General features: G+C 42.0%; 1 protein-coding gene and 1 long non-coding RNA gene across 5 annotated transcripts; one reads left to right on the forward strand and one right to left on the reverse strand.

The window, feature by feature from the left end:
• Positions 1-10,100: 10,100 nt before the first annotated feature.
• Positions 10,101-16,561, reverse strand: LOC149748359 (uncharacterized). Its single transcript, XR_016394285.1, has 4 exons — positions 15,942-16,561; positions 15,056-15,193; positions 14,910-14,944; positions 10,101-14,110 (listed from the first exon to the last, which is right to left on the reverse strand). It is a non-coding gene; the product is annotated as an uncharacterized LOC149748359 (long non-coding RNA).
• Positions 16,562-16,623: 62 nt separating this feature from the next.
• On the forward strand, positions 16,624-118,011 carry UBE2H (ubiquitin conjugating enzyme E2 H). 4 transcript variants are annotated; one of them, XM_089917400.1, is made up of 7 exons: positions 16,624-16,852; positions 72,691-72,767; positions 73,353-73,427; positions 90,411-90,450; positions 91,761-91,813; positions 106,439-106,567; positions 116,551-117,988. In XM_089917400.1, exons 1-7 carry the CDS (start codon positions 16,800-16,802, stop codon positions 116,763-116,765), a joined length of 642 nt encoding a protein of 213 aa, XP_089773526.1. In that variant the 5' UTR covers positions 16,624-16,799; the 3' UTR covers positions 116,766-117,988. The 4 variants fall into 4 exon arrangements, with proteins under 4 accessions (XP_089773526.1, XP_022436915.1, XP_089773527.1 ...); XM_022581207.3 differs by lacking the exon at positions 116,551-117,988 and adding an exon at positions 111,463-115,764; XM_089917401.1 differs by lacking the exons at positions 90,411-90,450; positions 91,761-91,813 and having other exon boundaries at positions 116,551-118,011.
• Positions 118,012-144,179: the final 26,168 nt, after the last annotated feature.

A 144,179-nucleotide genomic window follows, 5' to 3' on the forward strand; every position in this document is an offset into this window, starting at 1 on the left:
CAATATCACTGATGAACATACATGCAAAAATCCTCCACAAAATACTAGCAAACAGAATCCAACAGCACATTAAAAGGATCATACACCATGATCAAGTGGGGTTTATCCCAGGAATGCAAGGATTCTTCAATATATGCAAATCAATCAATGTGATACACCATATTAACAAATTGAAGGAGAAAAACCATATGATCATCTCAATAGATGCAGAGAAAGCTTTTGACAAAATTCAACACACATTTATGATAAGAACCCTCCAGAAAGTAGGCATAGAGGAAACTTTCCTCAACATAATAAAGGCCACGTATGACAAACCCACAGCCAACATCGTCCTCAATGGTGAAAAACTGAAACCATTTCCACAAAGATCAGGAACAAGACAAGGTTGCCCACTCTCACCACTATTATTCAACATAGTTTTGGAAGTTTTAGCCACAGCAATCAAAGAGGAAAAAGAAATAAAAGGAATCCAAATCAGAAAAGAAGAAGTAAAGCTGTCACTGTTTGCAGATGACATGATACTATACATAGAAAATCCTAAAGATACTACCAGGAAACTACTAGAGCTAATCAATGAATTTGGTAAAGTAGCAGGATACAAAATTAATGCACAGAAATCTCTAGCATTCCTATACACTAATGATGAAAAATCTGAAAGTGAAATTAAGAAACACTCCCATTTATCACTGCAACAAAAAGAATAAAATATCTAGGAATAAACCTACCTAAGGAGACAAAAGACCTGTATGCAGAAAATTATAAGACACTGATGAAAGAAATTAAAGATGATACAAATAGATGGAGAGATATACCATGTTCTTGGATTGGAAGAATCAACATTGTGAAAATGACTCTACTACCCAAAGCAATCTACAGATTCAATGCAATCCCTATCAAACTACCAATGGCATTTTTCACAGAACTAGAACAAAAAATTTCACAATTTGTATGGAAACACAAAAGACCCCGAATAGCCAAAGCAAACTTGAGAACGAAAAACGGAGCTGGAGGAATCAGGCTTCCTGACTTCAGACTGTACTACAAAGCTACAGTAATCAAGACAGTATGGTACTGGCACAAAAACAGAAATATAGATCAATGGAACAGAAGAGAAAGCCCAGAGATAAACCCACGCACATATGGTCACCTTATCGACAGCCTCTTCAATAAGTGGTGCTGGGAAAACTGGACAGCTACATGTAAAAGAATGAAATGAGAACACTCCCTAACACCATACACAAAAATAAACTCAAAATGATTAAAGACCTAAATGTAAGGCCAGACACTATCAAACTCTTAGAGGAAAACACAGGCAGAACACTCTATGACATAAATCACAGCAAGATCCTTTCTGACCCACCTCCTAGAGAAATGAAAAGAAAAACAAAAATAAACAAATGGGACCTAATAAAACTTAAAAGCTTTTTTACGGCAAAGGAAACCATAAACAAGACAAAAAGACAACCCTCAGAATGGGAGAAAGTATTTGCCAATGAAGCAACTGACAAAGGCTTAATCTCCAAAGCATACAAGCAACACATGCAGCTCAATATCAAAAAAACAAAAAACCCAATCCAAAAATGGGCCGAAGACCTAAATAGACATTTCTCCAAAGAAGATATACAGATTGCCAACAAACACATGAAAGAATGCTCAACATCATAATCATTAGAGAAATGCACATCAAAACTACAATGAGATATCATCTCACGCCGGTCAGAATGGCCATCATCAAAAAATCTACAAACAATAAATGCTGGAGAGGGTGTGGAGAAAAGGGAACCCTCCTGCACTGTTGGTGGGAATGTAAATTGATACTGCCACTATGGGGAACAGTATGGAGGTTCCTTAAAAAACTAAATATAGAACTACCATACGACCCAGCAATCCCACTACTGGGCATATACCCTGAGAAAACCATAATTCAAAAAGAGTCATGTACCAAAATGTTCATTGCAGCTTTATTTACAATAGCCAGGACATGGAAGCAACCTAAATGTCCATCAACAGATGAGTGGATAAAGAAGATGTGGCACATATATACAATGGAATATTACTCAGCCATAAAAAGGAATGAAACAGAGTTATTTGTAGTGAGGTGGATGGACCTAGAGTCTGTCATACAGGGTGAAGTAAGTCAGAAAGAGAAAAACAAATACTGTATGCTAACACATATATATGGAATCTAAAAAAATAAAAAAGGTCTTGAAGTACCTAGGGGCAAGATGGGAATAAAGACAGACCTACTAGAGAATGGACTTGAGGACATGGGGAGGGAAAAGGGTAAGCTGTGACAAAGTGAGAGAGTGGCATGGACATATATACACTACCAAACGTAAAATAGATAGCTAGTGGGAAGCAGCTGCATAGCACAGGGAGATCAGCTCCGTGCTTTGTGACCACCTAGAGGGGTGGGATAGGGAGGGTGGGAGGGAGGGAGACACAAGAGGGAAGAGATATGGGAACATATGTATATGTATAACTGATTCACTTTGTTATAAAGCAGAAACTAACACACCATTGTAAGCAATTATACTCCAATAAAGATGTTTAAAAAATAAATAAATACAAATAGAAAAAAATAAAATAAAAGATATTTTTAAAAAACCAAATCATTACTGAGCACCTGATTATATATGCCAGTGACTCTGCTGGGCGCCAGGAATGTATTGTAAGAGAGATCTGGTTTTCACCCTCATGGAGCTTCTAGTACTGTGAGAGAGATGGACATCAGTCAATTAATTCCACGACGACAATCATGAACTTTGGCATTCCACAAATATTCTAGTCTCCTGGTACTGACCAGGGCCTTGCCTTTGTCACACCAGCTGTATTCTCCAGCTACGGCCAAAGACATATTCAGCTCGAACACAACATCCTGTAGATCTCAGAGGATATCTTTCTTACCTCAACGTCCTACAGAGGCAAACTGTTAATGAACAAAATTAAGTTCATTTGGGATGGAAGGGGGTGTCATTATTTATTTAAATATTCTGGCAGTTGGCTGTCCAACCTTTCTGAAAATCAAGAATCTTACAGAGTTTTTCCCAGGAGTTCCACTTTATTTGGAATATAACCTAAGAAATTCTTAAAAATTAGTTGCACAAGCATGCAGTGTTAATTATAACAACGACAAGAAAAAGGGATATGAGTATCCATGAACCTATCAACAGTTAAACACATCCTTATGATGGAAAAGTTTGCAACAGCTAAAAACAATAGGAGCAGGTACTCATGATGTAGTAAGTGAAAAAAAGTTGATACAAACTCATATATACAAGATACTTCAACTGTGTAAAAATATGTGAACATAAAAACAAAAATATGCCAAATATTAAGGCAGCTTGCTCCGGGAAATCAGACTGGGATGACTGTTACTTTTTTTCACACATTCTAAGCTTTTCCCACTGGGAAGAAATCACTTTTAAAATCAGAAAAGGGTTATTACAAATGAAAAACAATAATTTCAGGCCTATAAGCAGCTGAGGCTGAGTTTTGAATTCTAAGTTTTTCTTCCATTTTCCTGCTTCCTCCCTCTTCCCTTTGTTTCCATTTAAGGAACTAAGGGCTGGCAAGGTGCGGGTGAGCATTTGGTTCAGTAAGTTTTGAGGGGCCTCCTGGCACTCCTTGAAAATAGCAATCCCCAGGTCTTGGCTGCCCTCCCAGGGAGGAGAGCAGGTGACTCCATACACCACAGGGGCGGGGCAAATAGTTCTGTGACTAGCAGGGGAAGGGGGAGAGGGAAGGGGAGGGGGAGAGGAAAGGGGAAGAGGGAGAGGGAAGGGGAGGGGGAGAGGGAAGGGGAGGGGGAGAAGGAAGGGGATGGGGAGAGGGAAGGGGAGGGGGAGAGGAAAGGGGAGGGGGAGAAGGAAGGGGAAGGGGGAGAGGGAAGGGGAAGAGGGAGAGGGAAGGGGAGGGGGAGAGGAAAGGGGAGGGGGAGAGGGAAGGGGAAGAGGGAGAGGGAAGGGGAGGGGGAGAGGGAGGTTAGCTGAGGCAGGGCAATGAAGTCTCTGGGGTGGGAGAAGCAGAGGTGGCTCTGGGGACTTTGCCTGGCACCTTCCCTGTGCTAAAGACAGGCATTCCCACCAGCTACTGACTGTGCTCCTTTTCCTCCCTTTCAAGGTAGGGAAGGAGTATTTGCTAATTTGGGGTAACCTAGAAATCAGGAATGGAACAAGGGAAATATCAAGGATGATAGATAAACCCTGGCTGAGTCTGGGCTGGGTGAAGTGTTGTACCCAACTGGTAATCATTGGTAACTGGTAACCAGCCTCATTGTTAGGAAGAGGCCAGGCCTGTGGTTCTGAGACCTTTAGTGTGTTTCAGAAGCTCCTGGGTAAGGGATGTAGGAGGTTTAACCCCTGTTTTAGTACTGGTCAAAAATCCTGGGCCAGGAGACAGTTTAGACAATATAGCACATACTAGGATCCTTCCACAGTACAAGAATGTTTCCTGTCTTTAATCAGTGCCAGTGAATATCAGAAAGTTTCCTTTTCAGGAGTTCAAAATTCAAGTAGCCCAAGGATGAACAGGGCTGCAAACAAAGGCACAGACAACAACTGAGGGCAGGAGGAGGAAGGTGAGGACTGGGGCCTCCTGGGGAAACTGGGATATTCTATTTAGAGGTGGGAGGAAAAGGAAACTGGCCTCAGGGGACCAGAAAGTCTACCACTAACTTCACGGGAGACAGAGTTACTTATACGTCAAGGAGATGCAAATAATGAAGGGAAGGAGAACGATCTCTTAGGGGCTGGAGTGGAAAGGCCTGAGGGGGAAACTCTGGACACCCTGCTGTCCTTCCTCTAGCATGTGCTCTCATTCTCCCTTGTTGCCCTTTGCCAAATGATCTCCCCGTGCAGGTAAATTGGGTTTATTTCCCCAGAAGGGACCACGAGAAGACACAAGTTGTCTTCATGTTGTGTCACTGACTCTCAGATTCATTCAACACGTATTTCTCTGACCTGCTTCTTCCATCAATAATTCCCAAACATTTCCAATTAGCAGCCACTTCAGGAAAGGCAAAACAGCCCTTATTAAAGCGTGATGTTTCTCAGTGCTTGCCAGACTTTTTCACATCATGGCACACATCACTGTAAACTGTAATATTTATGTGACATGAAGGATAAACTGTGTGAGGCTGGACGCTGTCACCAGGCGCCAGCTGCTCCAGGGCTGTGAGGGTTCATCTCCTCCACACACCTGTAACCCACATGTTGCCACACTATTGGGAACCCCCAATCTGACACTTGGAGCCCAGCCACTAAAAAACAAAAATGCTTAGAATTAATAAATGGAAGTCATGTCTGTCAGCGACACAGCAAAGACCTAAACTACATGTCTTAAGTATTGTGAGCACATTTTAAATTTATGCCCAAAGCAAAACAAGGACATTTTATTTAAAAAATATTTATTTATGTATTTATTTTGGCTACGCTGGGTCTTCATTGCAGCGTACGGGATCTTCATTGCAGCGTGTTTAGCCACGGCATGGGGACTCTTAGCTGTGGCATGCGTGTGGGATCTAGTTCCCAGACCAGGGATCAAACCCGTGCCCCCTGCATTGGAAACGCAGGGTCTTACCCACTGGACTACCAGGGAAGTCCCAAGGACATTGTAATATGATGTTGAAGTCCCTGGAGAGAGCTGGAAAGAGCCCGGGTGGTCTCTAGATGTCTACTCTAACATGGGGGGAAGTATGAGGGCTCATTATCATTACTGTAATATTCATAGGAATATCCTTTCCAACCACGACAGGTTCTGAACCAAATGAGAACAAGGCTGAGGAATGAGAAAAATTGAGATGAAAACATAGCTTTATTTCTGATAAAGCTGGATTGGAAAATGTGGCTGGTACCTACATCCAAACGGGCTTCCTATTTTTTCTACCCAGATTTAAACTTACCCACACAGTCTTCAGCAAAGCAGCTGGATTACTGCAGGGCAAACACCCCCATCCTTCCTGCCAAGACTGGCTGCTTACCCCATGGAGTGCGGGAGGTCTCGAGAATTCAAGTTATTTTTCCAGTACCATTCCCTCCCAGAGAAGCCAGCAGAAGTTTCTATTTAATGGGGCAAGGTAGGAATGCAGGCTGATGAAAACAGCCCAAAGAGCCTTTGAGGGTTTATAAACACTTTACCCTCAAGTAAATGCAGAGTTTGACTAGGCTTCCTGGAAAACAGAGCTTGGGACAAAGCCTAAGGGTTAATGTTTCTGTGGAGAGGTTGCAAGCCCAGAGCAGCAAGAGTGAGGAAAAGAGGTGAGGCCGGGAAGGAGGGGAAGCAAACACAAGGTTGTGCATTATCAAACTGGCTACGGGCCCACAAGAAAATACACAAAGTTGCTCACTCACTCACTTGGGATGTCTCCAGGGACTGGAAGAGTCAGTTGGAGAGAAAGAAGCAGAGTGAGCAACTGTCAGCCCCTCCCAGCCTCATCTCCCTTTTTGGTCAAAGTTTACCCCCTGGGGGTTAACTCCCCATGTCTGGGCCGTGTGAGCCCCTCTAAGCGGCTGCTGGGAAGCCAGAGGTTCCTGCAGGCCAGCTGGGCTGGACTTGGATGCTGTGCCCTGGCTCCCTTGGGGCAGTTGAGGTCACACCTGACAGGACAGCACAAGGACAGCAGCTGTGACTGCAGGGCCGCAGAAAGAAGCCAGCACCTCTCTAGGTGGGAGGCAGGGCAAGACGAGGCAAGATGAGACTGAAGAAAAGGCGGGACTTAGCCAATCTAGGAAGGTATATAAACTGGGTCCAGACAGTAACTTAGGAAAAAACTGTCTTTGATTCTGAAATTGCTCAGGCCCTTGATGCTCTGGGCAGTCAGATGTCTTTTGACTGCAACTTTGGTAAGCGCGGGTTGAAAAAAAGGATGTGCTCTCTCCTCATGATGAAATGATGCAACTGTCTGCAAGGGCCCAGAGGCCTTGCAAATTTGAGCTGGGCCTGCAACCCCAGAGAAGCCTGGACCATTGTTCTAATCGCTGACCCGACAGCCAAAAACATGGCATTGGAACAGTTTTATTTTTTTATGTGTGTTGTGTCTTCGTTGCTGCGCGTGGGCTTTCTCTAGCTGCGGCAAGCGGGGCTACTCTTCGCTGCGGTGCACAGGCTTCTCACTGCGGTGGCTTCTCTTGCTGCAGAGCACGGGCTCTAGGCACACGGGCTTCAGTAGTTGTGTGGTGCACAGGCTCAGTTGCTCCGCGGCATGTGGGATGGAGCAGCATCAATTTTAACTTACTTATCTCAAGCTATATATGGTTTTATTATATTTTTAGATATAATTCATGTACTTTAAAATTAATTCTTTTTTTTAATGATGTTGGGAGACTTTTTGTTTGTTTGTTTATTTGTTTATTTTTTCGCTGCGTTGGTTCTTTGCTGCTGCACGCGGGTTTTCTCTAGTTGCAGCGAGCAGGGGCTACTCTTGGTTGCAGTGCGCAGGCTTCTCATTGCAGTGGCTTCTCTTGTTGCAGAGCACGGGCTCTAGATGTGTGGGCTTCAGTAGTTGTGGCACACGGGCTCAGTAGTTGTGGCACACGGGCTCAGTAGTTGTGGCGCATAGGCTGAGTTGCTCCACAGCATGTGGGATCTTCCCGGACCAGGGCTCAAACCCATGTCCCCTGCATTGGCAGACGGATTCTTAACCACTGCGCCACCAGGGAAGCCCCTAAAATTAATTCTTTTAAAATATACAGTTCAGTGGTTTTAGATCATTCACAAGATTTTGCAACCAGCAGCACGATTAATTTTAGAACATTACCATTAACCCCAAAAGAAATCCCATACCCATTAGCAGTTACTTTCTATTTCCCATTTCCCGCAGGAAATCACTAACTGACTTTCTTTCTCTGTGAATTTGCCTATTCTGTATGTTTCATATGAGTGGAGTCATACAATATGTGGCCTGTTGTGACTGGCCTCTTTTGTTCAGCCTGTCTTCAAGGCTCATCCATGTGTGGCATGTATCAGAACTTCAGTCCTTTTTGATGGCTGATTAATAGCCCACTGTATGGATATGTCACATTTATTTTTCCGCTCATCAATTAATGGACCTTTAGGTTGTTTACACTTTTTGGCTCTTATGAGTAATGCTGCTATGAACATGCATATACAAGCTTTTTGTGTTTTAATTTCTCATGGTACATACCTAAAAATGGAATTGCTGGGTCATACATTAACTACATGTTGAACTTTTTGAGGAACTGCCAGACTGTTTTCCAAGTGGTTGTACCATTTTACTTTCCAACCGGCAATCTCTGAGGCTTCTAATTTCTACATATCCTCACCAATACTTATTGGTTGTTTTTTTTTTTTTTTTTTTGCAGTACGCGGGCCTCTCACTATTGTGGCCTCTCCCGTTGCGGAGCACAGGCTCCAGATGCGCAGGCTCAGCGGCCATGACTCACTGGCCTAGCTGCTCCGCGGCATGTGGGATCTTCCCGGACCGGGGCACGAGCCCATGTCCCCTGCATCGGCAGGCAGACTCTCAACCACTGTGCCACCAGGGAAGCCCTTGCCTGTCTTTTTGATGATAGCCACCCAAGTGTGTGAGAAGTGATACCGCACTGTGGTTTTGATTTGCATTTTCCTAATGACAAATAATGTCGAACATCTCTTCACGTGCTTAGTGGCCATGGAGAAATTTCTGTTCAAATCATTTTCCCATTTTTTGCTGTACACCTGAAACTAACACAACATTGTTAATCAACTATACTCCAGTATAAAACAAAAAGTTAAAAAAAATCATTTTCCCATTCTTAAATTGGGTTATTTGTCCATGTATTGTTGAATTGTAAGAATTCTTTATATATTCTGGATAGTGTTTATGTCAGATATGTTTGCAAATACTTTCTCCACTCTCTGGGTTGTCCTTTTGCTTTCTTGATATGTCCTTTGAAGTACAAAACTTTTAAATCAAAAAACATATGTTGATGCATATCTTTTTATTACTTTATGTATGTATATATCAATGTGTACTGTTTAAAACTGAGTTATAATTGACATAGCATTATATTCACTTCAGATGTACAACATAGTGATTTGATATATGTATATATTTTGAAATGTTCATTTTAACCAAGAAGAATGTGATTGAATCAAAGCTATCATGGTAGAGTTTGGTAACATCCCTCCCCACCTTCTGCCATTGCGGGCCAGTCAGCTGAGGGCACATTTCCTGGACCCTTTGCCATTTGACCACTGGAGTAAGGCCAAGGCAGCCAGAGCGCCCTAGGGAAAACCAAACTGCTTCCTGAGACATTGGGAGAAAGTCAGAGGAGGGATATTTAGAAAGGAAAAGGGAACAGGAGTCCCATTTGCTCACTTTTTTCTTTTTCTTTGCTCAACTAAGCAAATTCATACACCTCACTTTCCTCTAATGCAACTTCTTCATTTCTCCCCCTGCATAGCAAAAGAGACCTGGCAGGCATTGAGAGGAATAAGAAAAAAATGGCTGTCTTTTCAGACTTAACCAAAAATTCTTTAAGGTCCTGACTCAATGTAAGGTATCCCATGTGTAACCTTCCTGGTATTAGGCAGTTTTCCCCACAGTCTATTGGGGGCGAGCTGATGAGTTCCCCAGGTGCCCCATGAGAGCTGGGATTGGAATTAAGAACCCCAGATTTTGAGGCCATCTGCCTTAGGGCCAGAGCCTCTCCCTCCCTTCCCAGAGAGCCAGATCGGGGCGCTTAGTGTGGAAGCCTTGACTCCACACATTCTGCCTTTTTTAAGAGCAAATGTCTGTTTTAGGCACAGAAAATACAAAGAGGAATAAGACAGCTCCTACCCACACAGGGCAGTAGGGAATCTGCACCAGAAACAAGTAGCCACTCCAACCACGTGACACACATGAAATAGAAGTGCTGGGTACACATGGGCCCTGGCAAGCCTGCCTGTGACTCCAGCAGGTGGCCTCAGATGGGCAGCTGCGTCTGCCCTTGAAGGGGACCTGGACGTGCTGCAGCCCCACAAGCTGGAGGAAAGGGCTAGCCCCACATTTGTTGGGGCAAAATGGGGTGTCTGCCCCAGAGAGGGTAAAGTAAGACATTTAGTGAAAAGAAAAGTTGTGGCTCTTCAAGGAGAGGAGAGAACAGAGGGTGCGAAAAGATGGGAGAGGAGGGAAGAGGATGTTTGGTCAACAGTTGTTCCTGCCGTGACTCGGAGCAACAAGGAAGAGTAGGACTTTTTTTTTAATAATACCTTTATTGAGCTATAATTCATATACGATACAATCCACTCTAAGTGCACAATTCAATGTTTTTTAGTATATCCACAGAGTTGTGCAACCATCACCACAATTTTAGAACATTTTCATCACCTTGAAAAGACACCTGTGCCCCTTAGTGGTAACCCCGCCCCCCACTCTGCCTATTCCCCCAGCCCTAGACAACTACCGATTTACTTTCTGTCTCTATACATAGTTCTATTCTGCACATTTGACATAAAAGAAATCATACAATGTGGTCTTTTGTGACTGGCTTATTTCTCTTTGCATAATATTTTCAAGGTTCATCCAGGGTGAATCAATATTTCATTTCTCTTCACTGCTAAATAATATCTCACTGTACGGTTACACCACATTTTATGTATCCATTCATCAGTTGATGGACATTTGGGTTGTTTCCACTTGGCATCATGAATAATGGTGCTTATAAACGTTCGTGTACAAGTTTTTATATGGAGGAGTAGGACTTTCCAGTTAGTCCTTATCAATTATTTATTAACTGCCTCTTGTGTATATAGCACAGTGATAGGTGTAGGGGTGAGGGAAAGGATGTAGGAGGGCCGAGACCCAAAGAACTATAAATATAATTCCCCAACTGTCCTCTGACTAAAGAGATATAAAATCAAAATACATTAGGTGAATCTTCAGTGGATTCTGGCTCAAAAAAAAAAGCCGTAGAGGGGACAGTTAAAAACATCTGATTGTGGACTGGAAATTAGATGACATTAGGGAATCATTGCTCATTTTCATATGTGTGCTAATGATATGGTTATAAAGGAAAATGTCCCGATTTGCAGGGTATGCATGCTGAAGAAGTATGTAGGGTTGAAGTGTCATGGTGTCTGAAGGTTATTCTCAAAAATTTAGCAAAAAAAAAAAAAAGGTACACACTTGACTACATGCGAGTAAAACAAATATGGCAAAATGTTAACAGTTGTTAAATCTGGATGGTGGGTATTTGGGTGGTCATTGTACTATTTTCTCAAATTTTCAGCATATTTGAACATTTCCAAAATAAAAATCTAAAAAAATTACAAAGCAAGGTAAGGACATAAAAGTAAGTGGTGTATCTTTTAAAACAAGGTAGTCGGGGAAGGCCTCTGAAGGCAGGACATTTGAATAAATGCAGGAAGGAGGGAGTTGGCCATGAGGACCCAGGGGAAGGGCATTCCAGGAAGAGGGAACAGCCATCTCAGGGGCCCTGAAGTGGAAACGGGCTTGGTGTATCCCTGGACACAAGCACTGAGAGAGGCTGAGGGGATGTGAGGGAGGCAGGAGATGAGGTTGAAAAGGTAGCCTAAATCCAGATAACACAGCATCATAGAACTAAGATTTTAGTTTAAGGATGACCTACTAAAGGACCATGAGTGGAGAGTTACTTGGGTCAAATTATATTTTAAAACATCTCTCTGGTTCCTGGGTGGAGAATAGGCTGTGAGGTGAGGGTGGGGGTCATAGTGGACAAGAGTGGAAACAGAGAGGCTGATAAATAGGATTTATTGCAGAGAGTGTGGCGTCACAGATTAGGTGATGGCACAGGGAGAAGGGCTTAGTTTTGGCAAATATGTCCCAGAAGGGGAGTTCTCATGGAGTTTGTTGATGGACTGGGTGTCGGAATGAGGGGAAAAAACAGTCAAAAGAGACTCCAAGGACAGTCTGAGCATCTGGCCAAATGGTGGCGCCATTTGCTGAGACAGGGAACTCTGGAGGGGAGGCACAGGCTTTTCCTTTCCAGAGGAACATTAGTTTGGTTTAGAATAGCCTGGAAGTCTTTGTGGTCATGGAGGAGCTGGAATTGGGGTTGGGCCTTCAAAATAAGTTCATCAGTGTCAACAAATTAAGGTTTTCATGTGGGTTAACTTTCTGAGCATCCAAAGTACTGCTTTAAGCTGTTTATCTTTTGTTGCCTTTTCAGCTAGAGTCGTCCTTTCTTCCTTTTAGTTGTATGGTATTTGAGCATTTACTGTGTACCACGTGCAGTTCTAGGCATTGGATGTATTGCAGTGAATGAAACAGACAAAACCTCTGCCTTCATAGTGTTTACATTCTGGTGAAGGGAGAAGACAAACATAGCTAAGTAATATACAGCATGTAATATATGAGATTGTGATAAGTCTTAGGGAGAAAAGCAAAACAGGGGAGGGGAAGAGGAGGCACTGCAGTGGAGCCGGGACTGCAATTTTTAAAAAATATTTATTTATTTATTATTTATTTTATTTATTTTGGCTGCGCTGGGTCTTCGTTACGGCATGCGGGATCTTTTAGTCGCGGCATGCGGACTCTTAGTTGTGGCATGCGTGTGGGATCTAGCTCCCCGACCAGGGATCGAACCCAGTCCCCGTGCATTGGGAGTGCGGAGTCTTACCCATTAGACCACCAGGGAAGTCCCTGGGATTTCAATTTTAAATCGGGTGCCCAGAGAAGGCTCTACAGAGAAGGTGACATCTCTGCAAAGACCTAAAAGAGAGAAGGGAGGAAGCCATGTTTTTAATCTAAGTGAAGAATGTTTCAGACTGAGTGGCAAGTACAAAGGCCCTGGGGCAGGAGCATACTTGGTATATCTGAGGAACAGCTAGAAGGCCAGTGTGGCTAGAAAGCTGTGAGTCAGGGAAGAGGGTAGGGGCAGCTCCTATAGGGCCTGGGAAGCCCGCAATGACTTTGGCTTTAACATAGAGTGAAATGGGAAGTCCTTAGAGAGTTTTGAATAGTGGGGATCTGATTTATGGTTTAAAAGGATCACCGGTTTCTATCTGAGTGAATTCAGGGATTAAAGAGAGGAGGCCTGTTGGAAAGTGATTGTATATAGTAACGATAATGGCTTAGTAGAGGTGGTGCGGAAAAGATTGTGGATATATTTGATAGTAGAGCCAACAGGATTTCCTGATAGATTCAAGGTACAGAATTAGAAAGACGGGTCAAGGATTGTAAAGTCTAAGGCCTTTGGCCTGAGCAGCTGGAAGGATGTATTTGGTTGAACCAAATGATGTTGCTGATACTTGACTGTTCTTGACCTTAAAAAAAAAAAAAAAAGGTTATTTCATATATTCTAACTTAATAGTGGCCATTTACTGAGAAGGGGAAAACTATGTGAGGAAGAGGTGGGGAGATTATCAGAAGTTTATTTTTGGTCACGAGAAGATGTTGAATAGTCAGCTGTATATACGTGTCTGGAGTTCAGGAGCAAGGCCCCAGTCAGCAATGTATATTAGGGAGTCAGAGCATAGAGGGCAGTTAAAGCTCTGAGACTGGATGAGATCACTTAGGAATTAAATGTAGATAAAGAAGAACAGAGGCCTGGAGACTGAGCCTGGAGCCTCTAGCATTTCCAGATCACGGAAATGAGGAAGCAGGAAGCCACGACTGGCAAAACAAGGGTTCCAAACAGGGGTGCTGGCCCCGACGAATAATGTAGGTGTGAAAAATTTCCCCAGCCTTGCTCTCTCCTTGAGCCTTGGCATTAGGGTATGTGTGTGTGTGTGCGTGCACGTGTGTAAGGGGGACATGATAATATCTTATCCATGACTAGATCTTTAGAAATTGCAACATCTCTTCTCCTATTTGATCTAAGCAAGGGTAATGTAGGTGCTATCATCCCATTTTACAGATGAGTAAACTGGGACACAAAGGTTAGGTTACTTGCCCAAGTTACAACAATAACAGGTAGCAGATCTGGGACTATGAGGGGGCATCTGTCTCCAAGTTCCACACTCTCATTGAATCACACTTGTTTGGGGGAGGTTGGTGCTTCCCCAGGGGGCCAGCTGCCAGAGGGAGCAAGCAAAGAATCCCATGGGAATGATAGCAGTGAAGGAGATACAATCTTTCCATCCTTTCTGTACAATCTTTCCATCCTTTCTGCTGCTGGCTGTTCTTGCGCCCCACTGACTGCTTCTATGGGGAAAAATTATAACAGGGTTACATGGAGATGACTTGAAATGAGTTTTAAGCTTTTATTTCTTGGCAGCAAGGAAACTGCTGATATTATTGCCTTCTTGAGGGGTCTGGACCTGTGATCTCAGATACCAAGAGCTCCGGATTTAAAATGAACCTATTTCTCAACAGAAATGGTCAAATGGAATCAGGAAGCCTTATTTGGGGGACTTTCACATTTGGCGGGGTTACTGATAAATTCACTTTAGTTTTAGAGCCATTGGGTTAATAGGGACCTTTCAGAGATAGAGCAGCTTCTGGGCTGGGCTCTTCGACTCACTCCACCGAATGATGGGTTTCGTCTTACTCCCTCTTAGTGCCTTGCTCAAAGCAATATATTCTCTGCAAACTTGTTTTCTTGCCTTTGAGAAGCTGCTCCTGAGATCAGAGGCTCCATTGGTCAAGCTTGGCCCTGCCCTGGGGAGAGATAAACAGGCCCGAATACATTTCCCAGATTGCAACACTGACGTGTCAGGCAAGGCTGGACAGCTGTTCCCTCACAGCGCCCCTGGTTGTCCCCGATAAGGAAGAACATGGCTCATTCCAGGGTACTGCCTTGTGTGCACACATATAAACAGACACTCCCAGGTCCCGGTGTTGTTTTAGAGCAAATTATTGACATACTGAGTGGCTGAGACACTGGGGGGAAAGGTGAGCACAAACTGACTCCGCTCAAGGGAAGCTCCAGGTCCATAAGCAAAAAATAAGTCAAACCAAGACTGTCATTTGGCGCCACTTTGGAGCCACTTTTTGAACCTACCTGGTCAAGGGCAGGTTCAGGAGTCCTCTGAAGCTCTGGAAAGAGGAGGAAAGGGGGAGGAAGTCAGAATAAGGGAGGTGGATTTATGAAGGAGCAGACGTCGAAATGCCCAGAGGGAAAAGTGTCTGGTAAAAATGTGAACATACCTTCACCACAAAGATCGACACTGTGATGTCTTTAAAAAAATACCAAAAATGGGAATTCCCTGGTGGTCCAGTGGTTAGGACTCTGCGCTTCCACTGCAGGGGGCACAGGTTCGATAACTGGTTGGGGGAACTGAGATCCTGCATGTCGTGTGGCGCAGCCAAAAAAAAAAAAAAAATTAAATTACAAATACCCTCCCCCAAAAAAGTGAATGCTCTTCTTAAATGACATACAGTGTATAAGGGGTGGGGCAAATGGGGGATTAATATTAATAATACCATCAGTAATATCATCACACCTTGTAATCAACACTTCACGTTGTCTTCATAAAAAGCAATTTATAGTTTACAAGGGGCTTTCACATTCATCTTTTCCATTTATTCCATCAACCCACTCGAGTGGGTAGGGCATTATAAGCCACATTTTACAGATGAGAAAACTGAGGCTTGGGAGGATATAAGCAATTAACTGAGGCATAATTAAGAGCTGGGGAGGGGCAGGTTTGTCCTAAGTAACCCAGGGCTAAGATACTTACTAGGAAGGGTGATTCCTTTTCAATGACTGCTCAGAGGCTAAATCACCATGGCATTCTTAAATAGAGCAGCCTCACCTTCCCCAGTGTGGTCCAGAACAAGTCTCTCTAAACACTCCTCTGATGATTTTTGCTTAGTACTTAGACCACAGCATCATAACATCTGTGAAGATTAAAGCATCACGGGAAAATCTCTATATCCACCCTATGCCCTTCTTTCTCAAGTGTCCCATCCTTGACCAGCTCTTTCTGTTCTGGAAAAAATAGCTTCAGATCCTTTAAGTTTGCTACCTTGGTCTCAGGTGGGGAGGAAACGTCCTTATTTTCATAGGACATTATGGAAGCACAGGACCCACCTGGAGCGGTCAGGCAGGTGTTTTGAAAGTGCTGATGCCTACTGGAATCTTCCAGCAGTTGTTCTCAAACTTTGGCCTGCATCAGAATCATCTGGGGAGCTTGTTAAAGACTTGGATGTCCAAGGCCCACCCCAGACCTTCTGAATCAGAATCTCCTACCCTAAAACACATGAATATAATAATACTTCCATTCTTTAACCATTATCGTTTATGATGATGATAACAACACTGGCAGTTGAGCTATTAAATGAGTGGGGGAGTTGGGGGCGGGGGCAGAGAGCTGGGAGGGCAGGAGAAAGAGGAACTACAACTCCCAGAATCCCTCGAGAAAGCCCACGCTACGGCCGCGGCGGCCCACCCCTTTCGACAGCTGGGTCCGCCCCCTCCGATGACGTCACAGAGGTGACGTCAAGGCGCCCAGAGCGAGGCTGGGGTAGAGAGGCCGACTGAGCTGGAGTCGTCCGCTTGTCGTGGGGGCTGCTAGGGAGCCGGCGAGAGGGTGAGCGGGCGAGCAGGCGAGTGAGCTAGCGCAGGCAGGAGGGAGAGTCGCGCGGCGCAGAGGAGCGCCGGGGCCGGGAAGCGGAGACTCACAGCCAAAGAGGGGCAGCCCGAGCCGGGCGCCGCGGGGTCCCCACCCCCACTCGGCCGGACGGTGCCCGGTGTTCCCCCGTGCGGGGGGCGGCGGCGGCGGCGGCGGCTGACGGGACCGGACAGGACCGCGGGGGTGTTGCCACCTCCACCGAGGAGCCGGCGCGGCCGCGGGCTCCTCAGAGCCGGGGCCCGGGGCCCGTGACAGACGGGCCGAGGAAGGGAGAGAGGCGGCGGCGGCGCAGGCGACGGGGAGGCAGCGGCGAAACCATGTCATCCCCTAGTCCGGGAAAGAGGCGGATGGACACGGACGTGGTCAAGCTGTATCCTTCGTGGACTGGGAATTCGGGCTGTATGTGGGGGGCGGTTTGGGGATGCCCAGGGCACCCCCTGAAACCTAAGCAGGGGCCCAGGGGCACTCCAGGCCACTGTCCGAGGCTCCCTCCCCCATCTCCCTCCCCCTAGTGCCTACGGAGGCTCCTTGGCACCTCCCAGGAGCCGAGAGCCTTCTCAGCTCCCCCTTTATCTGCAGCACCCCGAAATGTGCGTTGTTCCACGCTCTTTCCTCACCCCCAGTGCCCGTGACTTTTCTTCACGACGTTTGGACTCCCAAGTAGGCCTTTCCCCCCCCCAACCCCCCAGGACCAGCCGCCTCTCTTCACCACCGAGCCCACCTTCTTTTTCCTGTTTGCTTGCTCTGGATTTAGGGACTCGAGGTAGAAATTCCCGAGAGCGAAGAATTCCCTTTCTCCTTTTCTTGAGATGCCTCCACTGCCTCCACTCACAATGCTTCTTGAACTGGGGTAACTCAAGTGACCTCCTTTATCCCTAATTCCTTTCTATATTAGGAAGAGAGTAGTCTGCTCAGTGCCCCCTCTTGTAATAAAGAGCTCTGAATGTTTTAAACCAGAGACCCCTATTAAGCTTTCTGGTCCTTAGAAGAACCCCACTGTTTTTCTTCCTACCGACAAAGCCTATCCCACCCATAGTTGTATATGGTGAGGACCCCCAGTCCCTCCAGCAAGCCACCCTCCATATTGTGGCTATGACAGCTGAGGGGGAAGGAGAGAAAGAGGATCTCCTTGACCAAATAGCCCCTGTACTAGCCACTTAAGCAAACTCTTCATATGAGAATAAGGTTCTTGGGGAATAATTGCCCTGATCTTGCCAAGTGACACCCTCTATTTTTCTACTCCTCCCCCGCCCCCCCTCCCCAACTTTATGTACTTTGAAGGTAGCAGTGGGAAAGCTATAACTGATAAGAGTCCTTCAGGCAGTGGTTTTGGTTGGAGTCCAGGCTGATTATTTCATGACCAGCTTGAGAAATTCGCGAAGGTTCCTGTGACAAATCGAGACATTTTTGGAGGGGTAATTTAGAGAGTGGGGGGAGAGAGGAAATGAGCCCAGTGTTCTGAACAACTAATCCCCGGGGAGAGGGGGACCCGGGGGTGGGGAGTGGTAGTGTGTGAAACGCAGTTAAAAAGTCCTGTCTCCTGCTTCTGTCTCTCCCTCACCCCCATCCCCCCACCATTTCCCCCTGTTGCAGGGTTTTGTTTATATAACTCAAGTTGTTTGGCTAGATTCTTCAGGTGAATTCCTTCGTTATTCCTTTTATTGTTGCTGTTTTTGATTGGATGTTTTACCTGTTTGTAGAGATCAGTGATTATTGTTAGATACTCAGTTATGGAATTTGCTGAAGTTTTTAAAAAGTAGATTTTGCATTTGGTTTGGAAGTGGGGGATGGGAGGGAAGTTGCCTGGGCAAGTGATTTTTTTTTTTTTCCCCCACCATAATCTTTTCAGGAATAAGGTGTTTTTCTCCTCACTCAGCAAAACTTGATTAGAAATTAGGAACAGTAGATGAACTTCTAAGTTTTAGGGTTTGAAGTTGAGAATTTTGGGGAGGTGGGAGTGGGGATTAGAGAGAGGAGCAAGTAATAAAGTATATATTATGTACCAAATATATGTCTAGGCACAAGTGAAATTGACTCTTTATGAGCTGTTCGTGGCTGTGATTGAGTTTTGTCAATGTGTGAATGATACCAGTAACGTTGGCTTTTCATAAGGTGGCAGGATAACTTGTAACTATGGCTGTGTGTATAGTTTACACAAAGCAATATCGGGTTTTATTTTTGTTTAGAAACTAGGAAATGACATGGTGGCAGAATCTGAGTTATTTTTATCTTGAATTGAGACTTGCTGTCACACCTAATGCAAATTTCTATCTAATGTTTAATTGGGATGGGGCTGGGAGAGAGAATTCCAGCTGTCTTTGATCAATGTCAGGTTCTCAAATTGTAGACCTATATATTTTTTAGAAGACTGAGGATAAAGGGTGAGGCCTAACTTGACCTGATGCCTTTTCCATACAGTGCCTTTTGTTCATTTTGTAGTTGAGGCATCTAGAATGATTACCGTATTTAGGAGTCGGGGTGGGGGGGGTGGAGAGGGAGAGGAAAACAGACAAAGAACAGCAGGGTGTCTCTCTTTTTTTTCTTTCCCTAAGTGGCTTATTTCATAGCTTATTTTTAGTAGAAGATGAAGAAAGGCATAGATGCATTGGCCTTCTGTGCTTTCCCCACCTTCCTCCTTTCTGACAAAAGAAAGCAGAGGCGCTTTAAAATCATAGATGTCTGAGGTAGGAGGGCAGCAGTCTCGGGATTTAAAAGCCAGGGGTTATCTTTGTTTCGTGTTTGTTATTTTCTTGTCTAAGTTCAATTTTTTGTATTTCCTTTTGTGTGTGCATGTGTTCGTGGGCGTGAGAGATTTTCTGGCCTCCTTTCTCTGTTGAATTCACATTAGTAGGCCCAAATGGAGACAACAATTTTTGAGCAAGGTACACTTACCACAGAATTTAAGCAACACACTACTAAAATGAATACAATGGTGTGAAAGGGCTGAGGGTTGAAAATGAAGGAAGGTGTAGAGGAAGTAGGAAAGGTCTGAAGGAATGTACTTGCTTTTTGCCCCTCAGTGCCCCTTGATTTCTTTGGTGTGGAGGCTGATAGCAGGTTTCCTTGCAGTCTCCTGTTTCAGCCCATTTTTGGATGTCTCCTGAGTGTAATTATGCCACCACGATTTACAGCCTGGCAGGGAACCTGTATAGTAGGAAAGTAGTGGTGTGGGGGGTAGGGAGAAAAGAGGATGTGTAACTAATTGGCCACCGCCTTCCACCACCTCGTTAGGTTCTTTTGGTCTCTGGTTGTTGTTTGGAGTCGGTGATATTTCTTTTGTGACGGGTTGGTAGGAGGAGAGCTGACTTCCAAGTTATGGAGGGAGGGAGTGTTTTGCACCGATGCACTTAATAATCTGCTGGGCGAATATGTTCTGAAACTCTGACTCATTCATTGTTTCTCTTCTGATCCTTTGCTGAGGGTTGTGCAAACCTCAAACTGATGTACATGACTTGGGCCCTGCAGGAATGTGTCCCAATCAAGAAACTTGCAGTGAGCCCAAATCCTGTGGAATGGTGGTTGAATAGTGTTGCCATTTGTTTGCAGAGTGAGGTAGATTGGTGATAACTGTGCTGTTCCCACCCTGGCAAGCTTTGGGGTTTCCATCTAGAACCCGGCTGATTATTTAGATTGTCTGAGAACTGGGACTCTGGTGACCTTAAAGCGTGATTTGCCCTAAAGGAATATCGGTTTAAGTTCTCCGGGGTGGAGGAACAAACAGCTCAGATTACACGGGTTTCCTTGTTGGTGGGGGTTACTCGTCTCACCCTGTTGCACAGCCTGGTGATCCTTTTATCTGTGAACCAGTGGCCCCTGCTGAAGGCTGGAGCTGCTTGTTTTGGAAAAGCGTATGCAGGCAAAAGGCCGCAGGCACAGCTCCTCACAGCTCATTGGCTGCTCTGTTACTACCCGGAAAAGGAGGAGGGGCGGAGCTACCAAACAGCTGATGGAGTGTGTGACCAGAGTGTGTTTATATACAAAAGAAGCAGGGGCTGGGGAGGCCTTGTGAGTGGTGTTACAGGATCAAGTGTGTTTTCAAGGGGTAAAAAGAGGAGAGGAAAACCTGACCTGTTAGAGTACAAGAAATGTTCAAGGTTAAATCAGAAAAGTGGATCTGATAGTAGTGGGGACTTGGCATACACTGTATTTGTTATTGGTGTGAGATATTGGAACTTATTTTTATAATACCAAGAGTTTTCAAAGAGTCCCTTTTTCAGAGGGAGTGTGGTAACTTAAACCTGGATGGCTACCAATTTAAATTTATTTAACTGACTCCTGGAGGGATTCAAAAGTATGGTAGAAATGTAAGCTTCCCCTACAAAAGCTTTAAGAGTAATGGTCAGGAAAGGGCAGTGTCTTATACTAAATTCATTAACAGCGTTAGTGAATCTTACAGAATGCTGGTTGTCTGCCTTAGGGTTTCAGAAGCTTTCAGTAGTAAGTTCATCCCCTCAGACGTTTCCGTGCCCTCTTTGTGCCAGGCTTGGGGCTAGATGCTGGGGGTTTAGTAGTGAAAAATTTGGTGTGTGTTTATGTAACTAGTTAAACAATTTTTGAAGAAATCAGAGTACAGACTGTGTTTATAGCAGGTGAGCACTGTATGTATCACCTTGCCTTTTGAATAACTTGTATTTACTTTCAGAATTGACTTCAAGAAATAGAAAGTTTAAAGTGACTTTTATGTTGATGGGATGTATGGGGATCTATATTTCTGTTATTTAAAAGATTGATGTTAAAAACTGAAACAAAAACAAACATTAAAAAGTGTAGCCATTTGTCTTTTGACTTCAGCTTTGGTATTTTGCTGTTAATCAGTAGATTAGTAACTATCCCTAAATTAGTAGTCTTTGTTGCTCTTTAATTTGTGCTCAAAGTGTAGACTGTTCTGTTATCTTTTAACTAGCTCCAGTGTCAATTGGGAACCTGTGGTTTGCCTTTTATTTCCTGTGGTCTCTGTTTTACTGAGATGATGAGATGGAAGGTAGAACAGTTTTATGGTCTTCAAGCTAAAAGTTAAAGCTTTGGCAACTCCCAGTGTTCTGAATTTGTCTTCTCTGCCTAGATTTTGGTGACAAATATAACATACTGGTACTTATTTTGGTTAAGCAGGAACCTACATGAGTAAGCGTTCACAGGTTCAGAACATCTGATTCCTGCAGTACAGTTCTAGTAAATTACACACAAGCCTAAAAATTCAGCTTTTAGGGGAAAACAATCTTTGCAGATGTGACCCATAAAAATCCCTTACCCTGTTTGTGTGTGTGTGTTTTAGAAGAACCTGGATTTGTTGGTTTTCTAGTATTGTGCAGTTTCCCCAGCACCTTGACCTGCATGTTATATCTATATATTAAATGTATATATAATTATATATATAATTTGGTATCTTAACTCAGTCTTACCGGATTTGATGGTTCCAAGAATCATTGGAGTTTTAGGCATGCAATTCAGACCTGCAAAAGTGCTTACAGTGTAATAGCTTTTTAACTGTAGACCTACAGTGTACATTTTAGTAAAGTACTTTAATGAAAAACTTAATTGGATTATACAAGTAGTAAGATAATTGAGGAAAATATAAGTTACAAATATAGGTTCCCCCCAGGATGTATTATTGTCAACCTGTTAATCATACTGTATGTGCCCTGTTTTTGCTTAATATTTTTGCAACTATTTTTCCCATTTAAAAATATCAGATTTAATAAATAGCTCATGTAATATGCCATTCCATGCCTGTGCCATTGATTTAATTCTTTGCCATTTTTCTGTGATAAATAAGATTGAAATTAACATCTTGTGCATAAGGCTTTTCTTGCCTTTTTGGATTATTTCTATTTCCCAGAAATGGGATTCTAGATCAAAGAAGGTAAGCCTTTGAATTAAAATATTTAATTAAAAATCTTGGGGCCCCACACTCAGTGGGCTCTCACTTTGTTCTGTTGTGTTTTAGTTGGTCATTTCAACACTGAAGCAGTCAGCCTGGCATGGTGATGAAAGATGAGTTCTGATCTCTATTTAAATTTTCATGTTTTTTTGTGATAATAGTGATTTTTGAATTAGGGATACTTTTGTACTTCTCAGAGTGCCTACTGTGAGTTGGTAGGTTAGACATAATACATTCATAAGCAGATAGATCTGACTGGCAAGAGCTGCAGAATTAGTTTTGGTGACTTGATTTTTTTTTTTTTTTTTTTTTGCTTTTGTCTTTTATTGAAGTATAATTTGGTAAGTTTTGACATAAGTAGCACCCATGAAGCCTATCACCACAATCAAGATAGTGAACATATTCATTTTCCCGAAGTTTCTCTTGCCCCTAGGTAGTCTTTCCCTACACCCGCCCCCATCAGATCAGTGATCTGATTTTTGTCACTGTAGATTATTTTGCATTTTCTAGAATTTTATATAAATGGAATCATACAGTATATACTCTTTGTGTGTGAATTCTTTCCTTTGTGTGAATTTTTTAGATCCACCCATGTTGTTACCATGTAGTTCTTTCCTTTTTTACTGCTAAGTAGTATTTCATTGTATGGCTGTACCACGATTTGTTTATACATTCACTTCTGTGGACATTTGGGTTATTTTCTGTTTGGGGCTATTACAAATAAAGCGGCTGTGGATATATGCTTTCTTTTCTTTTGGGTAAATATATAGGAGTGGAATAGCTGGATCATGTGATAGGTATAGGTTTAACTTTTTAACAGGTAGCTTGAATTTAACTTTTACTGATGATGGCCTCTATTTCAAGCACAATTATGTTGTGACATTGAATTCCTGTTTCAATTGTGTGTTTTAAAGGAATCCCATTAAATAGTATGATCCTAAGCACTGATTTCTAACCTAACTGTCAAAGCTAGTTTTGTGGATGCTCTTCCATTTCCCCCATTCAAAATTACTGAATTAAATTTTCATTGTGAAATATTTTTGTTTTGTGGCCCTTTGAAGTGGTACTTCAAGAATTATGGTCACAAATAACTTTTATTTTTGCATTTGCTAGTAAGACTATACTTTCGTGGAAAGGTAAGCACACTTTTTGTTGATGGTACCCTTTTCTTGCTTTTTGTAGAGTATTGATAAGAATTTTTTAACATTAGTTTTACTTAGCACCTCCAGTTACATTTACAGCAGTTTACAAATATTTACATAGGACTCTGTTAAGGTCTGAATAGTATCTTCAATTTTCATATGGACTAAACTCAGGTAAAAGGAACCCACAGCAACTCAGTGGCAGAACTGGAAACAGATTCTAAGAGGGCATCCCTTAATATGTTTTCCTGGAATCTTTTTTAAAGTTAATATTTAACAAAATGGTGGGGCTTTTTGTTTTGCTTTTTTACTTTTTGGCATCCTATGTAAATTATTTTATAAGTTAATTATTAGACATTGCCATAATGAAAAATTAGACATTGCTTTGTAAAACTTGTTACTGTCACATTCTTATAAATTACAAACATTGGAATTTAGATATAGGAGTTTACATGCATGTTGCTTAAAAAGTTAGGAGTTTACATGCATGTTGCTTAAAAAGTTAACATCTTATTACTGACAACTGGAATTTTTAGCTTGGCTAACAAGAAGAAAGACAACCTGTTTAATGTTGGAGTCAGTGACAGTTTATTCGGTGGGTAGACTTTGGTTCAGTCCTCAAACACGAGGATGGTGCTCTGAGCATATATATATTAGAGTGTATTATTTCCAGATTGCCGAAGTGTAATTCAAGTGCAATGTAGAAGTCTTTGAAAACACAGAGAAGTCACTGTGTACTTTTGAGAGGCTGTTGTTACTTTAGTGATTCTCAGGTGGGGTATGAGAAGAATTGTTATACTTTTATGGGGGTGCTAAGGTTATTAAAGTTTCTTCTTGTACCTCATCAGATGCTTGGGAAAGGTGGCTGGTTGTTTGCAGACGGGTGCTTGTGGGGGCACCTGCCCAAGCCTGGCAGAACCCAAATCCTCAAGAGCCTGTGGAAAGCCCCACAGGGCAGTTCTGTGCACATGAGGGGTGAAGGATCCTTTCCGCCTTCCGGTGCATTTTAGGTGTCTAGGGCATTGGGTAGGTGGTTTGAATAGGTGCTACTGATCTTTTGACCTGGCCCTGCAGTGAAGTCAGGGAGGAGTAGGAAACCCATGTGAAGTGGAGAGGCTTGACTGGATTTTGTCATCATCAGGACAGGCATGGCTGGTGGGTCTGTCTTTGGGTTCACAAAAGGTACCTGGGCTGTAGCACTTGGAGGGACCATATTTAGGGATCAGGGAATGGAATCTTTATGTCTTTTGTTCAGATTCATGGAGACATTATGTATCAAAGTAAGAGATATTCCCTACATGTGAAATTGTTATTAATGTTGTAAATTATGCATTTTCTTTTTAGTCTTAGGCAAAGTATTTTTTTCATGTATTATGTTTTTATCATGCACACTTTTCAAGGTTTCTTGGATTATGAAATCTTAGTTGATGTAATATAAATAGAAAATTAGATACAGTGTGTGCCTGGTTCTTGTTACTTCATAAGCAATTGGGTTACTACTCAGCTTAGTGAATATAGATTTAGTTGTTTTGTTCAAATGGTCCAGTATAACTTTGGTTATTTGAATATTGCTTTTAATCAGTTGACTTTCTACTGTGTAGACAGTTTTGAAAGGTTGATTAATTCAAGAATTCGGGTAAACATTTCCATTGTAGTGTCTATCTGTAGAACGTTGAGTAGGTTAGAATTGTGTTCATAAGAGATCACCAGGCGTAATATAGTTAGATATATTGTTTTATGGTCTTATAGACTACTGAATGTTTAGTACCCTTTTGCTAATCTATTTATCTAAATCTGTAAATAAATTAGTAAGTCTCCTTGGCAACAAAGCTTGAAACTAGATCACACTTTTTGTTTCACTCCAAAGGAAAGAAACTGGATTGGCTTTTTTTCATTAACAAATGGTCACCTTAAGAGTCTCACAGCTGGGAATTGGTACTTGGTCAATTCACTAATCCAAACTAAGGCTCCTACAATGAAATCATCCCATGATGATTTCTTGGACATTTTGGATCTTTATTACAAATTATATTTACATTGAAATGGATGAACACAGGAGGGAAATGCATTTTAAATGCTTGTGGCATTTTCTGACAAGAGGAGTTTTAACTGTTTATCTTAATTTGGTCGCTGATCTCAATGTTGCTTTAGAGTATATTTAAGTAAGTATATTAAAATATAGAACATAATGTATATTTGATCACAGAATTACTGATCTTGGCAACACAATTTTGACATTATTAGCATCTGTTGATTTTGCCAACTAATTCATTCAATTCACCAGAGCTGCCATCTTGATGATAATAAGAAAAAACAAAAACAAAAAACCCTGCATTTTGCCTTTCTATTCATTCGTATCCTTAGAGACTAAGAAAAAACAAAAACAAAGTACTTTTAAATCAGGTTTGTTTTATGAGTGGAAGAAGGAGAGGAAGTACACCTTTGAGTGTGTTCTTTTTTTTTTTTTAACAACTTTATTGGAGTATAATTGCTTTACAGTGCTGTATAACAAAGTGAATCAGCTATACGTATACATATATCCCCATATCCCCTCCCCCTTGTGCCTTCCTCCCACCCTCCCTATCCCACCCCTCCAGGTGGTCACAAAGCACAGACTGATCTCCCTGTGCTATGCAGCTGCTTCCCACTAGCTATCTGTTTTACATTTGGTAGTGTGTGTGTTCTTTAGTCTCATTATCTGGATTGCTGCTCTTGAATGCTGTCTTTGATTATCAAATGACATATATTTGAGTATACCTATATTGAGTCATTCACCTTTTTGTGAATACTTAACTTGCTTTTCTCTTTCTGCAGGCTCTTGGGTTAGAATAGTTATTAGGTACCAGATTCTATCTGTCTTTGAGTAATTAATGTGGCTTTTCCTTTGAGACTTAGCTAAGAGTTTTGTAACATGTTAACAGTTATGTATCAGGAAGACTATATTGGTGGCTCATAAAGACTAATTTCTTTTCATATATTTCAGTCTGTATGTCTTTTTTCTATTAGTGTGCCTAGCTTATACTTTGACTAATTTCTAGAAATCAAACAAGAGAGTTAAAATTACTGGCAGGAAAGTACACAAATAAACCGTTGGAGAGAAAGTGTTTCCTTAATTAAAAGTAGTAGTGAGGTCCGGTTCTTTTTCCTAGAAGTTTGAAAATCAGACTATACTTGGCCTATTTCACTTTGTGCAATTTGGCAATTATATATCAAACTTGAACTTACTTATGCTAAAAATGTATAGTAGCTTACAACTTTGGTATCCATTCTCTGAATGTAAGAATAGGCTATGTCTTAGATTTGTCTTAACTCTCTGTTCAGTGAAGTGAGACATGATGGAACTTGGCACCTGAATCTTGCATTCTTACACTTTAAAGGCCCTTGTCTCTCATTGCCTCCGAAGAATTATGTTTTTCTAAGCTGAATTTATACAGTCTAGCCAGTGTTTCTGAGATTCAGGAGCTGCTAACTGACTGTATTTAAGTCTTCAAGGTAGGAAATCTAGAGGTCTCTCTCAGCATTCTCCTGTGCTCTTCAGGCAAGGTAGATAGGAGCAGTCCCCTGCCCCATGGGAGCTTATTCCTGGGATTAAGTTGTAGCCCCTTTGCCTCCTTTTCTTTTGGCCGCACTGCATGGCATGCAGGACCTTATTTGCCCAAACAGGGATCAAGCCCGTGCCCTCTGCAGTGGAAGCGTGGAGTCCCAACCACTGGACGGCCAGGGAGTCCCCCCCTTTGCATCTTGTAATTCAAAGAATGACTAACGAAATACCACATCTACTTGTGCTTACTCTCCATTTTGCGGGGTGATCTGGTATATATGCTCAAGCCTTTGAACTAGATTATCTTAATTGACAGAGATACATGTCTTATCTTTCTATTTGCTTAGTGAAAAATAGAGTTAGAAATCCTATTTTTTATAGAATCCAAAGTTAGTGTATGATTTATGCTTTTAAATCAGGGCTTCTTACTCATTTGAAAGAATTGGGTAAAGCGTAATGGCTTTAGTCTGTCAGTTCTGGCTGGTTTATTTCTTAAATGTCATTCCTATAGTGTTTTGTCAGCTCTGTTGAAGTTCTGATGACAATTTATTATTTGAAGTTAAATTTTAGTAGGTATTACACTTTCATAGATTTTTAGCATGTTTTTCTACTTGGAGAAAACCTGGAATGCAGATAATAGTATTATAAAGCAATGGTTGCTTTCTGAATATAAGGGCTCCTTGAGTTGAAATTAATAATTGTATTCTTTTTAGGCAATATCGTTTGTGGCCTTAAGTAACAGTTTGAGAAATACTAATGCTTGGCTGTACTGCTTCAGATTAGGAGAGTAAACTCTGGTAACTTTGTTTTCATTATTGATAGAAAAAATAGAAGCCAAAGTTGAAATAAGGAGTCTGCTTTTCATCTGTGACTTATAAAATCAGTTTTACTTCTTAGTAATCACATTTGTTATGTGAAAAATAGAACAAAAGCAGTATATAGCCTAATGCCTTAGTTAATTCTATTTATGAATGTGTCATAAAGAAAAAATAAAAATGACTTTAATAGGTTTTAATATAAATGTTACGTTATCTCTTTACAACAGTAGATTAGATGGCATTGCATTTGGTATTCTTGAGATGTCTGAATTATATATGCCCTGTCAATAATTTTTAAATAAAGTAAGCCTTGTAAAAGTGCCTGATTTATGAAAGCTTTTATCAGGATAGAATGGCAGCATGCTGTTCTTTCAAAATTTTATGTATTTAATTACCTAAATTATATTTTGGTTTTTAAAAGGTAAAGTTAGGGAATGTGAGTATAATTGAGTAAAAGAATATGCCCAGAACCAGGGAAGGATCCCATCAGAGTTTGAAACAGTTTGGTACTTAAGCATCTAAATATTTTTTACCTTTGTCCTTTTTTTCCCCCTAGATCATATTTTAAATTTTGACATAGAGATATTTCTGTTATAATGCCACAAATGCATTATTAAAATATCTTGCATTCTGCAAAGTCATGAAGTGGAAATAATAGTGCTTATAGATACCTTATATCTTTTAATACTCTCCAGATATTTAAAATATATCTTTTGAAGAAAATTTAGTTGCCTACATTTTTATTGATATTTAAACTGAGTGTCTCTAGTGGATCAGTTTTGCTTTGTGTTATGGTAATTTTAATTATTAGTCTCAAGACAGCCAAACATGTACTTTAGATGCTTAGTTTCTTAAAAGTTGGGATGATTTTTATAACAGAAGGCTTGGGATATAAGCTGCCCTGCCTTTTTTCTACTGTTTTTGCCTTAATATTTTGATAGCTTTTTACTTTTTTTAGGTAAACTTTTAATTTTAGATTTACAGAGACGTGGCAAAGACGATAGAGTTCTTGTACCCCACCCAGTTCTGGTCACCCCTCTTATTTTTATTACTGAGACGTGTTTCAAAACTAAGAAACCAACATTGGTATGTTACTATAAACTAAACTCCAGGCTTTGTTCAGGTTTCACCAGTTTTTCCATGAATGTGTTTTTTTTCTGTTCCAGGCTTGCATGTAGGATAACACATTAGTTAGTGGTCATGTCTCCTTAGCTTTCTCTAGTCTGTGTCAGTGTCTCACTCTTTCCTTGTTTTGCATGACATTGACAGTTTTGGAGTACTGGTCGGGTATTTTTTGGAGTGTTCAGTTTCAGTTTATCTGATTTTTTTTCCCCTCATGATTAGACCTCATAATAGTGAGGTATTAAAATTTAGCCAAGAGACTTCCCTGGTAGTGCAGTGGTTACAAATCTGCCTGCAGGAGACACAGGTTCGAGCCCTGGTCCGGGAAGATCCCACATGCCACGGAGCAACTAAGCCCGTGGGCCACAACTACTGAGCCTGTGCTCTAGAGCCTGTGAGCCACAACTACTGAGCCTGCGTGCCACAGCTGCTGAAGCCTGTGCACCTAGAGCCTGTGCTTCTCAACAAGAGAAGCCACCGCAGTGAGAAGCCCGCGCACCGCAACGAACAGTAGCCCCTGCTCGCTGCAACTAGAGAAAAGCCTGCGCGCAGCAACGAAGACCCAACGCAGCCAAAAAAAAATTTAGCCAAACTCATTGTGGGTTTTGGAAAGAGTACTGCAGAGGTGAAGCACTCTTCTTATCACAAGTCGGGTGTGTGTGTGGGGGGGTACCTGTGTCCTCATGACGTTACTGGTGATGTTAACTTAGATCCACTTGGTTTAGGTGGCACTTGCCAAGTTTCTCCACTGTAAAGTTACTATTTTTCCCTTCTGTATTCTATTCTTTGGAAGCTAGTCACTAAGTGTACCTGACACTCAAGGGGGCCAGAGCAGTTAAGCTCCACCTCCTGGAGGGAGTAATTGTTTTTGACTTTTGATCATAACGTAATAGTGCATTAATCTTAGTTATTAATGGATTTTGTACAGAACTTACACTTGATTTTGAATGAAGTGTAAATTGGTACTGCCTTTTTTGAAATAAAATGGGATGTAAAAATATGAGGATGTGGTCTAGGAGCACACAGATTTGATGGGTTTGTTTATTTAGCAGTTTGCATGCAAATTTAACTTTCAGCATTTGGCTGTTTTTAGATCTATAATAACATGTGAAAATGAAGATAAACTTAGGATGAGTTGCAAAAATATTAGTTAAAAGCCTTATAACTCAAGGAATTCTATCATCTTGAAGAGTTTTAGATCAGAAAGAATTTGGGAATGGGGTAGTGATAAAATGCCATTACATTCTGTATACCTTCTTAACTAGTTATATAGTTGACTTAGAAGAATATGTTATTAGCTGTGAAGTTTAGCAAAGGGTCATTATTTTGGCCCATAGAAACGTTTTATTCTATCTTAAAGGAGCATATTTTTCACCATTTTGATATCTGGTTGTTTTTTGTTTGTTTTTTGCAGTTCTATTTGTATTTTCAGTGAAAACCTTGACATAATTGTAGTTGGCGATATTAACCAGAAATTCAATTATTATGGGAAGATTAACTGTGTAGAACTTCACTTTTTCTTCAGAATTTTCTAAGCAATTGAAGCTTACTCCTTTAAATGAGAAAACTTGTTTACTTTGACAGTTTTTGGTGTGTTTTTATTTTGGCTGATTTTTTTCTCCTTTCTCCCTGGGATAACACTAACTGATTTTCATATGATGAAAGTCTTAAAGTATATATAAAACATTGTTTTCTTGAGCAGAGTATATTTATAGTTGAGGTTATTGGGTAAGTGACCTCTGAAAAAGTATTAGTGAGAGATTAAAATTTGGCCAAACCCATTTGGTTTCTAGGCTAAAAACTTAAGCCAAAGTATTTATGTCTCGGGGAGTCCTTGAAAATAGTGAGGAAATTGTGGTAGCAAGGTAGCAAGAATTACTATCTTGCTAGTAGTAATATATTCTTTAAGACTGTTGAGAATAGTTCAGAATTTATGAATAGTTCAGTATTTATCAACTCATGGGGACACCTGGGTTTTTGTGTGGTATGTGAGTCAAGTGTTTGTAACCAGCTGTTTACTGGTTTAGTGACCCTGGTGGTGCATTTTTAGACCTTTGACCTTAAATAATGCCAGCACCTGGATGTCATGTCAGTGCTAAGAGTCAATAGTGTGGCACTTAGTGCCGTCTTACTGGCGTTATGACTCTGGGCAGATGTTCAGCTGGTTCTTTTGTACCCCTGTTTCCTTTGCTCACTTTCTTAAGTTTGAGTGCCCTGGATGGCTTTTTTAAAATTAAGACTGTTTTTTTAGAGCAGTTTTAGGTTCACAGCAAAATTGAAGGAAAGGTACAAAGATTTCCACATAGTATCAGGTCTACAGTCCGCCGCTCTACCAGCTGAGCTATCGAAGGGTCCACTACAAAGATTTCCTATATCCCCTAGCCGCACTCATGAATAGCCTCCCCCGTTATCGGTATCCCCCACCAGAGTTGGGTGTCTGTTACAGTTGATGAACCTGCACTGACACATCATTATCACCCAGAGTCCACAGTTCACATTAGGGTGCACTCTTAGTGTTGTACATCTGTGGGTTTGGACATATGTGTAATGACATGTATCCATCATTATGGTATCATACAGAGTATTTTCACTGCCCTAAAAATTCTCTGTGCTCTACCTATTCATTCCTCCTCACCCCACCCCCTGGCAAGTACTGATCTTTTTACTGTCTCCATAGTTTTACCTTTTCAGAATCATACAGTTTGTGACCTTTTCAGATTGGCTTCTTTCACTTAGTAATTTGCATTTAAATTTCCTTCCTGTCTTTTTTTTTGGCTCATTTCTTTTTAGAGGTGAATAATACTCCATTGTCTGGATGTACCACAGTTTGTTTATCCATTCACCTTGGTGAGCCATTTTTTTGTGAACAGAGCTAATAACTCTTTTAATGGTTTCTCATTTTTCCAGATTAGCCTTTGTACTTAAAAAAAAAAAAAAACTCTTAGTAGCAAGTAGCTGAATTTTATACTGCTGCCCCATTCTGTCGTCAATTCTACCTTTCTTACCCCATTATACTTGTTCTGTAATGTGCTACTTCTCATTCTAATATATTTCACATTTATTCTGGTACAATCCTTGCTTTGAGATATTACGACTCACTTTATGTAAATAAGAAACCTGAGTTACAGAGATTGGTTGAAAGTGCTGAGATCACAGAGTTAAGTCCTCCTTGTGATGGGTCTGGAGCCTATGAGAGTTTCTCATGCTTTTGTCCCTTCTAGCACGTATTTATCTTTGCATATGAAGTAGGTGTTCAGGAAACACCTGTTAAATGAATTTTGGTAAATAATATACCACAGGTTTCCACCAAGTCCTTGGATCAGTTTTAGACTGAACTTTGTTTCTGTATAGAAACAATATGGAAACCTCACAGGAGAGAGGCAGATCTTCCTTATATGATAAGAACTTCAGTTCTTTTATGTGCAAATGCCATTTGCCATTTCATATACCCTGTTCATTTTTCCACATGTGACGTGTATTTGTGTTCTGAACTTGTCCTAAATGCTAATACTTTAGTTTATCAAATGCCATTTTCAGAGGAGTTCTTTTTAAAGATTCCTTGATTGCTGGTTTTATTTAAGATCAAAGGAAATTATTAAGATTGGGGATTGGGGAAAGAAACAGCTGAAACTTTTGTTACTTCACTTGTAAAATAGAATACCTTAAACTCATCAAATCATTTAGCTTACTAGTACTCTATTTTGTACTTTGTAAAGTGTCTCAAGTTCCCCCTTACAAATTAGTGGTTCTAAAGGTGACTTTTACTAGCTTAATATTTGATACTATGAACTTCTTGGTTTGTATAGGATTTTATTGAGGACCTTACTTTATTTTGTGTTTATTTTTACCTTTTACCCATACTCTGTGAGGAAAGGAGATTTAAGAAATGCTTTAACAGTTCACACCTGCTATAAAAATTATATGCGGTCTATTTTTAGTTACTCAGAATAATGGGGGAAATGTAATAGCCAGATATTTAAAAATAATTTTTTTAATCGAAGTATAGTTGATTTACAATGTTGTGTTAGTTTCTGGTATACAGCAAAGTGATTCAGTTACATATATATACACACACACACATATATGTGTGTGTGTGTGTATATATGTATATTCTTTTTCAGATTCTTTTCCATTATGGTTTGTTACAGGATATTGAATACAGTTCCCTGTGCTATACAGTTGCTATACAGGACCTTGTTGTTTATCCATTCTATATATAATAGCTAATCCCTAACTCCTAATTTATCCCTCCCCCACCCCCTTTCCCCTTTGGTAACCTTGTTTTCTATGTCTGTGAGTCTGTTTCTGTTTTGTAGATAAATTCATTTGTGTCACATTTTAGATCCCACATATAAGTGATATCGTGTATTTGTCTTTCTGACTTACTTCACTTAGTATAATCTCTAGGTCCATCCATGTTGTTGCAGATGGCATTATTTCATTCTTTTTAATGGCTGAGTAGTATTCTATTGTATATATGTACCACATCCTCTTTATCCATTCATCTGTCATTGGACATTTAGGTTGCTTCCATGTCTTTGTAACAGTGAGATATTTAAAATCTCATTTTACAGATGCAAAACTTGAGGTTTAGTGATATATTTAAACTGTATAGACACATGAGTATACTTTTTTTCTTTCTGTGTGCATGCACAGGCTCTTAGGGAAGAACAAATTTTTGCTCCGTAGGTTTTTGGTAAGTTCTTCAGTCATTTGAACCCTCTAACACAGAGGTTCCAAAGTTGCCTGCAGACCACTGGGGATCCCCAGGATACTTTTGGGGAGACGGTAAGGTCAAAACTTGTTTCATAGTTACATTAATTAATTTTTTTGCCTTTTTTGTTTATTCTGTAGTGACATTTGTACTGATGGTGCAAAGGCCAAAACCAACAATGGATAAAACTATCAAAGCTTTGGGAGTTCTCTGGCGGTCCAGTGGTTAAGACTCCACACTTCCACTGCAGGGGGCAAGGAACTAAGATCCTGCATGCCTCGTGACCAGAAAAAAAAAAAACCACACACACACAAAACTCTCAAAGCCTTAGCACACCAAAACCTTATTAATAGTCATTCTTCATCACAACACATGTAGAGTTTTTTAAAAAGGCAGTTTCACTTGAACATGCTCTTGACAAGGAGTAATGACAATTAATAACTTTTGACCCTCAAGTACGTCTCTTTACTCTTCTGTGTGTTGAAATGGGGAGCACCTTTCCTGCATACTGAAAGTATGGTGGTGGTTTCCAGAAAAGCACTTAGGGCGACCAGCTGTTTGTTTGTTTTTAATTGAACGCCATTTGAACTTGAAAGTATGACTGACTGACAAACTATGGTTATTCAGACTTGGATGTTTGTCAGACATTTTCTCAGAATGGAACAAAGTGAGCCCATCACTTTAAGGAAAACTGGTAGTGTGTGTTGCTGATGATAATATACAAACTTTAAAGTGAAAGTCAGAATTTGGGAAAACTTGTATCTGCCGCCACATGCTTGACAGTTGTCTAATACTTAGACATTTCTGATGAGATCAGTGGTGATATTAACATAACTTTTTGATATTGTGTGATGAAATGTGCCAATGTTTGGAAGATCTGTATAAGTCAGTGAACCAGTATTTTCTGAACAGCTAATGCATGATAGAAAAATCATGCTTGGATAAAAGATCTGTTTAAAATACAAGGTGGACTAGTGGATTTTAATGTAACAATATGAAAATTTCATTGGTACTATTTCAGATGCCACACTGCAGTTAGCTTTTAGGAATCTACCACTTGTCAAGTTTTGGTGTAATATCAGTGAAGAACATCCAGAATTTTCTGAAAAGTCTGTTGAAGTACTCTTCTCTTTCCTAACTACATTCAAAACATATTGTACCAGATTGAATGCAGAAGCAAATTTGAGAATCCAGCTCACTTCTATTAAGCCAGACATCAAAGAGATTTGTGAAACTGTTTTTTCTTTGGGAAATTAGTTATTTTTTCATAAAGATGATATGTTAACATGTGTAAGATTTATTAGTACTTTGTAAAAATATTTATTTCTTTACTTATTTGGCTCCGCCGATTCGTAGTTGTGGCAGGAAGGATCTTCGTTGCGGCGCACAGGATCTTTTTTTTTTTTTTTTTTTTAGCGGTACGTGGGCCTCTCACTGTTGTGGCCTCTCCCGTTGCGGAGCGCAGGCTCCGGACGCACAGGCTCAGCGGCCATGGCTCACGGGCCCAGCCGCTCCGCAGCATGTGGGATCTTCCCGGACTGGGGCACGAACCCGTGTCCCCTGCATCGGTAGGCGGACTCTCAACCACTGCACCACCAGGGAAGCCCGCACAGGATCTTTTAGTCACGGCATGCGGGATCTAGTTCCCTGACCAGGGGTCAAACCTGGGCCCCCTGCATTGGGAGCGCAGATTCTTAACCGCTGGACCACCAGGAAAGTCCCTTATTAGTACTTTTAAGTGAATTAATGTTTTAAATTTTTTAAGTGGTAAATATCAATAGATATTTCCACATAAAGAAGCTCTTTGGGGTCATCAATTTTATAAGTGAAAAGGGTGCTAAGACCAAAAAGTTCGAGAACTGCTACTCTAACAAATGTGTGTCAGTTGAGAGGTTGTCATGTTGTTATGAAGTCTAGGATGCGCTTTATTTGTATATAGCATAGTGTTGGCAAAATAGTAGGTTCTCTAATAACATATTTGAATCAGATTGAATTGTACAGTAAACCATGTAAATACGTATTTAGCCAAGAAGGAAAATTGATGTGTGAAGATGGCAAGTGATTTTATGTTAGTAAAGAATGTCAGGTTTACGTTGTATTTCACAGATTCTAAGACATTTTTTCCCGTAACGTCTTCGAAACTGAGAAGTCTTAGAATTGGTCGTGAGTCGGTTTGAATATCAGCTGTTTTCTTTCTTGGTGTGTCGTAGATGTGATGAAATAAGGTAGTGCTTCTTGTGTGGAGATGAGGAGGAAACACATTGGATAGCAGTTTACTTCTTGGGCTACAGTATATGCTGCATTAAATGTTTTTGTCAGGCACTGAGTTGACTATGGGCAGTTGACAGTGGGCCCATTGTCAGAATATTCCATTCATAAAGCAGTTATCTTTATTCCAAGCTGGAAGACTAGACTCTAATGCTGGAATTCAGGCTTTTAAGATAAAACGTAGAACATGATATAAATTTTGGGGTTTTTTATATGTAAAGTTTTTTGTTTTTCTATTTAATCATATTGTTGATGGACCATAATGGTGAGTATTGAGTTATTCCCATTTCTGTTGTAAAGCAGGCTTTGGAAGGTTTTACTGTGTAGCTCTTAGAAAATGAATGAAGAAGAGTAGCAGAATCAAATTTTTTAAAATTCTTTTGATTAAAAGAATTTTTAATCTATTAATACTTTACTGAAGCTTGAGGAATTCACAAGTTCACTTTTGGCGTCTGTTATTCTGAATCTGAACGCTGTTAATATTTATTCTGCATGGTTTTATCAGGACCTGGGAGGTACAGATGCTCATTTCTTCATCTTTAGAGCTTTTTCTGTTCTCTTGAATAGGTCTAGTAAATGATAAGTTACTGGGTTCTATTATTAACCTTGTGCCTCTGTTTAATTCTATAAAAAAAAGAATAGGACCATAATACGAAGATTAAAAGATACCGTACAAATAAATAACAAAGCCATCCTTAAAAATAAGTTTAAGGCTTCCCTGGTGGTGCAGTGGTTAAGAATCCGCCTGCCAGTGCAGGGGACACGGGTTCGAGCCCTGGTCCGGGAAGATCCCACGTGCCACGGAGCAACTAAGCCCATGCACCACAACTACTGAGCCTGCGCTCTAGAGCCCGCAAGCCACAACTACTGAGCCCGCGTGCCACAGCTACTGAAACCTACGTGCCTAGAGCCCATGCTCCTCAACAAGAGAAGCCACCACAATGAGAAGCCCACGCACCACAACGAAGAGCAGCCCTCACTCACTGCAACTAGAGAAGGCCTGCACGTAGCAACGAAGACCCAATGCAGCCAAAAATAAATTAATTTAAAAAAAAAAGCTTAAAAAGAGGGTAGGAGCTTGGAAAAGTAAGGAGTTGAGTCTATTCAAGAAGGCTTCTGGAGGAAGCTGAATTTCATAGAGACAGGAGGTAAGTAAGCAAAAAGGTACCTGTGGGGATGGCAGGTGGTTGGTGGCTTAGACTGATGAAAGGATTAGAGGTTGTAAATTATTTGTCACTGTAAGTATGTATGTACTAGAGTGCAGTGTGTGTGACCATGATTATGTGGGTTGCTGTAAGGTGAACAGGCTGAGTCTTGTTGCTTTTTATCATCTAATGGACACTCTGGAACCAGTAGGGCCACACCTGTTATTTGCTGGAGGTATGATCTCTCATCTTTAGTCAACCAAAGAAGGACTCTTGGTAAAGAATTTACTCACATAGGTTGTTGAAATCTGGTTGTGGATTGGCAGGATTTTAATGGTGTTAGTAGAAGGGAATACATGGATTTTATGGCAAGTTATATAAGAATGATTAAGATAGTATTTTGAAATGCATATACTTTTTTTTTTTTTTTCTTTTCGTGGTACGCAGGCCTCTCACTGTTGTGGCCTCTCCCGTTGTGGAGCACAGGCTCCGGACGCGCAGGCTCAGCGGCCATGGCTCACGGGCCTAGCCGCTCCGCGGCATGTGGGATCTTCCCAGATCGAGGCACGAACTCGTGTCCCCTGCATCGGCAGGCGGACTCTCAACCACTGCGCCACCAGGGAAGCCCCTAAGCTCAGCTTTTAAATTAGAGTTTAAATTAGCTGTTACAGCTGCACATCTTTTAAAAATTTAGCACTTAGGGCTTCCCTGGTGGCGCAGTGGTTAAGAATCCATCTGCCAATGCAGGGGATGCGAGTTCGAGCCCTGGTCCGGGAAGATCCCACATGCCGCAGAGCAGCTAAGCCCATGCGCCACAACTACTGAGCCTGTGCTCTAGAGCCCACGAGCCATAACTACTGAAGCCTACATGCCTAGAGTCCAGGCTCTGCAACAAGAGAAGCCACTGCAATGAGAAGCCCGTGCACCTCAGCAAAGAGTAGCCCCCGCTCGCCGCAACTAGAGAAAGCCCGCATGCAGCAATGAAGACCCAACACAGCCAAAAGTAAAATAAATGAAATAAATAAATTTTTTAAAAAATTTAGCAGTTTACATAGAATTAACTTGAAGTGTACCCCCATATTCATTGAATTAATTTTTTAAAGCAAGGTGACCAAATGGAGCCTAGATTAGCATTCATTGTATATGTATTTATTTTTTACACAAACTGCAAAGGTAGGATACATTTTAGTAAAATTTCAGCTGGATGTGATTTTGGAATAGATTCTTTGGATTAACTGAAAATTGAGCAGAAGAAACCCTTTTGATTTGAATCTATATTAAAATCTTTTAAAAAGAGATTAATCCATTTTTCTGCCCTCAGAAAATGTGGAATGGTAAATACAATTGGACCCTCAAGATTAAAGACCAGAGGCAGTGATATAGTCATCCTAATAGAAAAATAATAGTGGCTGCCACAGAGGCTGTTGAATCAATTAAGTGAGACTGTGTGCCTAGAGCTTAACACAGTGTCTGATATGTAAGCATTTCAAATGTTAGCTTTAAAGAAAAATGTGTACGTATTGATTTGGAGCTATAGGCACCAGGACATTTGCAAGATTACTTTGTTTTTCTTTTGATTTATTCTAGTTATTTGCTCATTTAGACTGTTTTTAAAATGACGAATTATTTTGAGCACCACAACAAATATGAGGAATAAGATAATGATAGTAAAAGAGGTTTTGTCAGGTCTTAACATTTTGCCTTATTTGCTTCAGAGAATTCATTTTTAAAAAGAAGACCTGAAGTTACATTGAATTCCCCTGTGAAATACTCCCAGATTCTACTTCCCTCCCTGTCTTATGAAATAGAGGTAGCTACTATGTTGAGTTATCTTTCCAATCATTTTAAAAGACTTTCTTATATATGTACATATACATAAATATGTAGCATTGTTTTGCATGTTTAAATAAATGATAGCATACATTTTAGTTCAGTATTACTTTTGAGATTTGATGTTGATAGAAGTAGATCTACTTCATTTGTAGCTCATTTTTTTTTCCATTATACCATTTATTACTAATCATCATTCTCGTTGGTACTCTTATTGCTGTCGTGATGGTCCGGCGGAGCCATGCATCTCTGGTGGTCTCCATTTGTAACTCATTTTTAATTCGTTTGTAAAAGTTACATGCATATACCATATTTTACTTATCCATTTTGTTAATTTTCATTTAGGTTATTTCCTGATTTTCACCATTATATATAGTGCTGTAAAGAACATTTATGAATGTCTTTTTGAGCGCATATGTGTTTCTCTACGACAGTGTTTTTAGGCTTTTTTGTTCATTGGACACAATAAGAAATATACTTTACAGTGAGACACAGCATATATATATATATATATATATATATATATACACACACACCATATATATATATATATACACACACACACAGAAATTTTACTTTTATAATAATATTTACTCTGAAAAAATGTTTAGGCATACACCCTTGAGATATCTCTCTGAAAAAATGCTAATCATGCTCTACTTTTGACAAATAATGGCCCAGTGTATTTAACCTGAAGTAGAATTGCTGGTCTTAATGGTGCACATCTTCAGCTTTGCTAGAGATGAAAAATTTACTCTTCGAAGTGGTCATACCAGGCTTTACGTTTCAGCAGCATGTGAGACTTTCTGTTTACTCATATCCACACCAGCACTTGTCTAGCTTTCTAATGTTTGCCAGTCTAATGAATGTGATATGGTATCCTAATGTTTTCTCAGCCTGTTTCTAATCAAATATTTTGAGTGCCTTTTCTCTGTCAGACCTTCTGCAAAGCAGGAAAGATGCTACCAAGACAAGTGAGACATGGCTTCTCTGTTCTAGGACAGAGAGGTGAACTTTGTCAATCTATGAGTAGCAGAGGGACACAGAGGAAGGGGCAATTTGCAGCCCACTTGGGTATTTTTGTTGCGAGAGATGAAGCTTGACCTTGGTCTTGAAAGGTGAGTAGGCATTTTCAGACAGCACATAACAGTTGAAGGACATTACACGTGGAGAGGAGGGAACTAGGCAAAGGCATAGAGCTGTAAAACCACATCATTCAAAGAACTCAGTGTTAATGACTGTGCGTAGAGTCCCAGCATTGGGAGGCCAAGGGAGAGGCAGAGGAGAATCTGCAGACGTATGGGCAGGCTGAAGGAGTTGAGTACTGCAGGCATCCACAGTCACTGGTGAAAGTTTTAAGCGCAGGGTATTAGCAGGAGATTTTTTTAAGTCTAGAAATGAAGTGTATTTTAAAAGTTAATCTAGTTTTTGTTTTAATTTCAGTTTCAAACTCATTAGCTTGTCTCTTTTTTTTTTTAAGATCTTTATTGGAGTATAATTGCTTTACAATGTTGTGTTAGTTTCTGCTGTATAACAAAGTGAATCAGCTATATGTATACATATATCCCCATAACCCCTCCCTCTTGCATCTCCCTCCCACTCTCCTTATCCTACCCCTCTAGGTGGTCACAAAGCACGGAGCTGATCTCCCTGTGCTATGTGGCTGCTTCCCACTAGCTATCTATTTTACATTTGGTGGTGTATATATGTCTATGCCACTCTCTCACTTCTTCCCAGCTTACCCTTCCCCCTCCCCGTGTCCTCAAGTCCATTCTCTACGTCTGCGCCTTTATTCCTGTCCTGCCCTTTGGGTTCTCCTGTCCTGCCCTTAGGTTCTCCAGAACCACATTTTTTTTTTTTTTTTTTTTTTTAGATTCCATATATATGTGTTAGCATACGGTATTTGTTTTTCTCTTTCTGACTTACTTCATTCTGTATGACAGACTCTAGGTCCATCCATCTCACTACAGATAACTCAATTTCATTTCTTTTTATGGCTGAGTAAAGTTCCATTGTATATATTTGTGCCCCACCTTCTTTATCCATTCATGTGTCGATGGACACTTAGGTTGCTTCCATGTCCTGGCTATTGTAAATAGTGCTGCAATGAACATTGTGGTACATGACTCCTTTTGAATTATGGTTTTCTCAGGGTATATGCCCAGTAGTGGGATTGCTGGGTCATATGGTAGTTCTATTTTTAGTTTTTTAAGGAACCTGCATGCTGTTCTCCATAGTGGCTGTATCAATTTACATTCCCACCCACAGTGCAAGAGGGTTCCCTTTTCTCCACACCCTCTCCAGCATTTATTGTTTGTAGATTTTTTTGATGATGGCCATTCTGACCTGTGTGAGGTGATAACCTCATTGTAGTTTTGGTTTGCATTTCTCTAATGATGAGTGATGTTGAGCATCCTTTCATGTGTTTGTTGGCAATCTGTATGTCTTCTTTGGAGAAATGTCTGTTTAGGTCTTCTACCTGTTTTTGGATTGGGTTTTTTTTTTTTTTTTTGGATACTGAGCTGCATGAGCTGCTTGTATGTTTTGGAGATTAATCCTTTGTCCGTTGCTTCGTTTGCAAATATTTTCTCCCATTCTGAGGGTTGTCTTTTTGTCTTATTTATGGTTTCCTTTGCTGTGCAAAAGCTTTTAGTTTCATTAGGTCCCATTTGTTTGATTTTGTTTTTATTTCCATTTCTCTAGGAGGTGGATCAGAAAGGATCTTGCTGTGATTTATGTCATGGGGTGTTCTGCCTATGTTTTCCTCTAAGAGTTTGAAAGTGGCCTTACATTTAGGTCTTTAATCCATTTTGAGTTTATTTTTGTGTATGGTGTTGGGGAGTGTTCTAATTTCATTTCTTTTACATGTAGCTCTCCAGTTTTCGCAGCACCACTTACTGAAGAGGCTATCTTTTCTTCATTGTATATTCTTGCCTCCTTTCTCAAAGATAAGGTGACCATATGTGTGTGGGTTTATCTCTGGGCTTTCTCTCCTGTTCCATTGATCTATATTTCTGTTTTTGTGCCAGTACCATACTGTCTTGATTACTGTAGCTTTGTAGTATAGTCTGAAGTCAGGGAGCCTGATTCCTCCAGCTCCGTTTTTCTTTCTCAGGATTGCTTTGGCTATTTGGGGTCTTTGCGTTTCCATACAAATTGTGAACTTTTTTGCTCTAGTTCTGTGAAAAATGCCATTGGTAGTTTGATAGGGATTGCATTGAATCTGTAGATTGCTTTGGGTAGTAGAGTCATTTTCACAGTGTTGATTCTTCCAATCCAAGAGCATGGTATATCTCTCCATCTGTTTGTATCATCTTTGATTTCTTTCATCAGTGTCTTATAGTTTTCTGCATACAGGTCTTTTGTCTCCTTAGGTAGGTTTATTCCTAGGTATTTTATTCTTTTTGTTGCAGTGGTAAATGGGAGTGTTTCCTTAGTTTCTCTTTGAGATTTTTCATCCTTAGTGTATAGAATGCAAGAGATTTCTGTGCATTAATTTTGTATCCTGCTACTTTACCAAATTCATTGATTAGCTCTAGTAGTTTTCTGGTAGCATCTTTAAGATTCTCTATGTATAGTATTATGTCATCTGCAAACAGTGACAGTTTTACTTTTTTCTGATTTGGATTCCTTTTATTTTTCTTCTTTGATTGCTGTGGCTAAAACTTCTAAAACTATGTTGAATAAGAGTGGTGAGAGTGGGCAACCTTGTCTTGTTCCTGATCTTAGCAGAAATGGTTTCAGTTTTTCACCATTGAGAACGATGTTAGCTGTGGGTTTGTCATACGTGGCCTTTATTATGTTGAGGAAAGTTCCCTCTATGCCTACTTTCTGGAGGGTTTTTTATCATAAATGGGTGTTGAATTTTGTCAAAAGATTTTTCTGCATCTGTTGAGATGATCATATGGTTTTTCTCCTTCAGTTTGTTAATGTGGTGTATCACGTTGATTGATTTGCGTATATTGAAGAATCCTTGCATTCCTGGGATAAACCACACTTTATCACAGTGTATGATCCTTTTAATGTACTGTTGGATTCTGTTTGCTAGTATTTTGTGGAGGATTTTTGCATCTGTGTTCATCAGTGATATTGGCCTGTAGTTTTCTTTTTTTGTGGCATCTTGGTCTGGTTTTGATATCAGGGTGATGGTCGCCTCATAGAATGAGTTTGGGAGTGTTCCTCCCTCTGCTGTATTTTGGAAGAGTTTGAGAAGGATAGGTGTTAACTCTTCTCTAAATGTTTGATAGAGTTCACCTGTGAAGCCATCTGGTCTGAGGCTTTTGTTTGTTGGAAGATTTTTAATCACAGTTTCAATTTCAGTGCTTGTGATTGGTCTGTTTATATTTTCTATTTCTTCCTGGTTCAGTCTTGGAAGGTTGTGCTTTTCTAAGAATTTGTCCATTTCTTCCAGGTTGTCCATTTTATTGGCATATAGTTGCTTGTAGTAATGTCATGATCCTTTGTATTTCTGCAGTGTCATTTGTTACTTCTCCTTTTTCATTTCTAATTCTGTCGATTTGAGTCTTCTCCCTTTTTTTCTTGGTGAGTCTGGCTAATGGTTTATCAATTTTGTTTATCTTCTCAAAGAACCAGCTTTTAGTTTTATTGATCTTTGCTATCGTTTCCTTCATTTCTTTTTCATTTATTTCTGATCTGATCCTTATGATTTCTTTCCTTCTGCTAACTTTGGGGGTTTTTTCTCTAATTGCTTTAGGTGCAAGGTTAGGTTGTTTATTCAAGATGTTTCCTGTTTCTTAAGGTAGGATTGTTTTGCTATAAACTTCCCTCTTAGAACTGCTTTTGCTCCATCCCATAGATTTTGAGTCGTCGTGTCTCCATTGTCATTTGTTTCTAGGTATTTTTTGATTTCCTCTTTGATTTCTTCAGTGATCACTTCGGTATTAAGTAGTGTATTGTTTAGCCTCCATGTGTTTGTATTTTTTACAGATCTTTTCCTGTAATTGATTTCTAGTCTCATAGTGTTGTGGTTGGAAAAGATGCTTGATATGATTTCAGTTTTCTTAAATTTACCAAGGCTTGATTTGTGACCCAAGATATGATCTGTCCTGGGGAATGTTCCCATGAGCACTTGAGAAGAAAGTGTATTCTGTTGTTTTTGGATGGAATGTCCTATAAATATCAGTCAAGTCCATGTTGTTTAATGTGTCATTTAAAGCTTGTGTTTCCTTATTTATTTTCATTTTGGATAATCTGTCCATTGGTGAAAGTGGGGTGTTAAAGTCCCCTACTATTGTGTTACTGTTGATTTCCCCTTTTATGGTTGTTAGCATTTGCCTTATGTATTGAGGTGCTCCTATGTTGGTGCATAAATATTTCCAATTGTTATATCTTCTTCTTGGATTGATCATTATGTAGTGTTCTTCTTTGTCTCTTGTAATAGTCTTTATTTTAAAGTCTATTGTGTTTGATATGAGAATTGCTACTCCAGCTTTCTTTTGATTTCCATTTGCAAATCAAAGTGGGTCTCTTGTAGACAGCATATACACAGGTTTTGTTTTTGTATCCATTCAGCCAGCCTGTGTCTTTTGGTTGGAGCATTTAATCCATTTACATTTAAGGTAATTATCGATATGTATGTTCCTGTTACCATTTTCTTAATTGTTTTGGGTTTGTTATTGTAGGTCTTTTCCTTCTCTTGTGTTTCCTGCCTAGAGAAGTTGCTTTAGCATTTGTTGTAAAGCTGGTTTGGTGGTGCTGGATTCTCTTAGCTTTTGCTTGTCTCTAAAGGTTTTAATTTCTCCATCGAATCTGAATGAGATCCTTGCTGGGTAGAGTAATCTTAGATGTAGGTTTTTCCCTTTCATCACTTTAAATATGTCCTGCCACTCCCTTCTGGCTTGCAGAGTTTCTGCTGAAAGATCAGCTGTTAACCTTATGGGGATTCCCTTGTATGTTATTTGTTGCTTTTCCCTTGCTGCTTTTAATATTTTTTCTTTGTATTTAATTTTTGATAGTTTGATTAATATGTGTCTTGGCGTGTTTCTCCTTGGATTTATCCTGTGTGGGGCTCTCTGTGCTTCCTGGACTTGACTATTTCCTTTCCTGTATTAGGGAAGTTTTCAAGTATAATCTCTTCAAATATTTTCTCAGTCCCTTTCTTTTTCTCTTCTTCTTCTGGGACCCCTATAATTGGAATGTTGGTGTGTTTAATGTTGTCCCAGAGGTCTCTGGGACTGTCCTCATTTCTTCATTCTTTTTTCTTTATTCTGCTCTGTGGTAGTTATTTCCATATTTTATCTTCCAGGTCATTTATTCATTCTTCTGCCTTTGTTATTCTGCTGTTGACTACTTCTAGAGAATTTTTAATTTCATTTATTGTGTTGTTCATCATTGTTTGTTTGCTCCTGAGTTCTTCTAGGTCCTTGTTAAACGTTTCTTGTATTTTCTCCATTCTATTTCCAAGATTTTGGATCATCTTTACTATCATTACTCTGAATTCTTTTTCAGGTAGACTGCCTATTTCCTCTTCATTTGTTTGGTCTGGTGGGTTTTTACCTTGCTCCTTCATCTGCTGTGTATTTCTCTGTCTTCTCATTTTGCTTAACTTACTGTGTTTGGGGTCTCCTTTTTGCAGGCTGCAGGTTCGTAGTTCTGTTGTTTTTGGTGTCCGCCCCCAGTGGGTAAGGTTGCTTCACCGGGTTGTGTAGGCTTCCTGGTGGAGGGGACTGGTGCCTGTGTTCTGGTGGATGAGCCTGGATCTTTCTGGTGGGCGGGACTGCATCTGGTGGTGTGTTTTGGGGTGTCTGTGAACTTATTATGATTTTAGGCAGCCTCTCTGCTAATGGGTGCGGTTGTGTTCCTGTCTTGCTAGTTGTTTGTCATGAGGTGTCCAGCAGTGGACTTGCTGGTCAGTGAGTGGCACTGGGTCTTAGCATTGAGACAGAGATCTCTGGGAGAGTTCCCATCGATTGATATTACATGGGGCCAGGAGGTCTCTGGTGGTCCAGTGTCCTGAACTTGGCTCTCCCACCTCAGAGGCTCAGGCCTCATACCTGGCTGGAGCACCAAGACCCTGTCAGCCACACGGCTTACGTGTAAATGGGTTAAATTCTCCAATCCAACGACACAGGGTGGCCAGCCTTCTGCACTCCGCTCGGTCTTCCAGCCAGGTGTTGTCCTCCAGCCCTAGTCGATATGGAGAGCCTGCTTTGGATCCAGGTCCATCTGCATTCCCTAGTGTCTAGAAGAAGCAGCCGACGCCCCCATCCTCCCCTGTCCCTGCTGCAACTCGTCATGATCCTGGAGTGCCTGAGGCTCCACCCCCTCATGCTCTAGCTTGTCTCTTATTTATTATTGCCCATTTGAAACAGAAAGATGATAGAAATTGATATTTTTTCCTTCGAACTGGAGTTGGTCACTTGCTTTCCAAAATAGAAATAATTATAGCGTAGCGCATGATGCATTTGCTCTCATCCATGCTCCTTGGTTTTAAGTGGGACAGCAGATGGTCTTCACAGTATTTTATTTCTGTTATCAAATAGGTATAGGTTTGCACAGAGGTGGTAATTTTAAGAATTTGTGGTTTTGGACAATGCCTTTTGTAAGGAATTTTCAGTCTTCATTTCTCTCGCTACATCATAGCAAATATTGTATAGTTGAAAGAACTTCTTTAGGAAGCTTGAATGCTTTTTGTCAGCCAGCTCTGTGTGTGTGTGTGTATAGGTGATCTGAGAGGTCTTTTGGGGGTCCTTGCCGCTTTTGGCATTCCTTGGCTGCCAGTTCTTTTTCATGGGAGTATTTGTCTTGCTTTAACGCATGGAAGTTGAGGCCTCCCAGCACCTAATTTAAATGGAAGCGATTTTAGAGACCAGGTTGGAGAGAGTTACGGTATTTTGAAAAACTCCCTGCCTTAAAAGAATAAATGTTAAACATCTAGCACAGAACAGTCAGCACTTGTAACAGATCTCACACTTGTGTTAGTTTTAAGGAGAGTGTTCAGAGGTATGTTCATTGAGTTGCTGGGGCAACACTGAGTACTGCATAGATATTATTTTTAATTTAGGAAAATCATTTGCAAGTAGATTCTTAAATGAACTTTTCTAAACCTTACAGTTCAAAGTCTTAGTTGTCTTTCCTAGCTGCTTGATACCCTAAAAATACCCGGTTCCCTCCATGAGATCTCTAAACGGGCTTTTTATTAGTATAGGACTTAATCCAGGGAGAGCTCTAATGGAGAGGACCATGCCTGGGATTAAAAGAACTAGAAGTTTGTGTTGCCCAGTCATCCTGCCTGTGTCCTTTCCTCTCAGAACCTCTCACAGTGTTGATTCTCTCAGCCTCATCATCTCTTAATCACCCACCCAGCCTCCAACACACATACACACACAGTTACAGGTGGGGAAGGAGTAGGGATATGAGGGTCTGTCCTCGAGGTAGGAGCTAGGTCTGTTGTATTTACTTACCGCCTTTAGCAAATGTAATACATGTTAACATCTTGGCAGCAGAAGTAGGCTGGGTCATTTGGATACAAGGTGACTGTTCTAAAATAAACAAAATGAAACAGCATAATCTTGAATTCGTGGGCAACATGTGAGACTGAGCAAATGAGACTTTTGCAGGTGGTTTGGCCATTATCTGTGAGCATGCTAGGAGTATGTTAGGCAAGTGGATAGGATGTTCTCTGTGTGTACTGTATAACCTTGAAGACTTGCATCTATTTCCATTTCCCCAGGAATGAAATCTAAACCAGAAAAGCTACTTCTCCTTAGCTTTCAAAACAAAAGTGGAGTTTATAATCTGAACTAGACTTTTGCATAGTGCTGGAGAAGATGGCTGTGTTCCTGGGTTTGATTTTTTGTGAGGATTTCCCTTTTTAAAAAATTCTGTTAGAAGTTGAACATAGATAAATGGTTTTGAAAAAATGAGAGGAAAGCCCAGGACATTGATCACTGTGCATATTCTATAGCAAATGGCTGAGAAATTTAAACCAAATCTGTTGAGGTCTGTATAAGCTGAGCATTTTCTTTTTTTAATAAATTTGTTTATTTATTTATTTATGGCTGCATTTGGTCTTCATTGCTGCACGCAGGCTTTCTCTAGTTGCGGTGAGCGGGGGCTACTCTTCGTTGTGGTGCGCGGGCTTCTCGTTGCAGTGGCTTCTCTTGTTGTGGTGTGCAGGCTCTAGGCACGCGGGCTTCAGTAGTTGTGGCATGCAGGCTCAGTAGTTGTGGCATGCAGGCTCAGTAGTTGTGGCTTGCGAGCTCTAGAGCAGAGGCTCAGTAGTTGTGGCGCGTGGGTTTAGTTGCTCTGCGGCATATGGGATCTTCCCGGACCAGGGCTCGAACCCGTGTCCCCTGCATTGGCAGGTGGATTCTCAACCACTGCGCCACCAGGGAAGCCCAAGCTGAGCATGTTGATTTCTGTAGTAGATAAAGCCAGTGTCATATCTGAAGACTGTTTTCCTATTTTTTTTTAGATCCCTTTGGAACTGGATATATTTAATGGCAGAGGATTTCTATGTTAAGCCAGTTATAGTGCCCATCGAAACTTTGTGTTTGAGAGTTCTGGACTAAATAAATGTGATTATCTGCCTATAAAAGAATTGCTAAAGTCATTTGAAGAAAAATGAACAGGTGCAGGAATATAAGCCATTTGAAAATGTAAAGTGCATTTGAGAAAGCTTTCTGAGAGTCAGTGTTTTATGGATTTCTTGTCATTAATAATTGAACTTGGTGTGAAAGACACATTTTAGTTGGATGGCCTTACAAGGCTTGTAAAGGACAAGGAATTTTTTTTATTATAGAATGTCTTTGCATTGCCTGTGATCTATTTCTGTATCTTGAGCTAATGATTGAAAGAAAAATCTGTGGAACTCAGTACTATTATGGCTTTTGAGTTGGGGGTGGGACTTAAAGGTGACTGCGTGTTGGGGGCAGGGGGAGTTCTTTTGAAAGACAGGCAGACTTGGGTCGTGGGCCACTTAGCCTGTTTGCTTCTGCTTTGGCCACAGGTGCAGGCAGGCTGTTTTACAAAGAGTTAAAGTTCTGCATCTAAACAGATGCCTTTCCAGTGTTTCTTCCTGGCTTTCTGAAAACCATATGTGGGGGGAAAGAGTCTTGTTCTGTTTAAAGGTTAAGGGCGTTGCCTGCCTGAAAGCACCAATAGTATTATTTAATATTTATTTTAAGGTTTGAGGCAAGAGATGAAGAAAACTTCCCGACATTTAACAAAATGGAGCCAAGCCACCATTTTTTTTTTTTTTTGGGTGGAGGGAATGTTTTTCTACTACTACTCCTATAAAGCTGTAAAAGTTAATTTCATATCCTCAGGGAAAGATGTTGCTTCCCTTAAAGATCTGTTCTAGGAGGGTTGGAAGTTGACTTGTCATTTGGTCTGTAACTTAAACTGATAAAAAGGTTTTTTGAGTGTTTACTGTGTGCCAGGCCTTGTGCTTTTGGCACTTTGGATATCTTGCTTAATCCTCAAAAAACCCCAATAAGTAGATCCTATTGTCATTTTTCCTGTTTCACAGATGAGAAACCTGAGGTTTAGGCTCCAGTCTCATGCCAACTAAGTTGCAGAGCTGGGTGATAAACTCAGGCTCTCTGACTCTGAGCCACTAAGCTCACACTGTAGTACTGGTATTTCCCCAGACCACGTGGCAAGGAGGGGGTGGTCTTATTTCCCGGAGGGAGTGGACTCAGAGAAGATACGCAATTTACTGTCATAAGGCTGGTGTTGAAACCAGAATTCAAACCTGGGTCGGTTTGAAGTGAACACCCGTGTTCTTTCCACTAAGTGTATTGTATTACCTCTTAGAGTACATTACTGTAATATCTGATTTACTAAGATCTTTTTATTTCTTGTGTTGGCTGCCCTCAGTTTAGAGAGGGAGTTGTTTAAAAAGTTCATTTGTGAGGTGGTGGTTTGGAACTCAGAATACATTGTCTGCTGGCAACAAGTGTTGTACCTGGTTATGGTTCCAAGGCCAGAGCCCCTTGGGACAATCGATATGCTTCACCTTCTTTACGCTGTGATACCAACCTGGGTTCTAAGACCTGCTTTGAGTTCCAAGGGAGTAAGAGAAGCAGATATGTGTTCCTAGTTGTTTCCAGGTTCCGTTTGTCCCTTTACAGATGTTATCTCCCTTGGTGTAGGTAACAAACTATAAAGTATGGGGTTGAGGATAAATGTGGAGCCTCTGAGGTCAGACCTGGTTCTGATTGTGACTGCACTAGTTACTGGTTCTCCCACCCACTCTCTACTAGGTGACCTGAGATAAGCCTTAACCTTTCTAAGGCTGAGTTTCCTCATCTGTAAAATGGATGGGTACTGTAATTGTAGGGCTAGAATGAGACAAAGCATTAGGTGCTCAGCATAGTATCTGGACATGGAAGGTGTTCGGGAAATGATGGCAGTGGTGACGGAGATGGTGATGATTTATTCTCCTTCATGGGCCATCTCTTCTGTTACCAAAGGTTTTTGTAGTGGTGAATACTTTCTGGAGTAGACTGTGGTGTAACATTCTGAATTGGGTATAAGGTAAAGTTTGGGATTCCCTTTATTTTGTAGTCATGTAAATCAGTAAATTGCCTTGTAATTTAAATACTACAGTATTCTCAAATTATATGTTGTAAGTTTTTGTATACTTTAAAACCTTGATTTTCATTGGAAATACATTGGTTGATGAAAGGCTTTGATACTAACAACTTTCATGAGCCTTTTAAGTTTTTGTTGCATTTAAATATAAATATAATGGACTTTTTGTTTTTCAAGTGGAGAAACTGAGGTAGGAAGTAGGGATGGACTTTTGTCCAAGGGCCAAAAAGTAAATATTTTAGGCTTTGTGGGCCACACAGTCTTTTTTGCAGCTCTGCTCAACTCTGCTATTGCAGCACAGAAGCCACCATCAACAATTCACAAATGGATGGGCTTGGCATGGTACAATAAAATTGTATTTATAATAACAGACGATGGGCCATAGTTTGTGCACCCCTGGACTAAAGAAACATATTCAGTTCTATATCATTGTAAAGCCCTACCTTGGTCCTACATCTCTCTGTAGGCTAATGTAGATTTATTAAAGGTTGGTTTTCCCATGGGCTTTATCCTCATTCTTCTTTTCACATAACACTTCCTTTATCATAAAATGATTCATATATACATATCTTCAGTTGAATTGTTTCCCAATCTCTAAATTAGTATAGCTGCCTGCCTTCCAACTTCTCTCCAAGAATATCCCAACAAGCCCCTTAACATGTCTGATACTGATTTTAGTACTGTAGCCTTCAAAATCAGACTGTAGTCTTTTTATGTGTTCACTCATCTGTTACCCAAGTGGGAAACATAGATATTCCCTTAACTCCTCCCTCATCCTCTTTATTCTGCCCCCCTTGAAATCTCTACTCTCTCCCCTTCTCTCCATCCCTACCACCACTTCTTTATTCAGGCACTCATCATATACGTGGACTGTTGCAAATCATCTCACAACTTCAGAGCTCCCTATGTCTAGCCTCTGTCTCCTTCCAGTCTGCCTCTCGTTTTGCTGCTAGAGTGATCCTGTTTTTAGTACATTTGATCATGCCACTTCCTGCTTAAAACCCCTCAGTTGTTCTTTAGTCTCTGTGGTTTAAAGCCTAACCTTAGTATATAAAAGTCAATTCAATAGAGAGGTATTGCTTCCTTACTTGACAGTCTGAGATGTGGTGCTGCACCCACCCTGCAGTACGCCAGCCTTCTCAGAGGACAGTTCCTAACTGTTCTACATAGTTCCTTTCTCTTCTTCTGGCTAACTTTGGTTTATTCTTTAGTTTTCACCTTAGGCTTTGCATCTTTCTCAAACACCCCATCTCCATATTTGCCTTAGATGCTTTTCCTGCCTTCTACCTATTTTAATAGCACCCTTTATTTTCCCCTCAGATGAGCCGTTACCACTTTATTATCAGCTGTGCTTGTGGCTCCAATGCCCACCTCTTTCAAGCTGCCCCTTGGAGGATAGATCCTGAATCTTTTATACCTTTGCCCCTAGCTTCTTGTACATCTGGGTTTGGACATTTTGAAGAGTAGTAAATATTCATTAATAAAGAGGTGGGGACACGTACATTTTTCTTTCCTTTTGGGGGGGGTTCTTATTTCTGCTCTTCCAGGGGAATTAAGAAGCCTAAGGAAAGTGGCAAAAGGAAAAGATCCTTGGGCTAGGGTCTGTGGTACAAAGAATGCACAGTGGACAGGCCTGGAGCTTAGAACTGTCCCCTTACATGTTCTTCATGGCCTGCCAGCTCACTCCCTAGAGCAGTGGTGCTTCAAAGAATGTATGCATGTCTGATGAATACCTACTGCCCACTATCCCCACCCAGTTAGCAGTAGGGGCAGCGGATGTTCATGTCCTGTTGATTCTTCTACATGTATATTTCTTCTTTGCATTTCCAGTCATTTCTCCCACTGACATTTTCTCCCTGCTCCTTCCATTTCAGAGTTCTTCATGATGATTCTTCTAATGTCTTATTTCCCTTCTTCGGAGAGAGGGGCTCTAGATGCAGCGAAGTTCAAATGATGATGATGTTAGCATCTCAGTGTACAACTCTGGATGCATTGGTACTTTCTAATAGAAATATTGATATAGATGAGGATTAACAATCCAAATAAAATAGTGTACTTCAGATATGAGTTAAATTGGCTTTTATTTGTGAGAAATTACATTCTGAGTTTTAAGAAATTTTGGAACAAAACTTAAGTCTGTTAGCTGAGGGCTTACCTGCTGTGGTGAAGTTAACATCGTCCTGTACCCTTTGCTGTACCCCCCCCTTTAGTACCCCGATTTCTTAGCTTCGCAGATAGTGACCTAGAAGTTCTATAAAGGCAGCATTTCTTGGGAGGAACTCCAAGTTGGCCCCTCTGGAAGGTGGGTTGGAAAATGGGGAGGAGGTGCACATTTGTATTTCTCTGCAGTCCGATCAGAAAGGTTCAATTATTTGCTGTCATATTTAGAGTACACTTTACTGGCTTTGAGATTGAGTTTACGCAGGTAGTTAGCTGGAGCCTCTAAAGAAGAAAAGCTCTTTATTCTTAAGTGACTGCTTAGTAATCTGCATAACAAATGAGCCATTTTGCTTCAGAGATGTGAAATAGGCATCTATAAGTGAATAGTTTTTGAAACTAAAGTTGTTAAGACAAAGTTCATCTTTTCACAGTAGGGTTTCTCCAGAAAACCCTCTTTACCCTATTGAAATGCAGCTAGTTTGAACCAGGAAAGCATATTCCGATAATAGGCCCGTGCAATTAGCCCTTACTATAATGGAGTGGATGCTGGAATTTTTTTGTGTATTATTATCATCAATTGATGTTAGTCCCAGGGGAACCGCATAATAGCGAGAAAACCTTGATTGAGAGATGCAGACAAAGGTTTCTTATTCATAGGCGTGCTTTAGTTCTTGAAACGAAATAAATGTTAGGCTCTTAAATCTTATACTTTTTTAGTAACCATCTGTCGATGGTTAAGATTAAGAATTGGTGCTTCAGAACTATGTCATTATTTTGAATTAGAAGAAAATGTTGTCACTTCATTTAGTGCCATATTCATACGAGACCTTGTGTAGAAATGACACAGTGGTGTGCTGGTGAATGCTGAACAACCACCTATGGGGGGATAAAGCCCTGATTTGTAGCATTTACTGATTTTTGAGGTATAAATACTCCACTATGCCTGATTTCAGACTACAGATGGTGAGGTCACTGAACTTGAAGTTGGGAAGAGATGCATGTAATCAGTTGGCTTCAGCGCACTGCTGAATTCACCTCAGCCACTAAATGTTTAAAATCTTACAGCCCGTACTTTTAATACTTGTCTCATTCCTGACTGTACTTTTGTCCTTTATTTTCTAAAAACTAGCCTTATGGATGTATAACTTACGCACAACAAAATGTAGCAGTTTCAGATGTACAGCTTGATGAGTTTTGATGAATGTGTGCCCTGCCACAGTCTTGACACCTATTGCCTCTTCTGCATGCAGTCGCCAGATGGATTTCCCCAGATCTTGCTTTGCATCCACCGCTCACCTGTGCCATATACTGTTCATACGATAAAGTGCAGAATTCCGTAGCCTGGCGCTCAACCGTCTTGCCTCTTGTTGGCTTCTCTGGCCTTGTTTACTACGGCTTGGCTATGTGAATCTCTTATTAAAAAACAAAACAAAACAAAAACTGTTCAGCTGGTTTCTGACACAGTTCCTGTATCTGTCCCTCTGCTCGTATCTGTACCCTGCTTGCAACACTACTGTAACCTCACATTGCTTCTTCTCTTGACTGTCTTGCCTTTCCGCAAATCTGGCTCACATCCCATTTTCTTCTTATACAATCAAGTCTTTAGTGATTACTCCCTCATCTGACCTATTGTACCACTGTTCGGCACTTAACTTTGCAACTTATATTGAAGTTCCAGGTTTTTTATGGAGTAATTTGGTCTTCCCTAGCAAAGTTGTAAACTATGATAGGGTAGAAAATGTCGTATAGCTCAATTTTTAGCACGTGGCTTTGTTTAAAAAAAAAAGACTTAATAAGCGGTTCTTTTTTTAATTTATTTATTTTTGGCTGTGTTGGGTCTTCATTACTGCACGCAGGCTTTCTCTAGTTGTGGCTGTGTTGTGGTGTGCAGGCTTCTCATTGTGGTGGCTTCTCTTTGTTGCAGAGCATGGGCTCTAGGCGCGCCGGCTTCAATTGTTGTGGCACGCGGGCTCTAGAGCACAGGCCCAGTAGTTGTGGTGCACGGGCTTAGTTGCTCCGCGGCATGTGGGATCTTCCCGGACCAGGGCTCGAACCTGCGTTCCCTGCTTTGGCAGGGTGGATTCTTAACCACTGTGCAACCAGGGAAGCCCAATAAATGGTTCTTGATGACAGTAACCTTTTCAATGGCTCTTCCAAATCAGCTACCAACTCAGTGACACTGTTGGGGAGAATAGTACTGTGCTATATATCATAGATCTCTTAGGGGATGAAAGTTTGGTTTGTCACAGAGGATAAATTTATAAATGGCCAGTAAAGTCTCTCAAAACCAGTGTTAGTCATTAAAATGCACAGTGGAGCTTTTATATCTGCCTTGAACATTCATCCAAAGGTGGTTAGCATCATGGACTTTGAACTTTTGGCAAGATTTAAACATTTAAAGTAGATCCCAAAAGAAAATTCTTTGTTCCTTTCAACCAGCTTTATTTCACTTTTTGGAGTCCTAGTAAGAAGTCAGTAGGGTGTATCTTATTGATTTCCTTCCTGTTCCAGGAAGCCATATTATGGTATTCTGAAAGAACTTTTGTGTCTTTTTCAGTAACTTTACTATAAGATTGTTTTTCTTTTTCTTTTACTTTCTCTCCGCAGATGTGCTTTGTAGAAATCTGACATTGAAAGATAACCTAACAAATATTTAGGACAATTATAGGTGCCTTTCTCTATTTCACAGCCTACCTTGCCCGTTTCTTTTCTTCCATCCTTTAAATAATGGATTTACTCAGGTTCCTCATCTTTTGGTAGCTGCCATGCCTTTCTTGGGTGATTTCATCTATTAGTGCCCAAATACAAGTGTCTCCAAATTTTTAAAATTCCATATCTCTTGAGTTCCAGTCTTGGATAGGCAGATGCCTACTGGATATCTCCAATTACCTGGCCTTCAGAGACCACAGATTCAACATGTCCTAAATGGGACATCTTCTACAAGTCTAATGCCCTCTCTTACTGCTGATGCTCTCTTGCTGAATGGTATCACCATCCCCAAATAACTGAAGCCTAAAACCTTGGAACCATCCTTGGCATGTCCCTGTTCCCTCACCTTCCGTATCAGTCAGATTCACCTCAAACACTTCCCTTAAATCCTTTTCCTTAACTCTGTTTGAAGTCAGGCTAACCTCATACTTTGTTGGGAGGGTGACTTCCCCACCCCCCAAGTCTTTAATTGGTGAACTAAGAGCAGATCCACTTCCCTGGCTTCAGATTAACCAAGCTCATGAGTCTGAAATTGGAAAGCTAGTATATAATTTTCAATGTGTTCTCTCCTAGACATAGCCAGGAGCCCATACCATAATTAGAGAAGGTTATCTGAGAAGGAATCAGAACAAAAGCTAAATCAAATGTTTAATGGCTTGTCACGATCAGATGATACCACCGTCTCATAACAGGGAGATCCCTTGTGACCAAAAAACTCATCTATGAGCAAAGGCTCCTCTCCTGCCTAGTTGCTTCACTGGCCCCTGCCAGCCTTTCTCTTTTTCAATTCTTCTTCAGTGCTTGCAGGGGAGACCATTGCTGTTGAATACCTTGTTTCTTTACATGTATGAATACATTCTTTCTGGCTCTGCTTGAATCTTGTTTTGTGGCAAACCAGGCTTTCTCTTTTAGATGGCTTGCACCCCTCTCTTACTAGTCATTATGTGTTGATCTTCAGTTGAAGTTTGAGGGCCTTCTTATTTCTTGTGTTTGGAGAAAACTTCATTGTAGCTGCTGAGAGCAAAAGGCTAATCTCCCCTTGGGTTCAGCTGGCAACGTTACCTCCTGAAAACACCCTCTCCCTTCCCCACCCTCCTGGGTTTGGAGCATCCTCTGTATACCTCCTTAGCACCTCTGGGTAGCCCTTATCATAACACTCATTTATTTCACCGTTTGGTAGTTGGTTGCCTGTCTGTTTCCCCATAAGAACTTGAGCTGTCTGAGGGCCGATCCCACTGTCTAGCGTGGTGCCTGGCACCCATTTACATAACTCACTTTAACCAGTGTTTGTTGAGCACCGACCATAAGCCAGACAAAGAATAAGTCAGATAAGGTTCCCTGCCATCTTGGAACTTAGATTTTCTGGAGGTGAGGGAGGATGTAAACAGACAAAATAGTACTGTGGTAAGACATACAAGGAAACAGACAGTGGGCTGAAGTAGAGACTAGTTGGGGGTCTGTTGGGGTATGTACTTCAGGTGATAAGAAAGATTGCTGAGGAAGTGGCATTTAAGACACACCATAAAGGATAAGAAGAAGCAAGCTATTTGTAGAAGTAGAGAAGTCAGGGCTAGCCAGAAGTAGCCATTGCAAAGGCCCTGAGGAGGGCAAGAGCTTGTGTTTCAGGAAACGAAAGACCAGTGTAGCTAGAAACAGAGGAAGAATGGGCCATGAATGTACTGTGTCGGTCATATTATGGGCTCGGATGAGTGAAATAAGACAACTGTTGATACAGTGATTCACATAGGTTAAGATTTGTTTGGAACTAGAACTTGGTTATTTGTTAGAACTTGTGATTCTAAGTATTCTTTTTGCATATTCCTTTCTGGAAAGTGAATTTTCACAAATAATGATTGAAAGAGAACTAAGAATTTCAGTCTTCTGTGAAACATAGCCTACAATTGGCCAAACACTCATAGGAAGTTCCTTTTAATGCCTAAGTTTCTATCCCTAGGGAACCTATAGTACAGCCAGATAAGCCTTCTATATCATACTAGGAAGTTCCTTTTAATGCCTAAGTTTCTATCCCTAGGGAACCTATAGTACAGCCAGATAAGCCTTCTATATCATACTGAGCATTATCACTTAGTCTTACTGACTACCATTATTTTCTGCTGGTTGATCTACTATTTCAGCACAACTCTTGAGATAAATATTATTAATTTAATATGATATCCTCATCTGAAAACCAATTCAGGATAAGCATAGCTGATTTAAACTTGTATGAGTACATTTTGTTTTGTACTCATGAATTTTGAATTATAATGATTGAGGTAACTTTAAAATACTATTTAAAAAACTATATTTTGGGGCTTCCCTGGTGGCGCAGTGGTTAAGAATCTGCCTGCCAATGCAGGGGATGTGGGTTTGAGCCCTGGTCCGGGAAGATCCCACATGCCACGGAAGAACTAAGCCCGTGCATCACAACTGCTGAGCCTGCGCTCTTGAGCCCACGTGCCACAACTACTGAGCTCACGTGCCACAACTACTGAAGCCCGCATGTCTAGAGCCCATGCTCTGCAACAAGAGAAGCCACCACAATGAGAAGCCCGCGCACCATGACGAAGAGTAGCCCCGGCTCGCCGCAGCTAGAGAAAGCCCACACACAGCAACAAAGACCCAGTGCAGCCATAAACAAATAAATCTATATTTTTAAAAACTATTGTTTGGATTTTTGGTAGGTGCAAGACTACTTTCCTTCCCTTCTCATCCATTTTGTGCCTTTCTCTGCCCAGATTGCTTAAGCATTATTGGGCTTAATGGGGAGCAGAATCCTGAGTAGATAGACAATGAGTAGCAGCTCTACCACTCACCAACAATCTTACGTTGGAAGGCATCACAGACTGGACATACCTTCATCTTTATAGTGGAAGAAGTACCTGCATGATAGGCATTGAGAGGATTAAATGAAGTAATATATGTATGACACTAACATCTCTTGGTAGAGGCTTGGTAAGTATTTGGCACCTATTAATCTTCAACTACCCTGTGCATAAATATGATTATCTCCACTTTTGCACAGGCGGGAAAAGCAAGCCTTAGAGAACATTCACTTGCTCTAGGCTGGTGCTTCTCAAACTTTTATGTGCACACAAATTAATGGCAAATATTTTTAAAGTGCAGATACCGGTTCAGTTAGTCTGGAATGGGACCCAGTTTCTGCATTTCTAACAAGTTTGCCACCTTGAGTAGTTAGACCCTAGGCTACTTACCTGGAAAGTGGTGGAGCTGGGCCTGAAACCCAGGTTTGCTCTATTCCAAAGCCTTCCACCATCCAGAGAACTTCCCTAACTCTCACCAGTGGAACAAGAGTTTTATTGAGGGACCTGTAAGTTGGTTATTTAATAATTTCTTAGACTAGTGAGAATCTGAAGTTGTATTTTATTCATTAGTTCAGCATTTACTTAGAATGTTTAATGTGCTGTATCCCCTTTTTAAAGAAGTGTAGGGCTAGATTAAAAATGGGGAAATATTACTTCATATTGTCTATTGGACAATTATTTGGTGTCTCATCACCTTACACTTAAATGTCCCATATTGCTCTTACCCCACCCCCAATCTGCTCCTCTTCCTGCCTTCCCTTTTATTTTTGTTAGAACAGTGTCATCTACCTCAACAGATACTCTTGAGTCCTCTCTCCCCTCACGTATAATTAGTCATGAAGTTCTTTCAGTTCTCAGAATCTTGTTGAAATGTGGCTTCCTCTCCAGCCCCCTGCTCCCTGTCAGCTCTTACCTGTTCTTGCTCATCAGGTCCCAGCTGGCCTTCCTCCCATCATGGTCTCCCAGACTGCTCTGCAGTCTCTCTGGAGTTAGTCTTCCTAAATCAAGACAAGTCTGAGCATGCTACACCCCTCTCCAAAAGCTCTGGTCTCTGTAGACAGTGCTGGATGGCTAAGAGCACAGACTTGAACTAGCCTGCCTGGGTTTCATCCCTAGCTCTACAACTTACTGGCTGTGTGAGCCTGAGCAGGTTACTTAGCCTGTCTTTGTAATAATAACTTGTCTCCCTGGGCTGTTGTAAGGGTTATAAGTTAGTACAGAAGGCTTAGAATGGTGTTCAGTGCATTGTAACTGCTGAAAGGGTAGCTGTTGTTAATATTGGTGACTAAAGGGGAAGTAGCAATTTTTAAAATTCGGAAGGGGCTGCACCAGCATAGAAGTTGGGCTGAATGCTATCTTTGGAACAAATTATAGGTTAATAATCCCCTCATTGGCAATTGCTAACGTCAATATATTAAGGACCTAGACATATTAAAGGTAAAAAGTCATTGTGTACTTAACTCTTCTCAAAATTGAAGAGCTGTAATTTCAGCTTTGTAGGTTAGTAACTAAGGTAGATTAGACTAATAGATGTACCTTGTTAAATCTGAGGTTATTGTTTTGGAAGTATTAATGATAATAGCAAATACTGAGCCTTTCCTTAATCTATGATATATTTACTATTACTCCCTTTATACATTGAGGAAAACCAAGGCACAGAGAGGTTAAATGGCCTGCCCAAGACCCATATGGCATCTTGAGATTCAACCTAATGAGCCCACTCTCTAACCACTAGAATTCCAGACTCACTGTGAAATCTCTGTTCCTGGGAAAGAGCCGTCTTCCTTTGGGGAAGTGGTACTCTGCAACTGGGTGATCTGGTAAAACTGAGTGGCAGAGGTAGGTAGGACTTCTTTGCCGTCCTCTCAGTCTCCAGCATGTGCCCCTGTAGTCCTGGATTTTACTCTGTAAATAATGCTGATGTTGGATATTCTGTTTCTTTTAAAGTGATGTTAGTGGTTTTAGCAGAAAAATTCTTACTCTTGGGCAGAGTGCGGTCAGGTATTGATCCCTGTCTGGCTTCCTTCTGTCAGCTGGGATGTTCATGAGTCACCTTCCTTGGCTGTCCAGCCAGTGTCAGCTTGGGGAATGCATGGTACCTGATCAAGCCAAAGAGTGAGGCAGGTAAATTTACGAGGGGAAACATTCAAATACAGATATTCATCTTGATGGGTTTAAACATCAAGAGACAGTTCTGTCAGAGTTGAGGGACAAATAATGATAGATACATTGGTTTCTTGTTTGCTTAGTCATTTAAGGCAGTGATTATTTCCTTGAGAAAAAATACTGAAGAGAAAAAATCTTATAGTACTGTATGGCTCGGCAGTGAATAACATTTACATGGTCATTACTACAAGATCTCTCATTTGTTTTAAATAGTCAGGGGTAAACTGTGTGGCTTTTAGTAAGTTGGAGACTAACGTATTTCTTTAAATGTTAAATATCTGTTGTTGAAGTATTCAAATCTGATTCTTTTGTGAGAATTCATTATTTTGTATGCTGTAACAGCAAAAGTAGTTTGGTCTAAAGAGAACTATTTAAAATATCAGATTCACCCAAGAAATAAGAAATTAACTTCACATCCTAGTTGGGGCATAAGTTTAGACGTATAAAAGATTTAAGCATTTAGAGAAGTAGGTCAGATACTACTCCTGTCATTTAATTGAGTGATGCCATGTCAGACTAAACTTTCCTTGTTTTCAGCTTTTTCTGTCCAGGTTCTGGAGTTAAGCTATTCGATGAGTTAAGTGAGATTTAATTGGCTAGCTTTGTCTTTGAGATAGTTAGTGAAAGGTGCTTCATATCTTAGTGCGTTTTTGTTCATGAATCTTGGAGGGCCACCTTCACAATCAGGTGTTGTGTTGGAGAGGCAAGAAGGAAGGTTAGCAGAGTGGAAAAGCTTTAATGCCAATATTGTTGAGAGTATGAGGAAAACAGGTTGGCTCATATGACAGTGGTTAGAAAGTGACTGTATGCACCCTTTTTGAAAGACATTTAGGCACTATCAAAAGTACAGCAAGGGGCTTCCCTGGTGGCGCAGTGGTAGAGAGTCTGCCTGCCAATGCAGGGGACATGGGTTCGTGCCCCGGTCCGGGAGGATCCCACATGCCGCGGAGTGGCTGGGCCCGTAAGCCATGGCCGCTGAGCCTGCGCGTCCGGAGCCTGTGCTCCGCAACGGGAGAGGCCACAACAGTGAGAGGCCCGCGTACCGCGCAAAAAAAAAAAAAAAAAAAAGTACAGCAAGATACGCATACTGAGATGTTCGTTGTAACCATGTAATAGCAAAACACTAACAGCAACCTACCTGCTCACTAATGGATGCTTAGTTATTTAACTTATGGTACATGGATATTGCACAGGCATTTTTTTTACGGGAGCTTAGATCTATGTGTACTAATAAAGAGGTCCTCCATATATAACCTGAAGAAAGGTGTTTACAGAAGAGTTTACACCTGTGTGTCTGGGTGTACATGATGATGTTAATGTGTGTATATATAAACATTAATATAGACAATAGTAATATCTGGGCAGTGGGATTAGAGCGTTAAGGGAATGGGGAGGCTGCTTTATGCCCCACACACATTTTAAAAGACAATTTTTTAAAAACCTAGAACTCAGTGCTTCACCAGATGAGGTTATTTAGCTGTACTGTAAGGCATTCTCCGAACTGCACTCTTGCCCTGTGACTGTGCCGCCAGCAAACTGTTTGTCTCACTTAGTGGCACCTGAGCCTATCAATCCTACTTCTCCCCGTGGTACAGACATGGGAGAGGGAAACCTAATAGTTTTGTCACCTTTTCAATGCCAAATTTTCTTACTATATATATACCCACTGTTGTGTATGTCTAGGTTTATATTCTCTTGTTTTGCTAAATAACCAATTTTTTTCCCCTCATTGTTTAATTATTCAGGAAACACTCCTAGTGAGAACCTTGATTTTTTAACTTCTTAACCATAACTTATAACAATACAGCCTTTATTCACTTTATTGTGTGTGTATATTTAAACCTCAAACTTCTGTTTACTTTAAATTATTAGGCTAGCTTATCACATATTTATCACTCCCATGTCTCTTAATTGTACCTGACAACCCACTTCTTAGTATGTATTAATCATTTCTGTTGGTCTTGAGCTAGCAAGTTTACTAACATAGGAAGAAAGCTTCCCTTCTCAGCTCTGTCACCTGTTAACTTGTATGATGCTTAAAATAGCTGCAACCTCCCTTGTTGTATCACATTGCACACCTAGTTTACAGTCCACTTTCACCCCACATCTCTTGACTTTCCAGGGTTTTCTACTTAACTCAGTCACATTGGGGTTCTTTTTCTTAGGGTAGGATGTTTCTTTAAAAGAAACTTTTTTTTTTCTATTTTAAAATTTTATTTCTTTCGCTTATTTTCCTTATGGACTTTTTTTTTAAAGCAACATTTAAAGTTTCTGGTAATTTTTTATCCCATTTTTTTATCCTAATTATTTATAAAGGTAATAAATGAAGGCAGCTTATAATGGCTACTTGAACATATCAGATAGAGTATTTGCCTACCAACTACCCTTGGATATAGTTTTTAAGCAGAATTTCAATCAAGAAGACACTGCTATTTTCTGTATCACTTTAGATTACTTTTTAATCCTTTTTTTATACTGTTTAGCCAAGCCTTTATTAAATTTCCAACAGATACTTGCTATGTTACCTCTCGTAAGTCTTCCAAATGGGTAATAGAAACTGGGCCCAATTGAATAAAAGCATATTCGTTTGTTGTGGAATGCAGAGTTCTCTACATGGTGGATTGTGCTTTAATTTAGCATCCTATCCAGTGTATTCATCTGTAGTTGTGCTTTTTTCAGTATAAAATCTTGACAGTGATCTTGAACCTGCCACTTATTCCTTTGTACATGTATTGCTTTAAAAAAGCCTGAGTCTGTGCTGCTCACTTCCCCCTTATACTTTTTATGAAATCAGGGTTGTTATTAACATTTGACATCTACTCTGCCTAATGAACATGGAGTAGTAAAGGGAACGGCAGGCATTGGTCATTCATGTTCTGGGAAAGAACTAGGGAGTGAGGAGGCACTGAGACCAGGGCTTATAGAGCGGTGATTTATAAGGGCAAGCCAATTGTTATCTTTCCCCCTTTGTTCTGGGTTTACAGGCATTTATATTTGAATTTTAAAGAGCTTGCTTTAAGAAATTTTCCTTGAGATTATTGAAGTCATAAAATTACGATGAGGAATCATTGGTCTCTAGAGACACAAACTCGTAATTAGCCAGTGCAGAGAAGGAAAGGAAGAAGAGCCATGGCCTGGGTTGCGGACCTGGGTCTTTGCATCAGTAGTTCCATGACTTCAAGGTGTGTTGATTGTTCTTTTTTTTTTTTTTAAGAGTATGACCATATATCTAAGATCTCCTTCTCATTTCTGTGATCCACTGTTTTTCACTCTTCCATAATCTTCATCTACTAAATGGGTGCCACTGCTTGGTATTTGTTAATTTTCATGGTATTTATTAATTTTCATACATCACCTTGCATTTGTAATGTACTATATTTCACTTGGAGACTGCCAAAGAAAATATTTCCTTTAAAATGTCACTGCTTACTATGAAAGACTCACATATGCCTTGATTAGAATATCTGTGGATAGGGATTATCAAACACTTAGCTTAATTCTATTTTCATTGAGTGGCATTGTAGTCTGCATGTCAGGTGTTAGGGTAAAAACTGGTCTGCTATATTTAAAATGAATAAAAGAAGTAAAGTTCTCAAGGATTTTCTGAGAAGAGAAGAACACTGGAAACATGATTACAAATACACTGCATAGATATTCCATAAAGCAGCATTAGCTTCTTACTGAGAAGCTGCTTCATGATGCACTTTGCACTGCACTGTGGATGGCTTGGTGAAGTAGCCCAGAAGGGGAGGTAGAATGTGTTTTAAATAGACGTTTCCATTAGGATTTTGCAGATGGCCACCTGACCGTGGGGAATTCATCTCTGGGGAAATTATACGTTGCCTGGGACTTCGAAGTTTTCAGGTGCTGTTGTCATCTATAAGGTTGTGATTCATGTGTTTTTCTTCTCCAGCCTTCTGTGATTAGGTAGTCTACCTTTGGAATGACAGCGTTCTTTCTTTTAATATGTCCTATCTTCTAAAAAAATTTTTAACAGATTTTCTAGATCATTGGTTTGGATTTTCATTGTCAACTTGATGTCTCTGGGGTATCCTGCATCTTGAGAATTTTGCAACTCTTTATTTTTTCTCTGCAGTTCAAAGTTGTATTCCAAGTTTACAGATTTAAACTGGGTGTTTGACCAGCTGATAGTTCTTTAGCAGTGAGTGTCCCCTATCCACATAAGTAGAGTGTAGTTAAATATATACAGTCTTCTGATTTTAAAAAAAAGAAATGGTAAGTATTGGAAATTAAATAAAAAGAAATAATGTCATTAAAATTTTCAAGTGTACACAAGATTAAAGATTACTTTAGGGCTTCCCTGGTGGCGCAGTGGTTGAGAGTCCACCTGCCAATGCAGGGGACACGGGTTCGTGCCCCGGTCCGGGAAGATCCCACATCCCGCGGAGCAGCTAGGCCCGTGAGCCATGGCCGTTGAGCCTGCGTGTCCAGAGCCTGTGCTCCGCAACGGGAGAGGACACAACAGTGAGAGGCCCATGTACTGCAAAAAAAAAAAAAAAAAAATTAATGAATCCCCATTATCCAAATTAAAATTTTACAGTTATCAGTATTTTCTCTCACATCTGTTTCTCTTCTTTATGAAATATTTTAGGGCAAATCCCAGACATTTTTGTCATTTAACACCTACATATATCAGTAGGCCCCTCTTAAAAATGTGAACGTTTTCTTAAATAAACATAATGACATTATCACACTTAAGAAAATAAGCAGTTTTGGGGGAAGGTGATTTATTTTTAACGTACTGTGAATCAAGCTGTAACAAACCGAATTCTGAAAAATAAGCTTTTCATTAACCTTTTATGAGTTATTTAAGAGTAATAATACTATTTAAGTAATACACTGTTAATTTATGTACATGGATTTATACATTTTTAGTTAAAAATAAGCAATGCTTTGTTGCCATAAAATAGCAAAGCATCAAAGTATATTAGGGACATTCCTGGTGGCGCAGTGGTTAGGAATCGCCTGCCGATGCAGGGGACACGGGTTCGAGCCCTGGTCCGGGAAGATCCCACATGCTGCGGAGCAACTAAGCCCGTGCACCACAGCTACTGAGCCTGTGCCCTAGAGCCCGTGAGCCACAACTACTGAAGCCCGCGCGTCTAGAGCCCGTGCTCCGCAACAAGAGAAGCCACTGCAGTAAGAAGCCCGCGCACCGCAACAAAGAGTAGCCTCCTCTTGCCGCAACTAGAGAAAGCCCACATGCAGCAAAAAAGACCCAATGCAGCCAAAAATAAATAACTAAAATGAAAAAAGAAAGTCCTGGGCTGCAGTTGTCCAACTTGAAATAAAGATCAAAAAAAAAGAAAAGTTTGTATGTTAAAGAGCTGTATCTATTTTATCAATAGCCTTCTAAATATTTTGAGGTGTTTAATAGGAATTTGAACTTTTTAGAAAATGTAAATCTTATTTCTGTTTTGACTATTTTCTTGGTCTCAAGATGGCCTCATTGTTTTTCCATATTTCCCTTTGCTTTTCTCTCTCTCTCTCACTTCTTCTGCAACTGGGTCATTTCTGACTATCTGACTTTGTAAATCTGCTGTATAAAACATTTTGTTGGGGTCGAATGGGGCTTAGATTTCTTATGTATCTCTCTGATACACTTCTTTTTTCTAAAACCTATTTGAAAAAATTATTTTCCATAACTTATGACTCTTAATTTTTCTTTTGAGTTTTTTACTTTATTATTTGGGAATCTGGTAGCAGAATAATGCATCTAGGGAAGAGCTAAGTTATAATGATTTTCCCATTTAACATTTACTTAGATCTTGCCAGTGTTTACTTTGGTTTCTGACATGGAAGCTTTAAATGAAAGCATAGACTTGAGAAGAGAAAAAAAAAAAAGCCCCCAAACTCCAAAGGCTAGTATGATTTACAGTCTGCTGGGTGGTAATGAACATGCTTGCTGTTTAACTTAATTCTTGCACTATCTTTGTAAAATTTAAGAAATACGTGCATGCTACTTTTTACCCCTTAGTGAGTCTTAAGTGTTCAGTATATCATAGTAAGTTGTCAAATTGTTTGCTTTACTTACTTCTGGACAATACATATTTATTTTGAAGAGGCTATTTTTAAATAAGTGATAACTTCCTCACTCTGAAGTTGTTTAGTTTAGTTGTAAACCTGAAAACATACAGCTAAAAATTATGTATTTTATTTACTGGAGAATGTCTTGCTTAGAATTATTTACCCTTTTAAAAAAAAAAAAATTCCATGAACTTTGGTTATCTGATTTTTGCATCCTACCATAGATACATTTGAAGGAATGGTAGCCCAGTGACGGCTCTCAAACGCAGCTAAAGAAGGAAGAGAAACTAGGAAAAGAACCTGCCAATCCCTTCAGCCTAACAGTATGGGAAATTTCTACTTCAGGAAATAAGTATATCCCTTACGGTTCCTAAGGGCATCATTGTATTTTGTAGTACTGTATAGCAACTATTATTCATAATGATGACTTAACATCAAGAAAGGCTTAAGGGGCTTCCCTGGTGGCGCAGCGGTTGAGAGTCCGCCTGCCGATGCAGGGGACGTGGGTTCGTGCCCCGGTCCAGGAAGATCCCACATGCCGCGGAGTGGCTGGGCCCGTGAGCCATGGCCGCTGAGCCTGCGCTTCCGGAGCCTGTGCTCCGCAACGGGAGAGGCCACAGCAGTGAGAGGCCCGTGTACCACAAAAAAAAAAAAATTAGAAAAGAAAGGCTTAAGGATATAGAAGGAAACTTAATTTTTTTAGATATTGTAAAAAAAAAAGTGTTGCTTAAGTAAATTTTAGTCACGTGGAAATTAGTCAGTTTTTATATTTATTTTATGTTAAAAAAATTGAACTCCTGGTTCTGTCTGATGCTGAGCCAGGTAGATACCTTTGTAGATAGTGCATTTCATCTTCAACAATTCTGTTTGTGAGGTAGTAACCCCTCCCCAAAGTAAAGCCCCCCCTTTTTTTTTAGAGATTAAGAAACAAACTCTGAGTTAAGCAGTTTACAAGGTGACTCCTTTTAAATCGCAAGTTTCCCAAGCTGCTTACAGTATATTGCCTCTTGGTTCGTCCATTTATACTTCAGATTTAGCATGTTCAGAACTGAACTTAGCATCTTTGTTCCACTTTGCCCTTAATAGTATCACCTCATCTCTCTGACAAGCCTAAATCTATCCTTAGATCTCAGACTGGCAGCCTCAGTCTATGCCTGCCTTACAGCTTCATTCATGTGTTCATTTTATACATATTGATTGGGTGCCTACTGTGTGCCAGGTACTCTTCTAGGCACTAGGAAATGGCAGTGAACAAAATAGACAATCCTATTGGCGCGCAGGCTTCAGTAGTTGTGGCTCGCCGGCTCTAGAGCACAGGCTCGGTAGTTGTGGTGCATGGGCTTAGTTGCATGCCGCATGTGGGATCTTCCCGGACCAGGGCTGAAACCTGCGTGCCCTACATTGGCAGGTGGATTCTTAACCACTGTGCCACCAGAGAAGGTCCCTCATAAGCTCTTAAGAGAGCTGCAGTAGCTAAGTTCTTCTAAATTGTCATGCTTGTTAAATGCTAAAGTTCTGATAACTGACTACATTAATTTTTCAGAACTTTTATTGCGAAAAAATTCAAACTAGAGAGAAAAATATAATGAAAACCCCATGTACCCATCACTCAGATTCAGTAATTGTTGACTCAGGGCCACTGTCCTATCTTCTGTACCTCTCTCTCCTAACTCTTCCCACACTGGATTATTTTGAAGTAAATCCTGGACATACATTTTAATGAGTAAATGTTTCAATTTATATCTCTAAAGGAGAAGGATTCTTTATAAACATAACCCTCAGTATTATTTTTGTGATATTTTGTTCATTAGTGGATTAGTAGACATACCATATTTTTATCAAGAAAACTAGGTAGTGAAGGTTGCCCAGTTTCTTCAACTTTCGTGATGTGATTAATCTCAAGGAGAGTTTAAGCGGACTGGTCTGAACACGTGGATAGAAAGCCCACGCAAATTGCTTTTACCTTCTGCACAGAAGCAACCCGTTCTTTATCCTGGTCCCTTACTGCCATGGGCACAGCTCAGGGAGGCCACCTTCCTTTATCTTACAAACTCACTATCAGCAAATTTAGGAAACAATGCTGTCTGAATCCTTGACCTGTTAACAGGCTTAGCCCTTGGCTCCCTTTCTGGAAAATCCCAGAAGTATATAAAAATCATTTCTAAAATCCCGACAGACACGTTTTGCCAAGAATGTCAGTTATCTCTTGACGGCTTGGCATTAACCTTTAAATATTACGTTGTGTAATCATAATGCCATTCAGGGAAAATAAGTTGGTGGGTGGCTGGCATTTTAAAAGTGAAATGAACTTGGGTTCCTGGGAATGTTAATCATTATTCTACTGAAAATGCTGACATTCCTTAATAGTGAAATGCTAAGTAAGTAAAAAGCAGTATTTTACAAATAACTTAGAGGTGAGTAAAATGTGATTTTTATGGGTTTATTTAACATATTTTTACCAGAACGGTATCTGAAGGATATTTTATATTTTCAAGCTTTGAAAGTGAGAAAGTAATGAAGGAACCTTCTAGTGAGTTCCCACCAGGCTACTAGCCTGACCAGCACATCTCAGAAATAGATCATTGTAACCTGTCATTGTAACCTGCCTTCTCATTTGCCTTCCTTGCCCTTGACTTTGCAGCAGGGAGCAGAAAGAAACTCATGGCCTCTACCATAAATATACATGGTAACAGTAGTCAAGTAATTTTATATTTTTTGTGGGTAAGTCATTCATTCATGATGATGGAATGGCTTATTTTTAATGCAGTGTTTTTCTTTCAACTAAACTTAAATTCTTTTTTTCCATCTGATTTAGTGTCTGTACCACTCCAAGGCAGCATAAATTTAGTACAGCTTCTTCATTTTACCAACTTGGTAGAAGTTTTTAAAGGTTTCATTCAGTTTACTTTTAGCTTTTCATGTGAAATGGACTATAATAACACTTTAATTTACAGTATAATGTGTAATTTAAGACAGACACAGTGTATCTGGAATGTGGGTTATACCAGGGATCATGGGAAAGAGGAGGTTTGGAGCATTAATTTCTAATCTCATTTTCACATGACCTTTTCGAAAGGAGAATCTTCTTTGAAAAGTACGTAACAGCATGGACTAAATCCCAAACAGATCACAGAATGGAAGAAACCCAGACTTAACTGCATCTACATAAAAGATAGAAAAGATATCTTCAGTTTTCTAGAGGGGACATTCATGTGGATAACTTATAATTTTAAATGATTAATTAAGAGTAATTGCTGTAGATTAGTGTCATTCATAGCAAGTTAGGTCTGATTGATAGGGAATGCTGCTTTTACAGATTCTTATATTGTAAAATTAGTTTGACTTCTTTTGTTAAACTCATTTAATCCTCTACCTTCATTATTATCCTTGCAAATTTATTTAGTTTAATGTCTGAGATATCTTTATATGTGGTACTACAGTGTATTCATTTTGACTACTTCTGGATACCCCAAGTTAAGCAGAAACATACATTAGAGGAGCTCTGGGTGGGGAGAAGACACTAGTAAACAATAATAGACACTAGTAGCAGCCTGTTGCATAAATGGCTTATAATTCTTTTTCCTATTGATAAATACTTAAATTATTTTCATTTTAAAAATTTAAATAAAAATCTGTACATGTATCAGATAGTCTTATATTTAGTAAACTTCTTTGATTAAATAGTAACATATGTACAAAAAGTGCACAAATCATTTTTGTAGCTCATTGATAAATGGAACTGTAAATAAAAGTGTAATTGGCACTCTAGAAGTCCCTCTCAAACCCCTTTCCAATGACCAGGCCCCACTAGAGGGTGACCACTATCCTGATTTCTAACACCTTGATTCATTTAGCCTGTTTGAAATGTGTGTAGATGGAATCATATTGTATGTGCTCTTTGGTATCTGCTTTCTTTCACTTACTGTAATATCTCTGAGACTCATCCATTTACATGTACAGTTAATTTTTTATTGCTGTGTAATATTCTGTTGGGTGACTGTACCATAATTTATCCTTTTTACTGTTGATGAACTTTTGGGCTGTAACCTAATTTTTGGATATTACAAGTAGTGCTATACGAACATTCTTAAACGTGTTTTGGTGAACATAGCTGTTCCTGTCTACTGGGGATAGTGCTGATGAGTGTGGGACATGCATGTGTGCAGCTTTACCATGCCAGCAGTTTTCCAAAGTGGTTGAAACCGTATCACACTCCCACCAGCAGTGTCTGTTTTTTGTTTTTTTAAAAATAACTTGAAAGAAGTGAAATTTGAGTAAAAGAGTAAATTCATTTTAAGTAGTAGAGTATAGTGCTAAATTTGTCCTCAGGAATACCAATTTATACTCCACGGAACACTGGGTTTTATCTAGCTCTTTCATCTTTATCAATTAATAGTGGGAAATATCTCATTTTTAAACTAATGAGTTGGACTTTTTATGGCTTAATTTCAGTTTTCTCAACTTGGCTCTCCTGGTCTTTTCTTTTTAGTTTGTCCTTTGTCCTAACTTTATTTTTTATAATATAGAAGTTTTAAATATGTGTGTGTGCTTGCATCTGCTGATTTTTCCCTCTGTGGTTTCTGGCTTTGGTGTCATTCTTAAGAAAGCCTTTTATCCCCAAGGTTTTTTTTGTTTGTTTTTTTGAGAACTTAGTTATTTGTAATTAACTTTGTTTATTGTAACTAGATTTGACTTTTACTAACATAAGGGAGCTTTTTTGGTTGTTTTTGTTTTAAAACAATTTAAACATGTACTTTAATTTATTACATTAGCATTAGCTTTGGAATATTTTGTAAGGAGGTGCCAGGAAGAATTTAGTACACCAAAGCATGCATGCATGTTTCATTTGACCATGAGAAATGAAGCCAATTTTCCAATGTGGATACTATTTGAATCCTTTCAGTGTGCATGTTATTAAGATAGTTTTCAAAAAGAATGAGATCAAATAGACTGAATTATCTTATTATTTAATATCTCTAGTGGATACTGTTCATTGCTCTTGAGCAAGGACTTTGCCAAAAATACACCTGGCCTCTGTTCTGTGGCCTACAGGACAAAGGATTGGAGAGCCAAATGCCAAATACTTAATTTCAAGCCTTTAAAACTAACATTTTTCTCTATTTAAGAGATCACTTAAAATTTCTTTGGCTTTTTTTCTTTTGTATAATAGTACACATAATTAAAATGTAATTTGCACTGGTGGTTGAGAAAGATGAGACCAGTCTGTCATATCTGGTTGTTGGTGGTGGTTTTTTTTAAGGTTACAGTGGGATTTGAGAGCTCCCGAAAGCCCCCACCATCTAAAATTTTTCTCAGTAGAGTCATTATTGGGTTAGACCACAAAGCAGAGACAAAACAGATATTAAGCCAGTAGCCCTCTCTTCTGCTGATGTGGGTTGGTTTGGTTTCTATAATCGAATCTTAGTACCTTAAAGGGGTGGGTCTCGGGACAAGTAAATTTTTGAGGAAGGGAACACAGAAGTGTTAGCGCTCTGTGATTCCAACCCCGAGCACATAAGAACCTAGAGGCCAGTCTCAAGGGGATGGAAAAGAGGGAGGAAAAGAGTAGGTGAAAATAAATACTACAGATAAGATTTTAAAAAAAAAGTTTTTTTTTTTTGCTTGTCTTTTGCATTTGGCAATGCTACTTATAGCAAGGTTATATCAGTAGTTATTTTGATTATTCTCTAAGCCAGGGAGAAAATTATGGGGACTTCCTTAGTAAATGTGTAATTTTAGGAGCACAGCATTTCCAGTTCAGGAGAATCGGTGTTTTGCTGAGTGCTTGAATTTGACTAAAGGGAATGCTGGATTTATGTTAAAGGGTCATTGGGGATAGGATGGGGTGGGGACAGTACAGAGGGGAGAAAAACTAAAATTAAGTGCCTATTTTTCATTTACTTATATATACAATGTGGTCTTACACATTTTACATACTTAACCCATTTAATCTTCACAGAGGTCTGTAAAGTGGTGTTTTCCTGATTTGCAAAGGAGAACAAAACTCAGGGAGTGAGTTTACATTATTTTGTCTAGGCTCAAATTCAGTATATGGCAGTTCTAGGATTTGAACCCCAGCTTCTCTGAATCTAAAGCTCATTCATATTCTTTTCACAAGAGCGTATATTGCCTTTTAAATTACAAGAATTATTATTCATGTTTTATATTTTATTGCTTTCATTATAAAATGTTGGTAACACTTTAAATGGCGTATCTTGAGGAAGCCATCTTTAGTTCTTCTGGGTAATATAAAAGCCTGTGTAATTTCCTTTACCTTCCACCTTAGCATCGAGAGTAAGCATGAGGTTACGATCCTAGGAGGACTTAATGAATTTGTAGTGAAGTTTTATGGACCACAAGGAAGTAAGTATATGTGTTGGTATGTGTTTTTTATTACAATCTTTTACTCTATTCCTTAATAGACAGTGAGAATATCAAGGGGGATGGTGATATGTGTAGTTTTTGAAAAGTAAATTTAATTTAATTCTAGAAGCAGTGAGGAAATCTTGCTCTTATCATAATTACTTTATATGCTTTTCTCTTTTACCTCTGTGTGACAGTATTAAACATGAATTGTGAATTCTGGGTTTTGTGGAAATGTTTTTTGTTGTTTTTTGGGGGTGGGGTGAGCATGGTATAGATTGAGACAGTAGGCTATTACTTACCAAATAACTGAACAGTGTTTGATACTTTAAAGAATCAAGTGAATTTGGGGGAGAAAATGAACCTTTGCTAACTCTAGATTTTTTAAAGAAAAGTATTATAATTGAACATAGAGTACCTACTAGTTATAGTAGTTAGTTAGTTATAAGAGTTCCCTGACTCTTGAAGGAATTAATTTGCAAGGTTCTCAAAACAGGTTAGGATTTAATGTTTAACTTACATTCAGATTTATCTTCTGATTTGGAGGCACAATCCTAATGTTTAACTTTTTTGCTTTTATTTCAGCACCATATGAAGGTGGAGTATGGAAAGTTAGAGTGGATCTTCCTGATAAATACCCTTTCAAATCTCCATCTATAGGTATGTAACTACCCAGTTTCTCTCCTTAGAGAGTTTTGAAATGGAAAAAAAAAAATCCTACGTTTTATGGGAGATCATTAATTCCAGAAATATTAACTTAACTGAATTTTTTCCTTTTTTGGCTTAGGTAATTTGGGGGGGGGGTACTTCCATAGTGTGATAGAAGATGTTTAAATATACCCTTTGCATGCTTGTAATGACTATAACTCTAGATTTTTCTGTCTGTTAGGGTCAGATTAAACAATTTTAAGACCCACTGTCCATTCAGGCTATTAGCAGTAAAATAATAAACATCTTAAATCTCATTTTAAATGCCAGATTGTTGGAATTAATATTTTACAGTGCCTATTCTAATTCTGCCATTTAAAAATCCTGTGTATATCCTACTTTACTTTTGTTCACTCCAACTCTGGGTACCCTTTTCCATTCTCTACATTCCTAATCTTTTTAGCCCTCTAAACAGCTAAAGAAAGTAGAGAAGAAACCTCAGTGGGGTTGTATAAAGGGTATTTTTTTCCTCACCTTCATCTTCTGCCCTAATTGTTGATATTAACCTATTACCCCTATTAAGGCATTTAGTGACAATTTAGGTATTTTAGCATCAGATGCTATAGAGGTATATTTGATTGAAGATTGATAACCTTTACATATTTTGAGACTGTAGAATGGTAGTAACTTAGCTAACTTAAGCCCACTTTTAAAAATTTCATTCTGTAGATGATTTTTAAATGTTATAAAATATTGACCAATTTTAAGAAGGAAGAAGAAAATAAAATTGGAATAGATTAGAGCATTCCCTGTCACACTGAACTGCATGTTCAGAATTGTTAGTTTCAGATATCTTGCTACTGCTGTGGGCTTGTCTTCAGAGCTAATGCCAGAACTCTTGGAATTTTAGACTGCCCCACCACCCCAAAAGGGTTTTTTTAAAGAGGTGGACCAAAGACATTCTGAGCTATATGTTTTGATTCTAGGCCCCCACATTTCTGTCTCAGATAAATAATGCAGGAACATTAGAATAGTCACAGGCTAATTCCCAGTCAGAAGCAATGGCCTAGCCCCCTGACATCTAGCTACTTTATATGTTTTAGAATTTCATGCTATAAAAATACTACAGAGCATCTATAATCCCTTCTTAGGCTGGGATTCTTAGTGCTCATTTTAAGAATAAACTGGTGATTTCCTCTTAAGGGCCCTAAAGTTGAGTTTTTAAACTCAGTAATTGAGAAGATACTTTATGGATGATTGAATTACTATAAGGGCCTCCAAGTTTTAGAGTTATCAGCTGGTGATATAGGAAGAGTGCTGTGAGGTGCTGAATCTTTGAGACAATCCCTGAATGTATCTGACTTAATACCTTAGCATACTTGGGACACCAGCCCTTTCTCAGTTCCATTCCAGTGTGGTGGAATGTAGGTTTCACTCAGTTCGGGAGGGCTTTTGTGTCACATTGGTTCCCTATCCCCCATTTGTCTTTTAACTTTAGGGTGTTTCTTTCTATATAGGCATTTAAAACTTTTATGTAGTTGAGTGGTATGATCTTTAAACCTTTACAAACAGAATGTCCAAACCATGTAAATTCATTCAAATATATTTCATACATACCTATTTACTTAAAGACTAAAAATTGGCTTGGTAAATCTAGTTTTGTTACCCTAGATTCCTAGTCAGAAAGGAAACAGTATAGCTTGTTGAAACTAACAATGAACCTATAGAAATGCAATTACGTATCCTGTAGAAATGTAGTTTTTTTCTCAAGTCTTGTCTTAACATATATTTCCAGGTAATATAATTATTTCATCATAACTTTCAAAGTGTAAATATCTAAACTTCAGACATTGTTTATTAACTAATGACACAACAGAAACCTCTGTACTTTCTTAAATTAATGATGTAACATGAAATTGGTTAGGACAAATGACTAGGCAAATTTAACTTCTTTATAATTTTTCCTTTGCCTTTCTGTGTGCTTTTAGAACTTGGTAATACCTACAAATGTGTACCATATTCTCTTAGGGAAGTAGACCTGGTTGAAATATTTGTACAAGCTGTCCTTGTTTCCTCCAAAGGAAGATTGCATAAGAGAGTTTTAATCAGTTGTGTGGGGTGACCCATTTTCAGGTCGTCAACAATGTAATTACTGTTAGAATGTGCGTTAAACATTTTGAGAGGTAGTGGCTCATGTAGAATAGGCAAAGATTCCTTTTTGAATTGTATAGATAGTTGCAGAATTATACAGAAGGGCAAGGAGATAAGATAAATCCAACTTCACTGCTCTTTTTAAACCCTGCCTCTATAGTATCTAGGCAGGCATACCCTTCTTTCTGAGCCAAATTTTGAGATGTGCAAATTTAGATTAAGTATTTTAATGTTTAGCTCTTGGAATTTTAAAATGTATATGTATATACTTTTTTGTTTAATATTACTATGTATTTTTTAAATTGTATAAATGCTCCATATCCATAGTAGGAATGTAAGAAGGTCCAGGTGAGCAAAAGTAAAGAAAAATTAAAATGTCTTATAATCCTATCCCTCAATAGATATCATTATTTGCATAAAGTGCATAAAAATGTACTTTTAAAACATTTTTCTATGCATATATAAGTGTATATGCAATGTAATTTGACAGGCTCATCTTTGGTATATACTCCAAATACAGTTTTAGAGAGTTTTCAGTAGTTACATGATTGCATGAGGTATAACTACAAAAGTCCTTTCAGAAACAGTTTACGTCTTTAAGTAAGTTTTTACCCCCAAATAGCAATAAACTCCCTCAACTCCTCTGTGGAAAGAGAAGGAATGTAAACAGACTCCTGGGGAAGTTATGAGCTTACTCTTACAATGCCATCATTGTTCCAAACATCTTAAGCTCATCTTTTGGAATTTTACATTCTCTTTGAATATCATGAGTGATGGCAAATCTTGATGCTTTGAAGCTGGATATAAATTTTTGAAATGGCTAAAGGTCATTTAATTCTAGAGAATAAGATGAATTGAAAAACAAAGTAACATCAGTTGAAATCTAAAATGATATATGGTTGTGAAAGTGACTTAAGTTTAAGGATTATGATTTTCTTTTAAACTGGCCCTATGGGCTCTTTCAAAAGGAAATTGTAAAACTCCTTTAATCAATTGTAATGTCATTGAAATATTTGCATCGTTTTCCAGAGAGACTGCTTTGATGTAAATTATATTTGAATCTTTAAGTTCTGATTTATTTGAAAGTACAGACTTTTACCTTTTTCATTCAGAAACATTCCTAGAATGCTAGCAGTGCTGCTGGGTGTGTCACTGTGTAGTTAGGCGAATGTGATTGGTCAGTGGATTGGTTCAGGAAAGAGTGGGAAAGAATGGTTCTGGCCCTGATTCTCCTTGACTGTGAGAATGATACTTATCAGAACTGTTGTTTCCTCTTCTAGAAAATGAGATAATGGAATTAAATGAACTCTGCATGTTTGATATTGGCCAATGTATTAAATACTCAGAATACATGATATATGGCATTCTACCCAATAGTTAGGAAGGCTGTGTAAGGCTTTCACTAGTTGGGAGGAAAAAGTCAACACATATAAAATACTGCATTTGCTTTAGTGACAGCATTTCCTTGCTTTTTAGGAGAAGTGTGAATTAGCAGCTCACTTGAGGAAGAAAGAGTATATGGAGGAGATAGGCTTTTACAAGAATTGTATTTCACATATTGAGAATAGTCTTTACAAAGCTTCAGAGATGTGAAGGTGAACGTAAGGACTTTACAAATACTCTTTCAAAACCGAAGTAATGCCCGGCCCATGAAGATTATGTTATACGCAGAGGAGTTTCTACAGAGACTGCCATATTCCATACTTCTCCAGATTCCCAGTTTTCAGTCGTTACACGTGTGCTCATCTACTAAAGAAGAGCTTTTATCCGTCAAAGATAAGACTTGCAGTTGCTGTGTGGGGAAATAAAAATGAGTGATCTCATATATACAGAGGTCACATGGAGCAATTTTTTATAAAAATTAAAAATAATCGATAAGCATAGGATACAAATGGTTTTGTGTCTAATCCAAAGAATGCAGATTAAAAAAATAAGAGAATATATGACTTATCAAATTGGCAGGTTAAACATTGTTGGCAAAGTTATTATGATGTAGCCAACCTAACAGTATATATTGATAAAATTTTGTATCCTTTGAGTGATTTTACTTAAAATAAGGAAATACCCAGAGGTGTACACTAAGATTAATATACAAGAGTATGTAAATTGCAGTGTTATTTCTAAAACTTAAAAGTTGGAAGCAACCTAAATCACCCAGTTGATAATAAAGTAGTTAAATTGTGGTACATTTTAATGGACAAAATGTTTCACAACCATTACTCATATTTTAACACCATCTTTAAAGGAACACATAGGAGGGAATTCCCTGGCCAACCACTGGTTAGGACTTGGCACTGTCGCTCCTAGGGACCTGGGTTCAATCCCTGGTCAGGGAACTAAGATTTTGTAAGTCACACGTGCAGTGTGGCCAAAAATAAATGAGTGAATGAATGAATAAATAAATAAATAAATAATGGAACACACAGGAAAATGTATAACATTATATAGTGTAACAATAATTTTTTCCATGCAAATTCCAAGTATGAATGCCAAATACTGGCTATAGTTATCCATGGCTGTTAAGGAAATTAAAACCATTTTTCTGTAATTCCCAAATATTCTACAGTAAGTTCCCTTTTATTATAAAAGTAAATATTTAAAAACATATGGCAAGTGCATGTCTTTTGAGTGTTCTGTCTACATCTTTGTCTGAGTCTATGCTTTTCCTGTGTTTTGTTCTAGTAAGCCACCAAGCAATCCTTGGCCAGAATTCTTACCTGGTAGCTTGCTAAGGGCCTGCTGGCCCCCATGTTTCCCACCACCCTCCTTTCTTTTTTACCTTCAGTTTTAATTATTTGTGCGTGTAAGTGTACCTACTATTTCCTTTGTTTCTCTGCTTACAGTTTAGTTTACTCCATCTTGGAATAAACCTTTAAGTATAGCTATTCTACACTCCTTTTCTTCCTTTCCCTTTTCCCTTCCCTTGTTACTTGAGCAATTCTTATCTGCTTCTTCTTTCAGTCTGACTCCTCCACTTGTGTTTCCCTTTGTTCCATTTTTCTCTTCATATGAACCAAGAAGGCTCCCGTTTACAGCTAATAATGACAGTAATACTTTTTTTTTTTAACAGAAGGGGAGGGGAGAATCTGTTCTCTTATTTTCAACAGGCAGAATTAAGCCTCTTATTTTTATTTATTTTTATTTTTTAAATTTTATTTATTTTTTGGCTGCGTTGGGTCTTCATTGAGGCACGCAGGGGCTACTCTTCGTTGTGGTGAGTGGGCTTCTCATTGCAGTGGCTTCTCTTGTTGCGGAGCACGGGCTCTAGGCGCACGGGCTTCAGTAGTTGTGGCTTGCGGGCTCCAGTAGTTGTGGCTCGCGGGCTCTAGAGCGCAGGCTCAGTAGTTGTGGCGCACAGGCTTAGTTGCTCCGTGGCATGTGGGATCTTCTCGGACCAGGGATCGAACCTGTGTCCCCTGCATTGGCAGGTGGATCCTTAACCACTGCGCCACCAGGGAAGTCCAATAACAGTAATACTTTGGATAAACCTCACCCAAGAGGGCAAAATTATGTCTTCTGATAAAATACAACATACAATATTAAATTTAAGCTTTTCAGCCTCTAAAGCAGCGGTCCCCAACCTTTTTGGCACCGGGGACTGGATCTGTGGAAGACAATTTTTCCGCGGGGGGCGTGGGGGCTTGGGTGGTTCAGGCGGTAACGCAGGCGATGGGGAGTGGCAGCTGAAGCTTCGCTCACTCGCCCGCCGCTCACCTCTTGCTGTATGGCCCAGTTCCTAACAGGCCGCTAGCAGTCCATGGCGGGGGTGTTGGGGACCCTTGCTCTAAAGGTCTTGAAAGTACGTTGAAAAGTTCCCTTCAAGATCTACAGCAGTCTCTATCAGATCTACCTATTTTACTTAAACACTAGCATTCAACAGAAAATTTTAAAGTTGTCATTTAATCTTATTTTTAAATGTCTACTGACTAGTATATTAATAGACATGTATTCTACTAATTTCAGATAGAACTATAGAGTATTTTAGAATCTTCTGTAGATAGCCTTAAGACCAGCCTGGGAACTCTGTCACCATTTATACTTTTTTAAAATAGAAAACTCTTTTGTAAGAGCCAGCTAACAAGTCTAGAAACTCACTTTTGAAATACTACCTGTGTGTATCTCCATATTAACAGTGAGGAGGACCCTCTCAGGAGCAGGCTATATGCTATGTGTGTCTGGACTGTAATTTGATGATACCAAAGCTGACTGTGTAAGAGGAATGGTTGAGAACAAGATTCTGGAGAGACCACTTAATGTGTTTGCCGAATGTTGATAGAATGGCCAGGGGAAAACCCAAGCTCATTCTTCAGTGTAATTGATGTCAATAGCATATGGCAAGAGCTAGCCAAGTCCATTTGAGTAAATAGAAACAAAACGAAAGAGTCATGGACAATAACAAAAATTAGAATGCTATTTTGAGCTATACCAGTGGCCTTTACAATTAGGTCAGACTGTCATCTAAATAGAATGGTTTTAGGTCATTCTTTTCCAAAGGAAACTAGACTAGGTAACCTGTCTGAGTTCCTTCTAAATTTCCCAATCTGCCACCAGTTCTTAATTAAAAGATATTCTGATATTCAGTGCACCATATTCTTTTTACTTGTGCCAGTGATTAAAGGAAATGTTTTCACCTTTTTCATTGGCAGATTCACAGACTCTTCTGGCATAATACATTTTTTATTTCACTATGGCCAGAAATTGCCTCACAGTATTTTTGGAATGGAGTTTTATAACATATGGTATGACTAACTGTAGAGTTTAGAATATTACCATTTACTTTGTGTCTTCCTAGCTGGAAACATTGTACAATTACTCCCTCAGGAACTACTGTGAGTAACTTAACTGAGCCCTGCTTAGTCAGGAGTAGACCAGGATTGGGAGTAGAGAGGAGTGTGTCATGCATGAGAGGTTTGGGGTCAGTCATTTAACAAAGACTACTTGAACCACTATATTTCCACAAATAGAATGAATTCTTAGACTGAGGAAGCAAATTCCATTAAGATCACCTATATACTTCTCTACTTTTGCAACCTTGGGTTTGAATTTAGTTCCTGTTTCAGTTACATTCTAGTAGAAAAGTTTCCTAAAAAAATTTTTTTAGATAATGCTATGAGAATGTAAGCCATTGTTAAAAGCTCTCCTTTTACTGGAGTTCTGAAAATGAGATTTTTCAGGATAGATTTTTGAAAAGATTATGTCTAGCAGCTGAGGCAGAACCTACTTTCTCATAAAATGGATACATCTTGCATCATGTCTTCTAATCAGCTCCACAAATTTATCAGATACCAGCTGTGTGCAGGGCATTATTCTAGGTGCTAGGGATACAGAAGTGAACAAATTGCTCCCTTCACCCTTAAATCCTTTTGTGATGATGGGAGGGGGAGATAAAACAAAATTTTAAATGTCTGATAGCTTTATGCAGAGAACTGATGTGATAGAATTGACATGATAGCTATCCTATATTAGGTATTCAGGAAGGGCTTCTCTGACAAAGGAAATTTAAGCTGAGGTTTAAATGAAAAGGGGAAAAAAGCCAGCCCTGATCCTCCAAGGTCAGGGATTGAGAGCATTTTAGGCAGAAGAAATTGTGAAGACAAAGACCCCGAGGCAGGAGCTTTGCATGCTCAGGGAAGAGAGATGAGACTGGGAGGCTGGGTCGAGAGTGTGAGATATGAGAAGCGGTCCAAGTGGTAGGCAGGGCGAGGTCCTGTAGAGCTTTGCTGGCCAGGTTAAATGGTTGAGTTATATTCTTAATGTAATGGAAAAAAATCATTGCAGCGTTTTAAACAGGTTCAGTGATCACTCTGCTGTTGTGGGGAAAGAGTAGAGATACTGGTGGTTTGGATCAAGGTGCCAAGGTTGAAAACTCTGGTGTATTGGATTGGCCAAAAAATTTGTTCGGTTTTAAGTAAAAATAAAAGACACATTTTTTATTTTCACCAATAATTTTATTGAACAATTATTCACTAACCGAATGAACTTTTTGGCCAACCCAATAGATACACATTACTTGAAGAAATCTATCTATATAGAGGAAAGCATACAAATGAGGCTGTTACCTAGAGGAAGATAAAAGGAAGGCTTTACTTTTTATTTCTTGAATAGGAGATTTTGCTCCTTGCAGGGAGTTGTCTAGAAGAGAGGGAAAGCTTGGTGATGTTGGACGTCAGGAGGAGAATTAAAGGAGCAATGCCTTTGACACTGTAGGAAGGGACAAGATCAGAACACAAATAGAAGACTGGTACTTGAGAAGACCGTGAACATGAACATTTGAGAAAGCTGTTGAGGCAGGAAAAATTAGCATGTGGGGGGGTGGATTTTGTTGGGGATGATGAGGGATCCTGCCAATTGGCACCCGTTTTCCAAAAAAAATGGGCAGGGCTATTAAGTCAAAGTGAGAAATGGTGGGGCAAAGGGAATGGGAGATTTGCAGAATAATGGTAAAATGTCCAAGTCATTGGAGAATGGGGGAGCAAGCTACTAGAGAAAGAAGAGAGGAAAATTATAGGGGATGTTGAATCCACAAAAGTTGTTATAGAGCATACTTTTTAAAATTGATACATTTGTTTACTTACATCTCTCCTCCCTGCCAACCCAATAGATATAAACTCCATGAAGGCAGTTCCTGGGTCTGTTTTACTAAAAATCTGTCTCCCCACCTCTAGGCTTTATACATTGCCTGTTCTGCAGAAGAATATCTGTTGAGTGAGTTAGTGAATAATGAGTGAATGCCTATTTAGAGACATCCTCAAGTCCAAGTAAGAATTGTGAATGATTGGTTTTCTCCAGTTGTAGATGAGTGTTTTGGAGGGGAGAGGGCAGGGGATTTGCAGAGAATTGCCAGAGAGTGATGATGGTGATAGCTCTTAAACCTAGTTAGGGGAAGACGTGAAAATAAGAGGGTGGTAGGTAGGAATAAAGAGGGAGGGTGAGTGGATTAGAGTTCACAGGTGAAAGAATTGTTCATGGGGTGGGAAGCTCTTTGACAAGGATAGGAGACCGTAGTGGGAGAGGGGATGTCTGAATTTGTGATTTTGGAAGTGAAGCTATTTGTAGGGATGCCAGACTTCAAGGCATGTCCTGGGAGTGTGAATGAGATAGAACCAAGGAAAGATCATTAAGAAGAAGCTTAGAGAACTGAGAGGCCCCAGGGTGTGAGGAGGGTGGTCTGTGTAGGTAATAATGTCACTAAAAATGACAGGAGTTGGTGGGGGAGAGACTTGGCTTAGGTGCTGAAGTTCTCAATGATGGAAGAAGTCAGTAGTCAAATTGGCCCTGTCAGTGAAAAACCTGTTGTTAGCAGTTTGTAATATCTAAATTTATTCAGCTTCATCTTGCTGTATAGCCAGAGTAAAAATAATAGTCGGCTTTGATTTCCCTTCCCCAGGCCACCTCTAAGGGGTAACCTTGCTTTTGCACATGCTTGCTTCTGTGAGAAGGTTTGTGCATTTCCTTCTTGAAGCTGGCTTATGTCAGTTTTAATTCTGCCTTTGGCAATTCATTATTATATAATCTTTCCATTTGCTGTATAAAAGTTCCACCTAACTTGCTGTTTAGGTTAGTTCCTACTTGAACTTTAGTTCCTCTAGCTTTTGAGCTGGTTGGTTATTCTGACATCTTCTGGGCATAAAATTCATTTTCCCTTTAGGATTGGTGTTATAATGAAAACATATATTCTTAGCTTCATTTTTCTTTAGTTAAACTGAAATTCTTTTAAAAACAAGTAAGAGTAATATCTTAGTTCCCTTGGAAAAGCTTGTTCACACAGTTCAAGATTTGTTCATATTCTTGGTGTTGGTGAAAACCATATTGCTAGAAGGAACTTTGGAGATTATATCATCCTGTTCTGTTATTTGAAGGATTGTAAAAATGAGACTCAGGAAGGCGGAGATATATTACTACTAATTAGTTGCAGAGTCTGCCTTCTAGCTTCCAGTCCAGTGTTTTTTCCATATGCCAAATACAATCAGAACAATCTTTTTAATAGTAAATATTAGAGTAACTGTATTTGCCATTTCCAGTGTGATAGGGTTATAAAAAAAACCCTAATATCCCATAATCAAAATACCTTCTAATGCTCTTGACAATTGCTAAAGGATTAAGAGATGGATATGTAGGGGATATTTTCATTTTTAGGATGAGAAAAGTGAGATGAAATTACTTGCCTGAGCTCATGAGTTACTGGTCACATGCTGTGCATATATTCATTAAAACTTGGTGACAGTCCTGTGATGTGTGGATACCATTATTTAACCCAGCTTTATGAATGAGACAGAAAGGCAAAGAGATACAGTAGGTCTAAGTGGAACTTAGGCAGTCTGACTGGAGCCTGATCTTTTAACCACGACTTTGTGTAGTAACAGTGGCAGAGACTTGAAATTAGGTCTCGAAATTTCAAGTCCAGTGTGTTCTGTCCATACTCTGCTGCCTCTGACCATGAAAATAAATCCTGCCTGATTCAGACAGTGTGGTTATATGAATGACCAGGAGAGTGAAAGATAAACTATGGAGATAGGAAAGAGATTACAGTCTTCCAAAACTGGATGTGCAGGAGAGTAGATTTAAGGCTGCAGGCTTTGGTAATCTGCTAGGTTGGTAGAAGAGTTACGCTGTTGAAGGATAACACTTCACCTTTTCTTAGTTATAAATGAATAAATGAACTTTTCTTATCCATCCAGCCCATTCCTCAGACTCCATATTATCAGAGAGAAAGGAAGAAACAGAAAAGAGGACCCCTTGTTGAGTTTAGATCTCCTGAACACACACAGGATCAGTTCAGAAGTTCCCATGACACAGGGCAATGAGAGTGAGCTCCTTGCTTGGTTCCTCACCCAAGAAGAGACCGGCCCAGGTCCATCTCTCCTGAGTAGGAAAGGCTCAGCTCTCGGAAGAGACTTCTGCCTGGGTGCAGGCTGCCACGGGCTGGGCCTGGCTGTCTGAGGTAAGATGAAAATCTATCTGAGGGTGCACTAATGCACAAAGCTGGCAGTATAGCTGTCACCAGTGAAGCTGGCAGCATCCCCACCCCTTTTTTATCTGGAACACCCTAACTCTGATCACCTCCTGCATGCTTGGAATGGAGATCCAAGTTATTGCCCTTAAAAAATTTATAGTGTGAGATACTTCTAGGGGAGATAGGATTTAATCTTTAATAAATATATTTTAAATAATTATATCTACTTTAAAAATAGAGAATTAATCAGTTTCATTCTGAATGGTCTACTTTATGTGGGTATTTGTCCTGAAGATAGAATATCAGAGTAATTAAATATATTTATTTACTGTTTTCTCACAGGAATTCATAAGCTTATAATTAAATCATATCAGCCACAGCTGCCTCAACCATCTGCAGTCCAGGTTCATTTTATCTCTGGGATAAAGTTTTCATTTTTGCCTTTTGTGCTTTTCACCCTATTACCTTAGGGTGGATTTACCTTGTTTCATGAGTCACCTTGTTTGACCTGATTTCTTCAAGATTATTCTGGATGAAATTTCTGGATAGATGACTGGCCCTTAGGTATTTCATTCTATCCACAAATTTGATCACTAAAAATATCCCCACTTGTAAACGGAACAAAGACGGAAGTATAATTAATTTTTGCCTCTTTCGTGTACATATTGACCCCAATATCAGTTATTCGAATGTGTACAACTTTGTATAGATCCCCTCCTGGGATTGGACACAGAAACAGTCTGAAATAAAAAACAGTTTTCAGCATGACTCGGCACAGCGTTATTTACTTTCTCTCTTTATTAGCCTATGGGTCAAGAGATTTGTTATTCTAGAGCAATTGAGTATTGGAGTGGAACAAGCAAAAGCATGGCATATTTTTCTATTTTGATAATCTGTGCTTTTGTTTTCTAAGATATGTAGTTTTTCATCAACTAAGCATGGTTTGGATTCCTCCTCCAGAATTATAAATCTCCTGATTCCCTTCTGATAAAAGACAGAGGACAGAGGTGGTAAGATTTTTAGCTAAACCTTTGTACCTGTTGTCCCCTTTTTTATAAATGCTTGAGCCATGCCAGAGAATAATTGTCCAAAAAATTTAAACAAAGGAGTTCTGAATTTTATCTGATCAAATCACTGAAATGTTATCATTAGAAAATGTCTGGTAGTGAATAAAATCTTAAATCATATGGATTAAATGTGACTTGCTGCTTCCACTTACCATGTTTCCATAAAAGCAGTTTTCAAAATATGTTCTCTTAAAATATCTTCAAAATAGTTCCTGGTCAAATGGAAACAAGTGTTGGGAAAATTCTCTTGTTGCAGACAAATTCATTAATGTGGTGATAGCATTGCCAAAAGGAAGGAAAACATGCCAGGGCAAACACACTCAGTCCTGAGAATGTTCCTTCTCTGAATTCCTAGCCTGTTCTTTCTCCTCCCCTCCTTGTGCAGAAGTTCCATTGTTGCCATCATTATCCAGAATGTAAATAGCTTTGCCAGAAATGCTGCCCACAGCTTGTCCAAGGACAAATGTAAAGGATATATATATATATATATATATATATATATATACACACACACACACACACAAATATAGATAAATCTACCCCTTTCCATTTATTTGCTTGGGTATTTTTCTAACAATAGAAAAAGCCTGGTATAGGAAGAGATGATTGTAGTGTGGAAATTGTTTTTTAGTAGAAATGGTCTGGTTGTGCTTGTTGCTCAATGGCAAGTTTATAAACTCCATTTCTGCCTACTTTGGAATAGTCAGTGGATTTTGTGTCTCTTTGTGGTATTTTAGCATGTTAGTAACTTTGTATTACATTCTCCAGAATACTTATGTACCTAAAAATGTGCCTCACAGAATTAATTTCCTTTATGGACTTAACCATTGGCCATTTCCCCTTAAGTCCTCTGTTCTCAGAGGTCTGGCCATTGTTATTAAATCCCAGATTTTAGAGCTGATGGTCCTTTTACAAACAGAATAAGAGTGGAGGTTTTGGAGATCATGTAGCCCAGCTGCTTCTCTTTGCAGGTAAAGAAGCAGACCCACAGAAGTATAGTGACCTGATCAAGGCCTGCAGTTAATAGCAGAGTTGGGACTAGAAGCCAAATCCCTATTAGTACTTTTCTCTTTCCAGTCCTATTCTGCTCTCCACCTCAGAGCTCAGATGGGGTTTTATATTTATCAGGGGCACTGGGGACTGGGCTCCAACCCATTTATTACTAAAGAATATGTTTACTAAGCCCTTTTTGGCCCTCTTTCTTATATAGTCTTGGACTCAACCAAGCCAAAATCTAGATTAAATTGAAAACAGTGTGGAAACTATATTGATTCCAAATGTAATCTCCAGACCTTGTACAAGGAGGGAGGCAGGAACCTTAATCTTTCAGAGACAGTTTTGATAAACATTTAAAGCTTTTTTCACCATAGCTTTTTCCTTGACTTACACCTTTGAGGTTCCCTGTGACATCAAATTATTGAAGCTTCATTCTTTTATTTTTTTAATTTTTTTGTTGAAGTATAGTTGATTTACAGTGTTGTGTTAATTTCTGCTCTTACAGCAAAGTGATTGAGTTATACGTATATACATTCTTTTTTCATATTCTTTTCCATTATGGTTTATCATAGGATATTGACTATAGTTCCCTGTGCTATACAGTAGGACCTTGTTGTTTATCCATCCTGTATGTAATAGCTTACATCTGCTCACCCCAACCTCCCACTCCATCCCTCCCCCAACCCCCTCGGCAGCCACCAGCTTGTTCTCTACATCCATGATTCTGTTTCTGCTTCGTAGATGGGTTCATTTGTATTGTATTCTTTCTTTCAGACTTACTTCACTTAGTATGATAATCTCTAGTTGGATTCACGTTGATGCAAGTGGCATTATTTTGTTCTTTTTTATGGCTGAGTAGTATTCTATTGTATATATGTACCACATCTTTATTCATTCATCTGTTGGTGGACATTTAGGTTGTTGCCATGTCTTGACTTGTGAATAGTGCTGCTGTGAACATAGGGGTGCATGTATCTTTTTGAATTATAGTTTTGTCTGGGTGTATGCTCAGGAGTGGGATTGCTGGATCATATGGTGATTCTCTTTTTAGTTTTCTGAAGCTTCATTCCTTCTAACCCTTTTCCATTGCTGCGATCCTACTTCTGGTATGGGGTGGGGGTGGTTTAAAAAGGATAACAGAGAAAATATCCCCACCACTAAGAACTAAGCACAGTTGATATTTGTACATATTTGTTTCCAGTTTTTTATCTATGTGCACACTTTTTAAAATACCAGGGCAAATAATATACAAGCACATATATCTTTTTAGTATGTGTGCTGCCGAAGCAAGAGCTAGCTCTTTTTTAAAGGAATATAGTTTTACAGATAAATCCATCTTTAATCACCATTCCTCATTCTGTTACCTATTCCCACCATGACCTTGGCCCTGCACCCTCACTAAAATACTCTTATAAATTTGGTATATGTTGGTCCAATACAGTTTTCTGTACTCGTTACCATAGAGAATATGTAGTGTTGCTTTGTTTTAGTTTATGTAAATGGTATCATGCTGTAACTATATCATCCTGCAACTTTTTTGTTTCCCCTCAACTTTGGCTCTATACATACTGACCTAGTTCACTACCTTGGCTGTATAGGACTCCCAGTATAAGGATGTACTACAGTCTCTCCCATCCCTTGTTGGTGGGGTTGAACTTGGTTCTTGGCTTTTATAAACACTGCTGCAACAGATATCCTCGTAGGCCTTCTTGGACACATGTATTAGTGTTTTTCTGAGGTTCGATAGAATTTTTATTCTGCTTTTTCTTCTCTTAACATTAAGGCATGAACATTTCCATTGGCTTAGTATAATCGCCTCATAAACACATACCTTGTACATCTAGACTTTGAAACATCTTGAATGAAAAATGAATGTGAAATGGTAATTGGACACAAATCTTTTTGCGTCAGAGTAATTTAAACATTGCATGGGCTCTCTTGATAGTAGTAAATAAAACATTAAGCTATTTCAACACAAAAGATTAAAAAACAAAAATTGGAAGCATGATTAGTACTTGGAGTGGCTAGAGCACGTGAGGATTGGAGTGTCTGGGATTTCATATAGTCTCATCCCCGTTTTCTAAGTCTAGAGAAGTTTCTTAGCTTTCCGGAGATGACCTCTGTCACACCTCATCCTTGAGGATCTTCCTTTGATGCCACTTGTCTGCATCTTTCCTGACATCTTCCTCTCCTCATACATGCTTCCCCTGTCACCTCTTTTTTTTTTTTTTTAAAGGGCTTCAAATGCTTGGCTTTTTTTTTTTTTTTTTTTTTTGGGCTGTGTTGGGTCTTCATTTCTGTGCGAGGGCTTTCTCTCGTTGTGGCAAGCGGGGGCCACTCTTCATCGTGGTGCGCAGGCCTCTCACTATTGCGGCCTCTCTTCTTGCGGAGCACAGGCTCCAGACGCGCAGGCTCAGTAGTTGTGGCTCACGGGCCTAGTTGCTCCGCGGCATGTGGGATCTTCCCAGGCCAGGGCTCGAACCCGTGTCCCCTGCATTAGCAGGCAGATTCTCAACCACTGCGCCACCAGGGAAGCCCCCTGTCACCTCTTTTTGCACACTGCAGTTATTTCTTTGTGTGTCTTGTCCCATTGCTCCAGTGGCCTCCTTGAAAATAGAGTACTGTCTTTATTTGGTTTTGTACCCTAACTAAGCACAGCGCCTGACACATAGACGTTGACCAAATATATTTTGAATGAATGAAAGAGAACATGTAAGGTGAGGGTAGGGTGAGGGAGGGTGGGATTGGGACGTGGTGATAGCCACTTAATAAGGAACTTCAATTTATTGAGAGGAGGGTACGGAATAAGGAAGTCTAAAAAGGAAGTAAGGGGACTTCCCTGGCGGTCCAGTGCTTAAGACTCCGTGCTTGCATCGCAGGGGGCACGGGTTCAGTCCCTAGTCAGGGAACTAAGATCCCGCATGCCGTGTGGCATGGCCAAAAAATAAATAAATTAAATTTAATTTAAAAAAGGAAGTAAGGCGATAAGGATGACAAAATGAGGGCTTTGACAGTGGATCTCTGCTTTAGAATACTGTCATTTGCTTGTATACAAACTGATTAACTCATTGGTTTTGAGTTAGAAAATAATTTCTTTTTGGAATTTAAATATCAATATATTTGTTTAAAAGTCTATACATACTTGTTTTTCTAGGAATAAATCAAAAAATTTGAATCCCTGACAGATACAGCCATCTTACAGAATTTTTTTAAACACCTTGCCTAATTTTTTGGTTGCCCCAATTTTAATCAAAACTGGGTTTCCTGGAATGAGTAGACTAAAGTTAAAGGAAATACTTTGGTCACTGTTCTTATGAAATCCTTTGCGGTTTGGAAGCAGTACTCCTTTAGCATTTCAGCAGCTTCATTCATGTTCCGCACACGGTGTAGCACAATGATACGAGTAACTGAGCTTCGGAAGGAGAAGTTCAAATGCAGAACCTCCACATTTAGTGATTGAACAATAAAACTTTGGGGAGGAAAGTCAGAGTAGCTTTCTTAACTTTTATCATGGCACTAGTTATAAACCATTTAGTACTATAAATTTTCTTGGCAAGTACCTTCATAGCTCAGAAAATAATTTCTTGTAATGATTATTTTGTATTAGAAGCTGCATTGCTCTCAAAGTTTGCTCATTTGATTAGCAGAACTCTGATGTATTTTAAGTAATTGACACAGTCAGGAGAATATAGTCTTACCAGTAACCAAAGATCTAAGATTGAAAGTAATGAGTTATCCTAATACTGAAATTGTTTCCAGTACTGAAATACTTTTAAACTAATTGTTCTCTGGATACTTTTTGCTGCTAATTAACATCTCTTTTTACAGGATTCATGAATAAAATTTTCCATCCCAACATTGATGAAGCGTAAGTAACTGTTTAAAAATGTTTAAATCTTAGCAGCAGCTGCTCTTGGTTAGAGTTCATCTCTCTGTTATTAAAAAAAACCTCAATTATCTTTTTGGATTTTAACAACAGATCGGACTGTAAGAATGGTCACTTCCATTATAGAATCCAGGACTAGGATATTCCACCTTAGTTCAGGGTCCACTATTGGACTGCTTGGTTTTTTCCACTGTCATGAATGGGTCTTTCATTTCCCTTGATATCCAGCTAACATCTGTAATATTCCATATCTCTGTTCTCTTTGTATAGACACTGTCCAGAGATCTGTCTTCAGTGTACAGATTATATTATTTTCAGCCCTTAAAGTATTTCTCAGTCCTTGAGAGTAAAGCAAACAGTTAATGAATCTTAATTATCCCTTTCTTTCCTTCTAATATTTTATTAGTGATATTTTAAAATGTGATATCAGTGCCTCCTATTTTATACTTCCAGTGCTATTTAGAATACTATTTGTCCTGCAGTTTTTCCTTGTCATGGCACTAAATTTTGATATTACACACACGCACACACGTGCATACATATGAAGTATTCTGAACTCTGAGAGGTTGTATGTATATATATACATCATGCCCCATGGTCCTTTAATGCTTTCATGTATCAGTCATCTTAACAAGGGTGTTCTCTTATGTAACTGCAGTATAGTTGTCAGATTCAGGAATTGCATATTAATGCAGTACTTTTTCATCTACTGCCATATTCTGGTAATGGACTTTTTAGCACTTTTTTTTTTCATTCATTAAAGGATCCAGTCCAGTATCATCTACTGCATTTAGTTGTCATGTTTCTTTAAACTACTTCAATCTGAAATCATTCCTCAGCTTTTTATAAAATTGACATTTTTAAGGAATAAAGACCAGTTATTTCATACTGTCCCTTAGTTTGGGTTTGTCTGATTTTTCCTTATAATTAGGTTCAGAGTATGCTCTTAAGGCCAGAAAACCAAAAAGTGAGATTGTGTCCTCCTCAGGGTATCCTTTTTGGAGGCACACAAGTTTGTCTGCCCTGATAACCAATGGTAATTCTCATCACATGGTTAAGGTGTTGTCTGGTTTCTCCATTGTATAGTTACTGGTTTTCCCTTTCAGTCTGTAAGTAGACACAAGACTTTGTGTATATTCTGCTCCTCATCATGTTTTCCCCAATTGGGATTCTTTGGTTGTTTTTTTTTTAATCTATTAAAAATATTTTTCCTGATGATTAAACTAGTTGCCAAATACATGCAGCTAACTTTCTAATTTTTTAAAAAATGCCATTCTTTCCATCTGTTTCAGGTCAGGAACTGTGTGTCTAGATGTAATTAATCAAACTTGGACAGCTCTGTATGGTGAGTTTGGCCATGGAATATTTTTTAGAGATGTTGAGACACTGCCTAAAAAAATGTTGTTTGGATTTTCTTCTCTGGTTTAAAATGTTTTGTTGGGAATGGGAAAGGATTTTGAAAGCCGGTGGGAAAGTTTAATCAGTGAAAAAAACGTTTTCTCATGAGTACAGACTTTGGTTTAGCAGTGGAAGTTTGAAATTATCTTGTAAGATTCTGAAATTAATGTACAGTGTTACACATATGCAGACACACAATTACTTACGCAGACATTTTATGTATGTGTTATTCTGAAGCACATTGTATACATGTTTATCTGTAATGCCTTTTAGTTTTGGAAAAACTCTTAGGAATGTCCCTTTGAAATGAGATGGTGTATTACGAGGTTTGGGGGATCATCATCTGTTTCAAAGGTGAAAACTTTGTTATGAAGCAAAGAATAATTTAGCCTTACCTTCAGTGCTGAAATTGACATATGATCTCTTACAGTGAATCAGCATGTAAATTGAGATCACAGAGAGAGAGAAGCCTTATCAGGCCTTATAACTTGCTTGGGGAGCTAAAAGTATTTCTAAATATATTTGAAGTTTATTAGGGATACAACAAATCAGTGTGTTCTCCCCACATGTCCAAGTTCTCAGGCTTCACAGACTCTCCCTCTTCTCGTGCACCCACCTCGTGAAGCTTCCCCTGATGCTCCAGCTGGAAGTAATCTCTGGACATGCCTAAATTTTATAGCTCTTTTTTTGTGGCCTGCTTTTACTTTCTACCTTGTGTTTGTTGTCCGTGCCTACATTTTCTGTGCTACTGGATTATTTCCTGCCCTAAGGGCTGTCAGGGTGCTGGTCTGATTTGTGTTTAAGTCCTGGCACTCCTAGCACGGTGCCTCGCACCAATGTGTTTGTAAGAATGAGTGGTACAGACAACAAACACTTGCTGAGAGGTGCAGAGCGGGAAAGATCACTTCAGGCTGGGGTTACGTAGAGACAGCCTCCCCTTGTTGGAGGGTTGTGAGACCTTTTAGCGGTCTTAAGGTACATAAGACCCCTTATTCCAGCCACCATCTGCAAGTCACCTTGTTTGTACTAGGATGGTGATAAGAATCACAGAGGTTGGTCACCAGCAGCACACAGTTAATCCTTTTTTTTTTTTTCCTCCTCCTAATTCCTTCAAGAGTTACTTCCTCTGCCTGGAGTTATCCTCCCTGATCTTTGTGTAGCTGGCACCTTCTTTTATCATCTCAAACATGCTTCCTTAGAGAAGCCTCATTTCCTGGCCACTTGATCTGAAATAACTCCCCTCTATAGCACAGCACCCTCTTTTAAAAACCTTAAAATTTACTTATTGTTTATCTTGTCCTGTCAGATTGTAAGCTCCACAAGATCAGGGACTTTGTCTCATGTGTGCGCATGCATGCATGTGTGCATGTACATATGTACAAGTGCCTAAAGCAGTAGTCCATGTACAGTGAGGGTTCACATATTTGTTGAATTAATAAGTGAATTAATCATGCCCAGTACTGTTTGACATGAGAGTTTTAGGGAAACAGCAGCTTATAAGGAGATGAGGCAACAAGAAAGGACATATACACTGAGGTTGGTTAAAGGGATTCCTTTTAAGATGGTTTTTCGGCAAAAATGTCTTGTGGCAGGTTGCCTGGAATATCTGATGTAATAATGTATTTTCTTAAACTGCATTCACATTGTAGAAATATACATAACTAAATGCTGCAAGCTGGTTCCAATGACAATAAAGTAAATTGGACTTTAGTTTAACTAATTCTTTTACTACTGACCAGAAGAGCTTTGTGGAAGAGGTTTGCTGATTGTCAAGTACCTCACATCTCAGAACAGATTTTTTTTAAATAACAGTTTTATTGAATTATAACTCACATACATAAAATACACCCATTTAAAGAGTGTAATTTGATGATAGTTTTTAGTATATTCACAGTTATTTACAACCATTCCCACATTTTTATCATAGAATATTTTTATCACCTCAAAAGGAAACCCTGTACCCTTTAGCTATCATCCCCTCATTTCCCAGCCCCATCCCCCAGCCCTAGGCAATAACCAACCTTCTTGTTGTTTGTATAGATTTGCCTATTCTGGACATTTCTTGTAAATGGAATTATACGATATGTGGTGTTTTGTAACTAACTTTTTTACTTCATATAATGTTTTCAAGATTCATCTATGTTGTAGCATGTATCAGTACTTCATTCCTTTTTATGGCCAAATAATACTCTAGTCTACAGATATCATTTTTATTTGTCAGATGATAGACATTTGGGTTGTTTACACCTTTTAGCTATTATGAGTAATGCCTCTATAAATATTTGTGCACAGGTTTCTCTGTGGACATATGTTTTCATTTCTCTTGGGTATGTACCTGGGGGTAGAATTGCTTGGAGATATGGTGACTTTGTTTAACCATTTGAGGAACTGTTTTCCCAGGTGGTACCATGTTAACATTCCTGCCAGCAGGTGTATGAGGTTCAGAATAGACTTTCAAGCAACAGGCCAACATGACTAAGGTTTCATCACATCTATAAAATGTTAGAATATGTTCTCGTATTACCTTGCAGAGCATTTAGTAAGTAACAAGAATTAAGCCACATTGATGAAAGTGAATTTTGATTTCTGTATTACATGTGTACAAGTTACCATTAAGTGTTCCATAATACAAGAACATGAACACACTAACAGGTAAGTGTAGGAAAGCAGGAAGAAAATATTTTTATAGTATAGTCAAAATTATACTCAGCATGGGAAAACTGTTTTGACGTTTTTCTCAAGTCCAAACTATTCCTCAAGAAAATTCAACATTTCTTTCATGGAAAGATTTAGGAGCAGGTAAATACAATCTATATGAAAGTACTGGTAGAAAGGGTTGGTTTAGATGACCTTGAAGTTTCTTTTAGACTTATCTGATCTTGAGATCTAAACTGAATTTTTATTACAAGCTGCTAAACCCTCCGGCATTGAAGGTTAGTTTCGTCATTGGTGAATTTTGAATCACTCAATTTCCTGCTGTGATTCTTGAATTTTAGTTCAAAGGACAAAAACAAATCTAACTTAATACAAAACAACTAATAGGAGAAAGTTGGCAAGTTAACACAGATACTCAACTGAAAAGCAAAAGGCTTAGCTTGGTAACCAAAACTTGTTTCAACTCTACTATATAATATGGTAAGGAGCAGGGAGTTACTTGTGAAATTTCCTGCAGTTAACTTTGCCCCAGGGCATGCATGTACTGTGCAATAGATATACATATTTTTATTATAACAGCAATTCCCAGATGAAATTCAGATTTATACTCATCATAACCTGATAATAAACAATGTTTATGTTTATTCTTCCACCACCCCTCACCAACTCCACAAAAGAAAATTGATTTCTGGCAGCCTTGACTCCTTGCCTCTGTTCTCCTCCTGTTTTCCTTTGCCAAGTGTACATGCAGTTTGTTCATTCAGAAGCTCAAAATTGGTATAATTGTAGTTTAATCACCCAGTAATTTAAAATTTTATATTTAATCTTGAAAGAGAGCATATTATAGTGGTTAATTTTGTAAAGAAGCTTGTCATCAATATGAAGCTATCTATTGAGTTTGAAGTTACTATTGTTACTCTTTGTGACATTAAAAGGAAAGTAGCAGATGCCATCACAAAATTGATTCATTTTGACTTCCTGTATGATGGCATCTTTTTTTTTTTTTACATCCCTTCGTGCTCTTCCAGACAGGAATGATAAAAGCTCTGGAAAACTTAAAATTCAGCCAAGGGGATCTGGATTTCAATTTCAAAAACAACTGTAATTTTAAAGACTGATGAAAGGAAAGTTCATTAAGCCATAGGTAGCTTGTTTTCTGTTTTCCTTTTTACTCAAATATATTTTATCCATAGTTGTGTTTTCACCCCACACTCCTGGAAGCTCAGGTACCTTCACTGCAGTACAGCTTCAGTTCCCCTCCCGCCATTCTGAGCCATGCATACTTGATCCTCGTAAATTGTGTTTCTCTCTCCGACTTTCGTTTTACTCATTTCTCGACTGACTTGGTAAATTACTTATTTGTGGATTAAGTTGTGGACAAAGTAATGTAGAAGACAATTTTCATATAAAATTGGGCAGTTTATAATTTTATTCTCACCTTTAAGGTTGCTAGCCAATGGACTGGATAGTCCTCTTACTTTGCTGGTGAGAAAAATCAACATTTGGGAAATTATTTCCCCTAGAGTCATTTGGGGGGGGCGGTCAATAACAGACAAATGAGTTTGACTACAACAAAAGGAATGCTTCAGGAACTTTGGGATTAGAATTAGGAGAAACAGTGCTTCTTTTGCTAGGCATTTAGAAAAATTTTAAATCATAAATTTACTTAATAGTACTATGCTGTAACCTAATGATTTTAAGCGGCTAAATGAATTTAAGCCTTTTCATGTTGGAAATACATTGTTATTACATACCTCTTTTCAGTCAGGTAGCCTGTGAGTCTTTCCAAACAATTCAGATTTTGGCTGAGGGTAACTTTATCTTAAAATAATGCTTTATGCTGCATGAGTGTTTGCTAGCTATGTTTCTAGACATTTTAGTATAGTTGCAGAGATAAGAGATACATTTATCTATCTGCATGGATGATTGAGTGGCCAGCAACCACTGTTTCAACAGGCTTGAGAACTCAGTATTGATCCATCCATGTTGGAATCACAAACATCATCCTGCTTTTGGAACAGCTGGATGTCATTATGAGTCTCCTAGACAGACCCAGGTAGAGTAGTTTCTTTCTAGTACTATGGAGAAAGGTCAGCTGTAGTAGATAAAGAAGAAATATGCTGAGTTTTGGATTTGATGGTTTCCACAATGCTAGCTCCATGATCCACCTCCTTTGTCTGCTTGTAAATATTTAGATTTGGTGTTGGCATGTGCCCCAAGAGTTTAATTAGCTATACATAGAAAAATGGGGCTTTCTTGGGTTGAACAACCTAGCAGAAATTCATTAAAAACACCACGTTCACATTCACTGACAGTCAGCATTAGAACCATGGAGTGGTCCAGGCTTTGTGGATCGTGGGATATGAGCCAGGCTATGGTCCTGAAAGACAGCCACAGCCATGTTTTTCTTTCTTTGGGGCTGTAGCTTCAGGGCTCCATTGTGATTTTATGGATTTGTTTTCTCTTCATTTGCTTGTGATCACTGTGTCTAGGTAAAGTCTTTCCCCATGCATGGTCATTTATCTTATAATTGCATGAAGTTATCTTGTTCTTTTCTGACATTAAAGACAAGCTAAATTATTGTCTAGTAATTTAAAACTTTAATAATGAGTTTTAGTATGACTGTAAGAATACCCAACTAGCTAATTATACATTAACTGCCCTCATTTCTAGAAGGGTAATAAGAAATCCTACTACCGTGTTTTAGCTTGCAGTCTTTTAAGGTAAGCAGGGTCATACCAGGTTTAAACCAGGATGAATTGACCTGTCAGGAACACCTAAGTAAGGTGGGAAGTGTTTTGAGATCGACATGGCAACAAGGGGAATGTTTTTTGGTGAACAAAAGTCTGTTTTCTTCATTCTGATCTATGTAGTAGCACTCATTTCCTTCTGCAGAGCTCTACGGTTTAAATACATTGTGGAGAGGGAGTTGCAGTTAGGCAATGGATGGAAGATGATTTTCTAAGACAGTGGAATGCTTTAAAACGTTCCATGTTATAAAACTACACACCTCTGGTTGGTGACCTGGTGATCTGGCACTTAGCAGGATATATGTGGTATTCCACCAAGTTTTAATTAGTACCCTATGTCTTTGACATTGCTCTTTCCCACATATAACAGGAATACCTGTTTTTAGCTTGGAATACTTAAAAAAGTGTAATGGTAGTGTAGTGAGATTAAGTATATCTCTCAGGAATATTGCAAAAATTCTTCAAGTGTTTGCTGATTCTTATTAATTCCTGCTGATTGCTCTCTCTCTTTTTTAAGAGGTGTGAGGAGAGAAGAGTTTTGTTTTTTGCATGCATGACCCTCTTCATGAGACTTTATTCTATCTTTAAAAGATCCGCATGGACTAACATGAGATCACGTGTACATCTAATGAGTTTCACACCCTTTGTATATTTTATCCACACAGAAGACCCTCTCAGTTAAGTGATTGGACACATTCTTGAATATATCATCTGGGATACTGGTTTGCTGTATGTATTATTCCATTAAAGCATGTTAGCATTCAGTGGCCAGCTGGTTCTGTGTCACAGCACCACACAAGTCTTTGTGGTGGTCTGCTTCAGCTTGCCTCATGTGTGCCCTCAAACAGCTAGTAAGAGAATATTTAATCTCAAGGCCATTTCTTTTTTCAAATCTACCTGCCTATCTGAAGGCATTCCTCCTAATTGGCTTTATTGAGGTTTTCCTCTAGGGGATGTCTGTCACCTTTTAGGGCCCACTGCTTACTCAGTCTTTCATACATAACAACTGCTTGACTATATGCAATGCTGATCCTCCAGCTGAAGAGAGGTATAGGTTTCTGGCTCCTCCTCCTTTTAGGGGGTAGAATTTCACTGTTTTTAGTATTCACAGACTACAAGCAGAAGAAAATTAAAGTAAAAGACTCAAATTCATCATTAATAGTGCAACTTCTTAAGAGCTGACAAGAGTAGAAAAGTAAAGATCTATTAATTAACCCCAAATTCTTAGATAACCTGAAGAAATCTGGAAATTTTATTTGTCCTCTTTCAGTCTTGTAAACTTTGACCACATATATGTCAGTGTGTTTTCATACATATAGTTAGATACCACCCCCCCAAAAAAAAGGACAAAAACAAAACCTTGAGCAAATGAAATGGAATTTTATGATTGTTTTTATTTTGAACATGTAACTATAAATTCATGGCTTGCTTAGCAATATGATGAATTAATTACAGTTCCTTATAAGATGAGCAAAGTCAATCAATGGGATTTTGAAAGGTCAGCTGATGATTTTCTCTAGCAAATCAAGGATAGCATGGGTTTGTTTGGTTTTTTAAAATTATTGTATTTTTGGCTGAGTTGAGTCTTGGTTGCTGCGCGCGGGCTCTCTCTAGTTGCGGTGAGCAGGGGCTACTCTTTGTTGCGGTGCGCGGGCTTCTCATTGCGGTGGCTTCTCTTGTTATGGAGCACGGGCTCTAGGCGCGCAGGCTTCAGTAGTTGCGTCATGTGGGCTCAGTAGTTGTGGTTCACGGGCTCTAGAGCACAGGCTCAGTAGTTGTGGCGCACAAGCTGAGTTGCTCCGCGGCATGTGGGATCTTCCTGGACCAGGGATCGAACCTGTGTCCCCTGCATTGGCAGGCGGATTCTCAACCACTGTGCCACCAGGGAAGCCCCGGATAACATGGTTTTAATTCCCAGGTGATCTCAACTTATTTAGCCATCAGCTTCAACTATAATGGCCGAAAGCCATGGAAAGAGGAGGTCGCAGTCATTGGTTCTGGTTCACTAGAATCTACTTCTTGTGGGTTTTTACCCAGCTTTTTACCTCTCTGATTGTGAGCAGGACTTTTCCTTTCTTCCTCTCCTTTTAGCCCTGCTCCCTATTGAATTACAAAACAGTTAAATACCTTAAGGAGTCGTGGCTAACTCAGTGATTCTGAGCTTTGGAAGCCAGGAGTCCTCCAGGAGGGAGAAGGTCAGTAAAATGTAAGTTTGTTTGGATAGCATGCTTCTGGAGTACGAAGTTTTGTAGGAAAAGAAAAGGAACTTGCTCTTGATGGGAAATGACCTGAGTGTTTTAAGGAAGTGTTCTCTGCTTCCAAAGGTAAGAGTTTGGAGGCTGGAAGGCCATCCAGAGATGGTTGTCCTAATCCAGGTCTAGAAAGATGCATTGGGCTTGATGTAGTTACATGCCAGTGGAAACAGAAGAGGAGCTAGAGGCATTTCACTAGGATTAATAGTCTGGGAAATCGACTGAGTACATGGAATAAAGGAGGAAGGCCTAACCAAGGTCCTTCCGGAGGTTTGGAGCCGTCGATCTAGGTTTTAGGAGAAAGGAATAGGTTTTCAGGGAAATAATTTTAGGCATGTTTAAGACCAGAAATGTAAAGGACCAATTAGAAGGATTTGCTAATTATCAGTATAGACTTATTTCTTTAAAATTGTGAGATGATGAGCTTCCTGGAGTAAGAGTATAAAATACACTCTTTGTATTAATACAAAGACCACAGAATTCACATTGCTGAGCAAGTGGCTGATGTCTTTCCAAACAAGTTTTTCTGTATGTTTTTTGTTTGTTTGGCTTTAAAAAGAAGGAACCCAGGGCCTCGGACATCTGGGGAACAAGGAGTAGGGTGAGAAAAGGGGGAAGGATAGGTGGCATTGGAGAAGGGAGGAGGGCTATGATGGCTGGTGGTACCTGGCCGTGACTGTGCTGTACCATGGTGGTGTTTTCTGAGTCACAGCATTTGGGGTGTTAAATCTGAAAAACAAACAAAGATTATGCAAGTTCAAGTCTCTGAGAGGACTGCCGGCTTGGTAATTGTGGTTCCTGATGGGGCTGACCAAGTCAAGCTTTGGCATCCACAGGGTTTTAACCTGAAGATAGCAGTATGCTTTACAAAGGTTTCCATTTTAATGTTCAAAGGAAATAGAGGAAGAAGAAATAACTTATGGTCACTGGTTCATAAACAACCAAGAATAAAACATGAGATATGTGATTCATCCCCTCCTGAGTGTCTTCTCTTTTAAGCCATGTACCCATCTTTTTGTGAGTCACCTGGAGTAGGGTGGCTTTACTTTAGGAATTGGTGCGGGGCGTCCTTGATGGCGCAGTGGTTGAGAATCCGCCTGCCAATGCAGGGGACACGGGTTCGATCCCTGGTCCGGGAAGATCCCACATGCCACGGAGCAACTAAGCCCGTGCGCCACAACTACTGAGCCTGCGTTCTAGAGCCCGCAAGCCACAACTACTGAGCCCGAGTGCCACAACTACTGAAGCCCACGTACCTAGAGCCCATGCTCCACAATGAGAGAAGCCACTGCAGTGAGAAGCCCGCGCGCTGCAATGAAGAGTAGCCCCCCGCTTGCCACAACTAGAGAAAGCCCGCGCACAGCAACGAAGACCCGACACAGCCAAAAAAAAAAAAAAAAAAAAGAATTGGTGCATTTTTGTGTGGGTGACTCATTTTAATTATTAATAAGTATTCCTTGAGGGATACAGGTAGCTGAAATTTCTTCTGAGAAGATGGCATATTTGTATTAATATTTTAGTCCTTTGATGTAGTTTGAAGCCTATTTTATAGTCATTTTTAGAAATGTGTATTTCTTCTTGTAAGGAGCTGCAGTATTCTCTTTTTGCAGATGAAGAAATTGAGATGCAGAGAGGAAGAGACCTGCTTTCCTACCTATAGTTTGGAATACCTCCACCTGGAGGGAATGATGGTGACAGCAGTGTGCAGAAAAAGGACAATGAAAGGGTCAGGGAGGGCTACTAAATTAGAGCCTCTTCAGCAGCTTAGCTGCCAAGACCTAAACATTTTCTTGAGCTAGAGAACCCACAAGCACATAGCTCTTCCCATTTGGTCTCTGGGGTTAGGAGTGTGTAGAGTAGGTAGTGCATTTCTGCACACGTATCACAAACATGCAGATGCTAACCAATCCTAAATCAGAATCCCTGGGGTAGGTATGCATATTTTGAAAAAACCCTGTGGGTAATTTTAATGGACAAACAACCAGGACCTAGACTTGCCCAAGAACCATTGCTGTAGACTGAGTGGGGTAAATGCTGCTTTTGATGAGAGATAAGTATAATTTGAGTGTTTTTAAAAATTAAATATGGATATAAATCATTAGTTTATGTGCCTAAGCTGAACTATGAGTGTTGTAATATTGTTAACATTAATACTGTAAGATCAGGTTGAAGAATCAGTCCTAATGGACTGCATTTTGGTTAAGTGCTGATTTAGTCCAAGGCAAAAGTAAGAGCTGTTTGCTCATGGTAAACCATACTTATCAGAGTTCTTGGGACTTTCTTTAAAAATTAAGGTATCCGGGGCTTCCCTGGTGGTGCAGTGGTTGAGAGTCCGCCTGCCAATGCAGGGGACACGGGTTCGTGCCCCGGTCCAGGAAGATCCCACATGCCGCGGAGCGGCTGGGCCCGTGAGCCATGGCCGCTGAGCCTGCGCGTCCGGAGCCTGTGCTCCGCAACGGGACAGGCCACAACAGTGAGAGGCCCGCGTACCGCAAAAAAAAAAAAATTAAGGTATCCAGTAATGGGGGCACCTGACTGTAATCTCTAGATTGTGCGATCCGTGTCTGGTTCTCTCCCTTCCAAAAAGTGGAAGGTCAGTGTTTTTTAAAAGACTTTGGAACTGATAGATGTTTTATATTATTAACAATTCTAGGGGGAAAAAATTTTATTATGATGGATTTTTCCAAAGATGAGTATCTTTATTTCATTCTTGGTTTATGGTTTATGTCTCTTCTGCTAGAATATTTATCTTGAAAGAAGATTTTGTGCACATCTGCATGTTTGAGAGATATTTCTTTGGGGAGGAACCTCTCAATGGTAGTCATTCTGTTAGCCACTTTCAGGAATACTTTACTGCTTTAAAATGGCCATGGCAACAACATCCTGGCCTTCAAAAGCTGCCATCTTTACCCAAAACTGGGCTGCGTACTTTTCCTTTCCTGCTCTTCTGTTTTAGAGGTGTGACTCAGCACATCTGTAAAATGGATCAAAAGTATGTTGATGTCGGAAGACAGTAGACACAGGAAGGAGAAACCAATAATTGAGGGTTTTTTGTTTTTTTTTTAATTGAGGGTTCTTTTATTTGTTTGGAACAAATACATAGGCAAAGCCACTTATTGGTAGCTTGAAAAACTTAAAAGTAATGGTGAGGGGTATAAAATCTTTTCCTGGAACACATGAAACACCTAGTCATGAGACATGTTGTCTGCAATATTTCTCAAGTCCTGAAGTGCTTCTGAACTTAAAACCTGCACTTTATTTTTTTTTTTCAAGTTTTTTGTTTGATAGGAACATTCAGCTGTTAATCTTTTGGGGGCAGCACCAATAATGCTGATGTGGCAGGAGAGGCCCCCAGTTTACTCCTGAACATTCTCTGCTTAGAGACCATCCTGTTGGCCTTGAACATGTGAGAAAGAAAAACTTTGGGGAGGAGGGTGGCCATTTCTGAGGGTATACAGTTTGATGCAGAGATGTGGGGAGCTTTTGCCATCATGGTTGAGACAGTGTTCCTTTTATCCACTAACAGAAGCAGTGTAGTGCATAAGCCCAGGTTTGAAACCCAGCCCCTTGGACAAGTTACCTAACCTCTCTGTGCCTCATTTTCCCCATATGCAAAATGGAGATAGTAATGGTACCTACCTCATTGGCTGTAGTGAAATTAAGAGTGTATATAGGGGCTTCCCTGGTGGCGCAGTGGTTGGGAGTCCGCCTGCCGATGCAGTGGGCGCGGGTTTGTGCCCCGGTCCAGGAGGATCCCATGTGCTGCAGAGCGGCTGGGCCCGTGAGCCATGGCCGCTGGGCCTGCGCGTCTGGAGCCTGTGCTCCGCAACGGGAGAGGCCCGCGTACCGGAAAAAAAATAAAATAAAAAGAGTGTGTATGTAAAGTGTTTACAGGGTCTGGCTTGTAGTAAGGGCTGTGTAAGTGTAAACTCTTGCTGCCATTACTATTACTATTATTAGTGTTACTGTAACTCTGCTTTGGGATCATGTTCAGTTTGTAAAACTTGGGGTTCACACCCCTTGTTTTTTCTTCTTAATTTGCTTACCTTTTAGCATTTTCTACCATTGCCTTGATAACCCACCCACTTAAGGATAAAGAGGAAAAGTTTTTTCAGACTTTCCATGTTTTATTAAATGTTTCAAACATATGCAAAAGTAGAAAGGACACATTTATATGCAAATGCTATTTTTAAAGACAAAAAACGTAAAGTGTCATTTGAAGTGTGAAAATACAAGCCTTTTGCTTTGACATAACTTTTTTTTAATTTTTATTTACTTTTAATTTTTTATTATTTTCCTTTTTTTTTTTTTTTTTTTTGACTATGTCAGGTCTTAGCTGGGGCACACACAGGATCTTCATTGAGACCTGTGAGATCCTTCATTACAGTGCGTGGTCTCTTCGTTGTGGCACTTGAGCTTCTCTCTAGTTGTGGCCTGCGGGTTTTCTCTCTCTAGTTATGGCATGTGGGCTCCAGAGCACATGGGCTCTGTAGTTTGCAGCACACGGGCTCTCTCGTTGAGGCATTCAAGCTCGATAGTTGCAATGCACGGGCTTAGTTGCCCCACGGGATGTGGGATCTTAGTTCCCTGACCAGGGATTGAACCTGTGTTCCCTGCATTGGAAGGCAGATTCTTTACCACTGGAGCACCAGGGAAGTCCAACATAACTTTTAAAATATTCTTATGCATAACTTTTAAAATATTTTTATGCATCATACTGTGTACCTCATTGTAATTCTAGAGAACATAATATTTTACAGACTTTCTCTATTCAGCATTAGAACATAAGCATTTTTCTCTGTCCCTTAGCCTTTACAAATAGTTTCAATGATTTTGTACCATGAATAGTTATTGGTTTGTTAAACATGTTGCTTCCTTTAAAATATATATATGTAAAACAGCAGTGAAAATCCTGCTACAGATGGTTGGGGTTATGTTGGAAGATCATTTTTGTTTTGCTTTTTTGATTAAGGATCTCTGCATTTGTTTCCTGGTACGTGGGAATTTTACTTTAATGTGGTTCTTTGGAAAGTTGGCCTTATCAGTAATACCAAGTCCCTAACTTGGGGTTGAAGGTAAACCTGCTCTGTGTTAGTCTCTGGTGCATGAGGATAGGACTGTGCTGGCTGTCATGAAGTACAGCCAGCACAGTCCATATATCACTCTGTAGACCTGAGTGGTCCAATATGGGATCTACTAGCCACATGTAGTTATTTAAATTTAAATTAATTAGAATTAAAGATGAAAGATTTAGTCCTCACAGTCAAACCAGCTATATTTCACGTGCTCAGTCGCCACATGGCTACCATATTGGTAGCAGATACAGATCATTATCATCATTGCAGAAAGTTCTATTGAATAGTGCAGCTCTAGGTTTTTTTTGACTGCTCAGTTTTTTTACCTTATAGTGACAAGGATGATCTGCTTCTCATAGGATTTTCTAGAGCAGAGGTCAGCAAACGTTGGCTGCCTGATTTTGTATATAGTTTTATTGGAACACAGCCACACCCATCTGTTTATCTATTATCTATGGCTGCTTCTGTGCTAGTGGCAGGGCTGAATGTTGAGTAGCTGTGACAGACCAAATGTGGCCCACCAAGCCTAAACTAGTATTTACTCTGGCCCTTTACGAAAAAGTTTGCTGACCCCTTTTATCTAGACCAGGTTTTCTCAACCTCAGCACTATTGACATTTTGGTCCCAGATAATTATTTGTTGTGAAGGGCTATCCTGTGCATTGTATTGTAGGATGTTTAGCAGCATCCCTGGCCTCTGTCCAGTAGATGCTAGTGGCACCCCTGCACCTTCCCCCACCCGGTTGTGACAACCAGAAATTTCTCTACACATTGCCAAGTGGCCGCTGGGAAGCAACATCACCCCTGGCTGAGAATCATTAATCTAAAGTGACATGGCTTGACAAAACATTCACTTACAATACTGCATGAGAGCGCTCACTCTAAAACAAAATCCATTAAAAAGCAGAATAAATTGAAGAGTAGTTTCTATGCTACTATACTTTAGCATTCCCTCTTGAAACAGAAATGTTTTTTATAAAACGTGATGAGTAACTAGAGTGGGCAGAGAGATGGAAGCGCTAAGGTTCCACAGTTCACTGTCTGCTAACTGAGCAGCAAATAGAATGGAAGTTAGAGCATCTCTGAAGTTATGTGGATGTGTGGTTTATTTTACAGGTTTTCAAGCCCTACTTCCTTTATAAAACACTAGGTAACTGCAGGGTTTTTGTTGTTTTTGCTGTGTATGTAGATGTACACCCAACACCTTGTGCTGAATCTAGTAAGAAGGGAGTTGTTAATGTTTATTAAAATGATTATTAATAAAAGCAGTAAATTGGTACTTATCTGTCTTATGATTGTTTATGATTTTAAGTGGTTCATATAGGTTCCTACCCTCATTACCTAGAATAATTGAAAAACTGGTTATATTTACCTCCATTAGAAGTTAGGAGAATTGAATTAAATGTCAAGGCTTATATAATTGTATTCAGTTCTTTTAAGATCTGGTGCTTGAATACTTTCAGAGTGGGGATTTTCAAAGCTGTAGAAAATGGCGATGTTAAGAAATTAACTGCTTGCTTTGTAAGAATGTAGAGTGCTGTACAGTATTGGGGTACAAGTTTTAATAAACCATGTAGTATTTCTAAAATCTCAGTTTACAGAGTGGAGTGAATTCGAATTGGGACAGTTGCCTTTCAAAGAGAATACCAAGTGTACCTGGTTCTTCAAATTAAAATTAAATTTAAAAATTGGTATTGAAAGGAATATATAAGTCACATGTGATGGACCACTGTTTTATGAAAAAATATCAGTGTAGTTAAATACGTTGACTACTGAATTCAAGTGAATTTTAGGTGAACTTGCTTGTTCCGTGCATGATATATTTCTTGCTTGTTTTTCAGATCTTACCAATATATTTGAGTCCTTCCTGCCCCAGTTGTTGGCCTATCCCAACCCCATAGATCCTCTCAACGGTGACGCTGCAGCTATGTACCTCCATCGACCAGAAGAATACAAGCAGAAAATTAAAGGTAAGGCAAATAGCTTAGCCTGGAGACAGAAGAACTTAAGTCTGTTAGGTTTTGATCATTAAAAGCCCTTCTTAGTTACTCGTAATTTTTCTCAGGCCTAAAAAGAGACAGTTGTGGGCCGGAGCAGAGCTCACTAGCCTCTGTAGGTTCAAGGGTCAGAGACACCTTTAGAAAGCTGGAGGTTTCAGCAAGAAAGAAGAGAGAGAAAGCAAAAAAGGAAAGATGAGGAAATGGGTGACTTATTAGTTGGGTGGTAAGTAGACATAACCCTGCCAGAAATCCCTGTGACCCCCTATATGAAAGAACCTTTGCTTTCATTTGCTTCCTCTTGTCTTAGAAAATTAGAAAATTGGACTGGAGAGTAAAGTATTAATTGAAAGGCATAGTCTCATATTGGTTTATAAATGGAATCATCCTGGCCCTTCAGGACAGCAGTTAACTTTGGGAGTTGGGAAATAATTACCAAATTCATCTTTAGACTTTGTTTTATTATATCATTTTACCTGTTGAATAAAAATTACCCAACTGGCTTCTTTTCTTGGTCCTATACTGATTTGCTTACATTTTGGGAAGTTTACATCTAAGGCACATTTCTACTGCAGATACCTGGCCCCAGTGCCCTGGTGCTACGGATTTTTCTATTAAAACTTAAAATGTGCTATTAAAGTTTAGAAATGTGCAAATGGTTAGTAGCACTAGTTAGCTCATCCTTTAAGATTTAGGATTCTGTTTTTCCCATTCTCAGTTTACAGGCTAATGGGACACGAATTTCATTAAAATGAAAATGTGGTTGTGAAAGAACAGCTAAAGCTACACACAAGGTTACCAGCATTCACCACGTTGTCCTTTTACCTCTGTGTATGTTTGAGAACTTTCATAGTGAAAGTCTAGATACATAAAGTTCCACCAGAAAGGAGAGGAGTTCAAAGTCCATGAAAATAGGCCTACTCTTCTTAACAAATGGCAGGCATTGGTATTTACCCAATTTTTAGCTTGACTCGTTCATCTGCACAGCAGCTCAGAACATGAGCTTCTGCAAAGTGTATAGCCCCTCTGAGTACATTTGCAGGAGATGGCAGTAGAAATAATTTATGAGAGGCCAGAATGCATAGGTCTTCACTCTTAAATATGAAAGTATGAGACAGGATGGGAGCATCTGGGCCTATTTGTTGAACAGTAGTTTTTCCTTTTCTTCACCTTCTCATTCTTCCCTGGTCTCTTAGGGTATTGTTTGGTACTTTTTGTTGAGATAAAGTAAAAATAAATCTACTCTAATTAACTTACTTAGGTCTCAGGTGCTTTGCAAATTAATATCTAATTTATGTAACCAGACATAGCCAAAGAAACATAATTCAAGAAAGCATGTATTTCATTTTTAACCAGATAAAATTCTGTTATGAGACTGTCTTACTCTGACATAAGAATCACTTAACAGTGTCTGCAACCCACAGATATCTCTGTGCAGAGCATATTTCTATAGCTCTTGTATTCATTATGCCTCTATTTAACACTATTCCTGTTTTAGTACATATCTGTTATAGTCCCCATTACAAAAGGAACCTAACCTACGTTTTTATCTTTGAACAGCAAGCTCTAGCTTAGGGGGCTCTAGATTTCTGAAACATTAGTGTTGGCTATCACTTCCTTAGTAATCTGAGAAGATCATGACTATCAGACCTGAGCTCACCCCAGCTTCCTACCTTTATATATATCTGCCCCCCCCCGCCCCCGCCAATCTTTTCTTTGTTTCTTCCTACAGGAAATAAGAGATCTTATTTCTCGGACCCAGTCCCCCCACCAACATGATCTTGTTCTCCATTTATCCTTCCTCCTAGCACTGTTGGTCTTCCTTCTCCTCCTGGTTACCCACCACCCCCATACTCAAAGGTATCCCCATGTCAGAAGCCTTTATCTGTTTCTGTGGACTCCTTTAGGAGTCCTGCTGTTTGTTTCTCCTCCTCTCTCCTCTTTTTTTTCTGTGGCTGCATTGGGTTTTCACTGCTGTATGCAGGCTTTCTCTAGTTGCGGCGAGCAGGGGCTTCTCCTGTTGCGGAGCACGGGTTCTAGGCGTGCGGGCTCAGTAGTTGTGGCTCACAGGCTCTAGAGCGCAGGCTCAGTAGTTGTGGCGCAGGGGCTTAGTTGCTCCGCAGCATGTGGGATCTTCCCGGACCAGGGCTCGAACCTGTGTCCCCTGCATCGGCAGGAGGATTCTTAACGACTGTACCACCAGGAAAGTCCTCCTCTCTTCTTAATCATTTGGATTTTTCTCATGACCCATTTTCCTCTCTGCAGCTTTGGTATTTTACCCCTTACCTTTCTGAAAACTTTTCTCATTCCATTCCTAAACGTGATCATTCTCATAAGATTTGGGTCCTTCGGCCCCTCTTTCCCTCCCCCACCCGTTAGGGAGCTAATTCACCCCTTACCGCTTTAGATAATCCCCTCCAGGTAGTCAGTTTCCACGCCTGACATCTGAGGTCAGTGTATGTAACCTTTCTTACCGTGATCATGATTCATATTTAGTTGGTGCTATTTTATCTTGTAAATTATTGGACTGTCTGGGCTTCCCTGGTGGCGCAGTGGTTGAGAGTCCGCCTGCCGATGCAGGGCACACGGGTTCGTGCCCTGGTCCGGGGAGATCCCACATGCCACGGAGCGGCTGGGCCCGTGAGCCATGGCCGCTGAGCCTGAGTGTCCGGAGCCTGTGCTCCGCAACGGGAGAGGCCACAACAGTGAGAGGCCCGCGTACCGCAAAAAAAAAAAAAAAAAGAAAAAGAAAATATTGGACCGTCTGTAGGATGGGGCACCGTTGGAGCTGTCTAAAGATATGTCACTTCTCAAAAACCTTCCCTGAGTGGCATCTTAGCCTGCCATTCAGGGCTCTCTGTTACTGTGTGTGATCTACATCTTTGCCTTTACTCCTCTAAATGTATCAATATGTAACACACAAATTGGATGAATTTCAGATACCCAACTGTATCTGCTTCCTTAGTTCTTCAGGGAGAGTTTTCAACCATACAGAAAAACAGAGTGACTTAACTACATACCCACTATCCAACTGTAGCAAAACCTGTACATTTTGCCTTACTTGCTTCAGATTTTTTAAAAGAAAGACAACAAATGTAGTTCTCTCCTAATGTGTTTTAATATCCCAGCCACTTCCTTCTCCCCTGTGCTTTGGCGAGGCTGTCTATGCCTTTCCCCTGGAGTGGTGTCTCCTATGCTGCAGCTGCCAGAGCTGCTTCAAGGGTCAGTGCAGACACTGCCTTCCTGGCTCTCAGGGGCCACAGTCCCTTCCTCCTGCTTCCCATTGATGGCACTTAACCCCCTAACTGCCTTTATCTTTGTCTGTGTTTCCTGCTCATTAGTGACCTTGCTCTTCATTTTTCTATCTCCTGAAAGGCCTTGTCCCAGTAAGCACTTAATACACATTGGTCTCCTTGAATATACTGAAGAAGGCTGATAGTATCAATTTACAGTGTCCAAGAGCAGTGCCAAAGTGCAGCAACTTCTTTCTACAAAGGAAGAAAAAGTAGCCAACCCAATAGAGAATAAAAATACAATTTCTGAGACTTTAGTAAACATTTCTCTCACTCTCAAAAAAATGAAGGCAAGTTCCTACCTAGCCAGGGGCTTTTGAAATCTCATTATCTCAGCATAAAATTTTGCTCCAATCAATCTGCAGGGGTGTAAGTCAGAAGCCTGCAAACTTTTTCTGTAAAGGCCCAGATTTGGCCACATATGGTCTCTGTCACATACTCATTCTTTCTTTCTTTCTTCCTTTTTAACAGCCCTTTGAAAATATAGAAAATAATCTTAGCTGGCCCTGCACTGCATCATTCAGACTTGGCCCATATACCTTCTCTTCTAGTCCCTGCAACTCCATAGGAGGAAAAACAAAGCATTCGGACGTGAGGATGTGTTTTTCTGGATAGGATTCTGACCTGTCGTTTCATATTGTGTGTAGGCTACTTACTTGAAAAACCATCTGCACCTAGAGTTTTAGGAAAACGTTTAATTGTGTATTCAGCAATTCTTAGCATTTTTTTCAGCTAGCAGATACAGCCTAGGCTATAGCATCATAAACCTTCAGGTAAATAAATTAATGGGTGGTACAGTCACTCAGGCTAGCTGGGTCCCCAGGTAGCAGCTCATTCCTGAGCAGATTGAGAGACTGTCTTCACCAGCTGCTTCAAAAACCTGACAGGCAGGATCTGTTCAGACTAAAATCTATTTCTAAAATAATAGATTTGGGCTGACTGTAATTATATAACTGCAAATCTAAAAATGATGGAGGATTTCCTTATAAGTTACTATGGAATCATAACTAGTCTTGTTCTATCTGGGGGGTGAATAGTTTTATTAACATAGAAAGTAAAAGAAAATGTGAGGTTTACATTTCCCCAGTCCGTCAAGTTTGGAGGAGTGCAGCCTTGTCAGTAGGCAACAAGGAGAGAGTGAGAGTGCCCTGGCTGGAAAACTGGGGCCTGGTTAACCCCAGACACTGTCCTGGACGTCTGCCGACCTTCCTGAGCCTTGCAGGCGAGGCCCAGGGTGGTCAGTGTCTTGTACACATCCACGTGGGAGGTAATGGCCCAAAGAAGATCTAGCATGGCGGTGCAGTGTGTCTGTTCCCCTGCAAATCAAGTGTTCAGATTTGCCTCTCTTACTAAGGGGGTGAAATGCATAAACTCCAAAGACACCTCCCTGCACAATTTTCCCCTTAGCTTTAGTGACTATAATAACTGTCATCTTTGTCATTGTCTGTTCCCTACTTCCCAAACCGAATAGGGAAAGCTTGAACCTCCCTGGGACTTGCCAGCTTTGGGATCGCTGAAGCACATGCCTGCCTGCTCACTATCCTTGTGTTTTCTTTATCCCAACCCCCTGTGCAGAGTACATCCAGAAATATGCAACAGAGGAGGCACTGAAAGAACAGGAAGAGGGCACCGGAGACAGCTCATCGGAGAGTTCTATGTCTGACTTTTCGGAAGATGAGGCCCAGGATATGGAGTTGTAGTAGAAAAAGCACCTGCTTTTCAGAAAGACTATTATTTCCTAACCATGAGAAGCAGACTATAATATTCATATTTAAACAAAGCAATTTTTTTTATTACTAAACAAGGTTTTTATGAATAATAGCATTGATATATATATATTATATATCACCCTTTAGATCTTGATTTCTTGGTCATTTCTCAACCTGAGGTGCATAGCATATTCCCACATTCCATTTTGGTAGCAATATGCGGTCCGAATGCATGCATTCATAAGTCCATTTAGCCAAGTCAGCCTGTGTGCTACTGAACTGTCAAAAGAAACAGCCGCTCTGATAGATAGACATGAGTAAAAATAACAGGAAAAAGTTGCTTCTTTTATTGATGGTTCCAAAGAAACAAACCAAACCAACCAGCTCTTGGATGTGAAGATAGAATAGTACTTTTTCAAACTGGAAAGGAAGAAATTGGGGAGGAAAAGCCCTGCTTGGGAGCATTTAGAGCCAGCCATGTCAGAATCAGAGCTGCTTCTTCCTGTGCATCCTAGGTGGCCCCATTTCTGTGGAGTAACAGTATAAAACAGGGAGCTAATTGGAGTATTGAAACTTAAAACAATTTTTTTGACTTGGATTTTAAGTACATTTTTATATGTAGATTCCTGCCCTTCTCGCTACCAGGCCCTGCAGCCACAAGTGTTTTGCTTTGGAGAACCTTTTGGAAATGTTTTCTGAATCTGATTCTTTTTCTTGGGGGTAGAATTTGTAATCCAGACCTGTTTTTTGAGAGGACAGGACAGGAGGAGAAAAGTGACTGGGAAGATGTCTCATCCAACATGTGCAGAGTCACATCCTCATCCTGTTGTTGGCCACTGTGAGACTGCTACCCTGGACTCAGAGCTTTATATTTGAGGATGGTTGTGGGGTTTGGTTTTTTTTTTTTTCTTTTCTTTTCGGTGTGTGTGCATTGTGCTTAGGTTGCAAATTTAATCTTCACCTACCAAGAGATGGCCTCCTCCTTGGACAGCCACTCAGTGGACCATTAGACTTGGGAAGAAGACCCTTCTGGTGGCTGTGACTCCTGGGTACTCTCATTCAGGTTTTGATTTTGTTTTCCCTTCTGCTGCTGCTTTTGGCAGCAGCCTGATCATCGTCTGCTCGTGGGAGTGGGAAATAGGTATTTTAGACCCAACTCACATTCTAAATTTAAAATGAGTAATAATTGGAACAAATAAAGGTTCTTGTACCCAAAGTGACTCTACATGGGAAAAACAAACAGCTTTTTTTTTTTTTTTTTTCAGAGTGAGACTGAATAGGAGGAAAGGATTCAGAAATACGATGTAGAACAGGTTTTGAAGGAAGAGAATTTTCTCTCCTGTATGTGTTAAGAGGAAATCAGTTTAAATGCCTGCTAATCAAATGTTTACTCAGCTAACCATATGTCCAGGTTGCTGGCAGAGTTTCTTTCAGATCTGAGTGTTGCCTGCTGAATTTGGAGAACTTCAGACATTAGCTGGTGGAGGGGGGTGGGGGGTGGTTGACACAACCAGTAGGACAGTAGCAAAATTAGCCAATCCTGAAATCTTCTCAAGATGATTTTTGAATGTCCTACTGGGATAATTTAATCCTTCTCTCTGTGTGTTTTTAGTTTATAAGTGCTATATTCCACAAAATTTGAGTCAATGAGATTGAAGATACCCTATCTTTTTTATTCAAAAAGCACAATCTTTTCTTTGAAAATCTATATAAAGTACAACTTGTTTTTAGCATGATTATTTTCCTAAATAAAAAACAAAGAATTTACTTATTTTATGTTAATTACGGGCATGAAGCAAAAGGTTTTCTTTTTAAAAAAAAAATTAAAAGTGCAGTTATGTAGGGCTGTGGTTAGTTAACCGTACTGAGTTATCTATCTAGCATTTGTGGCTTGTTGGAAGGGTAGTATTAACTATTTAACATGTAATGGAGTACTTTAACTCTTATCTAGCACGTTGTCTTCTCATTACTTTGGGGGAGGGAGGGTCTCTGCTGGCACTGTCTAACTTGCTTACCTGCTGAATTAGCAGTTTGCTTGTGCTATAACCGTTATTTGTAGGTGCGACTTAGGGTAGGCTTAAAGTGCTGGGTGGTGATTTGAGTTCAAACAATAAAAAACTGTATTTTTTCAATATTGTATAAACAATAGTGTTCTAATTACCTTTCAAAGAAAATAATGTCCAGATAATAATTGCTTTTAATCTTGTCAAAAAACAAAAACAAAAGCTAGTAGAACCAAGTTTAGGGATGGTATGTGAGCAGTGCCACAGCTCTGCTCCCTGACTAAATCCATGTTTCTCTAACCAAAAGACATCAGCTTGCCTGTGATCGAGAACTCCAGCACTAGGAATCTGTTGGTGCAGAATTTCCAAATGAAGATTTGTTGGAGGTTGCAGGGGTTAAGAAGCAGATCTGAGTATGGCTACAGTGTGTATGCATGTGTGTGCGCGCCCATCCAAGTCTGTGTGATGAAGGTGTAACTAGGCTTCTCTGCTAGCACTGGAAGCTCCTGGAAATTGCTGCCCAGATCACACTGTACCCTCTCATTCTGTGCAAGTCTATCCTTTTGGGGCACTAACCTTGATCCCATGCATGTTTTTGGCTCTGTGTGGAGCTTTTCCTCTCCACTTGGAAATTGACTTTTGATATGTTGAACAGTATCCCTTCTTACACTAACTTTTCGTCCCTTCCCTGTGCCTGGGAGAGGTAGGAGTAGGAGAGGAAGCTGGAAGAGGGCCTGGCTGTGATTCTGAGGACTCTGGGCCCCCAGTAGTAGTTGGTAGAGTGAGTCTGGAGCAGGGGGTGGTATGACACCAAAAGCTTTTTCCACGTTGTCCCATCATAACACTCAGAGAAGCATTCAGAGCCCCTCAGAAAGGCTGCACATTATTGCTTTTAAAGGTGGTGGTGGTAGGTCAGAGCTGCTTCTGGCAGTTTCCCTTCCCTTCCCTTCCCTTCTTTAGTACCCATCATTTTTGAAATCCTGCCTTGTGGTTTACCTGCGCAAGCCATTCTTTGCCCCTGTTCAAATGACTGAGCTCCAGCTCTTGCCAAACACCAACAAGCAAGATGGCTGCACCACAGCAGCCTGCAATCCGCTACCCTCCAGCCGCCCCAGCACCGGGGCCTCGTGGGTTGCGTTTTAAGGTAGCCAACCTAGACACTGGCGTGTTTGCTCTTTTGTCTTCAGTCGTATCGCGCTCCTTGAGGTTGCTGTGCAGTTTCAACCAGCGTTTTATACTAGTGAGATAATTATCAGAAGTTGCCATATATCTCTCCAGTACCTAACGTTTTTCTTCCACTCCAAAAGCTGTTCTAATTGCCAACTGGCTGATCTAAGCTCCAGAAGAGTGTCTCCCCTCGAAGGAATTTTTTCCCTCACAAGGCTCCCTGAAGCCCTAGTTGGCCTTGGCCTGACACTTGCTTTTTATTAGGTCTCCTATTGGGATGGCTGAGAATCATGAAAGACAGATCCTCTGCTAGCCCCGTGGTGAAGTTGTTAGATACCAACTTTCTGGGAACTAGTGTTTGACTTTAAATGGCATGTGACCCTTCTGTGTTCTAGGGACTCAATTAGAAAAGTGAAAGCCATTAACAGAAGTTAAGAGTTTTATTCATCTCACCAACTTCCTGACTGGGTTCACAGCCTTGTTGACTGAAATCATTTCTGATTGAGCTCAAAGACCTGCATTTCTTTGGACTTCTGAATCCATGTTCATATTTTCTCTGGCCACTGAACACCTTGGTGATTCCATTAGGGACTGAATGGAGTGGAGGCCCCTTGGGGGGAAGGGAGAGTAAACCCTCAGGTATGCAGTTTCTCCACTCACCTGAGGAAGGGCCAGGACTCTTAATTCAGCAAATATTCATCTTGGCTGTGGGCTTGGGAAGAAATGGCCATTATTTACTGATTGTATTTGGTACATATTGTGTGATACTTGAAGAGATAAAAGGGACTTACCAGCCCTTAATTGAAATCTAAGCTTTTTATCACTTATTTTTTTCCTTGCCCCCTCTCCTCCCTTCCACCTTTTACCTTGCATTGTGATGATCTAGTGGGCACTTCTGTCAACAGGACAAATGCCTCCTCTGACTATAACCTCTTAATAGTTGTGTATAATGAAAACTGTAAACTTTTTTAAATAAAATGTGTATATACCTTGGCAAATGGCTGGACCTTGATCAATAAGATAATAGCCCCCATGATTACTAAGCCCGATATTTTAGAACACCCTCCCTACTCATCCGGCTCCTCTGAGCAGCAGACGATGGCTTGCTTTTTTTTTTTTTTTTTTTTTTTAAACTGAGACTCTCTTACGAGGCAGGTGACTGGGTTAGTTTGGGAAGGGATTGTCATATGTAGGCAGTAGTAACTGAGAGGCCCTGCCTACAAGAGCCCTACCCCTATGCCTGGAGCGGCAGGTGACTGCTGGCTATAAACAGGGCTGGCTCTGAGGCTTCTCTACCAGAGCCTTGAAAAGCCATCTGTTCTGTGAAGTCCTGTAGCCTGGAGGACCCCGCCTACCCCCATGTGGATCAACAGGTATGGCTCCTGTGTTGCCGTTCAGCCCAAACCTCTAGACCCTGTTAACTAATGCTGAGCAAAGCGTACCCACTTGGTCTGGAGTTCACAGACAGTACAGCTTCCTGCTGGGGCTGGTCTGCCTCAACAAGGAAGGGGGAAAGCCGTGGGTGTTGCTTCTGAAGCTGATCACTGCATTAGCCCAACATTTCAGTTCCTTTCTAAAAGCATATGTCCTCATCTGCCACCAGGTGGCGATGTTGCCTCATTAGTCTATTTACTTTTGCTGGATTTAGTTAGAAGACCCTTTAGACAAAGGGAAAAGTTGTCCTTTGGTCACATGCCCTCATTCCCCCAACTCTCTTCCACTGTTTTCTTCTCCTTATTCATTTCCCCCACACTCCTTTTTTTCCTCACTGCATCCCGATGTAGTTGACTGTAGGCACAGCTTTGTATCTACCAGAGAGGATAAGGCCACCCAGGAATCCTGCCAACAGACATCTCAAGCGCCCCTGGCTGCCTCCAGTGCTCAGAAGCGAAACAGTCAACAGAAGGCTTTGCTGTTGGTTTCACTAACTCCTCAGCCATGGTCACAGTGGACCAAAGGACGGAACCAGTGCTGTGAGTCCTGGTGCCATCTCTTCTGATAACCAGCTGTGCGGCCTTGAGCTCTGTGGGCCTCAGGTTCATCTCTAACATGTGGTCCCTAAACTAGTAGGTTCTGACTGACACTTTGTGACTCAGAACTCCATACAGGCTCTGAAATGAAACCATACCATAGGACTCAGTATCCTGAGAGAGGATATTATATCAACCTGAAAAACACCAAGGTTTCAAGACCAGAGGTTAGAGTTTTAGGACCCAAAGAGCTTTGGGAATTTAGAGCACCCATTTTCCAGCTGAAAGAATTAGATCTATGGGTCACATGAACAGTCATCCTATTGATCTCACGCAGGCAGCTGCTTTTAAAAACCCCATGAGGGGGACTTCCCTGGTGGCGCAGTGGTTGGGAATCCACCTGCCAATGCAGAGGACACGGATTCGAGCCCTGTTCCGAGAAGATCCCACATGCTGCGGAGCAACTAAGCCCGTGCACCACAACTACTGAGCCTGAGCACCACAACTACTGAAGCCTGTGCGCCTAGAGTCTGTGCTCTGCAACAAGAGGAGCCACAGCAATGAGACGCCCGCGCACCGCAACGAAGAGTAGCCCCCGCTCGCCGCAACTGGAGAAAGCCTGTGAGCAGCAATGAAGACCCAACAAAGCCATAAATAAATAAATAAATTCATTTTAAAAAAAAACATTCCATGAGGAATCTCAGTGCATCCAGTGGGGCTTGGGTCCCTCCCCCACCAGTAATTTCTCCCAGCATCACTCTTACCTCTCAGCCTCAGTCCAGCTGCTTCCCAAGCAGCAGGTGGCTCTCCACCGCCTGCCTGAGGCACTGCCCCTTTCCTGAGAAGGGGGATGCAGGGTTTCTGAAACATATTGTCCTGGAACAGAAAGTTATGGGCTCAGAGCCCCAGAACTTTTACTTACTTTAAGCTCTTCTTATCTCTGAAGGCTGCTCTCTACCCCAGGGAATAAATTTCTATGACACTGGGCCCTGGTGTTTTCTGCTCCCTACCTAGAACGAGGGCAAAGAGGATTTGTTTGGCTCCCACAATCCGTGGACCTGCGGAGGCCTGGGGGCCACCTGGCAGACTGAGCAGCTTTGCTTATGCAGAGCCCACAGGTTTCTCAGGGACTCAGATGCCCGAGTGAACCTGGGACAGTCTGCCTTGGGCCAACCTTGCTCTCCAGTGCCTCACATGGTAGGGTTTGTGCACCCAGAACTTCTTAGAACTGCAGAGTTACCCTTACTAGGGATTTAATGTTTGAAGGTAAAAGACACAGGGGCGTTTCCCCTCTCACTTTGTGTGTGTGTGTGTGTTGGGGGGGGGGCGGGGTAGACGCATATATGTCTATAATGAAGGATGTTTAATTTTGAAAAAGGGCCAGGGCTCCTCAGGGCTCCTCAGAGCTATTTGGGGCTCAAACTTGGCTTCTGGTGTCAAATGACGGGGGTGGCAGGAACAGACCTGGGCTCCCTAAAAGGCAAACTTGGCCCTTCTGGCTGCCCCATCATTGACAATTAACCTGGGAGGGGGCTGCTGGACAGCCGGTAGAGTTTGGCCTTCAGGTCTCTCTCAGCTCCCCTTCCCTTGGCTCCTACCACCTAAATCAGCCAGCACAGAGCTAGCAGCTCCCTTTGAGAAGCTTCAGCCTAAGTTCTGTTCTCTCCAGCTCTATAAACAGTGGATCAGATGCCTGCCACAGTCTACTAACGTGCATGTAAAAGTGTGGAACAAAGCGTTTAAAAGATGCTCTTCGGGCTTCCCTGGTGGCGCAGTGGTTGAGAGTCCACCTGCCGATGCAGGGGACACGGGTTCGTGCCCCGGTCCGGGAAGATCCCACATGCCGCGGAGCGGCTGGGCCCCTGAGCCATGGCCGCTGAGCCTGCGCGTCCAGAGCCTGTGCTCCGCAACGTGAGAGGCCCGCATACCGCAAAAAAAAAAAAAAAAAAGGTGCTCTTCTACAGATTTCAAAAAATTATGTGCTGGTAACAAATCAGCATTCCAGAAACTTGTGATCACAAGTCTTCCACAGTGCCCTCCTCCGCAGACAACCAGCATCAGCAGTGGCCGGAGAGGCCTTCCCCTTGTGATCCTCACACTGGCCCTGCGAGCCCCTCTGGAAGTGGACCAGGACTTGGCCCCTTCACATTAACTCCTTGTGAGGTGCCAATACACCTGGGCACACAGAGTTCGTGGCACAGCCAATGCTGGACCCACATCTTCAGGCCACAGGTGAGTGTTCTTTCCTTGCTCGACTGGGGCTGTCGGCACCTGTGTCTGTGTGAGCCTCATCCTGCCACCTGGGGCTCCTACGAGATGCCTCCTGGTTGACCGGGTGAGCCTGGCTGACCTGCCCAGAGGCCCTGTGGGCTTGGTCCTTGAGGGTCAGGGCCTTTCCCTACACACATCCCCATTTCCACTGATAGCAGTGACCCCACCCTCTGGGCCCTGCAGTGGAGTCAGAAAATAAAACTCAGACTGAACCCTAGAGCAGAAATATAAAAATAGAATGCCATCTACATAAATAATTAAAACTTTCTAATAGCTACGTTTCTTTTAAAACAAAATTAATGTTTTATTTAACTCAATCCATCCAAAATATTATTTCAGTGTGTAATTACTATTTAAAAATGAATGAGATATTTTGCATTCTCAATTTTGTACTAACTTTGAAATCCCGTGTGTATTTTACACAGCACATCTCAATTTGGACGCTTCCATTTTCAACGTTAAAGGTAACACGTAGTCCTACCAAAACAAAGTTGGGTTACAGAAAAATGTACACTGCTTGTTTTAAAATTTAAGTTAATTATAATTAAATAAGATGAAAAATTCAGTCCCTCAGTCACCACCTGGCACGGGTCAAGAGCCACAAGTGGCTCGTCGTGGCCACCTACTGGACGGTGCAGCCCTGGAAGCCTCCAGGTAGAGCAGGAATTTTTAGGACACGCAAATAAACCACAAAAGCGACTTCTATGGGGGATCTGGCGCAGAACCCATAACCTCACCCTCCGCAGGGAATGTTCTGGGGTCGTGCAGAGCCCACAGGCCGCGGGCGAATCGGGGCCGGGGTTGGTGGGGGGGGGGCACCCTCTGGGGCCGGCCGCCGCAGCCCCCCGGCCCGGGGGCGTGGCTTCCAGGACGCGAGGGCGACCCCGACCGTTTGCCCCGCCGCGCGCTGCTGGCTAGAGCCCGCGATCTCACGCTACAGTCCCTCCGGGGGCTCGCAGGTGTCCCCTGTGGGGACGGAAGTGGCTCCTCCACGAGTCTGGGGACTCTTCCTCGAGCCGGCTGCGGCGAAGGGCCCGGGGCGGGCGCGGAGGGGCGCGGCCCAGCCCCGGCCATCTTAGCGCGCCCCCCCCTCCGCCACCAGGGGGCGCGCGGGTCTCGCGCTGCGGCCCTGGCTCCCGGGAGGCCCCGCCCTTCAGCCCCTGCGCCCGCCCAGCCGACGCGGGTGGGACCCGGAGGCCTCCGGGCGTCTCGCAGGCGGGAGACCCCACTTGGACCTGCCGAGGTGCCCTGCAGTTGCCAGAAGGAAAACCAACGAGGTCACGCAAACACAAGCCTGAGACATGGGCCCCACCCGGGGTCCCCCATTAGTGCCGCAGAGGCCGCCCCCCGCCCCCCCTTCCCCTGGCCTTGACCCTCCTTGCCCGTCTCAGTAGGATCCAGAGCCTCCCAGCCTGTCTGCACCCTTGGCCGTGGCTCCTGGTGGCCAGCGACAGATGAGAGTGTTTAAGTAAGCAGCGGCTTGTTGGAAGGTCAAGGCGGGGCCCCAGAATTCCTGGAAGGCTCTAAGACCAGACTTGGAAAATGAAAGGAGCTGAGGAACTTCGGAGACCGGCCTCGGGAGCAACCCGGCCAGAACAAGTCCACCCCTCAGACTGCCCGGCCACCCACTGAATCTAACCATCCCTCCTCTCTGCTTCAAGTGCTGAAGACAGAAAAGTCCCGGCAGCAGCCGGGACGTTGTGCTAGTGGGTGGGGACCCGGAGGCGAGGGATGGAGACCTCTTCAACGTGAGGTTTCCCTCTACGGAAAGAGCCCCCAGAGCAGAAAGGGAATTCAGCATATAGGCACCAAAGTTGATGTGCGTACTACCACTGTGCCCGCCACTCTACAAACCCTCTGTTACTCCCGGAAGGGGAGAGGCAACTTACCCCGCCTGACCTGGCCTCCCCAGCTGACCTTTCGGGCAGGGAGGAATAAAGTTCTCAAAAGAACCACAAACCACAACGAGGGGGCTTCCTGGAAGAAGGGGTTTGATCACGGCCTGGCTGGAAGGGAAGGGGTTGTATATAGAGAGAAAGGCACAGGGCAGCCCAGGTAAGGGAGTGGCCAGGGATGTGCAAGGAGGTGCGAGTGGGTCTGGGGGGGAGATGAAGGGGGTGGGCAGTCTCAGGGTTCTAGCTGGCCTGGAGGTATGCAGGGAAAGGAGATTGAATGGTGGCTTGGGGCCAAGTCAGGCATCAGAGGCACAAAACAAAAATACAGAAAAGGAGAGAGAGAGACAGTAGTGGACAGGGGCCCAAAGTGTTCTGCAGAAGTGAGAGGGTTGGGCAAGGAGGGACAATGGCACAGGCTGCAGGGGCAGGTGGGGCAGGGCAGCAGGGCAGGAGCAATGGGGGTCTGGAGCACAAGGGCAGGAGAAAGGGGCAGGAAGGATAAGAGAGGCTTAGGGGGTATTGCTTCTGAGACCCAGTGGAAGACCACAGCCTCCACCTTGAGCGCCCTCTGTCTTGCTCCTTCTTTCTGTCTTGGGCCTCTCGCTATAGGGGGTGGGAGTCAGCTGATGGGTTTTGAGCTGCCCTTTGGAGAGACCCACATGACTGGGAATTGAAGCCCTAAACTAGTGGGTCCTCCAGACCCAGTCAAGCTAGGAATGACTGCAGCCCAGGCCTCACGGATCCCAGATTCCCGACCCTCAGAAACTGAAACAGAGAAGCAGTGTTTGTAGTTTTAAGCCTCTAAGTTTGGGGTGTAGTTACACAACCATAGATATCTAATACTCTATGACCTTGTGGAACCACTATATTAGCCCTAGACTGCTTATCTCAACACTTACATTATAGGAGAGAGAAAAATAATTTCTATCATATTTAAGCCACTGCTTTAAAATTTTTGTTTTGTTTTCTATTTATTACAACTGAACCTAATATTAAATTACTCGATAGTATAGACTAGAAATAACAGTGGAGTGGGAAGTTAGGTTCCTACTCTCTGTCTGTCATCCTAGTTTTGGCTTCCACTTTGCACATGTCCCCTCACAGTCCAGGAGAGCTGCTAGAGGTTCAGAAACCATATTCCAAATTCTAGGCAATAAGAAGAAGGAAGGAGGGAAGAATAAAAGGTCTTTATCTCCCACCTGACAACTCCTTTTAAGGAGTCTTCTTGGAAGCCTCTTCCACGCTTCCACTTATACCTCCTTGGCCAAACTGAGGCACAGGGAAGTGGGGGAAATGTACTTCTTCAGCTGGGCACATTGCCCCCTTGAATAAAACTGGGGTTCTACTAATGCAATATGTGGACCTCGTGTTTTGGGAATCTGTTGGAACAGTCAGTTATTTAAAAAATTATGAGACAATTGCGGAAATTTGAACAATTAGTGGTATGTGATGATATTAAGAAATTATTCTTGTTTTTTATAGGTGAGAAAGGTATTGTTTTATATTGTGTGTGTATACACATGTTCAAAGACTACCTTTTAAAAATACATATTGAATTTATGGATGAAATAATATGATGTTTGGATTTGTTTCAGAATAACCCAGTAGTGGGTGGGGATGTAATAGATGAAACAGGATTAGCCATGTATTAACAATTGCTGAAGCTGAGTGATGGGTACATGGGAGTTCATTATACATCCTCTCTACTTTTGAGTAGATAATAAATGTTTCATTATAGAAGTTTTTTAAAGTTCTGCTATTAGGTAAAAGTATTGTGATTTATATTTTAAAAATTTGGGTTCTAAAACGCTGGAGTTCTATTAGTAAAGAGTAGCTCCGGGGACACACTGGCAGTCTCTGCCAGTTCTAGCAGCTTAGTTCAATTCCTACCTGGCAGAGATGGCACAAATGTCCTATGATCTGATGTCCCTCCAGGCCATGATACCAGCTAGACACTTCTATTGGCTGATATTTACTGGATCCTTCTGTGTGCCCAGATTTGCATTATGGGTCAGGGAGGAAGGGGGTGTAACTGAAGGCATATGAGACCTAGGCCCTCGTCTCAAACAGTTTGTAATTTATTTGAGCAGACAGTGCCAATGCAACGACACCCACATTCCACGTAGTCACTCCAAGGTAGGAGATAAATAAGTGGCAGATTTTTCCATGTGTGTTCCTTCAGCAAGAAGGGTGAGGCCAAGGTGTGCAGGAGGGCTGCATGGAGGAGGATGCGGGGATGAACTGGGCCTTGACCTGACTTGATAAGGAGAGGAGTCCCATCTGACGAGAGGAGCATGAGATCTGGAAATGGAGAGCGGTGATGGTTGTACAACACTGTGAATGTGCTTAATACCACTGAAGGGTACACTTCAGTTAAAACAGAACAAACCAGTTAAAATGGTACATTTTATGTTATGTGTATCTTAACCAAAAAAAGGGGTGTAAATGAAAAATGTAAAAGAAAAAGAAAGAAAGGGTAGAATACCTGATAAACACCTAAGGAAAGGTAGATATTTATATTCCATACCCTGGTGGAAAAGACAGACACGGGACTGGACAGTTACAAACTCTGCGGAAAGGGCTGTGATGGAGACACAGGCAGGGCGGCATGGGGCCATGGTGCTCAGGGAAGGCTCCTTGGAGGAGGAGACATGAGCTGCATCTTCCGAGCTGAGTGGCAGCTGGGGAGGTGGAGGATGGGGGCGATATCCCAGACTGAGGAAGAGGCCTACATTAATGCTGAGAGGCTGGAACAGCCTGAGGGGGACCACACAGACATTGTTCCCAGATCCTGCAGTGGGGGGTAGGGGGAGTGAAAGGCACAGGGGTGGAGGTGCAGGCAGGGCCCGGGAGGCAGGCAGAGCTGTGGAACCAGGGTAGGAAGCAGGACTTGATCCTGAGATGTGGGAACCGTGAATGCGCTGGAAGCAGGGGAGATGTGAGCAATCGTGCACAGGGCAAATGGTGCTATTCTGCAGGCGGGGAGCCCAGCCAGGGTCTGTCGGGGGTCCAGGACAGTGTTGGTCTGCACCAGGGTGGAGGCCAGGAAGATGGATCTCATAAAAAGGGGTTTCTGGGATGGAATTGGAAAGACTTGGTGACATGGGATGGAGGAGAGGGAAATGACAAAGATGGCTCTGGCAGGGTCACAGCTGTGGGGAAAGCATGGTGGAGGAGAGTTTTCGACCTGGTGAGAGAGCGAGACCCTCCGGGGTGTGGAGAAGCTCTGGGGACGCCCGGAATCTGCTTCGCTGCCCAGGTGGAGGTCTATGGGGCCAGCAGTTGGCCTTCCACGGGGAATCAAGATACCCAGCGCTGCTGAATTATTCAACGGCTGCCTCTCAGCTGTGACTGCACGAGCAGGGCCATGGCGGGCGCTAGAAACCCAGGCTGCTGAGCTGGCTGCCTGGGAAGCTGGGGACAGGGGGGCCCTGAGCCTCCAGGGAGAGAGCCCACCCCTCGCTTGCTGCCGGGCCTCTGAGCCTGGCTGGGCTGGGGCACGCTCTCTCTCTCTGATACCCTCCCTCCTGCCCAGGGGTTTGGTGCCCTGCACGGGCCAACAAGAACCAAGCTCGGAGGGTGGGTGATATACTCACCCTGGTCCAGGGTCTCAGCTCCCACCATCTGTCTGCTTATCTCTCCAGAACCCAGTTCTACCACCAGGATCCCCAGGCCCAGGGTGTTGGTGCTGGGCAGCTGCAGCCACTAGGCAAGGTGGGCACCGGGGCGAGGCCTCTGGTCCTGACCCCCAGAGCCTGGTGTTGCGCAGTCAGTTGAAACTCTGGGCTCTTCTGAAAGCTTCAGCCAGAGAAGACCACTCTGGTCATCCTGTCCCGAGACCCGTGTCTCTGTCCCAGCCTACACCCATTGTGGACCCAGATGTCAGCCTCCACAGGTAAAGGTAGCTCTGTTCAGAGCCAGTCTTGAGATACACTCAGGGCCATGGGTGGGTGAGCAGGAAGTGGGCTGACTGCCCTCTAAGGTCACACAGCTGGTCACCCAAGGAGCCTGGGCTGGCCCCGCCCTCCCGCTTCCCTCTTGTCTGCACTTTCTCAGTGCCTTTGGGCTGCCCCAGACCCCCACTTGCCCACCTAAGATATACCCCCTCCCCCCAAAGTTTTCCTTCCTGCACAGGCCTATCCATCCTCTCGCCAAAGGCCTCATTCCTGGAGGTGTTTTCTTCGCCAGTGTGATACGTGTTCAGGTAACAATGCCTTATCTCTCACAGGGAGAATTACAGGACTCCTAGGAGAAGTATTTTGGGGTGTCCAGGTCCTTCCCACCCAAGGACAGCTGCCAGAGACAGGTCACAGGCTCCAGCACAGAGCTGGAGTCCCTTGGGGACATCCCAGAGCAGCTGTGGGAGTGAAGGGTGGTGCAGGGAGAGGCAGGGCCCAAACCTCTGCCCCTGGGAAGGGAAGAGGAGCTTCCTGCAGGCCCAGGGTGAGAGAAGCTTCCCAAAGCCTCCTCCCTCCCTCCTGGGCCAGAGGATGGCTGAGGTGTGAGCAGTGCCTCCTGCACCCCGCCATTCTCCTTGACTCTTACCATCCTCCAGACCTACTTGGTCTAGGATGCCCTCTGAGGAGCCCCCGCAGCTGGGCCTCTGCTGCTCTTTGGCACACACAGTTATCCTGCTGTGGTCTGACTGCGGCCCTGCCGTGTCCCCCACCATCCACTGCAACCCCCATTAGGGCAGGGACCAAGTCCCAGAACCCCGGAATCCCAGCCTCAGAACAGACGGGAGCACTCCAGGTGAGGAAACTGAGGCCCAGCCCAGGAAGGCCTTGCACCTCAGCCAAGGTGCCCTAAGAGGTCTCCCAGGTCACCTCCTAACACTTGCATCTTGGGGAAAGCTCTGAAAGAAGTGACAATGTGAATAAGCAGTGCTCAGGATGTCGGAGGAGAAATAACTTCTTTGCTTTTCATTTTGATGCAGAGATCGAGGACCAGGAAAAGAAGAGGTATCCGATGGTCCCACCATAGGGTGGAGTCTGGAAAGCAGGGGGCACCTGGACTCCGGTTACTGCCCCACTCTGGAAACAGGGCGCAGGGCCAGCAGGATCAGTGGATATTACTAATGCATGTGCTGGTGGTGGCCAAGAGGCCATCTCAGGCTCCCCAGCTGGGCCCAGGGTGCATGTGGGTGGAGGCTCAGGGGCCCATGTTCACCCAGCTCTGGCCCCAGAGACAGCCCTGAGGAAACACACGCTGGTCTGCGGAAAGAGCCAGCCGCCACGTTCTGAGAGCCCAGACCAGCAGAAAGGAGGAGTCAGGTGGAATCCTTGTGTAGCGCTGTCATGTGACACGATCACCTGTCCTCACAGCCTCCCCGGACACTTCTGTGCCCAGCTGTCTTCTCTATACTGATACCACCTGAGATGTGAATTTCATTTTTGCAAGGGGAATGACCTGTATTCCTGCCAGGGCCTCCACCCTGGATAATCCTGGCTCTTCCTGGGGTGCCCGGCACCCCGCCGGCCGCTCTGTTCCATGCAGCTCCCCGCCAGACACACACCAGGCGGCTCTCTCCCCATAGAGCCAGGATCAAGATGCTCCTGGGACACTTGGGTACATGGCTTTCCTGGGCTGGGCCTCACTCTCGACCCTGGACCCCGATGCCTTGGGTTTTATTGGTCTGTCTTTCTGAGTTTTTTGGTTTTGCTTTGTTTTAACTATTTATTTATTTATTTGGCTGTGCTGTGTCTTAGTTGTGGCACGCGGGATCTAGTTCCCTGACCAGGAATCGAATCTGGGCCCCCTGCATTGGGAGCGTGGAGTCCCAACCACTGGACCACCAGAGAAGTCCCTGTCTGTCTGTTTATACCCTGCCTTGTTGCAGAAAGGATTTTAGACATCGACATTTTGTACCTAGTAACCTACTCGGTCCTGTGAGATACAGAGGGCGGATTCCTGCCCTGTGGGACATGAGCAGCCACAGGTGCTTCAGCGCAGAGTTTAAGTGACTTGCTTAAGGCCAAACAGAACTCATCCAAAGTCACACACCAGCCTCCTTATCGCCAGCCCAGAGTTTTTTCCACCAGACTCTATACCTCCCCATGAATAATTTGTGCCTGGTTGGCAGGGCGGTCATCAACCACATCCCTCTTCTCACTTTTCTGTAGCATCAACGCCAGCCTCTCTGCTCTCCCTCTGACAGTTCCCCGTCCACATCTGTGAGCAGGAGAACCCGTGTGTTCAAAATTCTTAGCCAGTTCCTTCCCCTCCAAATAATGTCTCTTTCCTTCTCAGGTGAGCCTCTCATCTCCTGAAGCAGCCTTGCATCATCCTGATTAGAATCTCATCCATAAAATCATTCATTCGGTTCTGGCCCACACATAAATATGAGACGTTCACACACACACACACACACACACACACACACACTCACTCACTCACTCACTCGGCAAGAGCACCTACCATAAAGCATTTTTAATTCATAATTTGACATTTGTGATAACAAGAGTAAGAGGAGGGCTTCCCTGGTGACGCAGTGGTTGAGAGTCCACCTGCCGATGCAGGGGACGCGGGTTCGTGCCCCGGTCCGGGCAGATCCCACATGCCGCGGAGCGGCTGGGCCCGTGAGCCATGGCCACTGGGCCTGCGCGTCCGGAGCCTGTGCTCCGCAACGGGAGAGGCCACAACAGGGAGAGGCCCGCGTACCGCAAAAAAAAAAAAAAGAGTAAGAGGAAATGTACCTTTGCATTCTATATGCAAAAAAGTGTTGAATAAATAAATAGCATAATTGAGAAAAGAGCCTTATTTAATATCCTACGAGGGACTTCCCTGGTGGCGCAGTGGTTAAGAGTCTGCCTACCAATGCAGGGGACACGAGTTTGAGCCCTGGTCCGGGAAGATCCCACATGCCGCAGAGCAACTAAGCCCACACACCACAACTACTGAAGGCCGTGCACTCTAAGGCCCACGTGCTGCAACTACTGAGCCCGCACGCTGCAACTACTGAAACCCACGCGCCTAGAGCCCATGCTCCGCAACAAGAGAAGCCACCACAATGAGAAGCCTACACACCGCAATGAAGAGTAGCCCCCGCTCGCTGCAACTAGAGAAAGCCCGCGTGCAGCAATGAAGACCTAACACAGCCAAAAATTAATTAATTAATTAATTAAAAAAAATATATATATATCCTACGAGAATTACATGCACAGGGTTCTTCAAGTTTGCCTTTGGAGTTCATGGCAGGGAGACCGGCTGATGGGAGGATGTCTCCTCAGCTGCACCCTGGGTCCTGAGACCCAGACCTCTGATGGAACAAATCCCAGGACCATTTGGGTACAGCCAGAGCACTTGTGACCTTCATCCGTGTATGCCAAAAAAACTCATGCTTCCTGAAACAGAGGCTCTGATCGGATCCTTGGTCCCCTTCAACATGGAGAGCCCCAATTGGGGCTCAAAACCTCCTCAAATGCTCTTGGCCTCCCTGAGGTCCAGTCTGTGGTCCAATGACTGGCACAAGCATCTATCCTTGGCACTGGACAGGCTGGTGAGGGGGATTTCTCCGAAATCCGGGGCATGTTCTAAAAGGAGCACCTGGTGGCTTATACAGAACAGGGCTGAGGGTACAGAACCTCTAAAATACCAAAGTCGATTGTTCCCAGGTGCTTCAGAAACATACCTGACAACTAACCATTTGTAATAGCAAAACAATGGAAACAATTCAAATGGCCACCACAAAGGAGCAATTGAATAAACCATGATATATTTACATATTGCAACTGTTAAAAAAAAAGGAATGAAAAATATCTCTACTTCCATAGATAGATATAGATATGGAAGATATATTAAATAATTTTGTGTGTGTGTGTGTGTGTGGTACGCGGGCCTCTCACTGCTGTGGCCTCTCCCGTTGCGGAGCACAGGCTCCAGACGTGCAGGCTCAGTAGTTGTGGCTCACGGGCCCAGCCGCTCCGCGGCATGTGGGACCTTCCCGGACCGGGGCACGAACCCGTGTTCCCTGCATCGGCAGGCGGACTCTCAACCACTGCGCCACCAGGGAAGCCCTAAATAAAAATTTTTTTAAATGTTTAAGGTGGAACTCTTTTTCTTCCTTCTTTTCCCTTCCCTTCCCTTTCTGAACAATTCATTCTAAAAGCCATGAAGTGGGCTGAACAAGGTAGGCATGCATGCTGTGGTGCAGGTGGGACCCTGAGCCAGGTAAGGAGGGCATTGGTGCAGGAGGGCGTGGGCTGGGTGTCAGAGCAGGAGCAGTGTAAGGCAGGCATCCATACAGCCGGTCCTGCCACCCGCTGCAGGGTGTCAAAGCCTAAATCGGGTGAGAAGGGCATCTCCATGGGAGGCCCACCCATCAGGGAGTGTCAGAGGCCAAACGGAGTAGGAGGGTACCCCCATAGGAGGGTGGACTAGAATGGGGTATCAGACTCCAAGAGAGGTGAGAGAGCTTCTGTTCCACTGAGGGGAGCTGTAGGGGAGAAGTGGCTGTGATTCGAGGTTGGTTACATATAGGGATTAACCAAATAAGTCAATATTTGAAGAGATCAACAGAAACCAGATTTCTCACTGTTGGAGAGGAAGGTACAAATATTGAGAGAGAGAAAACAAGGAGAAACTATGGAGTTGGAAAACTTGTGGTGTTTTGTCATTTATACATAAATATAGAAATATAGTTCCAGGTAAATATGTATTTACATCTATAGATCCAGAAGTAAATATAAATGTAAACATACTTCCTAGCTCTACCCACCAAGAGGGCCTGGGATCAGCGACAGTAGTGATAGCAAAGGTTATTTTGCACCTTTGATGCACCTATGATGCTCCTATGATGGTAGTGTCCATCCCCAGTGCCCAGATTGCTTCTAAATACCATTTTCCACTAAAAGGAACCAGGACTCCTTGGAGCCTTGGTTGATTTTAGTACACGGGCAAGAAATATACAAATGAGTCTGAGATATCTTGCACCAAAAACCAAGGAAGTGCTCAAAGAAATATAGAGATGTGTCAAAAGCACACAGGAGTCCCCTTGAAAGGGCTCCCACAGGCCAAATCTAAGACAATTAGCATCAAAATAGTGATAGTAAAAATCATAATCCATTGAATAAAATCTGAATCCATGAGTCTATACTGATAGACACACGCAAATTGAAAGTTTGATGAGGGACAGGATACTTACATAGGCTCAAAGCATCTCCCCACAAAATACATATTAATAACAAAGGAGACGAGAGCAGGTTCACAGTGGGGAAGCCCCGCAGACACCATCTTATTCAAAGTGAACATCATCAGTAACGGGGCAAATAAAATTGTACCTCCTGATGCAACAAGAAGGATGCAGCATTGCTTTTGAGTATTTATACAGAAGACCCATAACCTGAGGGATCCAATCATGAGGAGTCATCGTCAGCAAACCCCAACTGAGAGGCATTCTACAAAATAATGGGTGTGGAATTTTCAAAATTGCCGAGGTCATGAAAGTTAAGGAAGGACCAAGGAACTGTTTCGGCCTGAAGGAGACCAAAGAGACTTGACAAGTATATATTATGCAGGATTGTGAGCTGGAGCCTTTCGTTATAAAGGACACTATTGGGACAACTGGTAAAACTGAGTGGGGTTCAAGGATTTGGTGAACATCAATGATAATTTCTCGATTTTAATGTTTGTATTGGGGCTATGTAGAAGAATTTTTTTTAAATAGAAAATATAAAAGTATTCGGAGGTGATGGGGTATCATGTTGGCAACTTATTCTCAAATGGAAAAAAAAATGTTCCTTTTACTATACTGAAAACTTTTCTGTAAGTTTGTAATTATTTCACACTTTTGAAAAAATTTAAATCAAGATAGAGAAAAGTATGTATTGTCTGCTTCATTTATCTAAGAAAGGGAAATATGAATGCATATATACATATGCTTCTAGTTTTTTAAAAAATGGAAGAAAAACCCATACAAAAATTTTAAATGTTTACTTACGGGGCAGAGCGGTTATAGGGTAGAGGGAATGGGGATGGACACCGGATTTAAATGATTTTTTTTTTTTTGTAGATTTGGCTATGGAACTGTGTAAATATTTTACAAAATTCTAAAACAAAAGTAAATGTAAACCATTTGTAATAGCAAAATATATGAAACAACTAAAATGTCAATCAGTAGTGAACTCGTTAAATAACTTTTGCTACATTCGTAAAATGAATTCTATGCAGCTATAAAAAAGAATGAAAATGACTTAATTTTATGAAATGATACTGTGCTGAACAATGTATAGATAAACCAATTATGTAATAATGAATGTAATCTATATTCATATTTGCCTGCATTTTAACAAACTCTGAAAGGATAATCGAGATACTAATAAAAGTGGATGGAAAGGGGAAAATGAAAAAGAGAGGCCGGAAGATTTTTCATTGTATATCTTTTTATGTTGTCTCAGGTTTTGACTATGTGAATGTATTCCCTCTTTAAAAAAATTAGTTAAAATGCCATTTAAAAATGAAACGTAAGGGACTTCCCTTGTGGTCCAGTGGGTGGGACTTCTCTCTCCCAATGCAGGAGACCCAGGCTTGATCCCTGGTTGGGGAACTAGAAACCGCATGCATGCTGCAACTAAGAAGTCCACATGCCTCAACTAAAGATCCCGCAGGACACAATGAAGATCCTGCATGCTGCAGCTAAGACCCGGCACAGCCAAAGTAAATAAATAATAAATAAATAAATATTTTTTTAAAAAAATGAAATGTAAAAAGAAAGAAATTCCTAAAAATCAGAAGTGGACTAAAACAAAGGAACCCTTATGTCTAGTTAAAGGTCATATCCACAAAGAGAGAAACTATAGCAAGTGACTTTCATTTTTGTTTGTTTGTTTTTCGGTTTCTTTTTGCCCTACGCGGGCCTCTCACTGTTGTGGCCTCTCCCATTGAGGAGCACGGGCTCCGGACGCGCAGGATCCGGAAGCGCAGGCTCCGGAAGCGCAGGCTCCGGAAGCGCAGGCTCAGCGGCCATGGCTCACAGGCCTAGTCGCTCCGCAGCATGTGGAATCTTCATGGACCGGGACACGAACCCGTGTCTCTCGCATTGGCAGGCGGACTCTCAACCACTGCGCCACCAGAGAAGCTCCAACAAGCGACTTTAAAACACGGTACGTAACTTAACTGCATATTCCTCACAGAACATACTCAACAGACAAAAGAACTGAAAACACTGAAATTTAGCAATCATGCTGTTGGTGGTGGGGTTGGCTTTGTTACTCTGAGCTGCGTTGTGCATGAACTGTAGAATAAAACAAGTGAGCCGTTATGTTGGTGTCCTTGAGAACTGACATGGATTTGGCATGGTTAAAAGCAAACACAGAAGATCAATAAGATTAATTAAAAACACTTGGGTCAAAAAACAAACAAAAAAACAGGTCTTAAATTTGAATAGAAATTTCTTGCTTGCTTGCTTGCTGTGTTGGGTCTTCATTGCTGCACACAGGCTTTCTCTAGTTGCAGAGAGCGGGGGCTATTCTTTGTTGCAGTGCCCCGGCTTCTCATTGCGGTGGCTTCTGTTGTTGCCAAGCACGGGCTCTAGGTGCGAGGGCTTCAGTAGTTGTGGCACACGGGCTTAGTTGCCCCGCGGAATGTAAGATCTTCCCAGACCAGGGCTCGAACCCGTGTCCCCTGCACTGGCAGGTGGATTCTTAACCACTGCGCCACCAGGGAAGCCCCTAAAGAATTTCTTTTAAAAAATTATTAAGACAAATAATATTTCCTAGCTCTGCTGACTGGAAAGGACTAGAAATAATGACCAATCCAGTAGCAGTGAGTACCCCCTGACATCCGGATTCTAGACTCTGAATATTATCTCCCACTAAAAAGAAACAGGTGTCATTGGAGGAATTGTTGATTCCAGGTCTGAGGCAGAAAATGTCCAAGATGAATCTAGAGCTTGTCATACCAGAAAGCAAAGATGCTCTCAAGGAAAAATAGGACTGAGTCAAAAGGACTCAGGAGCCGGCCTGAATAAGCTGCTCGGCATCATTAGTTATCAAGAAAATGCAAATTGAAGTCACCGGTGAGACGATGTGAACATCATAAAGGATAATAGCTGCAGTGCTAAAACACATCAATGCCATTCCATCCCTCGCACCACAACAAAGCCCTCTCTGATCAATGGAGGATGTTAGGGAACCACTTCATTCTGAAAACTGGCAAATAAAAAGAAAGAATCAAGTGTGTGAACTGCCTTTCCTATATGAACTGTACCAAGGAGCTAATCAAATCAAAGAGGGGAGACCCCTCTTTCTGGAAGTAGTGCTGTGAATAAATGGAGAAGGAGTGATAGACGGTCACCGCTTTGAAACGTTTAATGAAGCAACAGATCTAGAGCAGCAGTTCTCAAAGTATGACCCTGGACACAGGGGGCCATGTGATCCTAGGATTTTCTTCATATATTTCAACCCAAAAAACATATCACAACAGATTGAATGCAGAAGCTGATAGGACAGTCCAGACGCTGAAGACATTTGCAAAAATGTAAGACAATGCCATTCTTCTTCTTAAGTACTATTTTTTGTTTTTGAAAATGGTTATTTTCATAAAATATGTTATTTTTGTTAACATGTAATACACTTACTGTTGTTATTTTTGAAAGAACTAATAGTTTTTAAATTTCTAAGTTTTAATTTCTAATAAAGTAAATGCAAATAGATACAACTCATATAAATAAAACCTCCTTGGGGCCCTCAATAATTTTTAAGAATAGAAGTATTCTGAAACCAAGGATTTTGAGAATCACTGATCTAAGCAAAATGTCATCAATGGTTGATAACATCTGAAGAAAGTCTTCGGTACAACCTACAAAGTATCTTGCCTAAATAAAACCTGAATATGATCAAAATACCAATTTATAGGAAAAACAAGAACAAAAGAATGTATTAAATGACCCCACGGGGATGCAACTGAAAATATCCTGACTGTGAGAAACTCTACAAGATAAATGACCAGATTTCTTTAACCAAAAATTGGAAAGTGGGACTTCCCTGGCGGTCCAGTGGTTAAGACTCCACGCTTCCACTGCGGGGGGCACGGGTTCGATCCCTGGTCGGGGAACTAAGATCCCGCATGCTGTGTGTGGCACAGTCAAAAAAAGAAAATTGGAAAGCATCTACAACAGCAAAAGGAAATGGAGGGCAAGCGGGTAGACCTCATGCTGTGTTCTTATCACAATAAAATAATAAAATAGAATATAAAATAAAATATTTTTTAAAAAGCAAATGAAGGGGAGCCTGTCTTGGGATCAATTAGAAGAGACAAGAGACATATCAACCAACAGCTATGTATGGACCACATATGGATTCCAGTTCAAACAAACAGAGGGGATGTTATGGACAGAATGTGTGTGTCCTCTCAAATTCATATGCTGAATCCTGAATCCCCAAAGTGATGTATTTGGAGGTGGGGCGTTTGGGAGGTAATTAGGTTTAGATGATGGAATGAGGATGCAGGTAGTGTCGTTATAAGAAGAGGGAGAGACCAGAGCTCTCTTTCTTCCTGCCATGTGAGGACACAGAGAAAGTGTTGGTCTGCAAACCTGGCAGAGAGCCCTCACGAGACACCAAATCTGCCAGCACCTTAATCCTGGACTTCCCAGCCTCCAGAATTGTGAGAAAGAAATGTCAGTTTTTTCAGCCACCCAGTCTATATTTTGTTAAAGCGGCCCGAGCTGACTAAGGCACCAGGGGCCTTGAGGCTGGGGAGATCAGGAAGAGCCTGCTAGCAGAGACAACGCTTGCTCTGCGTTTTGAAAGATCAGCAGGAATTATTCAGGCAAAGAATGTTCCAGAAGAGGTACAAACTATCCTCATTCAGGGAACTGCAGTAGTTCAGTGAAGCTGAAGTGTAGGGAGCATTGGAGAGTGGAGAGGTGAGAGGGTGGGATAAGCAGGGCCATACCATGCAGTATGTGAGCCCCAGTTTGGAGAGACGGGGTCAGCTCTGTTTCAGGAAGAGGGGCTGGGGTGCATCCCGCCACCCCACTGTGCTCCATCTCTCTGACGCCTGGCCATGCAGGGGACAGCCAGGTCCACATCTGGTCACGGTCACTGGTCACAGCGGACTGGGCCCATGTGACATCTGGCCATTGTTATAGGACCTTCAAACGGTGTGGCATGAGGCCCTGGTGGCATGCAAACAACTGTGCCGAGAATCCTAACCTTCAAGACGGGTGACAGTGTGCTTATGGCAGTTTGGGGATCAATATAAAATAATTATGCTGGAGTTTCAAGGCGATATACTAGGGGACTAGAGGCTTGATGAGCCCTCACTTGGGGTGACCTATAGAACCTCCTTTGGGACAGGCTGACAGGTAGCCACCAACTGGAATATGTCCCCCAAGAACCAAGAGAGGAGCCGTATCTCGCCAGCAGGTATCCTGGGAATCCTTTGCTGAACGTGGATCCTTCCCACTGGACACAGTAAGTTGCATGAGAAGAAGTGTCTGAGGGTCATCTTCACCAGTCCTCGGTATTGCAGGGCTAATGTGAAGTGGTGGAGTGTAAACGGAGAGGTCAGCGAGGCAGTTAACTCCCAGAGAGAACAGCCGGTGACCTGCGTGAGGGTGCAATCCTGGAGATGGAAAGACCTGGAAGGACTGGGAGCTATTTGGGTGGCCTGAATGTGGGGCAGGAAAGTTCTCCCAGGTTAGAGTGAGGTGTACCATTCATGCGAGGGGGAGCCTGGGAGAAGGAGTGGGTTATGGATTTTTTAACATATTGGCTTTGAGATTCCTGTGGGACCCACACAAGGCTACTGGGAACAGAGATCTGAACCTCAGGCTGGAGATCCACTGAGAGAGACAGATTTAGCCATCGGCAGCCTATGGTGGGTGGTGGTGGGGCTCTGGGTGATGTTCCAGAACACCAACCGTATTTATTTTGTGAGGCTGCTGTTAAAAATTACCACAACTGGATGGTTGAAAACAACAGAAACACATTCTCTCAGTTCTGGGCAGAAGTCTGAAATCAAGTTGGCAGGGCCCCTGCCTCTGGAGAAGCTGGGAGAAAATCTGCCCTCCCAGCTTGTGGGGGCAGCCAGCAGCCCTTGGCCTTCCTTGGCTGGTATGGGAGTCACTCCAGTCTCTGCCTCCGTCCTCTCACTGCCACCTCCTCTGCTGTGTCTGTCTCCTCTGTGTCTCTTATAAGGACACTTGTCACTGGATTTAAGGCCCACCAGGATGTTCTCCTTGTCTCAAAATCCTTAACTTGAGGGGCTTCCCTGGTGGTGCAGTGGTTAAGAATCTCCCTGCCAATGCAGAGGACATGGGTTCGAGCTCTGGTCTGGGAAGATCCCACATGCCGTGGAGCAACTAAGCCCGTGTACCACAACTACTGAGCCTGCGCTCTAGAGCCCGTGCTCCGCAGCAAAAGCCACCGCAATGAGAAGCCCACGCACTGCAACAAAGACCCAACGCAGCCAGAAATAAATAAAATAAATTTATTTTTAAAAAAATTCCTTAACTTGATTATATCAGGAAAGACCCTTTTTCCAAGGTAACATTTGCAGGTTCTAGGGATTAGGACGTGGGTGGACATATCTTTTTGGGGGGGGCCACCATTTAACCCACTACACCAGCCATTAAGGAGAAGAAACAGGCAAGAACTCAGTGAGTGGGAGCTCACCTGGACCCTGCGGGGCTGGACCTCGGATGCCGCAGGACTGCAGAGGGACCCACTTGGGGATGGGAGAAGGTGGGAGTGGATATTTCTGGTTTGTTTGCTTTGATGCTACTTCTGCTCCTTGGATTTATTTCCTTTGGTGTTTAACAAAGTCTCTTTTGAAAGTTCTAGTCTGTCTTAGCTGTGTTGCAAAGAACCTGGTTTTTGGACCAGAGTAACAGAGGGGGCTCAGCTCACCTGGGCCAAGATGGTGTCAGCAGCCCTCAAAGTGAGACACTGGGGGAAAGGAAATGAGGCCACAGGCAGCTCCTTGAGGCAAACGGGCCTGCCCTCCTGGAAGCCTCCTCTCAGAGCCGAGCCTCAGAGAGCCAGGGTTCTGTTCCATCAAGGAAGTGGTGTCCTTTACACAAGGCCTCCAGCCTGGGAAGCCTCTGGACGCCGGTGGTGCTGATGTAGAAATACAAAAGGCAGGGAAGAGGCAGGAGTTGGGTGGGCTGAGAAAGGGCGGGGAGGGAGGTGGAGTCCAGACTTTGCAGGTTCTGGCTACCCGCCATGCCCGGGGAAAAGAGCCTTCTAGACCGTGAGCCCCAAGAAGGCTGGGAGAGCCCCTTCCCCACCCCCGACGTTAGCCACACGGAGGGTGGGCCAACGTGGCCCTGCGCCGTGAGCAAGCGGTCCAGCGTGGCGTGAGGGAGGGCAGGCGCCCGGGCCAGCCCCGCCAAGGTTCTCTCTGAGCCGGAGGCTGGAGGCAGGCGGGGGAGGAGCTGACACTTGAGAACCTGGAGAGAAACGGGCGGCCCACCTTCCAGATCGCCCCACCCCCACGGTCTCCGGTCGCAGCCAAAGGATATAGTAATAGTGCCGGTCTGGAGGGCGATTGTTGCGCGAGTGAAATAGGCTGTTGCTGTGAAGCTTTTAACACGCACCTACTCAGTGGTCACTGATGGTATTAACTAATGGTCAGTGGTCGTAAGCACATGGGAGGTGGCAGTAGACTGAGGTGGCTCGCAGGGAAAGTCGAGCACCTCTGCAGGGACAGGGTGACAGGAGCAACGGTTTGGGGGATGGCGCTGGGAGGCTCTGGGGTGATAATCCATCTCTCTGAGGTCCCCCCCCACCTAGAAAAGTGGGAGTTCATGTCCTGAAAGCAGAGAAGCCCCTTGAAAGAGGAATATCTTAGTGAATCTCACAACTCAGGTCATGGGGGGCATCATGCAAATTAGTGGGTACCCTAGGGGAAGACCCCTTTGTTCGATTCTGATTCCCCAGGCCTGAGAGTGCTTTCCAGAAGAACTTAGGGAGGAGATGCCATGCCCTTCCTTACCTTCCAGATGCCTGTCCTCAGGAAGTTCTGCTTGGTATCTCTCCGAAGGCTCTCGTGCTGCAGCCCTGGCAGATGCCCTGTGTTGGGCTGGGAGACATAGGCAGAGGGTCTTTGGGGGGCAAAAAAGGAGACATACAACAGAATTGGAGGACTCTGCCCAGCTCCATGGTGACAGCTATACACCCTTGGCTTTGGGGGGCAGGCAGGTGGGGAGGTGCCTGCCCACCTGCGCCCCAGGTACTCAGTCTCTGTCAACTTCAAGAGCAATTTCCTTTATTACCGGCACCATTGGCTGGAACCCTGGATGAGCAAATGAATGTTGGAAGCAGGTGGGCACAGTTAATGCCTGCGGATGGCTTTATGTTCTCTCAGTGGTAAACAAAGATAATCTGAACTCTAAACAACCAGTCCAGGCTGCCCACGCAGCCCTTGCCGCCCACGCAGCCCTCGCTCAGCAGGTGATGGGCTTGTTTGAAAGACGCCAGGGCCCTTCCTTAACTGTCCAGATTCAGGGCGGTGGAATCACAGGATTCCACGAGGAGGGGCCGCCCTCACCCTGCCAGGGCCGCAGCTCTGCGAGGAGGATCCTCCTGCCACTTCCCGGCCCCTCACCTACTCCAGCCTCTCACTGCCCCGCCAACAGGAAGTCCTGCTGTGCTGCAACCGCCGCGATGATCTTGTGACACCCAGAGCCTCCAGGCCAGACTGGCAGAAGGGGTAGAGGCACCTGGGCACCTCAGCCCCAACTCCCCCGACATCTGCTGGGCAGGGTCTGCTCCCTCTTTCTGCTGGGCCAGGACTGGCTGGGCTCCTGCAGCCTGCGTTCAGGAATATCTTAGTGAATCTCACGGCTCAGGTCATGGGGGACATTGTGCAGATTGGTGGGTACCCTGGGGGTAGGCCCCCTTGCTCGACTCTGATTCCCCAGGTCTAAGAGTGCTTTCCAGAAGGACTTAGGGAGGGGATGGCACGCCCTTCTCTGCTTTCAGGACCTGAACTCCCACCTTCCTAGGTGGGGGGGCCTCAGGCTGCTTACTGCCCCAACTCCCCTCTCCCAGACCCCATGCCTCTGAGGGCAGGACACTGTCATAACTCAGCAGGCCTTTCCAGGGGCCGACAGTGCAGAGCCCCTTAAGGGCACCCTGCAGCATCCGAGGCTGACCACATGGGGGTCCCAGGGCAGGGCCCCCACTACTGATGCCTGGAAGTAAGAATACCCATTACTAGCTTTTGAGCACTTACTATGTATGTGCTGAATTGCCTCTCATACTGGGGCTCACACAGATTTAAGGTGGGTCCTGCAGGAGAGGTGGTCTGGGGGTGGGTCAGGAAGCATTGAGGCAGAAGAGTTGGTGTGGGCAAAGCTGAGGCAGGAACACGGGGTCTGGGGACCTCTGGCCAGGAAGGGGAGTCAGAGCAGCCCCTCAGAACACAGGAGTGGACACTACCCTCCCTAAAACCCTCAGGAGGGGCCTGGAAGCCCTGGAATGGCAGATGGGAAGTGGGGTGTATTAAGGGGTTGCAGTATTGACAACCTTCGGGTGGAGGTTTCGAAATACCTGAAGGGTGATTGAGGGTCATAGTCTAGTTCCATCACTGGGTGTTACTGACCAGCTGTTACCTTGGTCACGTCGTTCTGGTCGCTTAGTCTCAGTGTTCTCATCTGTAAAATGGGGGCATAGGTTGGGGCAAACTAAACCACTAGTCATTTTTCCAAATTTTTTTAGCATTAGAGCCTGGAAGCTTTTCCTTAAAGGAGGTCTTTCTTGGGAGGCTTAAGAACAATGGATAAAAATGGAGCTGTGCCAACTGACAGTGGGAGGGAGAAGCCCAGGGTCTGATCAGGTTCCCCTCTTGTGTCTGCCCTGGGAGGCTGTTTGACAATCTCTGGGTTTGGTATCTGTCACGATAGTGACTCCATGGTCCAGACCCCACCCCACGATGGTCCCCTGACCCCCACCGCACATCCCCAGCTCAAGCAGGTGACCCCGCCTTCACGCTAGCCCCTCCCGGTCTGTTGCTGGCTTTGGAAGAGGGACAAACGCCCTAAGTCCCAGCCCTGGAAAAAGAAGGAGGATTTGGCCCTGCCCCCAGTCCCCTGGCATTCGTACTGAACTGTCCATATTTCTGTGCACCCAGAACCCCTGCACCCCGGAGCAGGGGAGGGGAACAGCCCTCCAGGGACCTAGGATGTAGTCGCAGGACCTGCCTGGCCCCCGGAGCCACCCTCAGCCTCGCCCCCAGCAGACCCCGGTCCAGGGGCAGTTGTCCGATCTCCCAGGGCTATGCCCGAGCACCTACTACATACCCGACTGGCTCATTGGCATTTATGACACTGTGTGTGGCTTCTGTGATATGAACCAGTAATGTTTTAAATTTGCACACCCTTTGACATATACATATATATATTTATCAAAATTATCTTTTTAAAAAAATACGAGGGGGACTTCCCTGGTGGTGCAGTGGTTAAGAATCTGCCTACCAATGCAGGGGACATGGGTTCAAGCCCTGGTCCGGGAAGATCCCACATGCCACAGAGCAACTAAGCCCGTGCGCCACAACTACTGAGCCTGTGCTCTAGAGCCCGTGAGCCACAACTACTGAGCCCACATGCCACAACTACTGAAGCCCGCACCCCTAGAGCCCGTGCTCCACAACAAGAGAAGCCATGGCAATGAGAAGCCCGCGCACTGCAACAAAGAGTAGCCCCTGCTCACCGCAACTAGAGAAAGCCCACACGCAGCAACAAAGACCAGTGCAGCCAAAAATAAATAAAAAATTAATTTAAAAAAACCAAAATACGAGGGACTTCCCTGGCGGTCCTGTGGTTAAGACTCCGTGCTTCCACTGCAGGGGGCACAGGTTCATCCCCGGTCCTCGGGGAACTGAGATCCCGCATGCCACGGAGCACCACCAAAATAAAAAAAATAAATAATAAAAAAAAAGAATTTGTGTAATAGCGGGAAATTGGAAACTGCCCAAATGTCCTTAAGCTGAGCTTGATAAATTAAGGAATAACCATAGGATGAAATACTGCAGCAGCTAATCGTCATATAATGTAATCTTCCCAAGAGGGAAAGCTTACTCAGTGAGAAAAGTGAGGTACAGAAGAGTACGTACAAAATGGTCTCTTTTTTTAAATTATTATTAAAACAAAATGCACGGTGGAGAAAGACAGGGCGAGCCTGCATTGGGTGGTGGTCCATGGGTGGTGATGGCAGCTTTCTGGGATTCCTCTTCGTGGTCTTCTCTGTCTGCAGTCTAGGGGTTACTTCTATGATGGAGGGGCAGCAAACATTAGTTTTAAAAGAAAATTAGAGAAAAAGGAAAAAAACAAAACCCCAAAGCCTCCAAACAAATTCTGCCAGGAGGCACACCCATGGGCCTGGCATTTCTGTGGCTGCCCTCCCCTCCCCTTTTTCCTCTGCTTCTGTGTCACTCAGGTAATGTGACCTTCCTGGTGAGGAGGGTCTCCATTCCCTGGGCTCCTCTTTCTGAGGCCAGCTGCGTTTCCTGGGCTCAGGGCTCAGGCCTGAAGAGGGAGATGCTGCCTCAGGCTGATCTTCTAAGAGGAAGATCCTCTATTCCAACACTCACTGCATCCAGGAGTTGGACTGGGTCTGCAGGACCTTCTGAGTTTGTGTGGGCGGTCCTATCTGCCAAGGGCTTCTTGCCCTTTGGTTAGTTATCCCGTAGTGAGACACTGGAGATGGCCCCTGGCCTTCAGAGACAAAGAGGAGAAACCTATTTCAAGGGTCTCCCATTCCTGCGCCCTGTGCTCAAAGCTCTACATAGATCACTGAAGTTAAGTCTAACGTTCCTATGAGGGGGATAAACTTTTATCCCCATCTTCCAGATGAGGAAACTGAGGCTCACAGAGGTGAGGTAGCTTGTTTCAGGTAACAGCAGCCACAAAAGCTAGCAGACGCTCCTAGCCGCTGGCAGGGCTCAGCCCCAGTCTCCCAGGCTTGTTCCAATGGGGCCAGGTCTTACCCCCTTTCCTGGGTCAGGAAGGCAGTGGGAGGTCCCTTCTACTGCCGCTCAGCTGGGCCCCCGGGTGGGACACGTCTGACTAGGCCCTCTGCTCCCAGGCCCAGCCAGCTCTGCCATAGGTGGGTGGGGCTGGGAGCCTGGCCATGCACAGGCTGTTCCTGCTGCCTGCCCCTCACTGAGTGCAGAACGGACAGTGTTTACCCCTTTAGGGCGCGTGCCCAGCTGCCCTTTGGACGGGCACCAGCCTGTTCCAGTGTGAAGAAGGGTCTCCCGAGAGGCTGTGGGTGGTGTGTGGCCTGGAGGCCCGGGTTTGTGTTCCTCATGTCACGGGGAGCCGGGCCCGACCCCCCGTACTCCCTTCACCCTCCGGGGTCTCGCCTTCCCAGCTGTGTGGACTGCCCTTTGGGGCATCCTCAGCAGCGGTGTTCTTCCCTGTGCTGTCCAGCGCCACCTAGGAGGGCGGCAGGGTGTGTGCGAGGGGAGCCGAGGGGGAACGTCTGAGACAGACAGCAGAGGACAGGAGGGCAAATGGAGACAGAGCCAGCAAGAGCAGGCAACAGAAAGATTCAGAGAGGCTCAAGGAGAACACAGGGGACACCCACGGGGCCCAGCAGCTTTGGGGACTGGGGGTGCAGTGGGGGATGGAGGCCAGGTGGAGTTGCCAGATTTAGCAAATAAAAATATGATTCCCAGTCCAATTTCAATGTCGAATAAACAACTAATACTTTTTGGGGGTATAAGTATGCCCTATGCAATACGGTTGACCCTTGAACAACACGGGTTTCAATTACATGGGTCCAGTTACAGGCAGATTTTTCTTTCCCTCTTCTTTCTGCGGTATGCGGGCCTCTCACTGTTGTGGCCTCTCCCATTGCGGAGCACAGGCTCAGGACGCGCAGGCCCAACGGCCATGGCTCACGAGACCTGCCGCTCCGCGGCATGTGGGATCCTCCCGGACCGGGGCACGAACCCGTGTCCCCTGCATCGGCAGGCGGACTCTCAACCACTGCGCCACCAGGGAAGCCCTACAGGCAGATTTTTTTCAATAATAAATCCTACAGTACTACACCATCCGTGGTAGGTTGACTCCTCAGAGAACCTCAGATATAAAGGGCCAACTATAAGTTTTCATTGGGCGGAGGGTCGGCGCCCCAACCCCCAGGTTGTTTAAGGGCCAACTATATTTGGGACGTATTTATACTAAAAAAAAAAAAAATGATTCATTGTTATCAGAAATTCCAATCTGACTGGCATCCCCTGTTTTATGTGACAGCCCTAAAGCCAGGGCCTCTGTTTCCTTCAGCTGAAGAGGCCACTCAGAAGGCACTGAATTGCTCCCTCTGGCCACTGACCCCCATCTTCACACAGCTGGGAAGGGGCCTCCCCGTTCTGGGACGCGCTCAGTCTCGTGGGGGTCAGGCCTTCCCTCAGGGTAGGGATATGCTGACCCACGACAGGGCGCTCCCTTCAAATGCCGGCTCAGACTCAGAAGCCACTTTACCCTGACCTGTGATGTAACATCCTGAGCTCCCAGAAACCATGCTGCGGAGCCCAGGTGGGCTGAGGTGGGTTCCTCAGGGATGAGTGGCAGCAGATGGTCTGGTGCAAGTGCCCAGAGGATGCGCAGCTTCTGCGAAGGGTGTCCAGGGGCCCAGGCATGGGCGCGGAGACCAGGGGAGCACCCCAGCCCGCACCAGGCAGCCTCTCAGGACAACATAGAACGCCTGGGCTGGAGGGGAGCTCCAACTCTGCTTTAGGCACGAGTGCCCGGAGGCCCAGAGAGGCAGTTCTGGGGGCAGAGCCCAGGCCCCTTGGCCCTCACAGCAGTGCTTTCCACTGCGGTGTGGAGTGTCACCACACCACTGTGGCCTGTGGCCATGACATATTACTGCCCCTCATGGGGATCCAGCATTTTCTACTTAGCAAAACAAAGTTCTCTCCCCTCCTTTGTCTCATTTGGGGTGCACAGCCACCCTAGATGCCGATGGAACCACCAGCATTGGCCCTGTTTTACAGATGCAGACCCCGAGGCACGTATATGAAACTAGCCCAAAGTCTTCCAGAGAGGTGGTGGTAGAGCTCCAAGCAGAACCGGAGCCGTCTTTGCTGCAGGCAAAGTGAGGAACCCCAGGGCAACTTGTTGCTCATTCTTCAGCCAGTCTGGGTAGGGACCCAGAGAAGTTACCTAGCTTCTGTAGACAGAAACTCAAGTTAATGGGCAGGCTTGGATGATGGAATATTTTGTGTATTTGCAAACAACTTCACCCAACCCCGAGAGTCTTGGTAGATTCCAATTCATGCAAGAAGGGACTCTACAAACTTCAGAAAGATAGCAGAGGTGCCTCC

The sequence above is a fragment of the Delphinapterus leucas genome, chromosome 9, assembly GCF_059928025.1.
Source record: "Delphinapterus leucas isolate spDelLeu-1000000601 "Yukka" chromosome 9, BTC_Dleu_Yukka2, whole genome shotgun sequence".
Lineage (NCBI taxonomy): Eukaryota > Metazoa > Chordata > Mammalia > Artiodactyla > Monodontidae > Delphinapterus > Delphinapterus leucas.

Coding starts and splice junctions, on each gene's coding strand:
- UBE2H (XM_089917400.1), top strand. CDS start 16,800: ATGTCATCCCCTAGTCCGGGAAAGAGGCGGATGGACACGGACGTGGTC. Junction 16,853..72,690: donor GACACGGACGTGGTCAAGCT/GTATCCTTCGTG, acceptor CTTCCACCTTAG/CATCGAGAGTAAGCATGAGG. Junction 91,814..106,438: donor AACTTGGACAGCTCTGTATG/GTGAGTTTGGCC, acceptor CTTGTTTTTCAG/ATCTTACCAATATATTTGAG.